This window comes from Chironomus tepperi, unplaced genomic scaffold (genome assembly GCF_022539635.2).
Source record: "Chironomus tepperi strain 1889 unplaced genomic scaffold, CSIRO-AGI_Ctep_v1 contig_219, whole genome shotgun sequence".
NCBI lineage: Eukaryota > Metazoa > Arthropoda > Insecta > Diptera > Chironomidae > Chironomus > Chironomus tepperi.
The window spans coordinates 427053-533495 of NW_027226341.1; the positions used below are offsets into that span (position 1 = coordinate 427053).

General features: G+C 28.2%; 22 protein-coding genes, 5 long non-coding RNA genes and 1 other non-coding gene across 49 annotated transcripts; 16 read left to right on the forward strand and 12 right to left on the reverse strand.

Moving 5' to 3' along the window:
- Positions 1-8495: 8495 nt before the first annotated feature.
- Oli (Olig family) lies at positions 8496-10065 on the forward strand. Of its 2 annotated transcripts, XM_070640528.1 has the most exons (5): positions 8496-8887; positions 9086-9213; positions 9275-9646; positions 9701-9828; positions 9969-10065. In XM_070640528.1, the coding sequence occupies exons 2-5, from the start codon at positions 9113-9115 to the stop codon at positions 9980-9982; spliced, it is 615 nt and encodes a 204-aa protein (XP_070496629.1). In that variant the 5' UTR covers positions 8496-8887; positions 9086-9112; the 3' UTR covers positions 9983-10065. The 2 variants fall into 2 exon arrangements, with proteins under 2 accessions (XP_070496629.1, XP_070496628.1); XM_070640527.1 differs by having other exon boundaries at positions 9701-10065.
- Positions 10066-10507: 442 nt separating this feature from the next.
- On the forward strand, positions 10508-13702 carry Axud1 (AXIN1 up-regulated 1). Its single transcript, XM_070640603.1, has 4 exons — positions 10508-10661; positions 11117-11296; positions 11364-12248; positions 12316-13702. The coding sequence occupies exons 2-4, from the start codon at positions 11229-11231 to the stop codon at positions 13625-13627; spliced, it is 2265 nt and encodes a 754-aa protein (XP_070496704.1). The 5' UTR covers positions 10508-10661; positions 11117-11228; the 3' UTR covers positions 13628-13702.
- Positions 13703-14686: 984 nt separating this feature from the next.
- LOC139090672 (NAD(+) hydrolase sarm1-like) lies at positions 14687-21483 on the reverse strand. 2 transcript variants are annotated; one of them, XM_070640470.1, is made up of 9 exons: positions 21468-21483; positions 21202-21324; positions 20138-20388; positions 19858-20074; positions 19656-19793; positions 17572-18022; positions 15895-17507; positions 15658-15798; positions 14687-15577 (listed from the first exon to the last, which is right to left on the reverse strand). In XM_070640470.1, the coding sequence occupies exons 2-9, from the start codon at positions 21322-21324 to the stop codon at positions 15353-15355; spliced, it is 3159 nt and encodes a 1052-aa protein (XP_070496571.1). In that variant the 5' UTR covers positions 21468-21483; the 3' UTR covers positions 14687-15352. The 2 variants fall into 2 exon arrangements, with proteins under 2 accessions (XP_070496571.1, XP_070496572.1); XM_070640471.1 differs by lacking the exons at positions 21202-21324; positions 21468-21483 and adding an exon at positions 20785-20971.
- Positions 21484-21962: 479 nt separating this feature from the next.
- On the reverse strand, positions 21963-23385 carry bou (glycosylphosphatidylinositol anchored membrane protein boudin). The gene is made up of 4 exons (XM_070640476.1): positions 23151-23385; positions 22801-22962; positions 22521-22670; positions 21963-22360 (listed from the first exon to the last, which is right to left on the reverse strand). The coding sequence occupies exons 1-4, from the start codon at positions 23200-23202 to the stop codon at positions 22164-22166; spliced, it is 561 nt and encodes a 186-aa protein (XP_070496577.1). The 5' UTR covers positions 23203-23385; the 3' UTR covers positions 21963-22163.
- Positions 23386-23494: 109 nt separating this feature from the next.
- Positions 23495-27194, reverse strand: melt (ventricular zone expressed PH domain-containing protein melted). 2 transcript variants are annotated; one of them, XM_070640473.1, is made up of 8 exons: positions 27053-27194; positions 26893-26966; positions 26787-26824; positions 25260-26678; positions 24414-25179; positions 24202-24352; positions 23981-24137; positions 23495-23911 (listed from the first exon to the last, which is right to left on the reverse strand). In XM_070640473.1, the coding sequence occupies exons 2-8, from the start codon at positions 26957-26959 to the stop codon at positions 23675-23677; spliced, it is 2835 nt and encodes a 944-aa protein (XP_070496574.1). In that variant the 5' UTR covers positions 26960-26966; positions 27053-27194; the 3' UTR covers positions 23495-23674. The 2 variants fall into 2 exon arrangements, with proteins under 2 accessions (XP_070496574.1, XP_070496573.1); XM_070640472.1 differs by lacking the exon at positions 27053-27194 and having other exon boundaries at positions 26893-27042.
- Positions 27195-27336: 142 nt separating this feature from the next.
- On the reverse strand, positions 27337-30814 carry LOC139090675 (serine-threonine kinase receptor-associated protein-like). Of its 2 annotated transcripts, XM_070640474.1 has the most exons (9): positions 30508-30813; positions 30288-30443; positions 29362-30228; positions 28567-29296; positions 28438-28503; positions 28304-28372; positions 27684-28233; positions 27553-27623; positions 27337-27488 (listed from the first exon to the last, which is right to left on the reverse strand). In XM_070640474.1, exons 4-9 carry the CDS (start codon positions 28667-28669, stop codon positions 27391-27393), a joined length of 957 nt encoding a protein of 318 aa, XP_070496575.1. In that variant the 5' UTR covers positions 28670-29296; positions 29362-30228; positions 30288-30443; positions 30508-30813; the 3' UTR covers positions 27337-27390. The 2 variants fall into 2 exon arrangements, with proteins under 2 accessions (XP_070496575.1, XP_070496576.1); XM_070640475.1 differs by having other exon boundaries at positions 28567-30228; positions 30288-30461; positions 30508-30814.
- Positions 28937-29636, forward strand: LOC139090677 (ejaculatory bulb-specific protein 3). The gene is made up of 3 exons (XM_070640478.1): positions 28937-29183; positions 29245-29303; positions 29367-29636. Exons 1-3 carry the CDS (start codon positions 29065-29067, stop codon positions 29516-29518), a joined length of 330 nt encoding a protein of 109 aa, XP_070496579.1. The 5' UTR covers positions 28937-29064; the 3' UTR covers positions 29519-29636.
- On the reverse strand, positions 29850-30572 carry Phax (phosphorylated adaptor for RNA export). Its single transcript, XM_070640481.1, has 3 exons — positions 30508-30572; positions 30288-30461; positions 29850-30228 (listed from the first exon to the last, which is right to left on the reverse strand). Exons 1-3 carry the CDS (start codon positions 30570-30572, stop codon positions 29850-29852), a joined length of 618 nt encoding a protein of 205 aa, XP_070496582.1.
- A 293-nt stretch (positions 30815-31107) lies between the features above and the next one.
- Positions 31108-34559, forward strand: B52 (serine and arginine rich splicing factor B52). 2 transcript variants are annotated; one of them, XM_070640549.1, is made up of 9 exons: positions 31108-31238; positions 31370-31603; positions 31661-31756; positions 31823-31922; positions 33429-33474; positions 33564-33591; positions 33666-33842; positions 33904-34137; positions 34203-34559. In XM_070640549.1, exons 2-9 carry the CDS (start codon positions 31407-31409, stop codon positions 34294-34296), a joined length of 972 nt encoding a protein of 323 aa, XP_070496650.1. In that variant the 5' UTR covers positions 31108-31238; positions 31370-31406; the 3' UTR covers positions 34297-34559. The 2 variants fall into 2 exon arrangements, with proteins under 2 accessions (XP_070496650.1, XP_070496649.1); XM_070640548.1 differs by having other exon boundaries at positions 31820-31922; positions 34203-34558.
- Positions 34560-36481: 1922 nt separating this feature from the next.
- Positions 36482-40291, reverse strand: LOC139090729 (transcription factor Sox-11-B-like). The gene is made up of 3 exons (XM_070640532.1): positions 39789-40291; positions 38962-39012; positions 36482-38894 (listed from the first exon to the last, which is right to left on the reverse strand). The coding sequence occupies exons 1-3, from the start codon at positions 39867-39869 to the stop codon at positions 37794-37796; spliced, it is 1233 nt and encodes a 410-aa protein (XP_070496633.1). The 5' UTR covers positions 39870-40291; the 3' UTR covers positions 36482-37793.
- A 493-nt stretch (positions 40292-40784) lies between these two features.
- Positions 40785-41806, forward strand: LOC139090494 (uncharacterized). The gene is made up of 2 exons (XR_011544427.1): positions 40785-40859; positions 40923-41806. It is a non-coding gene; the product is annotated as an uncharacterized lncRNA (long non-coding RNA).
- A 2590-nt stretch (positions 41807-44396) lies between these two features.
- On the forward strand, positions 44397-50748 carry Cyp49a1 (Cytochrome P450 49a1). Its single transcript, XM_070640202.1, has 11 exons — positions 44397-45988; positions 46072-47276; positions 47388-47482; positions 48387-48633; positions 48701-48817; positions 48887-48963; positions 49026-49221; positions 49275-49437; positions 49501-49749; positions 49823-50032; positions 50089-50748. The coding sequence occupies exons 2-11, from the start codon at positions 47149-47151 to the stop codon at positions 50200-50202; spliced, it is 1596 nt and encodes a 531-aa protein (XP_070496303.1). The 5' UTR covers positions 44397-45988; positions 46072-47148; the 3' UTR covers positions 50203-50748.
- On the reverse strand, positions 44564-52170 carry Galphao (G protein alpha o subunit). 2 transcript variants are annotated; one of them, XM_070640203.1, is made up of 9 exons: positions 51814-52170; positions 50927-51249; positions 50813-50855; positions 50555-50696; positions 50281-50441; positions 46266-46394; positions 46070-46199; positions 45259-45412; positions 44564-45192 (listed from the first exon to the last, which is right to left on the reverse strand). In XM_070640203.1, exons 2-9 carry the CDS (start codon positions 51042-51044, stop codon positions 45005-45007), a joined length of 1065 nt encoding a protein of 354 aa, XP_070496304.1. In that variant the 5' UTR covers positions 51045-51249; positions 51814-52170; the 3' UTR covers positions 44564-45004. The 2 variants fall into 2 exon arrangements, with proteins under 2 accessions (XP_070496304.1, XP_070496305.1); XM_070640204.1 differs by having other exon boundaries at positions 52101-52116.
- Positions 45821-45926, reverse strand: TRNAR-UCU (transfer RNA arginine (anticodon UCU)). Its single transcript has 2 exons — positions 45890-45926; positions 45821-45856 (listed from the first exon to the last, which is right to left on the reverse strand). It is a non-coding gene; the product is annotated as a tRNA-Arg (tRNA).
- Positions 52171-52318: 148 nt separating the features above from the next.
- RanBPM (Ran-binding protein M) lies at positions 52319-54890 on the reverse strand. 2 transcript variants are annotated; one of them, XM_070640200.1, is made up of 11 exons: positions 54557-54890; positions 54310-54483; positions 54152-54247; positions 53797-54076; positions 53615-53727; positions 53486-53554; positions 53343-53425; positions 53048-53267; positions 52767-52996; positions 52600-52711; positions 52319-52531 (listed from the first exon to the last, which is right to left on the reverse strand). In XM_070640200.1, the coding sequence occupies exons 1-11, from the start codon at positions 54702-54704 to the stop codon at positions 52401-52403; spliced, it is 1656 nt and encodes a 551-aa protein (XP_070496301.1). In that variant the 5' UTR covers positions 54705-54890; the 3' UTR covers positions 52319-52400. The 2 variants fall into 2 exon arrangements, with proteins under 2 accessions (XP_070496301.1, XP_070496302.1); XM_070640201.1 differs by having other exon boundaries at positions 52767-52984; positions 54557-54888.
- Positions 54891-55108: 218 nt separating this feature from the next.
- sha (shavenoid) lies at positions 55109-59913 on the reverse strand. Its single transcript, XM_070640457.1, has 7 exons — positions 59436-59913; positions 59138-59305; positions 58939-59064; positions 58772-58874; positions 58485-58699; positions 58211-58417; positions 55109-58154 (listed from the first exon to the last, which is right to left on the reverse strand). The coding sequence occupies exons 1-7, from the start codon at positions 59587-59589 to the stop codon at positions 55228-55230; spliced, it is 3900 nt and encodes a 1299-aa protein (XP_070496558.1). The 5' UTR covers positions 59590-59913; the 3' UTR covers positions 55109-55227.
- A 701-nt stretch (positions 59914-60614) lies between these two features.
- LOC139090516 (CTD small phosphatase-like protein 2) lies at positions 60615-62745 on the forward strand. Its single transcript, XM_070640236.1, has 7 exons — positions 60615-61246; positions 61314-61624; positions 61680-61916; positions 61977-62134; positions 62198-62348; positions 62431-62502; positions 62564-62745. The coding sequence occupies exons 1-7, from the start codon at positions 60745-60747 to the stop codon at positions 62618-62620; spliced, it is 1488 nt and encodes a 495-aa protein (XP_070496337.1). The 5' UTR covers positions 60615-60744; the 3' UTR covers positions 62621-62745.
- Positions 62746-64801: 2056 nt separating this feature from the next.
- On the forward strand, positions 64802-71102 carry nompA (no mechanoreceptor potential A). The gene is given in 14 exon segments (XM_070640233.1): positions 64802-64908; positions 65559-66018; positions 66077-66358; positions 66432-66564; positions 66626-66765; positions 66820-67125; positions 67191-67310; positions 67513-69082; positions 69145-69229; positions 69299-69741; positions 69818-70104; positions 70183-70438; positions 70522-70854; positions 70914-71102. Coding segments are annotated over 13 exon segments (4386 nt in total). The 5' UTR covers positions 64802-64908; positions 65559-65594; the 3' UTR covers positions 70921-71102.
- Positions 71103-71689: 587 nt separating this feature from the next.
- Positions 71690-74953, forward strand: LOC139090520 (cAMP-dependent protein kinase catalytic subunit 3-like). The gene is made up of 8 exons (XM_070640240.1): positions 71690-71898; positions 72777-72945; positions 73024-73060; positions 73827-73966; positions 74039-74199; positions 74296-74470; positions 74528-74630; positions 74699-74953. Exons 1-8 carry the CDS (start codon positions 71805-71807, stop codon positions 74816-74818), a joined length of 999 nt encoding a protein of 332 aa, XP_070496341.1. The 5' UTR covers positions 71690-71804; the 3' UTR covers positions 74819-74953.
- A 979-nt stretch (positions 74954-75932) lies between these two features.
- Fpps (Farnesyl pyrophosphate synthase) lies at positions 75933-78441 on the forward strand. Its single transcript, XM_070640239.1, has 6 exons — positions 75933-76119; positions 76202-76242; positions 76471-76745; positions 76806-77348; positions 77458-77509; positions 77635-78441. Exons 1-6 carry the CDS (start codon positions 76004-76006, stop codon positions 77814-77816), a joined length of 1209 nt encoding a protein of 402 aa, XP_070496340.1. The 5' UTR covers positions 75933-76003; the 3' UTR covers positions 77817-78441.
- On the reverse strand, positions 78192-79889 carry LOC139090518 (testin-like). The gene is made up of 2 exons (XM_070640238.1): positions 79720-79889; positions 78192-79654 (listed from the first exon to the last, which is right to left on the reverse strand). Exons 1-2 carry the CDS (start codon positions 79793-79795, stop codon positions 78447-78449), a joined length of 1284 nt encoding a protein of 427 aa, XP_070496339.1. The 5' UTR covers positions 79796-79889; the 3' UTR covers positions 78192-78446.
- Positions 79890-80087: 198 nt separating this feature from the next.
- On the reverse strand, positions 80088-82883 carry Pdi (protein disulfide isomerase). The gene is made up of 4 exons (XM_070640235.1): positions 82618-82883; positions 82032-82057; positions 80689-81957; positions 80088-80476 (listed from the first exon to the last, which is right to left on the reverse strand). The coding sequence occupies exons 1-4, from the start codon at positions 82760-82762 to the stop codon at positions 80429-80431; spliced, it is 1488 nt and encodes a 495-aa protein (XP_070496336.1). The 5' UTR covers positions 82763-82883; the 3' UTR covers positions 80088-80428.
- A 598-nt stretch (positions 82884-83481) lies between these two features.
- Gint3 (GDI interacting protein 3) lies at positions 83482-85354 on the forward strand. The gene is made up of 5 exons (XM_070640237.1): positions 83482-84547; positions 84607-84646; positions 84714-84803; positions 84867-85015; positions 85176-85354. Exons 1-5 carry the CDS (start codon positions 83616-83618, stop codon positions 85276-85278), a joined length of 1314 nt encoding a protein of 437 aa, XP_070496338.1. The 5' UTR covers positions 83482-83615; the 3' UTR covers positions 85279-85354.
- Positions 85355-90660: 5306 nt separating this feature from the next.
- LOC139090521 (uncharacterized) lies at positions 90661-92989 on the forward strand. 2 transcript variants are annotated; one of them, XR_011544430.1, is made up of 6 exons: positions 90661-90679; positions 90742-90876; positions 92573-92589; positions 92645-92675; positions 92740-92877; positions 92941-92989. It is a non-coding gene; the product is annotated as an uncharacterized lncRNA (long non-coding RNA). The 2 variants fall into 2 exon arrangements; XR_011544429.1 differs by lacking the exons at positions 90661-90679; positions 90742-90876 and adding exons at positions 92243-92261; positions 92324-92458.
- Positions 91151-91437, forward strand: LOC139090523 (uncharacterized). Its single transcript, XR_011544433.1, has 3 exons — positions 91151-91169; positions 91226-91360; positions 91423-91437. It is a non-coding gene; the product is annotated as an uncharacterized lncRNA (long non-coding RNA).
- Positions 92984-93979, forward strand: LOC139090522 (uncharacterized). Of its 2 annotated transcripts, XR_011544432.1 has the most exons (6): positions 92984-93100; positions 93370-93421; positions 93524-93540; positions 93596-93626; positions 93691-93828; positions 93892-93979. It is a non-coding gene; the product is annotated as an uncharacterized lncRNA (long non-coding RNA). The 2 variants fall into 2 exon arrangements; XR_011544431.1 differs by lacking the exon at positions 93370-93421 and having other exon boundaries at positions 93003-93152.
- A 1287-nt stretch (positions 93980-95266) lies between these two features.
- On the forward strand, positions 95267-96619 carry LOC139090746 (uncharacterized). Its single transcript, XR_011544448.1, has 3 exons — positions 95267-95281; positions 96380-96393; positions 96451-96619. It is a non-coding gene; the product is annotated as an uncharacterized lncRNA (long non-coding RNA).
- Positions 96620-98617: 1998 nt separating this feature from the next.
- On the forward strand, positions 98618-105722 carry LOC139090524 (proteoglycan 4-like). 13 transcript variants are annotated; one of them, XM_070640242.1, is made up of 13 exons: positions 98618-98735; positions 101773-101876; positions 101937-102143; positions 102204-102440; positions 102502-102759; positions 102822-103058; positions 103120-103356; positions 103419-103676; positions 103740-103976; positions 104038-104277; positions 104339-104599; positions 104662-104919; positions 104980-105722. In XM_070640242.1, the coding sequence occupies exons 1-13, from the start codon at positions 98733-98735 to the stop codon at positions 105125-105127; spliced, it is 2685 nt and encodes an 894-aa protein (XP_070496343.1). In that variant the 5' UTR covers positions 98618-98732; the 3' UTR covers positions 105128-105722. The 13 variants fall into 13 exon arrangements, with proteins under 13 accessions (XP_070496343.1, XP_070496353.1, XP_070496354.1 ...); XM_070640252.1 differs by having other exon boundaries at positions 104983-105722; XM_070640253.1 differs by having other exon boundaries at positions 104665-104919.
- Positions 105723-106443: the final 721 nt, after the last annotated feature.

The following is a 106443-nucleotide window of genomic DNA, read 5'->3' on the forward strand; positions in this document are numbered from 1 at the left end:
AGGTCACTTCCAGATCTTAAAAACAAGATCCATATAAAACTTCCACAAATTTAAAAACTTCATCATTTAACGGATTTTCATAATTCAAACCTTATAACGGTAAAAAAAAAATTCAAACATTGTTCAGTCAACACTGTAAAAACATCGACAAACATTGAAAAACACTGTTAAACAATGAAAAAACGTGTTGTTGTTTTTGTTGTTGTTGTATGAAAATGAGGTCATTTATGCAGAAACTTCTAAATGACCGATAACCAAAACTCGATAGAACTAAGCTATTCCAAACAAACGATGTCTAAGCCGAACGAACTATCAAAGTGGATTTTAAGCTATTGTTCAAGTTTCAGAACTGTAAAATACACAAATAGTGTAAAAACTGGTAATTTTCAAAAATTCGTGTTAATCGAGGGACAAGCGCATTTTTCCCAGCGATCAGTAATTGACATTTCACAAAAACAAGATATAGGATTCTAGTCACTTCCTAGCCCACGAAATGAGTAGCATCCAGTTTACATCCGGTAGGACAAACATTGAAAAACACTGTAAAACAATGAAAAAACGTGTAAGAGCTAGGTCACTTTCAGAACTAAAACACAAGATGCAGTAAGATCCAGTTCACTTCCAGAACTAAAACACAAGATCCAGTAATATCCAGTTCACTTCCAGACCTAAAACACAAGATCCAATAAGATCCAGGTCACTTAGGTCACTTCCAGACCTAAAAAAAACGTGTTATTGTTTTTGCTGTTGTTGTGTATGAAAATGAAAAACTCACTAAATTGATAGAACGAAGCTATTAAAACAAACTAGAGCTCTCTACGATGTCTAATTTTCGAGATCTCGCGTTCCAGCCGAACGAACGTCCGAACAAAGTGTCTTATTAAGCTACCTTTTTGAAAAAAATTTCAAAAATGCGCTAAAAACTGAAATAAATAGTCCGAAAATGAGGATAATCCACTTTAGTGAAGCAGCAATTTCAATTCCGAATATACGATTTTCCAATACTGGAATCAAAGGATTCATATTTCTTTAATACAGTATCGCAAAAAAAAAAAATAACTTATTAAAACGATAAACGATTAAAAACTTGACTTATAATGATGTTAAAAAAGACTTGGATTTTTCGAAAATGTGATAGTCTGGTATCTGAACATTAAAACCAATTTAAACTTGAAACTTATATAAAATATAGATAAAGAAGTCCGTTTCTCAACCTTACTTGATTCAAATTCAATTAGGTTTTGTTGTTTGAGCATAGTTATTGAGTTAATTTTCAAAAATTTAACGGTCACTTTTTTGTATGACCACATATATATATATAGAATTGATCCCGGGATTGAGAATTTTTCAATATCACAATTCCGAGATTGAAATCCCTAGTAAGGAGATATTAATTTAACGATCACTTGGGCTTCTTTGGAATATAAATATTTATCGAAATTTCCAAAATTTGATTTGAATCAATTAAATATAAGAGACTTTTTTAAACATGTATGAAAGTTACATAAAAATAAAATCACAGAATCTTTTGTAAAATTTAGGTGTTAATGAAAAAGGAGTAGAGTTTAAAGCGAAATGACTGGAAGAATAATAAATTCGTTAAAAACGTTATTACACTAGAGTTTAATCCCGGAAATTAAAAGAGCAAAAATTTATTATAAGTCAAATCTCAATATTGAAAAGTTCAGTATAAGGAGTTAGACCAGATCTCGAAGTCAACTCGAGTCGATTTGATTTTTTTTTAAACGATTTTAATTGTATCGACTTGGAGCTCTGGATTAAACCAAGTTTTGGCTTAAAATACTTAAAATTTATCAAAGTTATTTAAACCAAAAAAAAACTTAATTTGAGATATAGCAATTTTGAAACATAAAACTAAATTATATTAATAGAAATAATCAGTTAAATAGTCATTCCAAATCCTCAGTCACTGAACGTAAATTAATTGATAAAAGTGAATGAAATGAGCACATTTTCTTTTAACTAAATTTTAAAATTCCTCTGGGACAAAGCTACTTAGACTTCACGTTTTTTCGAGTCAACTTGAAAACGATTGAAATTTTAGCTCGAACCAACTTCGACCTCTGAAATATCCTTTATTCCTTAAAATTTGCTTAATTTTTCTTCTCTCAATCCGAATTTGTGCAATATCAACTTTTTGATTTTTTCTTTATAAATTTAGATAATTATAAAGCGACACACTTAACCTTTCTAAAAATTAAATTTCGGTAAGAAATTAGAAATTTTGTATGTTTAGTGTCCTACACAAAAGTGTCCCTAAAAGTTAAAACATTTCAAGACCTATGATAAATGCAATAAAAAAACTATCATATAATAAACATTATTTTAAAATTCTTATATATACGCTCAGTGACGTAGCAAGGAATAAGAAGGACCCGGGTGCTAAAACCACTTCCATTATATTTGCAAAGTTTTATCCAAAAAATAGAAATAAGAGTTATAAAATTTTTATTTTGAATTATATATGTGTGTTTCACCTTTGAAAACTGTTTGACAATATTAGTGGTGCATGCGCAAATTCATCTTTATGTGCTGAATTGGCAAATCAACACACCCTTTATTATAATGAAAATTAAGAACAACAATAAAATGTGAAATCTAACAATTTCTGCACAATAAAAATATCCCTAGTACTTTCATTCATATCCAAACAGGTAGAAATGAGATGATTTCTGAATTTCAAATAAGAATCAAATGATTTACACTTAATTAACCACTTATTTCTATCACTTTTTGGTTTTTGATTACACTTTCCACTTACACTGATACATTTTTTTTACAATTCTGAAGTCTATACAACAAAAAAAAAAAAATTATGGGTAATTTATTAAAAATGCTAACAATTTTCAAACGAATCAATTTTTATTGTACTGAAACAAAATGTTTTGAAAGATAGAAATAGGATGAAGTTTTATGTAGGATGTGATAATGTTTTGGGTCAAAAGTTTTAGTATCCGTTTGAATATGTATTCTACAGAAAACTCGGAATACAGGTATTTCATCCAGAAAGAGCCTCAATTTTTATTAAACTACTCGATTTTAAAACCTTTTTTTTTTGTAAGTGAGTATTTACAAATTAAATGATGAATTCTAAACATGAATATGTAAATACCTAATCAATAATTTTCGGTTGCTAATTATTACAATACTAACCATTTTATCATAGGTCGGCAGGAGAAAATTTTCACTTGTCCTTTTTCGAATGATTTGCAATGAAAACGCGGCTCTCAGCCTTATTTTCTGAAACCTACAGCCCAGAGCTCCAAGTCGACTCAAATTTTATACGAAATCCGAATAGAATTCGAACTCTCCTATAGACAATAATGTCATCAAAGTAATGGTTGATATATTCTGAATCTCAATTCAATATTAATCTCGATTAATATTAATTTTCTTCACATTACAAAACCGGTTTTTTTTGTATTTTCGGGGAAAATTGAGGAAAATGATAGACCTTCTGAAGAAAAAAGTTGGAAACTAGAAATCTAGGTCATAATTGACAAAAATGATTAAGGCGTTGTTTAAAAAAATTCGAAAATTCGCTTTACGCACGGTAAGAACGGCCGTTACTTGATTTTAAAAATTTTAAAGATTGTTTAAAAATTATATCAGTCTTTTAAAAGTATGTAACAACTTAAACGGATTTCTCAAATTATCAGATATGCTTCATGTTCCAAATCTTCAAATCGTACAATACCATCGATTGAGTTTCTATTCAATATACATACTAGCTGATTATTACTTTGTAATAAGTTCATCGTCCTCAATTTAATGCTTTTAATCTTAATTATATTATTTAACAATACTTTAATTCATAATACAATATATGATGAAAAAATTTCAACTTCACAATATAGGATCGAGTAAAAATTTAAATTTAGGCTTATTATAATAAATATATTATAGAATTATTATGGTTTTAATTAGCAAATTATTTTTTTACTATTTTCATTAACATTTAGCAAATGCAACATGTTTTCTTTGATACTTTTTGTCAACCTCTCATGAATATCGAAACATTCGCTTTTAAATTAATCATACAATTCCTTAATTTCTGTATGGTTTTTCCACATTGCTCTGACTGAAATTCTCCTTTGCCTCCTACAGATCAACTGCAAATATGGGCTGTAGGCCGGTTGCCCGCTATCAAAAAATCAAGTTATTTGTAGAAAGAGACAAAATAAAAACACAAGAGTACAATCGAGCATCTGGCCCCTAGGAATTAAGTTGCTAGAACAGCTAATGTTAATTTTTGAAAAATGAAAATTAGTTTTCATCAAAATCCTTGTTTCTTAAATCTTTGTAAAAAAATCATTGATTTTCATCTGTGTTCCGAGACTAAAAATAGGAAACACATACAACGAAAAGAAACTCGAATCCCAGCCGTTGTTATAGCAACTAAATGAAAGGAGCGAAATGTAGTACGAACATATACGCTAGCAAATATTAAGATTGAAAGTATGAAATAAAGTAATGTTGAATTTGAAGAAAAAAAACTCTATTGAGTATTTTAATGAAATTTCTCTTTATTATTTGCACAAATTTTAAAAAATTCATTTTTGTAGAAACATATTTTAAAAATTTTTGAATCCAAGTATGGGGTTTTTCATTACTTACGTTTTATTTAACGGGAAAATTTTTAACAGGTGTGATTTTTTAACATTAATTACACGTAATCGTGATGTCTTACGTGATGACTTACGAGATAAGGTTCAGCTCAAGCCATTTTTTATCGATTTTTGTTCGTATAATATACAAGATATTAACATCGACTAAGTCTCGCATAATTCTCTCAAATAGGGGGATCGATTATTTGGGTATCCCAAATACCCAAATCCTTAGACCCCCAATTACTTGTAAAAATCACAAATCTTCTATAAAAACTCGACAATTTGAACATTTATCTTAATTTTCTTTAAATGGAGTGAAAAAATCTCGGAAATAGAATTTTCACCATGAATTAGGTACTTAAAATCAACAAAAACAAATTTTCATATATAAATCCAAATAGATTCATTTTCAAGTACAGGTCAGTGTGTCTGGATGCGCCCAAGTTATTTATTCCATGTCCATCGTAACTATCTATGATACATAGATATTCATATTTAATGAATAGTTAAAATATAAAAGAAATTCTATTTTATAAAGAATTATACTTGGGTATAAACCCAAGTACTTTGGGTACCCCAAATCCTTATAAAATAGTTGGGGTTTGTAATCGACACCCATACTCTCAGTGCTGGTCAATTTTAAAATCATTTTAAAGGATTTGATAATAGCCAAATTAAATAATTCTATGAATTCAAAATCACTATTATAATTTTATTTACATATTCAGCTTAAAATCCTTAAAACATGGTGTTTTCAAATACATATTTCCATTCGGAAAGTCTCAGTAATTTTGAAAAATCTTACAGGATTTTGAGAAAGTTTGCTTTTAAAGAAGTTATTTTCTCCAATGATTAGTAATTTATTAAAAGCTAAAAGATTTCTGATAATCCTAGCAGGACCAAAATTACTTTCCCGTGGGATCTCAGCAACCAGAAATCATAGAGAGCACTGCTTTGAAACATTAGCTCTTTCTTATCTCTTGGTCTGGTAACTTTAAACTCTTTCTAAATGCGCTTTAATTATTGACTTTTCTAAAGAATTTTTAATTAATTTTAAGCTTTGTTACAAAGTCAACCTGTATAAAATATTATGACTAGAGAACAAACCCGTCAAGTAGAACGAGCAGGAATTCAGAAACCCTGTAAAATTGACTTTCTATGGTGGTTAGGTATATTATAAATTTAAACGAAAGGAATCTTTATTTATAATATCAATGTTGAGATGTTTCAGTTATAAGAGGCTGGAGATTGCTAAAATTAGACGGAATGACAAATGATCATAATTAAATTTATAATAATAATCTGCTTTCTGAAAATATTTGTATTTTACGAGATTCTGTGTAATTTTTTTTTGCAATTCATGTCAATCAAATTCAAAGCTGAATGAGCTACAGTTTATAGTAGGATCGATATCACTATTTTGATGACACCAATGTCTATTTTGCGTTCTAGTGTTTCGATAAATTAGAAGAACTTCGATTTTGTTAAAAAAAATTTATATTTTATTCAAAATTATTTAAAAGCAGCAACAATTTTGTTATCAGCATACGAGAAAAAAAATCGGAATTGGCAGTAAACTGATAAAAAATATATATTTATTATATTCTTCATTTCAACCGTTGAATGGTTAATAGAATAAGAACATAAGAAGTTTTTTGCAAAGATATATTCCAATATACATTATATTTTGTACGCTGCTAGAGCTTCAGATAGCTCTATCGAGGGGTTGATTTGGGATGCGAGTTTTCACTGTATAAGAATCTTAAATATGTGTGTGTGTGTGTGTTTGTATGTGTTGTATGTCGCCTTTCGCTCTCTCTCTCTCTCTATATATATATATATACTTTGAACAAAATAAAATATATTTGATGATAATGTATTCGAATGCAGGGTAGTCATAGCAACGATAATGGATTAAATACACTCTTAAAATCATCATAAATGTAATATTGTACTGTATGAGAAATATCAGTAAACCAAATGGGAGCAATATGAACTTTGAAAAAATATATTTTGGTGTGAGACGTAAGGATGAATTATTGATTAAATTTTCTCTTTACACACATATATTCTTTGCACACTTTGATATCAAGTGAATGTGAAATGTGTAGAAATCTTTTTATATCTCTTGTGATTTTGATATGTTTTATGTACGTAAATCAATGATGGGTATAATAAAATATTACAATACAAATTTAGAAGAAGAAAAATAGTTACATATTTTTTAATTAAATAAAAAAATTATACTCATATGAATATCAAACGATGAATCCTTATTTTACGAAACTCAAATAAGTGAACGAAATTTGTATTAAAATGTTCATTAAAGTATCAAAAAATTATAAACGTTTTCGTTCTTATCGAGTGATTTCAGCGCATTTTGGCTAATCGATTAGTAGTATATTAATAAATATGTAAGTGCAAACTAGTGTATAGGGTAGAAACCCAATACGGATATATTCACACCGTACCATAAAAAGTCTCGTGGTTTTTGAAGCGAAGGCTGTTCCTGCCTTGCCCAAAATCTAATCAGCTCTTCTTTAGAGCAATACGAATGAGGCATTATACGATGCCTCGTTATTGAGATTTCTTGTTGATTATCTTTTTTGCCTGTTTGCTTGCTTACAAAAAGCGAATTTTTCGATTTTCTCAGCAATTACTAATTCAATTTCAAATCTGTTTTTTGATTATGATGTGGAGTTCTAGGCATAACTTTTCATCATCGAGCATGACTTGCCTTTGCTTAATTTTTTCCTTAAAATGCAAAAAAAAAACTGGGTTTTCAACCTGCACAAATTCGATACATTCACACTTGAAAACTGTATGAATATCAAAAATTTAAAATTCCAGTAAAATCTAAGATTCAGTAGGGTCCAAGTTTCTTTAGAACCCATAATGTAAGTTACATGAGGATCGAAGCCTCTTTCTCTCGGACCACATATGTAAGACTTTTTAGTATAATTAATTATAGTTCATGCAATAAATTTATAAATTTACAAAATTTTTTCTTTTAAAAATTTAAAGATCTCCCAGAAAAATTTTCTACATTTTGAAATGCAAAAATCCATTAATTATACTATTTATACATTTTATTTATGATTTTCAAATATCCGGGTCACCAACAACCCAATGGAACAATTAAAACAAAACCTATCTCCCCACGATATTTAGATAAAAAAATTTTGTCGTCAAACGAACAAAGTGATTACTGCTATCAAAGTGAAGAATATATACTATATAATATAATAACTATAAAATAATTTTATTCGTATTTTAAGCATTAATATACTTTAATATTTCCATAACAAACAATAGAATAGTTTAAATAAGTTGACCAAATTAACAAAAAGAAACAAGAAATAATTACATCAATGTTAACGATTTCTGGCTCTTACAATCAGCTATCTTTTTACAACCTCGTTTTCATTTTATTTACCCTCAAGCTACTGTTGTTATATACTGAAATTTCCGTAGCTCTGCACATGTACACAAATTTTATACACGAGCAAAAATACAGCATCCCACAAGTCAAAAGTAGGGGTAGGAAGAACAAAACACAGAAAATAGTATAGTCAGATGTACAAGGAATGAGTAACAAAATATTCCCTTGAGGGATCACTCATTGCTTTATACTAACAGATCGCTATATAAAAAAATGAATAGGGTGATTGTAAATTTAATTTTCACTAAAATGTTATATACTTTTCTGTTTTGCACTTCGTTATGAATTTTCATCTCTTGAACATATAAATGATACGCACACAACTGTGTTGAGGGTTTCAGGGGATGTGAAAATTTCAAATATTTGTAAATTTCCTTTTTTTAGTCAATGAAATTTTATTGAAAGTATACATTAAAACAAGAAAAATTTTAAATAATTAACTTAAATCTTTAAAAATCGATAAGTAAAAAAGAAAAAATGATTAAGTATATATATATACATATATCGAGACAATAAAGTGGTTAAAAGAATGAAGTATCTACAGTGAATAAAATTATTTTTCACACAAACACGTTTTTATAATTCATATTTCTAGGATTTTCTGTAGTACATGTTATGTACGCTTAACATTTTTTTTGTATATGCTCGACAATCTTTCTTTTGCTCACAAACACAGTAGTTTTACCATTTAACAAAAGAAGAAAAAAAAATTTTTGACTGGTTTTATGGTCACAGGAAAACAAACTTAGTTTAGCTGAATATACGTATAGAAAATAGATTTATAATATTGACGTCCTGATTCATTATATGACAGGTTTGTTACGTTTTATAAAATTTGATTGAATTTTTAACAGTATTTATTTTAATCAGTTTTAATATTTTAGGTATATCATCTATAAGCAATATAATTTATAATTTAATGTGATAGTCATTTGCAATATATAAATTTATTTCTTTTTTGATTTTGATGCATTGAAAAATGCATTTGATTTTTACTATCTATTTTTTTTAGATATTTGAATTGAACAAAAGTAAAAAAATGGATCCTCATCATTTCAATTTTCATTTAAATCATTCACAAACAATAAACCTTCCACCTCCTCCAACTTCGAGTCCCCCACAAAGCGTTCCTGGAAGAAGGTAAACATCATATCTTTTTATGTGTTAATTATTTAATTTCTAATTTGATATATCCAATAAGAACGCCTTTGGGAACAGTTGGCATTGGTGGATTTTATGCACAGCCACATGCATCTTCATCTCATCAAATACAAACAGATGAAAATAAACCCAGTACATTAATTCATGGTCCTGAGCTCAATGCTACATCATCGGGAAGTGGAATAAGTAACACAAGTAAACAGAAAGCTCGTCAAGGAAAATCTGTTAGATTGAATATAAATGCTCGAGAGCGTCGTAGAATGCATGATTTAAATGACGCACTGGATGATTTAAGAAGTGTAATACCTTATGCTCATAGCCCGTCAGTGAGAAAATTATCAAAAATAGCAACACTTTTGTTAGCTAAGAATTATATTCTCATGCAAGCGAACGCTCTTGATGAAATGAGAAGGTAAATTTTATTTAAATTTATTAATTTCAAAAGCCAATAATTCTTTTGTTTAAGGCTGGTTGGATATATACAAAGTACTTCTGGAACACCACCTCTAGATTTGACATCTTTTCCAGCAGCAGCAAAACTCCAGCAATTATTAAACGTACCACAAAGTCAACTGGAGCAAATGGCTTCATCAAGTAATGCAAATAATAATAATTAACTGACTTGTATTGATTTTATTTATAATTTACAAACTTTCTAGTCTATCTAAAAAAAATTTTTAAAATATTTTATTGGATTCATAATTATAAATTAATATGCATTTTAATATTTGTAGATTATAAAGAATAGAAGTTAACAGAGTTAAAATAGAGAAAACAGAATTGTACAGCTGAAACGCCAAAGAAATTACAATAAATTAGTTTTCAATGAAATACCTAGCATTATTTTTATCAAATGATCATTTAATCAAAATTTATGAAAGTATCAAAATCAACTTTTGTGTAATATTGTAACGATAATTGGAAAATTTAAAAAATGCCCAACAATCTAAGTATTCCCAAAAAAAAGCATACTTTTTTAACTGAAAGTCTATTTTGAAAAGTATTGAGTACCCCGGAACAGCAAAAAAAAAATAAAAAATACAGTTGTATATGTTAAGCAACATAATTTTTAAACTGGTGTGAGTATAACATTATATGAAAATTTTCTTTCGAAGAGTCACTAAATATATATTCTGGTGCTCAAAAAATTCAATTAAAATAAAAAGTTAACATTTTTGGTGAAAGTTTAATATTCTAAGTTTTTATTAATCAATATCTGAATTGCAAAATGTGAAAATTTTAAGCAAGATCTTAAAATAAATTTTTAAAAAAACTTTAATCAAAGGAGAAGAAATTCTAAAGCTCCTTTGCATTTAGCATATCCATCGAATAATAAAAACTATTAAAAGCGAACTTATTTTTTACTTTTGTAAATAATATAAAAAAAGGATTGTTAATAATAACAATAATTCGTTTATCAAATTCAGGTAAAATAAAATTTACTTGCGTTAAAGAAAAAGAAATTTAATTTCAATGAGTAAATGAATGAGTATTTAATTTGTATGTGTGCATAAAAGAACTATACTGTATTGCAATTTTTGATGATCAGAGCTTGTTTCGTGCTTTTAATTATTTACCTATTATTTTTTTAAAATACAAAAAGTTAAAATTAATCAAATTAAAATGAAAAGTATTGGACATAAAATTGGTTGTAATTATATTCAAAAAAATATTTTGGCCTTAATGATTTAAAAGTCACTAGAATTAGACTCCCATGTATTTTATGTCGTTTTAAAAAATTATTTAATTTATTTTGGCATTCTGATTGTAACTTAACATATTCTCTGATGATAATATTTTGCATATTTGTAACAATTATATTGATTGTGCATGGTTTTTTAGTTCCATTCTAATTTTTCATTTTACTTTTATTTTTCAACAGATTCCTATTGTTTATTACGCAGAAAATATGATAACTATCAAAATTTTGAAAAGTTGATATTGTTTTTGGAAGTTTATAAGAATTATTAATCTCTAGCTGTCGATTTAAAGAAATGCTTAAGCCTATCAAAACTTTCTTTAACTATTTACAGAAGAATGCAAATACATCAAATATTTTCAGGTATTTTTAAAGAAGATTTTAATTAATTTTATTTTTATTTAATATTTCTTTTTCAATTTATTTATAGGTTTTCAAATGATATAAATATGTCTGATGAAATAAACTCTTCACCTAACGAGGGTGATAACACTACGTATGAAGATCCATTGACTGACCCGCTTGCAATTGATGATGAATATGGAGTAAATAGTGATGAGAACATTTTGCAAATTGAGTCAAAAAATGTTGATAGCACTCTTGAAAATGATTTCGTATTTGTTGATATAGAAAAACTTAAAAAAAATACAAACAGTGTCGACGAAACGGAGCAAATTGAAAGTAAACTAAAACATTCAAATCATATAGAACTTAGTGACATAAATGGAAATAAGGATCAAGTAATTAATGACACAACAGTAAAAAATTGTAAAAGTTTAATTAGTGATAAAAAAGAAGAACCAAATAGAATTGAGTTTTCTCAAAAATATAAATCTAGTGATCGAAATGAAATGAAAAATAGATCAATTGCGCTAATAAATAAAACTGGAGATGATTGTGATTCTATTACAAATGATAAAGCTGAATCGAGTTCTGTGAAAGAAACTGATACCAATAAAAATATTGATAATATTTCATTTGTGATAAGTGCTACTTCTAGTGAACCAGATGAAACAGAAGAAATAATAGATACATCTGAAATACGAAGTGATGGATCTGATTCGGGTCTTGGCTTAGACATTTTACGTAATATTTCAATGATAGAAAAATCTTTAGCTGCATTAACGCCTTCTAAAAGTAGCTTAAAAAGACGATCATCTGAATTACTTCATGATGAGCAACCAAAAAAACAAAAGCATGGGATTAATTTTGGTAATATTACAGTTTACTATTTTCCTAGATGTCAAGGCTTCGGGTGTGTTCCTACACAAGGAGGAAGTACTTTAGGGATGACTGCAAAGCATGCATATAAAAAGTAAATATTTTTGAATTTTTTGTATTTAAAGATTATGTTTCATATTGAATTTTTATACTTTTTACAGAACATTTTCATTGAGCGAACATGCTTTAGAACAAAGAAGATTAAATCGACTAAAAATAGCTGGAAATGAATTAAATCAATGCAGTTCCTCGAGCGACGAGTCAAAAAGTGATGATGAAATTAGTGAAAATAGTTTATCAGAAGCCGATAGCGAAGCTTATGGATTTTTACAACCTATTACAGCCCGACAGCGAAGAGCATTATTGAAAAATGCAGGAGTTAGAAAAATAGATACTGCAGAAAAAGATGAATGTAGGCAGCTTCGAATATCTCGTGAAATATGTGGATGTAGCTGTCGAGGATTTTGTGATCCAGATACTTGTGAATGTAGTTTAGCTGGAATTAAATGTCAAGTTGATCGTTTGAAACCTCACGAGTTTCCTTGTGGTTGTACTCGTGACGGTTGTGCAAACGTAAATGGAAGAGTTGAATTTAATCCTTCTAGAGTGAAAACACATTTTATACATACAATTATGAGACTTGAATTAGAGAAACGGCAGGAGCTTTCTGAAGATTCAAATACAAATATCATCCCATCGCTTCCGCCAGCAAAATGGTGGATGCGTCTTCAGTCAACCCAATCAAATGCCAGCACTAGTTATAATAACTATGTTTATAATAACGGAATGTCTACAAGTCAATATTCTGGAAAAATTCCACCTTTGTCAATGATGTCTACATCAATGGTAAATCAAGAATCACTAGATTTACATTATGCTTATCGTGATGAGTATATAAATAATTTAACGTTAAGTGCAGAATCCAATAATGGTTCCTTTAATAGTAATTCAAGCGACTATTTCTCTAGTTATAACTATTTGAGTACTATAGGATCGTTATCACCAAATAATACTGTTCATGGCGGATGGTCTTCAAATGGCCATGCTTATAACCAACATCATCAAGGTCCTCATAGTCAAATTCAAATAACCCAACCTCATCAGTCAAATTTTTCTTCTGACTGTCAATATTCAAATTTTCCACCAAATAATGGATCATCATTAAGCTATAAGGTAGATACTGTAAATGAAATAAATGATATAGCTTCGCAGACCTTTATAGCTAATAATCATTCATCATCAATGCATAATGGTGCCGTAACTAACAGAGTCAGTTATCAAAATATATCTTTATCCCAACCACAAGAAATTTCAAACAATTCGGAAAATTTTTGTTCCAGTTCCCAAAATGTAAATAGAACAAATTGCATTGAATTAGAGCCTACAACTTCGAAAAATGATCAAAATGATAATAATAATGAGAAATTAACCGAAATTATTAAAAAATCAATTGTAGAATCAGTGACAGCTTAATATAAAGCATAATCATTACAAACAATAAAATTCTTTGCCATATACTTTCTTATTCACTAAACGTTTAATGTTATTATATTAAATTTATAATTATATTAAATTTGATTTTTTTTTTAATTCAGTATTTTTAATTTTTTCAATAAAATTTATCAAATCATTTTATGTGAAATTTATTACTTGCTGAAATCAAATCTAAGAAAATTTCAGGAAAAAAATAGCAACTACTTATTTATTCCTTTTAATTTTTAAAGTATTTTTTTAAAATAATTTTAATTGTCATTTTAGAATTATTATTCCATTAAGTTTTATATTCTTTTATACAGTGGCCCAGACCATCACGGATCATGATAAAATCTCTTCGTTGTTTTTATAAAAAATTAATTTAAATTTCTGATTATTTAAATAAGAAAACTTTCAGTATCGCAAAGTATTCAGAATTAGAGTTTCTTTAGTTAACAGAAACTCAAATTGTTAAAACTGTACAAAAATCGGCTTTTGCTGAAATTTCAGTATGGTTACTATGTAAAATTAGGAACTTGATACTAAAGTTTTAAACTTCATTCTTCGAGATAAAAATAATAGTATTGCCAGTAAAAGAATAAATAAATTTAAAATTAATATATATAATATAAAAATCCAATCAAAGAAATAAAATTAATGTCAAATATTTTTCATATGCTTTATTTTTTATTACGAGGTTATAGGAATAATTTTGTACATATAATTACGTTACTCAAAAAACGAATTTATAGACCACCAAAATGTCCATCCAAAAAAACTCCTTTCTCCTTTCCCTAAAAAGCGAACGTAATTAATTTGTGCATTTTGAATTAATTTAGGTTCCTGTTTCGATACTTTCAAGCCTGTCTGTTCTATCTAAACTTCATGTTCTTGTCCCGTTACTAAATCCAACGTTGTCATGAACAATACATCCTCCTTGTCGATTACTAAACAGAGGCTTTACTTAATCTTTAAAGCTGAAATTTGCCATATTGTTATATTGTTGATGACAATTCATTCTAATAACTGAATACAAATTAAAAAATAAGGAACAAAATATTTAATAATATTCATTAAATAAATTTATTTCTAATGGTTTTTAAGTTAAAGTTACATTTTGATTATTAATATTTATGTATTGAGTTTCATAAAAAAAAACTATTTGATTAACTTTTTGACTTTTTTGAAATATCTATCAAGAAATGAGTTTTTTACATTATTTTCATTAAAAATATTTAAGTCCTGCTTTAAAGAATTATTTTGTTCATTTACTTCATCATCATCAACCATAGAACTATCAACAATAAGCAATTCTTGTTCACAATTACTTTCTGATACAATTGATGGTGGTTTAGTTTCATCTATCACGCAATTGTCATTAAATAAGTCATCCAGACTCTTTGATCGCCTATTATATGACGAACTTGTTTCATTTGAAACGTCAATTTTGTCATCAAGTTTATCTGTTGAGTCAGTAAATTGTTGATTATCCGATGATGAGTCTAAAAAGCCTTCTAAACTTTGGCTACGTTTATCAAGCGGATTGGAGATAGATAAAGCAGATAAAGTGTTACAATCAGCATAATACTTTGTGTTTGGTTTAACTAATGGTGATTTTATTGGTGATTTTGAATTTTGAATTCTTTTTAATCTTTTAGAATAAGCTGGCGCAGGTTTTCCGGTTGTATGTCGTAGCCTTTGTATTTGCAAATTATGATTATCTAGTCAGTCCGAAATCCGACCATTGTTCATACCATCCTTTAAATCCTTATTTGAGTCATTACTATGCATTCTTTGATAGCTTGGAGGATTTGTTCTCATTGATGATGCTGTTCCTGGTGTTGAAGGAGCTGTTAAATCAATTCCTCTGCCTAATCCAGTACGAGTATCAACATTTCTAATGTTTAATTCTCCACGCATAAATCTTTCAAGTTTATCAACGCATGCATCCTATTTAAAATACATTTAAAAAAAATATAAAATATATTAAATATGAAAATAAGAATATAGTTAAGTGTTGCTTTATTTACTTGGTAATCATGTATCCATCGCACACCATTGAAATAGCAGACATTTCTCATATCTTCTGGAAGTTTTTCGGGTTCAGGCCAACAAAAATTATCGATAATAGGTATAATGTTGCAACTTGAATTTAAGGCAGCTACAATTTCCTACAAAATTTGTATATTTACAAGACGTTTAATTTGAATTTCTAAACTTAAGATATAATCAAATAAAGGTGGAGATAATAAAGTTTGTTAACTTACTCTATGAACCCAATCTTTGCATTCATGATCTTCTATACATCTTTCCAGAGCTCGAGGGGTTAAGACTAATAAAAAGTGTTTTGCTTGCTTAATGCTTTGTAGTAAATTGTTATCAAATTTTCCAGCTTCAAGTCGTTCAACATCAATAAATACAGAAAATCCTCTTAGTTGTAAATGAACTTTAAGCAAACTTGCTAATTGAGATCCATTGCTACGTCTGTAGGAAACAAATACATCTAATGTTTTATCCATACTGTCATCACTTAGTTGCTCAGATGTATTTCCCATTAATGATAAGGCATTTAAAATTCTTGATCGATGTATTGAGTTTGTTATGCTACATTCTGCAATCAGTTGATCATCATTTAATGATCGAAGGGATTCTTTATCAACTCCAGCATTAACCATTGAGTAAGTATAAATTGAATATTCGGGACCGATTGAAAGAAGAAAATTATTGATGTTACTAGTATCTCTTGATGAATAATCTGCCATTTTCTTCAAGTTTTGAAGCTCTCTTTCAAATCGTTTTCTTCGGATACCATTCTTAATTCCCAAATCTTCTCTCAAATTTTCCTCCGTTAGTTGCAACAAGAGATCACCATCTACTTTGGCGTCAAAAAAGCTGTGTTCGTATTCACCAAATCCTATTTGTTTGACCCACTCACGTACATCTTCAATAGACCATAATGGAACTTGCTGAGAAAGTTTATGTGGAACAGTTTCACCTATTAATCTTAATGCTTGAGCTGCAAATTTAGATGCAATTGCATTTGGACAACTTGCAACCTTCTTAAGTGGCTCTATTGCTCCGATTTCACGAAAAATTTCAGTATTTCCCTGTTGTCTTTTAATTCCTGCTTCCATACAAAAATGAAAGCTAGCCAAATTTCTTGCTTCTTCGCGTTTTGAACTTAAAACAGGAACTAATCTTTGAAGCCAGTGTTTGCTTTGACCATGTACATGAGATAAACTAGATTTTGCAAATTCATATGGATTGTGAGATAACACAAATGGTTCCACTAAATCCAATGTACCAGATTTTAATACTTCTGCTTCAATTTCTTTATTGGCAACGAGAACTGCGATTGCCAAACAAGCATAATATTTGATGTTATCATCATCATGGAATGCTAATGGAAAAAGCCACATTGGTACTTTTTTGTTGATCATTGCTTCCTGATTTTCTGCTCCTCCATAAAGAGATAAGTTAGCTAAAGCTGTTGCACAATGTCTCAAGGTCTCAATATCATTTTTTCTACATTCAAATAACACTGCATCTAGACCACCTAATCTGATAACATCCGAACAAGTTCCTTCACTGTGTTTAAAAAGATGTTCCAAGATTCCTGTTCCCACTCGAGAACGATTTAATTGATCGCTAGCTGTCTGCGAATTTCTGGTACAAACACAAGCCACATTGACTACTTTTTCAAGTCCATTCTCCACAACATGTGCTCTGTTGTCTGTTGTTAGACATTGCTCAAGTAAACGTGCTGATGAAAATTGAAGTTCTTCATCACCTTCCATACAGTTTTTCATCAAAATATCTAATCCACCATTTTGTTTGAGAGCATTACACAAGCTTGCACCAAGTTCATGGCCATGAGTTGCTAAAATGAATTATTTTTTTTTACATTATAGTATGATAATTAAATAATAATAAAATAAACTTACGGACTGCCCACGCTCTACGAACAATTTCATTTAATTTCTCTAAAGCTTCAGGTGCCTTTCCAATAAAGCATAATTGTCTTACGCACATATTAACGTGCTGCGAATACTTTAAAATTGCTTGTTCAACATCCAATGGATTGCTCGTTGAAGACAAGTTTTCTAGATCATCAAAGTTTTGTGACATTTCAAGATCCCAAGAGCCGTTGTTAGTTGAAGTGCTGTATTGAGAAGACTGGCTTATCATACTACTACTGTTATACGACATCTGTGATTTATGATGTATTTGTTCTTGGTTATAAATTCCTGTCGAAGTTTTTGTTTGACTCTGTTGAGCTTGTTTCATAGCTCTTTTCTCCGCACTAAATTGTTCATGTTGAACTTTAAAACTCAATGCCTCAATATTATTTAAATCCTTTTGTTGAAACTCTCCAGCTTTAATTGATCGTGCTTCCTAGATAACAACATTAGGAAAATAATTAATTATTGATCATACAGTGATGCTATGGTTCAATACGGGACATACTTAAGAAGAATAAAATGTTTAAATTTTACTAAAATAAATCTCTGATTATTACGTAAAAGTAATTTTCGTATATTACACTATAGCTATTGCTCACATTTAACATCATTTAATTTGCCTAAATATAATTTTCTTAATTATTTTTTTCTCTTAATTGTTGCATTTACCTCATCACTTCTGTCAATTGGTATTTCGCGTATTGTCCTATGTAAAATTGGTTGGAGAGTAGATGAATTTGTAGGTGAAAACGTTAAAGGACTTTCAATAACAGTAACATGTGTGGAAATCGGGGACAAAGGATTTTTTGATGTTTTAGAAGGTGGTGGAGATAATGGCATTTCGACTATGGGACTGGGTGTGTCTCGTTTTGGCAATTCATAATCAGAAATCCCCGTAGATTTAAATATGCCCTTCCTAACTTTCCAGGGCTTATAATGAGTACCATCATTTGACATTCTTCACTCAATTTTAATTAATTTCTAACTCTCATTTAATTGAAAAAATAATAATATTTCAACAACTTTTTTACTTTAGGTACAAAAAGTTACTGAGAAAAAAATTTTCTTCTCGTGATGATGAAAAAATTAAAAAAAAAATCACTCAATATTATCTTCTGTTTCTAAATTTAAATCCCAAAATGTAACAAATATTCTCTACAACTGAATTGTATAAAATAAACATGTGAGAGCGTTTTTAAATTCCTAGATTACATGTTTTCATACAAAAATTAAGAAATTCACTTATATCATTTATATAGTACTATCTTTTTGAGAAAATTTTCTTAAAGTGTATAAGATTAATATTGTCATTACTAAATAAGAATTTTCAAAGTAATTGATGCAATAAAAAATTTCTTGCGTGAATCATGTTCATATGAAAGTTAGTAGTTTACAACTACTAGTATACACAAATACATTGAAGTAAGGATTCTTTGAGTTTTAAATAAATATAAAAGCTTAATATGAATCATAGTTCTTGGAAAATATATTCCGTTTAAAATATTGACGAATTAATTCAATTGCTATAATTTTTATCATTTGATAATGAGTTTGATAATGACATGAAAGTTCTGAAGGAACTTATTTAAGTACAGTTTTTAGAATGGAGGGTGGTTCTATGATTTTATAACAGTTAAAAAATGAAAATTTTTTGCTTTGGAAATTAGAATCAAAGTTTGAGGAGGTTAAAAATAATTAATCTTTTTGGGTGATTTTAAAAGTAGTCCCAATGTTCTAAACCAGCAAAAATGAACTGATAAAAATACCTACATTTACCGATATTATTTTAAGAATTACTGGTGAAAATCTTGTTGAATGACACCGAAATATATTTGTAAACATTGCTTATTAGATAAGCTTTAGTCATTTTATTGAATAAACAATATTTGTGATTTTAAACTATCTTTAAAATTAAATTTTCATTTTTTTAAACACTCTTTTGCTGAACTTTCAGCTCGAAGAAAAAATAGAGGGTAAAAAAGTCACGCACATTTATCGATCCAAAAGAATTTTTTTTTTGTTTTAGATTTGAATATAACGTTAAAAGATTCTTTATTTTAACTAACCTGTACTACTGCATTTGCTTCCTCTGTTTTTAATCCATCCATTTCGAAACGATTTTTTACAGCTGCAAGTGCTTTTGCTTCTTTAAATTCTAAATCACCTGTTTGTAATTTCTTCATTTCTGCTGCATTTGTCATTGCCTTAAATAAAATATATATAATTATTCCTTAAATTTCTCTACTATCGGTTATATTTTTTACTTACTTGCTCACTACTAAATCCATTGGATAAAAACTTAGTTTTTGAAGTGTTCATTGTACGTTTTTCTTCATATTTCATTCTATCTACAGAAGATAATCTAGTAGATTCAAGATTGTCATCTGCAGTTAAATCGCTATGTAGGTCATTTACTTTATTTTCATCTGGAAAAGTAACAACAGGCTCGGGATCGTCGACAAGATTTTCGAGGGAAGATCGAATTCTAAAAAGTTGGGAAATATTATTTAAAAATATTACGTTATTATATAATTGTAAAAATAATTACTTATTTTGAATATTTGTCATAGCGGATCTTGAGGCAAGATTATTAATCTCACTCATTGAATTCTTAAATTCATTGAGATCCCGTTGTAAGACATGTGGATTAACAACAACGCTGCCAACATTACCGGATGAAATCGTTTGTGATTGAGTTGAAGATGTAGAGCTGCTGGATGTAATATGATGTAAGCGTTGTGAAGATGTTGTTTTTGCAATTCGAGAAGAAGATGATGAAGCTGACGAACTGTTTAAAACCTAAGAATTCAAGAATATGAAAAATGATATTTTGTAAGAAAATCCATCCTTGGTTCATGTTTATTATTTATATGATAAAAAAGCAGTTTCATATATTTCAGTAATGTCAACAAACAAATATCTATTTTGTATATGTAGAAATATTCAAAGAAAAGACTTTAATGTTAGTGTCACTAATGTTTGTTGTATGACAAGACACCCACACTTTAAGTTAAAAATCTTAAATTATACAAAATGATGCACTTAGAATGTCATAGCGAAGTCAAAAAGATTTTCATATAAAACTTTTCTTTAATATCGTCAGTTTAAAGATGATTATTTGATTAGTTTTCCTACATGATATCCTCTCTAGACAATTATGATGATTCATACTTAAAATTTATTGTATTGACCTACCGTCTTTTTATTTTTATTTGAAGGTTCGCTTTTCATTTTTTTTTAATTAGTGTCCTTTTCGAATTTAAATAATTAAAAATGATATTTTCTTTAAGAAAAATTGTGAAAGATAAAATTATAATCGTATAGAATAATTTTCGTTCGTTCGCGATTCAGATACTTGATCGTTCGAGAGTTAATTTTCAACTGAAAATAAATATGAAAATCGTCATTTCGCTTTTAAGCTATTTTACATATTTTTGTGAATCATCATCATAACCACAAATATATATATATATGTGAAAGAATAGGTGACGAATTTTGTGACGAATATAAAATAATAAACATGATAATTGGCGAATCCACAGATTATATGCATATGACAATCTTTTTGGTACATTTACCTCATTCATACAAAAATTGTTTATATGGGATTACCTGTGTGGAGCTTTTAGATGAATTGACCAAATTTTGCCGTGTTAAACCATTTAACTGGATAGACGAATTGTTATTATTGTTATTTTGATGCATTTCTAATTTTGTTTTTGTTTTTTCTGACATCTGATGAGTTTTGTTAAAGAACATGAAAAAAAAATTATCACAATAAAGAAAATAGTCTTATTTAAATAATTACTAGACTTAAGATTTTAAGATTTATTTCGATACATAATAAGTAAATAATTTAAAAAAAAAAAAGTACTCACGATTTGTTTTTTTTTTTAATATCTTGAAATCGAGAAAAGTTTAAAAAGGTATACTGTCATACTTTAGTCAAATAGCATTTGATTTTGACTTTTAAAAGAATTAAATACTAATCCAATATGGTGCTACTTAACTTTTAATTGCGTTTGAAATTACGGGGACTTTATAAAAACAGTCTTCACATAAAACTATTAAATTGAGAAAATTTATCAATTAAAAGTGTGAATTGTATAAAGAAATTTTTAATAATAAAATACATTCAAGTTTTTGTATGAAACTAACACACAGAAGTAGATGATTGAATCCAAATAATTATTTAAACCCACGTAAATATACATTCTCTAAAACTCTGAAAAATTATTACACTCACATGTTGCTTTTTTTTTTAAGAAAAAAAATACATATTAATAACTTAAGTTTTCGATCGTGTGCAGTTTTTCATATGTGTGCTGTATATCTGATCTCTCTTCGACTATTTTTCATAAATTTATGATCAGTTATTTTAATTTTTGAATACCAATATTCTAATTTATTTTTATTCAATAAATCTATATGCAATACATTACTTCATTTTCAAGACATAAATACTATTTATACTTAATGAAACTTTTACGTTCTATTTGCTTGAATTATGGGACGGTATCTGTTACGAAATTGATGACGGATTGAAGTTATTTTATTTTAAAAAAATTAAAGTTTTATAATAAAAACTTTAAAAAGCAAACTGCCAATAACAAGCTTAACGGCATCTTAATAAATGAACTTTTGTTGCATCCATCGGTATCACATGTAAAAATGCAAGATCGATATTCTAACTCATCTCCTTTATTCTTAACATCATTACAATAATTTCCCAAATCTCTTGATGAACAATATCTGATTGCTCCGATTCCACCTAAAAAAGATCCATGAAATATTATTAAAAGAGGTAAATAAAAAAGTATTAAGTTTTATTTCATTAGTTTGTTAATATTTGTAAATTTGAAATTTTCATGCAAAAGGATGTGAATTTTTAAAAAAAGGTGCATCTATTAATAGTTAGTAATTTTATATACTTTCTAACGATGTTGATTTTATGCAATATTGTGCCTCAAATACGTGATCGCAGGATTCGGGCTTTAATTTTGCATCATGCATGTTAATCATCAAATCAGAGCATTCGATTGTTTCAGAAGATTTACATTGAAAGCATTTAATAGCTAAAACTGTAGAATTTGTTAATAAAATCATAAAAAAGACGTTTAAAATATGTAACGAATTGAATATGATAATATATCCTATGTTAGTACCCATTTTCCCATTGTTAATGAAAATATCAATTTTTTTTTTAAAAACCTTCAAATCGTCCAATATGTTTGATACAATATTTTGCACCATGAACACCGGAACAATCTATTGGCTGAATGTCTGGACGATCATAACGTTCAAACCATTCACTGCATTGAAAAGGTTGTGAAGTATCGGTAGAATTACATACATAACATTTTATTGATGTCACTAATAATAGAATCCAAATAAACTCATTATGTATTTTTTAAAAAAAAAAAACATTTCATGTTTAAATAAGTACTTTAGTTTCGTTTTAAAGGCTTGAAATTTAATGATGAACATTATTTCATGAAGAAATTAAAAAACACTAGAAGAAAATATTCTTTTTGTTGTTAATAAAATATTAATGGAATTACCTGAATGAACAGAAATTGAACAAACAATTAATGACAACAGTATATTATTCATATTTTGCTAGTCTTTTTTGGGTGCGGTTTTTGGTTTAATAAAACTATATCGAATCTTTTTTCTTAATTTCAGACCTATTAATTCAACAATCAATTATATTCGTATATGATTCCGATACTATTTTAATTGTGATTTCCCAGTTGTGTAAAATTATAACAAAAAAATATATTAAAAATTATCGAATGGTATAAAACAAGTGTTTATGCATATTTTCGTATAAAATTATAGAACAACAGAAAAAAGTTCCAATATTGTTTTCATCCCCCTATTTTTAAAGTTGTTAAGCATTGCTTTAAAAAAAAAAATTAATTTATTAAGTAAAAAAGTTTTACAAAAAATGTATCTCAATTAATGTTCACATTAATCAACTCAGTTGTCTTCAAATACCAATTGATACAACTATTATATGTAAAAAAAATTATTTCACTACAAATTACAGCAATTTCTTGTAAAATATTCATTAAGTAATAATTTATATTTCACGTCGCGATCCTAGAGTGTTTGCCTTATTTCGGCTTCCGTCTCTTTGTTTCGCTAAGACTATATTTAAATATTGAGCCCATTCTTCAGCCTTTTCACCATCAGTTGGTTTTAGAATTAATGTCTGGTTTTCTGCAAAAATTTCAAAACATGTTGGAATGTTTCTAGCACCCCTTTGTACCTTGACACTTCTTATTTGATTTATATCAAGAGTACATGCATTTCCATTCTATAAGAAATATCGTTATTATGTTTTTATCTTTTTGATTTTAAAATTATCCTCTTAATTTCTATTTACCGAGTTCTTGCATGACAAATGTGCACCAGATAAGGTAAAGTAACGTGTACGCCAACGTTTAAATAGTCTCCACTTTCCTTTCTTTTCTTTTAATTGTCCTTCTATTACCGGTTGTGCATTATTTTCTAAGAACATGGCCTTTTCTGGATGGTTACATCTAAAATATGGTTTTAAAAAATACTGTTAAGAAGGCACTCAAAAATTAATTAGTATTTACTTACAAAAAACAACCCCATCGAATTTGATCCTCGATTAGACTTATAGAGCTATTATTACTTAAATTTAAGGACGGTCCAACTTCAAAAACATCAAAAAATCCAGAATTTCTCAGTTCATTAATTAATGCATCTTGATCACGTGTTACTGGAAATGCTGTAATTAAATTAATTCTCAAATTAATATTCACTCAATGTTGTGAGAAAAATACTAATACCTGATGTAACCAATGTTATGAATGTCTTATTTTCAATTTTTAATGTATCCCAGCAATGTTTCAAACTTGAAACAGCAGGGTCGTATGAACTAAGAGCTGAGTTCGACACTCTTGACTGTAAATCAAGAAACATTAAATGCACCCATGTTTTTGGAAATCGTGTTCTCATACTAAAAAATGTTTTGGAATATAAACAGTGTGAATTAGAACGAGACTGACAAGCGAAATGAATTTTCGCAAATTTTTTAGATCTTCGTTCTTCTATTGTTATTTTGCAAGCAGGTGGAAGTCGATTTGATACTGATTTCATATATGCCTTGATCTTATCAAGATGTTTTTCACAAAAATGTAAAATTGTATCGCGCATTCCGCATGGTTCAAAGACGCTCATTCGATGATTAACGTTATTATTGTTATTATTAATATTGAGTAATGTTACAGATTTATTATGATTGGTATTCTTCCTCGAATTTGTGGTTCCACTAATAACAACTTGAGATTCAATATTGTTTGAATCTCTTGTCATTTGTGGAGAAATTGACGTAGACGTTGTATTGCTATGACCAATATTATTGTTTTGTATGAAGACAACATTATTATGATTACTAATACTGCCAGTTGAATGATTTAAGGAATTGAAACCATTGGCTGTCATTGAAAATGGTCTGATTTTATTTGGCGATGTGTGATGTTGCAAGATAACACCTCCAGATGTTATACTTTTGATACTTGGAATACCCCATTTATTTTCTCCTATAATTGCTACCTATTATATTAAAAAAAAAAAATAAAAAATAATAAAATACAATAAACAAATATTGAATAAAAGTAATTTATGTGAATTACATGCTGGCTCAAAGGTGGTGGCACCAAAGATGGTTGTGTTGATGTATTATTTTCAATATTATTTGATGTCAGAATATTTGAGACAACACTTTGTGATTGATGAATATGCTGTGATGAAGATAATCTCGTCATACTTTTGTTTGAATTATTTCCATTAGAATTTAATTTTGTCATTGATCGGTTTGTTGAAATCAGACTGTTATTGTTATTATTAAGACGACCTGTTGATCTTGAATCTAATTTTTGTTTTCTGGAATAATATGGCGCATTAAAAGGACTGCTTTTATTTCCCAATGTTTGATTGTTGATGTATGTTGTTGATACTTGTGATTTTAATGAAACAACTTGATTTTGTGATGTTGATGTGCGTAAAGGAATCATCGTAGAATTTAAGTTTACTATTGTTACATTATTTCCAGATAATTGAGTTTGAGAATTCGTTTTTTGATTTGTATGTTGCCTTATTGCAGCTGTTAATTTGTCATTGAATAAGACTGGATAGAATGAGCATAATTTTACTGCTTCTTGGAGAAGAATTGTTTGTGAAGATCGGTGATCAACATTAGCAAGATTTTCTAATATAAAATCCAATGCTATTGAAGCCTTTTCTTTATTTTTCTTGCCTACAGCTGCTAAAATTTGTCCAATTAGACAGACAGTATTTGGTAGCTTTTGGGCAGTCAAAACGAGCATATCTATATATTCATGAAAGGCCGATGGCTTTTTTTCTGCTATTCTTATTAGCACCATTAAAACTTGATTAGCCAAAGTACTATCTAATATAAGGTCAAATAGTTGAGGAAGCCTATCTACGACATCTGTTAAATCATCGGATAATATATTATTTATTATATTACCAATCAGCTGAAGTAAAATATTTTTATCACTTGTTTCACATTTTGGTAATATATCTAGAATGCTCTTAGCCCGCAAAATTATTGAACGTCCATTACTATATTCATAAAGTTGTAAAACTACACGAGAAAGACTGTAATTTCCATTTAGTAACGAACGAAGAATGATATCTGCATACGGGACTAATAAACTTGTATATTCTATAGCAGCCAACGATAAATAAGCGGCTAAATTTTTGGACATTTCTTCATTTTCTTTATCCAGAAACTTAACGGCTATTGGTAGAGCGATGGCCATGACATTTTTCTTATTATAGTTTAAAAATATGCACGATATTAAATCGGAAGAGAGCTTAGCATGAGGAGGATCCTCTCTCCTTCGAGGCTTATGATTGAACTGATAACATATTTCTAATAATTGAACTAATCCCGAACAGTGTTGTTCAGCTGTGTTTGTTTCTCTTATGCAAGAAGTGCATCTATTTACGCATATTTCTACAACCGATTGATCATTTATTGAATTTAAATAATGAGGCTGAGACACTATATTTGAAATCTCCAATAACTAAAAAAAAGAGAAAGTATTTTTTTTAATGAATAAAAAAAGTTGACATTTGTTAATAAGAAAAATTGCTTGAAAATAATTAACATGACATTTAAATAAAATATATACCACATCTGTTAAGCAAGAAGCAATTTCCTCATCTTCAACTAAAATCAAAATAAATGATAATAAAAATAAGAAAAATGAAACAATTTAATTGAATTTTAATGCTCACCAGAAAACAGTTCACCAGCTCTAGAAAGATCCCTCTTTGCTAAAATGTTAGCAAATAATTCATGCATTTTTAAACTAAAATTAAAATAATGTAAATCTCCAGTAGAACTTTAAGATTAAATGAAAAGAAAAAAAAAATGTTAAGTAAGAAGTAACGGTACTTGTGAAATATTTATATTCTTGTTTTTGACATTTTAATTTGTTTAGGTTTTTTATATGCACTAATTTCTTGAAAATCACTCAAATAATGGTGAAAATTAAAAACTCAAAAAAGGTATTAAAATAAAACAAGACTAAATAAAAAAAAAGAAAAAATATATATATTTGTAGTCTCGATAAATGAAAATATGTACACAGGGAAAACGACTACAAAACTAAGCAATTTGCAGTGGTTAGGCAACTACGAAAAATTTTATCATTTATTTTGAAAACATCGTTTAATAACTTAATTTAATTAATTCAATGTATGATTGATTTATTTCCTTGGCAATTAATGAAGTTAAAGATACAATATTTTTTTATTCTTTAATTCACCATCAACAAATTTCCATGATCCATAAGTTTTGCCAGGGACAGTTTGCCATAATCTCAATGTGCCTAATATGTATTATATAGATGATTAAAAATTTTGTTTTTAAATACATAACAATAAAATTCTTACCATCTTCAGAACCGCTAGCAAAGAGTTCACCGTCTTTGGAGAAGGATATGCAATGAATGGGTCCAAAATGCCTAGTGGAATGATATAATATTAAATTTCAAAATAATATTTGATTTTTGTTTGAAACCTACCCTTTATGAGATTCTAATTCAGATCCCCTTTGAAAATCAAATTTATATGCTTTGAAATCTTCTCCACCACATACGAATAAACACTTTTCAGGATGAAGACTAGCACATTCTAGTTTACACGGTATTTCAATATCTCTAATTTTAGTCATTTTATCAATCTCATAAAGTGACACAGTTGATCCATATGTTGTTGTCAAAATTTTTCCATCGTTAGATATTTCAATGCTGCATGGATAGGTAAAAAATTCAATAGAATGAATCACTTTTCCGCAACTACGATCCCATATTTTTAAGCGCTTATCTCCTTCTGCACAACTAATTATGCATTTGTCTTCTCGACAAAAAAACGCTCGTTTTATGTATCCAGCGTGTCCGGAATAAAGTTCAATGATCTCATTCGACGGTTGCTGTATGTCAAAAACTTTTAACAATTTTTCATTGCTTCCAGTCAAAAGCTTCTTACTATCTTTGCTAAAAGCTACAGATTTCACAACATGGGTATGCTCAAAGCTATATTTTTCTAGTCCAGTTCCAGTATCCCAAATTTTCGCTAAAAATGTTTGAAAATATTCATTTGTTAATTTATTTGAAGCATTATCGTTTATAAAATGTAAACGAACCAGAAAAATCTGCAGCACCAGTTGCTGCCAATTTTGAGGATGAATTTAATGAAACTCCAAAAACAGCTCCTGATGAAGATTAAATAGTATTCAAATACGTATTCAAGTAATTTTATTTTAAATTTTCTTAATACCTTTATGTCCTTCAAGAGTTCCAACCAAGTCACCAGTATCGGCACGTCTTAATATTGGATTTTTATCTAATTATTAAAAAATATATATATTTGTTTACATAGAGAATTTGAAAGTCTTAAAAATCATACCTTTACAAGCGGATAATAAATGAGCCTTGCTGAACACTAAATCAGTGACTGGACGTGTATGTCCAGAGCAAGTAATAGGAAGCTGTTTGGCAATATTTGGCATGTTCTTTGCTGATTTTTTTTAGCTTCAAACTTTTCTTCCTAAATCAACTTAAGTTTGTCATTTCATTTTTTTTTTGGACAAAATTCAAAATGTAGTTTTAACGGAAAAAAGTTGGATGCTTGACAATAATGTTTTATTTCACTAAAAGATGCACCTGAGACTTTTTAAAGTATGAAGGTAATTTTATTAAGCATTAATGGTTTTAATACAATAGTAACAGAAAATTTGTATTTTAAAATGTTGCCTAATTGAATTATATTAGTTACCATTCCTTCATACATATATATCCTTTGTACGATCTTGTACTTCTTTTTAAGGATTCATCCTTTTAAGCATGCTGTAATCTATTACAATTTGAAAGTACTGCAGGAAAGTCGTCAGTAAAATTAAGAAAAATGAAATTAATTATTTGTGTTTTGTTTGCTAACTTGCTTTTATTAAGTTTTACGAAAGCTCAAGATGAAACTCCCCAAAATATTAATAAACTCCTGAATAATCAAGTTGTTGTAAGCAGGTAAATTATAAATTTATTAATTTTTTACATAATTTATTTTAGTTCTTCTATAATTTGGCAGGCAGATAATGTGCGTCTTAGACAAAGGTCCTTGTGACAAGCTTGGACAGCAGCTAAAAGGTAATATATTTCTTGCAACTTATTAAATTCAAAGATTAATAATAGAATTAAACATTACTTTAGCTAGTTTACCAGAAGTGATTTCTCGAAATTGTAAAAATTGTACGAAACAACAAGCCCAAAATGCTCAAAAACTAATCAGTTTTCTTCAATCTCGCTACCCAGACGTTTGGGGTATGTTGTATAGAAAATATAAACAAGAACAGAAAAAATAATTCAAAATAGTCTTAATAATTATATCTTTTCAAATTTTTGACATACCTACAAAAGAAAGTATTATATAAATTTTAGCCAAAAAATAATATTACCTTCATCTATAATAACTAATATGTACATGAATCGATCAAATTAGTATTGTTAGAAAGATTATATCGAAAATTTACAATAAATTTACTATTTCAACTATTATCTATCCTGCTTTGTCTTAATCGATTTTTATTGTGTAAATTTTGCAAAAACTTATACACTGTATAATTATAAAAAAATATATATATAATAGTCTAAGAACTGGTGTTAAATACCTCAAAAAAAATTTATTTTGCTTTGCTAGGTATCTTTCTCAAATATTTTCTTCTTTTGTACATTAGTTATTTCATTAGAAGTTTTAATTAGAAAAAGAAAAATTCCTCCGGAAGTTCGACGGCGCTGTTTATTTACCGTCAATAAGCCTCCGTTTCTTTCAATTTTTTGTGTTTTCTTATAAAACTTAACACATTCTTCTTGTCCAATAGCAGAAACAGCCCTTTTTATTAGTTCTATATTCTCCTCATTTAGTTTAAATGCAATATCTGCTGCCAAATCCTCATCAGTGGCATCAGTTTCCGTCAATTGTGGTAAATTTTTTGACTGCCTATCTTGGCTGTGTTTCACCTTAATTTTTTTTCTCTCTGAACAATGAGCTGATGAATTTTCCGGGGAGTTTGATCTAAAAATTAACATTTTATTTTATTGTCTTTTATATGTCAGTAGTAAAAAATTAATTACCTGTTATCAAATTCATTGTAATCATAACTTTCGGTACCACGATCTATTTTCCTTTTTCTGATGTTTTTAGCAACTTCACAGGTCTTCATTTCTTCCATAAGGCTCTCCTCTTCTAACATTTCCTTCCAAAGTGCACCATTTTTGTTAATTTTTTTCCTTAAAACGTAAATATACCTAAATAAATACATAGCTTACATATTTAAGAAATCCATTTATTTACTTAGTCTCTATCCTTTTTGGTAAGATTTCTGTTTCACTTTCAGATTCATCTGAACTTTTATTCATTTTTCTTCCTTTATTGGTAGATAATTATCTATAATTAAATTTCAGATTTTTTAATAAATTTATATTTGAGATTTTTGCAATATTTTGATTCGTATGCGGGATAGTTTACAAATCACGTCCAGCAGAAAATAAGATTTGGAGATTCCTCAAGAAGTCGTTTATAAATGAAGTCACATAAACAGTACAATAATAAAAGTCATTATTAACAATGAACAATAAATTCAGTTCTAATATTTAGTGACTTCTTTATACAATTTGTTGATAACTAATTTTAACCAATTTTATGGTTAATTTGTTTGTTAATAAAATAATTTATTTTACCAAAATTTTGATAAAGGATACAATTTTACAGTTAATTTGCTGATCTTGTAAATTTCTTAATTAGTAAAAATACTAAAATTGGTTAAGAAAGACATAACAATACCCAATAGCAGGTAGTTACAGAAAGTAAAAATTTTCATAACGGTCAGCAAAATTTCAAAATTTTCTTAAAAAATTAATTTTTACCGAAAATAGTTTTTCCCCTGTATTCGAAAGTAGAAAACTTTTGTCAAGAAAACTCTGATTACGATTGATTGATCAATTTAAAAATTATTAAATTGAGTCTTTGAAAGTGTTAAAGATTAATAAATAGTCTTAAAAGAAGCATCATAAGACAAGTGAGTGGTAAGTTTACAAAAATCTAAAGAATTGAGATATTTAAAGCATAAATAATGAACCGGCAAACATGCTTTTCAACATTTTCAAACGTCGGCCATATTTGATTAATAATCTATTTTTTTTTCCTCAATCATCAGATATCCTAGTTTTTCAATTATAAAACTATTTTCAAAGATGGTTGGATCAAGAGTTTATGTTGGTGGGCTGCCTTACGGAACACGAGAAAGAGATTTAGAGAAGTTTTTCAAAGGTTATGGAAGAACGCGAGACATTTTAATTAAAAATGGATATGGTTTTGTCGAGTTTGAAGATTATCGTGATGCCGATGACGCTGTATATGAGTTAAACGGAAAGGAGTTACTTGGAGAAAGGTAAGTAGACATGCAGACATAAAAAACAATATTTACATTTGTCATATATTAACTTAGAGTGGTTGTTGAGCCAGCAAGAGGGACTGCTAGAGGTGGGAGTCATCGTGATAGATATGATGACAGATATGGACGAAGAGGAGGACGTTATGACAGGTACTAAACAACATTTAAGAAATTTAATTTATGACTTATTCTTTACATTTATGATACTTAAAGCAGATACAACAACAGCTCAAGGAGTAATTCGCGTTATGGGCCTCCATTACGAACAGAATATCGTTTGATTGTTGAAAATTTATCATCAAGAGTTAGCTGGCAGGTATGAGAATTTTGAATTATTTTATATTTGCATGCCGTTTAAAAACAATTATTGACAGTATTGGAAATTAGCTTTATTTTCGATACTCTCATATTTTTTTAAAATCATAAGAAAAAAAAATTAAAACATTTTATTCAATACAATAAATCTTGATACTTTCGTGAATTCTTCAGTGCAAAATTTAAATCACTGATTTGTACTCGAACGTTTCAAGTTAAAATTGTTGTAATTTTGTCTATTTTATTTTAACATAATACAATAATTTTAAATAATTTCTATTGTATTATGTTTGGTTGTAGAAAATTAGATTGATTTACTTAATTTTATAAATCTATATTTTAAATTATAAACTCAAGATAAAAAAGTTAAAATGACAAAATTTTTTGAGCTAATATGATCATGAATACAATAAGTAAACAATTTGTTATTATTCATATGTTTTTTCTAAGTGAGCCTCCCAAAATGTGAGTGTGAGAGACGAACTGAATTGGGAACGATTACTCTGAATATGGTCCTTATATGTTAAAAAGGCAATGAAGTGTGCATACAAGAGAGGCTGACGAAAACGTGGCGATTAGCGTGCCTAAGAAACTGAGTTAAATTAGAAAATCCTTTAAAGTTATTTTTTAAGTCTAATGCAAATAGTGGACGATAAATTACACGATGCTTACGAAGACGCAGCCAATTTAATACTAAAAGTGGTCGTTTGAGAGATGTTAATTTTCATGCCTACGATTACTTTTGACCTGATGACCGTAATCAACCTGAAAGTTAAATCCAGTGATGATTGGTTGATGCATTCGCACGGAGCGTTCGGTTTTAGAACTAACTACTCGTTTAAATATTGGGTTTAAGGCACTTTTTCAATTTGTGAAAAATTCTAAAGACGAAGGTGTATAAACAAAAAAAAGTAATTTTTAATATGTTTACTATTAAATCAAAGTTATTAGATTCTCTCCATTTTTAATTTCTTTTAAAATAATTATTATTTTATTTCATGATAATTATCAATACTGTTTTTATTTTTGTATTTTCCCCATATAGTCTCATGATTAATTTCTTGTCCTATCAACAAACGTAAAATATAACAATAAAAATGTAGACGAGACACGCGTAATATTCCGTAGTGTGAAAGAGGTTTTTTATCGCGTTAATTATAATTAGGTCACTCGATATTGTATTTTTTTAACGACTTTCAACTTGGTCTCTCTTTGTGCAATTCCATATCACAAAAAAAAGATGATTGACGATGATAATTCAAGCCGATGTAGTTTTCATTAAACCCCAGGAATAAGAAAATTGCATTTTGCATCATGAATTTATCACAATATTATTATGTTAAAATTTCATTAAAAATAAGAAATTAAAAGGAAAGAAAAATATATTATTCATGAAATACCAAATCATAAATGAATATATGGATACTTAAAGATCAAAGTTAATTCAATTATTATTCGTTGAATATTTATGTTATTAACTTTTATTTCTAACCATTATCTTTATTAGGATCTCAAGGATTATATGCGACAAGCTGGAGAAGTAACATATGCTGGTATGTATAAACATATCTATTTCATTTATTTTATTTAAAAAAAAAACTCGACAACAAGTTTAACGTTAAATCTATGTTTTTCTTATCAGACGCACACAAGCAAAATAGAAATGAAGGGTGAGTACGATTGTATTCGTTTATCTTTAGTCCTTGAATAAACTTTTAATAACATATTTTCTTTTTTTTCTCAGTGTCGTTGAGTTTGCTACTTTGAAGGATATGAAAACAGCTATTGAAAAATTGGATGATACAGAATTAAATGGACGCCGTATTCGCTTGGTTGAGGACACTCGTCGTAATGGACGTAGAGGTCGTTCTCGCTCCTCAACAACTAGCAGATCTCGATCTCGTTCTAGACATCGTTCAAGGTATGTTCTTGGTCTAAAATAGTAAATATTCTGTTTGCTCTAATTCTCGTTCATTTTAAAGATCACATTCAAGACGATCTTCACGCAGATCTAGAGAAAGCCGTTCAAAATCTCGAGGAAGTCGCTCGAAATCTCCTGCTGAAAAAAAGAGTCGTTCACGTTCACGTTATTCTGAAAAATCTCATTCTAGAAGTCGTGATTCTGCACGCAGTGTAAGCAAAGATTCAAATCAATCAAATCGCGACAGAAACAGAAGTGGCAGTAATATTTCAGACAAAGGGAAATCCCGCTCACGGTAAGATGCAAAATGATTACTAATCTATTTTATTTATTTATTTATTTTTTTATTTGTTTCTTTAGCGATCGTTCTCGATCAGAAGACAAAAATGACCGTTCAAGATCAGGATCAGTAAATAACCATTCTCCAGATCGAAATGAAAGTATGGAAGATTAAAATTTACTTTAAAAATTTTAAGGATTAACATGTCGTTTAAGAAATTATTCAATAGCAGTATAATAATATAATATTAAAATCTTTCAATTAACTTGGTGAAAAAATTGTGTAATAACTTTTTAAAGTTATAATTTTTGATGCATTGATTTTTTCTTTTCTTCTATTTTTATTATTATTTTTTTTTTTCTTTCAAAAATTATCTACCTTTTGAGAACATTATACATACTTTTTAAATGATAATTATAATAAAAAGAGAAAATGATCCTGGAAAAATTCATTACTTGATAAAATAAGCTTAATAAATGTGTTTACTAAAATTTATAAGAAAAGTTGTATTAGTAATTCTAGAAAGTTTTCATATGTGATTAATAGGAAATTTCATCAATATTGCAACAAAACACACGCTCAACGTATGTAATGCATGTAATATATCAGTTGATCTTTTTAAAATTGTTAGATTTTTTAGCTTTTATAAAATTCTAACATTGATTTTATTTATTTATTTTTTCTTTACATTTGTTTCATATCATTGACCTTGAGATTTACTCGTTATACATCTTAACATACAACTTGTGGTGTCTAATAAAGTATATACATATATATGCATGTATAACTTCAAACTTTATGAATCACTCTACATTGAAAGGAAGAATAGCTTAGCTGATTAAAAGCATTCTAAAACTTCCTGAAAAGTCCTATTAAAATATATAGCTCTTATGTCTGTTGATTTTTTTTCTCATTTTCGTATCGAGTTCCTTGAACTTGTATGTTATTTTTGATAATGTACATATGTATTCAAAAAAAAGTATCTACGACGACTTTATTAAGGTTCATACAATAATAAATATTCGTGTGATGCAGTTCTATATTATATATAAACGTAGTGTAGAGACAAGGTCACAAACCTTAGAAGATACATGTAGAAAATATATTAATAACTGAAATAATGTGGACTAGCTAAATGAACTAACACGTAATTCTGGGATATTTTTAAGTATATAAGGAAGTATGAATTAATTCATGCTTGCAATTACGTTGATTGTACAAATAGTCCATCTTCAACATGCACTTTAAAAATACAAAACCATTACAAATTGTCATTTTCTTGGATTTTTTACTTATGAGACGAACGAGGTTGGTGAACTTTTCGTTAGTAGCGAGGTCATGGATCGCTTTTATAGCGTTTTTTCTTCATCGATTTTTTCGTGTAAATATGTGTTTGCTGTGCTACTATATATTGTTTGAAGCGTTAGTTTTATATTCTATACAAGCAGATATTTCTTAATGTCTGTGAAATTTATTTAGGTTTTTTTTTAACTAAAATAATATTAAATTTATTTTTTAAATCTGATGATTTCTAATTTTTTTTTTTTTTTTATTAATTCAAAAATCTTGTGACAGCATACAAAAACTTTAAAACTTATTCTAAACCTTAACATATATATTTCAAGATGTTAATATAAAATTTTATTCGTAGTTCATTTACTTATCACATCCTTAAAAATATTCTGAAAGATAACTGTTTAATATAATCTTGAAAAAAGTTCTGGCAGTTTTGAGATGTTTTTTAATCATTTACATGATACTAAGATTTTTGAGTTTACGTCTTTTAGTTTTCATATACCTCACAAATATAATGACAATTCTATTTTGTCGTCCTCAATTAAGCACTTTTAATAAGATGAATAAGAAAATAATTTTAAATGGAACATATTAGTTATGAGCATTTTATTCAAAATTGAGGGTTTTTATTTTGTAAAATAATATTTTACTTAAAGCTTTTTATAAAAAAAAATTTATGCATAAAATTTCAAATTTTTTGACATTTTTTGTACAGTTTATGAATTTTGATTTAAAACATTATAGAAAATGCACCAAGATTCTTTTGAAATTAAAAAAATATATTTATTTTTATTGGTAAAACGTTTTTGCATTTAAAATTTTCAAAAATCTAAGTTTGTTTTTCTTTTCTTCTTTTACAAAAAAAAAATGATAAATTTATTTTTTAAAAGCTTTAAGGACCTATTTTCATTTAGATAAAATTTAGTGTAAAATGCTATTTTTCGTCGTCTTTATTTTCACCACCAATCTTTATCAATTATGCATACATATATAAAATATTTTATAATTAAACATAAACATATTTCCTTCTTGACTTTAAATTCTTAAAAATATTTTAAAAAAAAAAATAAGAAGAAAGATCAACAGAAAATTTCTTTCACATAAGTCACTGCTAGTTACTAAGCCACTGGCATAGAAGAACTTTTTTTCTTATTTCGATCAGAAATATTTTTAAAAATAAAATTAATGCGGGCTTTTATCGCGAAAATAGAATATTTACATGAACATATCAGTAGATTTTGATTTCAAATTGAAAGAAATGTGTCAACCATAAAAACTTTAATCTCTATTAATACAAGCTTAGATGCTTCATGAAATTATGGAATCAAAAAAATATGAGTTGATAAAAATAATTGCTTGAAGTTTAATTTTTTTTTTTTTTTAATTTTAATAAAATCTTAATATGTTAATAAACATTTTGAATAATTTCATAATATATCAGAATATTTTAAAATAGGTAGGTATATGTTGAAAAAACAGTGGTGAAAAAATTTAATATATATTAAGCCAAATTTGAAAGTTATTTTAACAGCACCTAATTCTTTTTTGTATGGATTAAATAATTTATTCATATTTCTATTGGTATTATGTTTGATTATACATCTTATATATGGTAGTTAGTTAAAAAATTACAGATTTACAAATCTTTGATATCTTTATAAAAGTAAAAATTGCATTTCAAAATTTTACCATCATTTTTCTCAACTTAATGTACATTCACAGCCTATTATCGTTCTCCTGAAATATTCATATTATCATTTGCTTTCGTTTCGTTTATTTTTGTTATTATTCCTTGTTGATGCATTTGAACCAGATTTAAATAATGTGGTAGAACTTAACATGATTTTTTAGAGTTATGGATTTTTCACGATCAAAATTAAATATTTTTAAAATTCTTACCTACATATCTAAAAAAGTTTAAACTTTATTTCTATATCCACTTGTTTTTGTGTTTGAGAATAGAACATTAACTTCCGTAATGCGAAAAATTAAGATAACAAGAAAAATAATAAGTACAAAAATACAAAAATTTTATTCAAATGGCATTTTTTATAATGTACAAAAACTGGTTCAAATTTACTGTTTATATTGTATTGTAGAAAATCAAATATATATTTTAAATATATGCAAGAAATATTTCTGAGATGCATGGTTTTACTTCAATCACGAAGCCATCAATTCTATTTTTTATCACGAAAATTTTGTTTCTTACTTGTTTGCAATAACGAGCTGCATTTTTACATTTTTCATATCTTTTTTTTTTTTTAGATAATAATATCTTAACATAAAAAAATCATTAAAATATGCGATTGTTTATTTAGTTTCATTCTTAATCTGATTTTTTACTTTTAATTTGTAAATTTGTTTTCTTATAATTATATTATAAAGTTTTGCGAAATGCCAAAATCGGATAACAAATCAGAACAGTCTGAAATAAACTCCAGATGACTACTGTTTATATCGAAGTCTATGGGGCCAATATCACAATTTTCCAATTGATAAGAAGTTGTTAATGTCTTATTACAATCACTTTGAGTTAAGTTATTATTTTGTGGAAACTCTGAGTCAATCATATTGAAATCTCCATAATTGTGGTCAAATTTGTATGTATACATTGCCAATTTTTGTTCACCTGATGATTCATCATTATCATTTTGTTGAATAATTGATAACGATTGAGCGCTGGGAGTTGATGCAAAATTAAGATTGGAATCAACGTTTATGTAACTTTTACAATCTGTATGATCATTGGTTTCATTAAGATCATTTGCAAAAACTATGGGTGCATTTGTTATCATATTTGCATAGTGTAAATTATTATTCTGTACATTATTTTGACTGTTGGTTATTATAGTATCATTATCATCGAAAAACATATTTGATGTGCCGAAATTTCTACTGTTTTCGTCTGAGCCAAGTTCATTTAGATCAGTTGTTGAGTTAAATAAATCAGTTTCATAAAATTCAACCTTAGTATTGTTTTGATCAACAAAGACATCATAAAGTGTTGCACTCTCGGGAGAATTTGGTAAAATGTCGCTTGCTGAAAGTGAGTAACTAAGACTTCTTGGCGTTTGATGCTCCGAGCTTTTGTACTCACTATCAGATGCATCAAGACTTAAAGAATTCTCAGTGAATCTACTTCGTGATTTCTTATTTTTACGATCAATTGAGTTGGATTTCATATGTTTTTCTCTTGGACGTTTTCGATGATTACGAGATGGACTACTAGGCGAATCTGATTTGCTTGTAGTTAATGGTTTTGTTACAACAGATTGTTTTTTCTTGGGTCTATATTTATAATCAGGGTATTCTTGTGAATGAAGTCTTCGAAGTCGTTCAGCTTCTTGGACGAATGGTTGTTTTTCTTCTTCCGATAGTGATTTCCATCGTACACCTAAGCTTTTTGAGATCACAGCATTATGCATATCAGGAGTTACTTCACAAATTTTACGTCGTTCGATTTGTGACCAAACCTATTTTGCAAACACGAATATTTTAGTTGCTAATAGATTTTAATATTTAATTTGTATCAAAACATACCATAAATGGATTCATTGGTCGTTTTATGTGTCCTGGATTGTGCTTTTTTGTCTGTAAAAATTTATTTAATTGAAATTTGAGTCAACATTTTAATCAATCTATGCAAAGGAATTCTTCAACATGTTCAATTCAATTTCATTTCAATTTTAAATCGCAATATTTATTTATATATATTTTTGAAAATGCGTCATTATGAAAATTGTATGATTTTTAACAAGGAACGCAAATTTTCTAAGTCATCAGTATAGTAGCTGATAGAACAAAAATGATGAATCAAGCTGCACTAACAAGTCACAAGAAGTTAAATCTTGTACGTACACATAAATACATGAAAATTCATTTCATACCAAGACAAAACTTGTTATAAACATTTGTCTGCGCACACATAAGAAAAAGCTGATTATTTACATATTGTACATGTAAAAATGAAATTGTGTAAATATAAAGTTAGACTGACTCTTTACATATGTATATATATATATATATATATATATATATCAAGCAAAATGAGTCATATACATTATAATTTATATTATTGCTATTATTTTTATTCCATTTATTTATTAATCATCAAAATACATATGAGAAGTATACAAGTAATCGAAAAGAAAAAAAAAATAACAAAAATTAAAACTCTTTTGAAGGAGTATTTGTTGTATGAGTAATTATTACGTTTCTTGAATTTAAAATAATAATATTTGAGATTGGAAAGAACTTTGAAAGTTTCATACATATAAATTGGTCATATATGTATTGTGCATGTATCGAATCCTTTTAGATTGAAATGAGGGCAAAAGAAAAAATACGACGTAGAATCTTATTCTTACCTGAGTTGCATCAGAATATGGAGTTTTGGAGTTTAAATCAATCAATTGAGATCCAAATAATGGCAATTTGTGTGTTTCCATTTTTTTTAGTATGACCTTGGTTTTGTATTTTATTTTTTATGTTTTATTTTACAATATAACATTCACATACACTTATTTTAGTTTTTACTCATATCAATACTATATTTTTATATTTCTTCTGCGGTTTTTAATATCTTTTATTAATTTTACACAATTTAAAAAAATGTTTGTATATATAATGTAGGTATATGTATATTTATATTTCACAACATATTTAATTAACTTTTCTTGAATAATTTGTTTTTTTCAATGTTCACTTTTTATAAAAAAAAATTAAGAAAAATAATGTTTTTATTTACTATCCTTCGTAATAGAATACATTATCCATCAAAACTAACTTAGAAGAAGAAATAATTTTCAGTGTAAAAAAATGTTTATGTTCTTCTACTAGCCTTCTCAATTCAGCTGTCTTTCTACAAATGAAACGAACATATGATTAAACAGCTGATGGTCTCCCCTCTCAAAAGTTCAACACAATCATAATAAGTTTTATATATAAACCTGAATATAAGCAATTGTTTGTATCACACAGACTCAGTAAAAAATCACTTTGCTAACTTAACTGCGCAGTTGTTCCTTTTCCATGTATTGTTATGTACATTAAACTACTACGTTCAGAAAATATTGCCACAAGGACAAGATGAACGCAAAATTTTAAAATTGAGGAAGATCCATGAATATTATTCTATATAGTATTTTAAATGCGAAAATTAAAGCAATTTTCACACTGAGTGTTAGTATGATAAATTTAAAGCAAATGTATATAAAAAGTTAGTATTTAGTACTTCCACACCAATAATTTCTTCTGCAAATCGAAATTAGCTAAAAATCTCTTACTTTACTAATTTAATATTTTTAGCTAATTTATTTAAAATATAGAAAAAGTTCATCTTTCAATCCGCAATTGATTTCAAAGGAAATTAAAGGGACACAAAAATGAAAAAAAAAAGTCCAATATAATTTGGGTCATTGATGACGTTTTGCTGATTTGTAAATGATAAATAAGTGATGATAAGCTCGACACTTTAGACTTTTTATCTTTCTCTTTTAAAGAGCAATGAACTGATAATAAGAAATGAATTTTCACATCCTTGCTTCCTGGACCGAAGATAATAATTATGAGCCAAAAAACATTTAATAAAATTCAAATTTTAAAAAAAAAACTTTTGAATCTATAAAACATTTGTAGTCTCCAAGTAATTTCACTTCCTTTAAATGTACGTACTGGTAAGTACATTCTAAAAATAAGACAGTAAAGTCACGAACTTCCATGCGTTTTTATAAATTGGATAAAGTCCGACGAAATAAATTTATAAATAAATCTTTTCTCAAACTTGATGAAATTCGTCGAAACTGCGATTTATTAAAAGCTGAAAAACATATGACTAGTTATCTGTAAAATCTTCATTTTAATCGAAATTAGGCGTAATTGTATTTCTTCATAATTCACACTGAAATGATAAATTAAAAACATACTAATGAATCAATTTTACTTTTTGCATATGCGAATGAATCATTTTGTAATGAAATGAAACACAATACAGACGTGATCGTAAGCTGTAAATAAAGTTCTGATGCTCGTATTGCCATACCAGGTGGCATGAATGTGATTACAACTCGTTCTAATTATTTTTGTGCATTTTATTTATTATAATTTAATGATTCAAATTTTAGAGCAACATTTAGCTTTTTGTTTTGTTTTATTACATTTTTTCCGTTTTTCATATCAGAAATTTCATTATTTTTAATTTTTCTTTAAATTTTTATGTTTTCATCATTGGTTGATTTTCTTTTTTTTGTGTTATTAATAGATTCTTTTAGTATTTATTTCCTTTTTCTTTGATTTTATTCTGTATATATATAAAATAAACTGAACACTGGCGAATATTCTGTCATTTTTTTCATAAAATTTTGAAAAGTTGAAATTTCATGATATTTTTCAATCAATAATTTTATCTTATACTTAGATAAAATTAGATTGAATTCAAATCTTAAAGAAGTATTAAAAACGATTTTTTAACTAGTAATTTGAAAAACATTTTTAATCCTTCTTTTCCTTTTTTAAACCCTAATTTAAATAGGTAATCAATGAATTGCATTCTTTGATGATTAGGTATTTAAAGAATTTAAAGAAAATATAATTATTAATGTTTCACATCGATGCAGGAATAGCAATGCTTATATGCTGAACTAAAATAAGACTTGATGTTTGCAATTTTTTAAAGTGCCTAAAAATGTTTTATCATTTTTATTTTTATAATTTATGCAATTTTCAACTTTTCATTTTTTGGAAATTTAATTTTTTTTAGATTATTCACAATAACTTTAAGATTTTTAAAACGATTCTCTTCTTATTTTCTTTAGAAACCAATTAATGAAAATTTTTCTAAAAAATGTAATGCAAAGATTAATCTGATTTTTTAAAAAAGCTTTAGCATATTATATTGATTTATAAAATGCTTTTCATTTTTTTAAATTAAACTCTTTTAAAAAAAAATAGGAAGCTTAAAAATGTGGAGAATAAAACAGAATAAAAATAATTTTTCAGATCAAATGAGAGATAAGACAATAAAATTAAAATATATATTCATTACATGGTTTACTTGAGCTATATGGTTGATTGTATATCAAATTTTCATGCATGTGCCTCAATTTTTATGTTTAGGTCTTAAAGTCTATATGAGCTTTATAATAAAGCTTCAATGGCATCATTTGTTCATTATCAAAGATTGTTCTGTATAGAGAAATAATTTATTATATCTTAAAAAATTTATGCTATCTGTTTGTTTTCAAGTAAACTTAAATTATTTTAGAAATTTTCGGCTTCATGTCTCAACAATTGAGTGTTACCAGAATTAAAAAATTAGAACAAAATCTTTTAAATTTGGCAAACTTGATGAAAAATTTCACAAGCAAACTTTATAAAGAAAGAAATTAACAAATTCGAAAAATTTCTAACTTTAGTCTGATAGTACAAAACTCATTTGATTTTAGTTAGTTTTGCAGAGAATACCTAATAAAAATATGAATATTAAAATCATTAGAAAACGAAATAGATACTTTAAATAAAATTACAACAGCTAATTTTTGTTTGAGTGTAGTGACTAATTTGAATCTACATTTCATTTTCCTCCTTCCGTATGAGGATATGCCATACATCATTATTATTCATATTTTAAATTTTCTATATAATAGCATCTATTCTTCGAGATACTGAAACCATTTCCATATTTTTTCACTGATCGAACTTTTATCATTACTCATTTTGTTCGCTTTTTATTAAATTTTTCACCTTAGTATCCAATCTATCGAGTTCTACCAAAATTTAATCTGTATAGATATAATATCTTAGCATTTTAAATATTTAAATTAAATGTTTCAGAATTTACATTTCCATTACTTTTTATTTTAATTTTTTCTTTGAAGCCATAAATTAAATAAGGTTCTCATATTCTTTTATTTTCTTTTTCCTTTTCAAGAAACGACTAGATTAAGAATAATAATATTTTGATAATCATATTTACTTTAAATCCTACTTAATTTTCTTCATCATTCTTCACGTACGTTATATATTTTTATATTTTTTTTTCTTAATTTTTATAAATTAAAATGCTTTTTTAAGAATTTCATTTCCATCATAATTATATACAAAAAAAAATTAACAATATTTTCTTTAATTATTTTCTAGAGAGATATTGATATAAAAAATATAAGCAAAAATATATAGGTATGAATTGAACATTGACCCAAAAAAGAAACTTAAAATTTAAAATACATAATTGAATAGATCACAATTAAACTTTTTTTTTTTGGTATGATAAGTTACGAAATGCAAAATTAATAAATATTAACTTAAAAAGAAATGCAGGAACTTCAAAACGAAATACTTGAAATAGAATTCTTTCTTTTAAAACGATTGTAAAAATTAACAATCAATTTTAAAATCAACACAATTGTCAGCTTTGAATAGGACTAAAATATATTCATCTTTACTTTCTTCAATGATGCTTTCAAATTATTTTACTTTATTTCTCAAAAGCCTGTTCCTTTTTTTATATTCTTGATTTTTTCCTTTTTAATCATGAATTTGTCAAAAAAAAAGACATAATAATAATAATAATATTAATAAATATTTAAAGCTTTTGAAAAAAGTAAAAAAGTTTATATTTTATATTTCGGTATATTAATTTTTTCGCTGATTGAAAATATTTTTATAAAGAATTTAACGATTGATTGAATTTGATTGTAAGATTTCTCTTTTTTATAAAACTTGTTTATATTTGATGCGTTTCTAGAAGGAAATTAGTTTTAAACTTAACACATTAAATATATGATGAAACATTTCCCAAAATCTTTTTTCAAAAGTTTTATAAAATTTTAAATGCACTTTAACAAAATTACTTTGCTATATGCTTTGAAAAAAGATGTGGAAATTTGTGTCGCATTACAAGTAATATAAGATTCAATATAATAAACTATTTATGTAAAATTAAACAAGTATATGTCCCATAAAAAATTCTTTGTATGTTATAAATTGATTGTTAGAAATATACTTTGAATGTTGATGAAATATTGTGAATTGATGAAAAACTTTTAACCTTTCAGTTCATAGATAGAAAAATTAAAAGTTCCTGTTTTAGTTCACACAATTAGAAATTAAGGAAATTTAAAGCGTTGTGTATAAAAAATAAATACATAAGTGATAATAATTTCGGTTGTAAAAGCAATGCTTAGGATTGTTAAATGCATTTTAAATGTTAAAGTTTTTGCGCTTGTAAATATGAAAACAAAATGTTTTTCAATTTTTGTGCTTAAATGAAAATTGGCGATGCTTGTTAATATGATTGAGGAAAATTTTCATATATTATTAAGGAATGTTATTATTATTAAGATAGATTGATGGTTCATTTTCAATAAGAATATACGAAAGGAAAATTGTAGCTGCATTTTATAGGTTTAAGTGATTTTAATACCAATAAAATATAAACGTGATGCATATGACATGTTAGATTTTCCTGTTAGTGATGGCTTATAAAAATCGAATTTTTTTTTTTAAATATTGTACTGATGTACCTAATACCATAATTTCAAATGGTAAAAGTTATAAAAAAAGATAATTGATGTGATTTCATTATCTAATATAAACCACATCCCCTCAAATTATTTGCTATAATAACATCTGTAACGGCATCGAACACAAATTGAATATTGTTAGTGTCAGTAGCGCAAGTCATGTGACAATAAATTTCCTTTGACGTTGATTTATTTTTAGCTTCAAATTGAGCTTGGATGTATGCTGCAGCTTCTCCATATTCTTGTCCACCTGAAAGAAGTCAATTTTAAAATTATAGAAAAGTTTTTAAAAAAAATTGATTTATTTGTTCCAAACCTGTATACTCAGGAAAGCATATTGTCAAAGGTGATTTTCGAATTTTTTCCTCAAACAAATCTTTTTTATTCAAGAACAATATGATGGAAGTATCTGTGAACCATTTATTGTTACATATTGAGTCAAACAACTTTAGAGATTCCTGCATTCGATTCTGAAAAAAAAGAAGCAAAACATGTTTTAAATATAAATTTGAGTATAAAAGCTTTTTCTCAAAAAGCTCTCCTTAATAATCAGGAAAAGTATGCACATAAAAGTCTAATGTAAAGACCTTCAAATGATGTAGCAACGTAATGCAAATTTCATATTTCAAGTGTTTTGTTTCATTTTCAATGTTTTATGACGTTTTATGAAACTAAACAAAGCATAATATTTAAATAACAAAGTGTGATAAAAAGGATATAAATCGCATATGAAAATACGCGTTACTGATAGAAACTGGGAATATAATTTAGCAAGTTTTGTGATAATTATAAGGTGAAGGGAAGAAATAGGAGTTAAAATTCATTAACATTTTCATGAATTGAGGATTTTAATTATTTTTAAAAAAATTCTTCAAAACCATCCCATGCGGAGATCGAACCCGCGACCTTTGGATAACTTCAGGAAAGCAAAAACAAAGTAGAAAAGTTAGAAGTCCAAGGCGGTATCCACTGCGCCAATGGGATATATGAACAGACTTTCAAGGTTCTACCAAATGCAATCAACATTTTCTTCAATCTCAACTTTCGTAAGATTTTTGTTAAAATTTACTCGTGTTTAAAGAGCTTTTAAGATTGTTTATAATTTTTTTTATAAATATTTTACTTACAGTAGTTTCATCCTCATGAAGAACTTGATCATATTCGGACATAGCTACACAAAAAATTATAGCAGTTACATCTTCAAAACAATGAATCCATTTCTTTCGCTCAGATCTTTGTCCACCAACGTCAAAAAGTCTATGAAATTGATGAAGAAAAAATTGTTAATATTACTTAAAAATATTTATTTGTTTTGTGACTTACTTGAAGTTTAAGTTCTTAAAAGAAAAATGAACTTCAACAATACCAGTTGTTTTGACTCTTGTTCTTAAAATGTCTTGTTCTGTTGGTTGATAATCTTTAGCTCCCAAACGATCTAAATCGTCCAAAAAGCTATAAACAAAAAAATCACATGTTAACATTAACATATATATATAACATTTAGTAAATGCTTCACATTCACGAATTTGTTAATATAATAAAGGTTGTATTATTATTAAGATTTCATATATTTATCACTTTCTAAAGTGAAAGACTTTTCAATGCAATCATAAATATCTACATACTTAAATATTGTCAACTGTTAATTGATTTTTATTTTTGAGTTTTCTGTGCTGAGAAATGTAAATAGGTGAACATGCTGGAATGATTTGATACGAACGGAAAACATAAAAAAATTTTGATTTTTTTCTCCGCACACACGATTATTTTCGGAATCAATTCTTACAAATATTGTTTAAAATGACTAATCTGATTTATAAAATTCATTCCAATATAATACAAGTACTCTTCCAAAAATTATATATTAAACAGAATAGCATGAAGTAGAGTAATATTATTGTTAGGTAACCCTTACGTACAAAGGCAACTTTATTTAAACTAATTCGAGCGAAGAAAGATTTGTGTACTGATTCCACAATTTCTTGCGACGAACACTTTTTATGGCGGGGTATAATATGAACGTGCTTTTTCTGAACAGCAAAATATTTCTTTTTTCGTATAACTTCTCATGTTAGTTGATTTTGTGAGTACAAAGAGTCAAGTAATACTTGAAATAGGCATTAAATTAACTATAAAAGTGTAAACGTTAAAATTATCTGGTTAAATAATAAATATAAGTTTAAAAAATTAAGTTAAATAAAGTAACATGGAATTGATGTCAAGAAGAGTTTTTTACTCATTTCTATTGAGACGAAATAATTTTTCATCAATGATAAATATCACATCAGAACCTTTTGATGTATCAAATATTATTGCTAATGATAATAATTTAAGGTGAATGTTTATGACTAGAATTGCTGCAAGTTACTCATTTTTCATACTCAAAAAATAAAAATGTGTTTTTGTGCTTAATCAATAATCAATTGGTGGTATGAATTATTTTAGGACCAAAAAGCAATTTGCAAAACCATTCCATGAGATACCTGGACCAAAAGAATTACCAGGGATTGGTAATTCTTGGAGATTTGCTCCAATTATTGGTAAGTTAAACCGAATTTTTTCTTAATTCTTGCAAAAAATTGCATCTAGTAATTTAATTTTAATCAATTTTCTGTCTTAATAATGGTGTCATTACGTCAAAATACGCTTTGCATTACAGCGTAATACATTATAAAGGTTATAAAAGATACTTTTACTTTTCTTCGCTCGCAAGATTTTTACATTGCTGAATGTACTATAAAATAAATAGTAGATGACAAATTTAACTGCGAGTAATTTTTTCTTTACTCATTGCATCATTTTCCAGCTGATTTTTCTTTTTGTGTTTATTTATTTATTTATTTATTTTTTTTGTCATGCTTAGTTTTACGATTTTACCAAACAATTAATTCTTTTTATGAGAAAAGTATTTCATAACCGTACTGCTCTTAAAATATGCATTTTTATTTAGAAACATCCTCAATAGATTTCGATTGTCTTTTAAATGAGCAGATATATGATGCGAGATGTTAGACTTAAAGTCATAATTTGCAATATAACTTATTGAATGATTATAAAAAAAAAATTAGCTAATAATATGTTGAAATTATATAAACACTATTATTAATTGTATGATTTTGTGCTGAATTATATAAAGGGTGCGCAAACGAATATACTGCCAAAAAAGTTTTACTTTTACTTTTTGTTCAACTTTGAAATGTATTTCTTATTACACATTACCCTTTCTTTACTACTAACGCGAAAAGAAATGTGTGCTAATTAAATGTTAAGTGTGAGATTTTAAAGATTTATTTTATTACATTTAGTAGTAATTAAACCAAATTGCTGATTCATTAGCATACTTTTTATCATTTTTGACATTTTTGAATCGCATTTAGTTTATGTAATGCTATTTATGATTATAGTAAGAATAATGTCAAAGAAAAATATTTTTTCTCTTCTAAGGACAACATAAAATTGAACAACTTGATAAAGTCATGTTACAATTGCATGAAGTTTACGGAAATATTGTAAAAGTGAGTGGATTGATCGGTCATCCAGATCTTCTTTTTGTTTTTGATGGAGATGAAATACGCAATACATTTCGAAGAGAAGAAGTGCTGCCTCATAGACCAGCGATGCCATCTTTACATCATTATAAAGAAGTTTTGCATAAGGACTTTTTTGGTGATTGTCCAGGAGTAATTGGAGTGTATGAATTAATTAAATTAAAAGTTTTTTAAAAAGAAAATAAAAATAATCTAATGTTTTAAAAAAAGGCATGGAAAAAAATGGGACAGTTTCCGAGCGAGAGTTCAACAGGTTATGTTGCAGGCAAACGCAGCAAAAAAATACATATCACCTCTAAACGAAATCGCGGACGATTTTTTGGACCAGTAAAATTTAAAAAATTAATTGTACTTCCTTCAAATAAGTCTATTCATAATTTATATTTTTCAAATTAGTCTCGAGGATATATTAGACGAAAAATCAGAACTTCCTGGCAAATTTCTTCCTGAACTGTATAAATGGGCTTTAGAATGTATGTCCTTAAATTTTATAAAATAATTTATATCAAACATTATATTTAAAATAATTGTTTAGCCGTATGCAGAGTTGCGTTAGATACACGTTTAGGATGTTTGTCGCAAAATCCTAATCCAGAATCAAAAAAAATAATAGCAGCAATTAACACATTCTTTTGGAGAGTAGCGGAAGTAGAATTACGTTTACCAATTTGGAGATTTTATAAGACAAAAAGTTATAAAGAATATATCGGAGCACTCGACATCTTTAGAGAGTAAGATAAAAATAAAAATATATTCTGAACATTTTTAATCTTCGTATCTTTAGTTTATGTTTGAAGCACATTTCTGTGGCTATGGGAAAAATTAACATGGAAAAAGAAGTTGACATGGAACATGTATCTTTATTAGAAAATATTCTAAGAGAAACTAAGAGTGAAAAAATTGCAACAGTTCTGGCGTTGGACTTGATGCTCGTAGGAGTTGATACAGTAAGTATTTTGCATATATTTTTCAATTATTTTAGTTTTGTTTTCATTAAAATTTAAATACAGACTTCGGTTGCAATAACATCGACAATGTTACAACTGTCCCAAAATCAAGAGAAGCAATATAAATTATATGAAGAATTATTAAAAGTTTTACCAAATCACAATTCTCCAATAACACCAGAAACACTTGAAAATTTGCCGTTTCTTAAAGCTTGTATAAAGGAAGCTTTGAGAATGTACCCTGTTGTTCTTGGAAATGGAAGAAGCTTGCAGTCAAATGCTACAATATGTGGTTACAATGTTCCCAAAGGAGTATGCATCAAATTGCTCGAAAAACAATGATAAAGAAGAATTTTTTCTAATTATAAATCTTAATATTTTTTAGACTCATGTAATTTTTCCACATTATGTGCTTTCAAATAAGGAAGAGTATTTCCCCGAGCCATATAAGTTTATACCAGAGAGATGGATGAAAAACGTTAAGGAATCACAAAAAGATATTCATCGATTTGTAAGTTTGCCTTTTGGATATGGACGAAGAACATGTCTAGGAAGACGATTTGCTGAAGCGGAAATGGCAATTCTTATTTCAAAGGTATTATTAATTTAACTGTTTATATTATTTGATAAAATAAAATCTTAATTTAACAGATATTCCGTAAATATAACGTGAGGTATAATTATGGTCCTATGACATATAAAGTGAGCCCAACATATATTCCAAATAAACCATTGAAATTTCAACTAACAAAGCGCGAATATTAAAAAATTATGAATGCAAAGCATCTTGGATATTATAAATAAACTTAACTATTATTTAGTAGAAAAGAATTATGAACTTACTATTTTGCAGAATCATTTAATTGATATTCGTTGCTTCTACAAAAACATTCTTGCACTCCTGTATCTAACCAGAGTCGTTTCATTGCTAAGAGCAAATCTTCCGAAAACGGTTCTGTATCATGCATTCGTTGAACCACATCAAAAACCATTTTTGCATCACACTAAAATGAAAAAAAAAAAAAAATAAAAACAATAATATTAATAATAGCAATAACTTAATATATATAAGATATAAAAATAATTATAAAATTTTGCATATCTATTTTAATTTTACCTCACGTTCATTATTTCCAAAAGCGATGTTTAAATTCGGCATAGCTCGTAAAATAGCAACAAGCGATTGGATTGTATTACTGTAAACAACTGGTCTATACTGCTTAAAATCCTCAGATGTAAAACCACTTTCATGAATAATTCTAGATAAAAATTTCAATTCACACACATATATAGTTATAGATTTTTGTTATATCTTCTTCCGTTAAAAGAAATAAAAGAAAAATTTATGTATTTATGAATTAAAAATGTATCTTACTTCATTTGTTTGACTATAGTACTTTTTCCCGATTCGCCTGCACCTAAGATTGAAAATTAATAATTTTATTTAATTACAATGAATTTATAAAAAGAGCATTTTATTAATATTTACCAAGCAACAGAAGTTTGATGTCCTTAGCAGCTTGTAAACCATCTTCTTTCAAGTTTCGTTCAATTAAGCGACTTCTGGCGGCTGCAGCTCGCTCTTCCGCTGATTGTGCGCACCCCATAATTCGTATTGCTTCTGAGCAGAACGTTTTGAAATCTTTTATTCTATTTCGGCCTCACAAAAATGTGTTGCCGAATTCAACTCCTTTCGTTAATTAAAAACTTTACAGCAAAATGTATTATTTTGAATTCTTTAATTTTTTTATCGTAAAATTTTACGACTATATATTATGATGACTAGAATATGTATGTGCTGTAATATGACACCTGCAAAAAATTAAATTTAAGAAAAAGATTATGAGTTTTTCCATGTCTCTAAATTAATTCATTAAAAATTCGAAGGAACATAATTGATTCATTTTTATATTTCTTTTAAATCTGTGCACTTTGATGAATCAAAAATAATGTAATTAGGACGGAAACACATCTAACATATTAGAAATATAATTTGTGGAAAAAATCAATGTCACTTGTAAAATAATACTTTTAGCACTTGAGCAAAACTGACTTTTTTGTATGACAAATTTTATGCTTTTAACACACTAATATTTAATCTAATTATTATTTTTTCACTTTATAGACTTAATTTATTAATGATAAATCATCCAGTATTCGTTAGAGTATAGGAATGTTGTGAAAATATTTTTTTTACTAGAACTTGATTCGTAATTTTCCGCCATTTTCCATGATTCTTCCTTGCTTGAAGAAAATTTTATTGCTCCGGAAAATGTTTTCAAGTTTTTATCCATTTATTCATTGACTTTTATTACACAGCCATTCTCTTTTGACGAAACACACTTTTAATTTTAATAATATGTAAAATTTACTTACAGTTAAATTCAAAATTAATCAATTGTTAAATAAATATAAAGTTTTCACGCCGCGCCCTATTGAAAACTTTTTTCAAATCTAAACGTAAGGAAAAATAATTTGGTGCGATATGAAATAGGAAAATGATTATGATTGTGTGTGTACTCAGTGTGTAAAAAGAGTCAAGTTCGGAACGATAATCGGTCGTGCCGATTTATTTTGCGCAAGCTTAGTAGGGAACTTTGCTGTATTGTTGAATTTATGATTTAATTTTTATCTTAAATTCTTAAAATAAATTTAAACTTTACTTTTAATTTTATTTTTTACAAATAGTTAAGAATTTTAAGAAGAGAAAATTCATTTTTTAAAACACTGAATCATGACAATAAAGGAAGAAAAAGAGAAACTATGCATGTTCAATGTTTACGAACAACATTTAAAGCTTTGCAATAAAAAACAGGGGGATGTACTGTAAAATAAAATTATGAAGAAAATTTGATTCATAACATACCTATTTATTACAAGATTTGTTTTGAGAATATATTTGCAACGAGCTTTATTTCTGTTAATTATTTGTGTTATTTACATGCAAACTTAAATCAAAAATATTAACCGATAATTTCGTCCATGTTTACAAAAGCACAAGAACCAAGCGAATTATTTGACATTTCAGTCATCAATTGACGAGTATGAGCAAGACATAGCTCTAAAGGCGGCCGAGTTGGATAATTCATAGATTCTGAAATATTTTGTAAAAAAAAAAATAAATAAGTAACGAATAAACACTAGGATATAGAAAAAAAATACCTAATATAGCTGAATTTAATTTCGCACAAATTGGTTCTCGTTTAGATGGAGAAAGTTGTTTACCAACCGGACTTGCCCATGGATTTGAGTATGCTAATAGACTGAATGCTTCCTAAAATTTAAATCTAGATATAATTTCATAATATATAAATAAAAAAAGGATTTACCTCCATCATTTTTCGATTTTCAGCTATTATCTCGTCATTTACATTCTGATATTTTTTCTCTAATCGTAAACTCATTTGCAAAAGTTCTCTACCTAATTCCAACATTCTTTCAATACCAGATTTTATAGATTTGTTGCTAATAGGAGAAATATCAACGTCCATATCATCTGAATCATCATTTGTATTATCTATTAATGCTTTTGAGTTATTGTTGTAACCTACATAAAGCCCTTTTTAGTTAATGTCAATATTTCATTTAATTTACATTATTTTAATCTCACCTCCATTTTCATCCATATCAACATCTTCAGAATTACTGTCGTGATAATGATTTTCAATGTAATCATTTATTCGTTTAAACTTAAAAGATTGTTGTTGGTTCGGAGTGTTTATTTCCTCATTGAATATTGAAAAATTTTGATTGTCATTGCAAATATTTTGATCCAATAAATCAGGCTGATAGTGTTTGGTGGACTGAATAACTGATGGATGTGAAGATGTCTGAAATAATTAAGGAATTCAAATGTTTTAAAAACGAAAATTTGATGATAACGAAATTAAAAAAAATTCCATTACATCCAAATCTGAGCCATTCACCATTTCTACAAACTGACGACATTTCAGCATAAATAACAAATTTTGGTTTGCATCTAAAAGACCTGCCAAAAATATTAAAAATCTTGATTTATATGAAGATCACTAATAAATTTATAAACTACCTGAAAAACATTTGTTAGTTAATTCAATAGCCTGTCCAATTCTTCCCATTTGAACTAATTTAAGAATTTCTGGAAATGAAGAAATTCATTAGTTGACCTTTTCCTATTCGTTTTCAAAATGTTTCTTACTTTGTCGTGTTTTGATGTTATTAATATCTTCCGTAAAATGTTGACCAGTTACATCACTAAACTTTTCTGCTGTCGAGCTATATCCATGATGAACTAAATATGATAAAACCATCCTAGAAATGTTTTAATAATATGCAAAGTATTGAGAACTACTGTTCGATTACAAAATATAAAATAGTTACTTTTGCATGATTACAGTCCAATCACTTTGATCTTCAGGCAATGGGAACGTATAAATTGCAGCTTTTGTGGAAGCACGCAGTTCTTTAATCATGTCTTCAATATCAAACTCGAAAGGCTTTTGACCAAAATTAGCATCAACTATTTCGCCTGGAGTTTGAAGTCCCACAGTTGGATATAATTTTGCTGGTAAATCTCGAAAGGCTATTCCAAGGTGATGACCATTTTTGGTATAAAAGCAAGTATTATCAACTAAATTTACGCCACATCCAATAACATCACCTACAAATACCATTAATCATTCATAAAATTGTGCACTTTTAAAAATATAGATACGAAAATTAAGATTTGACATACCTGTAGTAAAAGTAGGTCCATAAGGTTGTCCATTTCCAGACGAACAAAACGAATTACCATCATCGCCATGATAGCCATACGATTGTTTATCCCAACCTTTAAAGAGAAATCAAACGATGATAATAATCTTTAGGTACTTGAAAGTCGCTAGAAATTACCTGGCAATCTGTTCATTTTAAAGCTAGATGCTGAAGAAGCTGTTAATCCAATTCCCATATAGCCGTCTCGCCCTTTCGAAATGATTTTTACTTCAAAATAATAAAGTCCACAAGATGCTGGAATCGGACAATTGGTTCGTACAGATGCTGCATCGTTGTGAGATTTTCCAACTCCTAAACATCCACAAATAGTGAATATAAACCTATATAATGACTTTTAAAGCTTTTTTTATCTTTTACAATTTACCTTTATAATGAACACGCAAATTTCCATTTGATAATCCTATAGAATTATTCTTTTCTGTGCTACTCCAACATAATGGTAAAGATTCAGTTACGTTGGGATATAAAATTTTTAAGCGATCTAAATTTTTCACTTCACCATTTTCATTCATTGTTCCTGTTTTTTTGTAAATATTTTCAATGAATCTTCATGCAAGACTAGCTTGAGAAATGTCGTTACAACTGTCTCGTATTGTAATTTGCCTTAGATTACTTTACTACGAAATAACAGGAGCAAAATTAATTTTTTCTTAATTTTATTTCACAAAGAAACAAAGAATTTTTTGAATTAGGGTTTCTGATATTCTGATATTCCCGTCAACAAAGGTGATTGTTAAAAAATTAATTTAAAATTTTAAAATTCGTTATTTTTGATATGAAAATTTTATAAATTTTATATTATTCTTCACGATTCTTCATGGCAGTTACTTAACTTGAAAAAAAAATTAATAAACAGGAACAAATGCTTTTAAAGTAAAAATAAATACTATTTCTTTTTTTATTGCACAAAATTTCATAAAATATCAGTTATTGTTCTTTTTAATATTTCTGTAAATTCTTTCTTATAATTTAATTTTATTGCACGTTAATTTCGTAATAATAATCTTCGCAATGTTGGCACGATGTAAAATTGAATTAGTTAATAAAACTAAAATCTGAATCTGCATCAATATCTTCGCAGGTATCATGTATCTCATTTTCATCGATTGAGCTGTTCTGATCATCCTCATCATCAGACGAATATATTGTAATATTTATCAAATCTTCCTTGCTTAAAGAAGCAAAAGTATTTGATACTGGAATCTCTTTCATTTTCAATGGTACTGGAGGAGGAGGGAGTGATGGTCTTGTTAGAAGTGTCTTGGAATTTTTTTCGCTCAAATTGTTTGTTGCTAATTCCCCCAAAACTCTCTCATTTGTCAATGATTCTGCACTTAAATATCCGCTATCATATTCCCTTAACTTCCCAATGTCCATATACCGTACGCTCATTTTTCTGACAATATCTTTCACTTTTCCTTGCTTTATTTCTGATGCAATGTCATTTACACTCTTGTGAATTATTTTTTTATTTTCATTCTCTTCATCTTCGTCACTTACATCATGAATTTTTAATTTTGATGATGCTAGTCCCATAAAACGTTTCCAAGCATTTTTAAAATCTTTTGTTTTTTTGACATTTTCTCTAAATATTTGTGAAGGAGGAGGAACATCTACATGATATATTGTTTTAATCAACGAAGACTGATCAGTGCTGTTTAATTGCTCATTTAAAAAATTTGTCTCTAAGCTTACTAAATCCATTTTTAAAAAGTCTCCTCGTAAAGTTTTGTTCACCTTTTTATCAGCTAATTCCAATCCATTTGAAAGAATAGGTGCAGAAATTTGTGATTTTTTAATCTCATGCTGATTCAAAATTTTGTTGTTATTTCCTGAAGCCTTTCTATCTAACTCAGATATAATATTATTTACTGGTTTATTACTTGAAATTACATCAGGTGGAATAGATTGCTTCAAACTGGCAGTGTGATCGCTAGGGAGCTTTTTTAAAGATGCCTCTCCTACATTTCTTTGTCGCTTTGAATGTCTTATTTCTAAAGTCAAAATCCTACCAAACTCGTCATTTGTCTTTGAAAGCTCACTATTAGTATTATTATCAATTTGCGCTGCTCGTCTAATCTCTGATAATAAATTTTTATTAATTTTTGTATGACGATCAAGAGTATCTGGCTCAAATTCATCACTATTTGTTGATGTATCCTCATTTTCGTCTGGACTTATACCTTCGAGCTCAATTGTCATACTTCCTTCGATTGGTGTATTGTATTTTATTTTTGTTTTCTTCATTTGGATATCAATTTCTCGTTCTTTTTTAATTGTGTCTGTGTCTTTCCGAAACCTCAACTCTCTATCATACAGCGCATTTCTAATTTCAACCTCCTCTTCCATTGGTAATGCTCCAATTGGACTAGGCTGAGAACTGCTAAAATCACTTTTTGTAGGTGTGAGAGCTGATCTGTTTATGCTCTTTAGTGTATTTAATCTTTCCAAGCTATCTGTCTCATAATCAACAATTAAATATGCAGGACTTTTTCTTGAATATATAGGTGAGTCAGGTTGATATTGCTTTAAACTTTTTAACGTGTTTTTGCTATAAGTATGATAATAATCCGGAGTTGGAACAAATGGAGCAAATGAAACGTTATCATATGCTTTAAATTTCGTCATTTCGTATTCACTTGAATAGTCTGGTGTAGGTGATTGATAATTTAGAGTTTTGCAATTTTTCTTTTCCATTTCAATAGCTTCATAAACCATATCCGGCATTTTATTTGAATTATTCTTTTTCTTCCTGTTTGAACGCTTTACAGGATTTGAATACTGATCTAATACTTCTTGTTTTTCTACGACATTTATTTCAAAATTGTTCGATTCGGGATCATTATCCATCATAAATTTTGGATTATTATATATTTCATGTGTTTCACCGTACTTATTCGAAGGTTGCTGTTCGTGAGTCTTTGCTTCAAAAACATTAACTTTATCCCTTACAAAATTTTGTGAGTAAATCATTTCTTTAATATTCTTCTTAAGGCTGTGTGAAATTATTTTTGGAATCGATCCACTCTCGAGTATTTCTTCTTGACCGTTTCGATCACGTTGTACAAAAATATTTTTTTCTTTAACAAATCCTTTGACTATTTTCAGTTCCTCATCCACTTTATTTTGTTTCGGTGATTCATTATCTAATGATTTTTCTTCAATTATTATATCATCTTCATCAGATTTAATAATGAGTGGAATATTTAATTGGCTTTTTTCTGATTTTTCATTAAAATTTGGACTCGTCGAAATATCATTTGTATCATTACAAATATTTTCAAGCCATTTTTGAATACTCTTATTCTTGTCACCACAATTCTTACAATCATTTATCATCGGATTATTTTTAATTGATTTAGAACACCCTGGGCAGCCGGTACAGTAGTCATTCAAATTACTACGACGTGTGCTAATAGTATTTTTTCTGCTTTCGTTTGAACAATCTTCTTCCTCAGGAATATATTGCAACATCGGTTGAAATCTTTTTGATGCCATTTTATTTTTAGCCATCGAAATCACTTCCCTAATTTTGGTCAAAAATTCAACTGCTGCTTGAGGTGGCGAAGCTAAAAGCTCTGGTTCAAAATAAGCTGGATTAAAGTATAGTTTTCTGCGTGTATTGCTGTTTTGAATTCCATAATTGCTTTTAGAATCTGTATCTTCTGTTATGTTTATATCCTCGTCGGGTATACATTCCTGATTATTACTATTTTGCATGCTCTGTGAGTCCATAAACTCTCGTTCTGAATTATCTTGAGAATCATCTTTATTCATATTTGATGATTCCGCATCAGATGAATCATTGACAAATGCACTATTTTCATTAAAACTTAAAAAATGTTTCATTAAAGGATTGCTCTTAATGATATTTGCCTCAGGATTATCCAAAAAATCAATTGAAGTTGATAGCGAGGAATTTCGATGATAATTTGAACTATGACTTTCTAGATCAATATTTACTATAGAATAAAGAAAAATTAAGTAAGCAAAATAAATAAATTTAAATTTTATTTACCTCCACGTGTAAAATTTTTATCATTATTTTCTGAATTTGATGTAGCTGGTCTATCTTTCTTCTTCTTAAGATAAATATATAGAAACACAGATGCAATATACATTATTCCTAAACAAAAACTACTTATTGCTATTATGATATATTCATTTGAAGAAAAAGCTTCTTTTTCACTCGTAGATTCTGATGAAAATTGAACTTCCGTTATATCTATTTTAAGAAGTTATGGTAAATAATTGTTCACCCCATTAAAAATATTCAATATTTTTTTACTTACTGGTTGCATGCTTGAGTAAACTTCCGAGTACACGAAAAGAAATGCATGATGATAAATTTCTTATGGTCTTCAATGGATCCTCGATACTGTTTAAATTAATATTTGTATCCTTCCAACAAGCAAGTCTTAAAATAACTAATCGTCCTTGCAAGAGAGAACGATAAGATGCATCACCAGACCATTGCAAAAATGTTCGATTTTTATCGTTAAAAAGTCTAAATTAAAGATTTAAGGTAATTGTCAAAAATAAAATGTTAATAATTTTAAAATCAAAATAGAAAATATACCGAAAAGGAATGTCGTTAGTTAACAAAGAATTCTTCATGTCACTCCAACCGTGTGTCGTCATATAATTTGCATCAATAATAACACATTTTGAATCTACATATTCTGCAGTTGTACAAAACATAAAAATTAGAAGGACTAAAAAATCAGTCATTGTAGCTATTCTTACCATCACCAAAAAATAATTCTTTACTGGGATAGATTATTTGTCCCTGTAGAGGTAAAAATACTGATGGAATTTTTTCTAATGTATCCAAAGCAGTGCTGCTGCTAACAAACGGTATTATTGAACATTCTGTAACGAAATGAAAATATTGTGTGACACAGAATTCACTTTAACGTAGAATTCAAGAATTTATCTTGCATACCTCGTATGGTATCAACGCAATAGCCATCATCTTCACGATAAGTTTTTAAATGACTGACACATTGACATTTGCATTTTGAAGATTTTGATAAAGATTTTACTTCTTTATAAAGTGTAGCACTGCCCCCCAAAAGTTCTAAACATGTGTTTTCGTTACAAGCTTGTTCATCTTCAAGAAATTATGTCATGAAAAATAAAATCATGAATTTAAAAAAAAATAAAAAACGGTTTTTTGTAATTAATAATCAATAAATGAGTTAAAAAACAAATTGAACTAAATTTTTTATCTAATTACCTACCTTTAATAAATATTATATCTCCATCATAATGTCGCGTAATGTTAACAAAAGCATTTGCATTAATTGTGGTTATAGATTTCGAATTTACACTTGTTCCATTTATAATTTTAACAATTATTAATAAAAAATAAATTGCACAGTATAGTATTTCCATAATGATTCTACAATTAACAGAATTTCAACAATTTTCTATTTTTTTTTTTTTTTTTCTAACTTGATTTCATTTATAAACTTGTTGATCTGATTTCATACTACCATCTTCTGTTCTATTAAAGTCAATTTCAAGTCTTCCACACTGACCGTTTAATAAAGAATATATTTTTCTTCTTCTAGTATGGTTTCTTCTTTTACAATTTTAACATTATGATATTTTTCTCTGGTTACTTACTATATTAAATGACCGTTATGTTACGGCATAGTATGATTAAAAGATTTGATGCTATGAGCATATCTTAAGAGGTTGCAATTCATATTTGGTTTTTAGCAACAACATTCACTTTATTTAGTTCTTAAAAATTTAATTATTTTAATTTAATCAAAAATGACTAGGTCATTTATTGTATATTAAGTGAAGCGATATAATTTTCGATTATAATAGAGTCGATTAAAATAAAACAAGAAAGAAAAACGATGATTTTTAATCAAATAGTGTCAAACTTTTTAGGTAATGAAATTTCAAATTAAAATTACGATTACTTAAGTATTAATTTATTTATAAAGAAAAATGTCTTTTCATATTCTTTAAATGTTAATTACGCACATTTTGTCACTTTTTTGTCATAATTAACTAGTAGAAAGTGAATTGTATGTTTTCACAATAAGAAAGAAAATGCGACTTGAGAGAAATTAATGCTAACTTAGTAAAGATCTTAACAAACTGAATATCTGAACGCAACTGAAGAACTGTTTTTAACAAAGCGCAAAAGAGGTGAACAAGTAAATCTGAAAAGAAAGCTCTCAATAATGTTCAAAGCAATGTGAAATAAAGATTTTTCTTGTTACATGCTTGCATTTGCTCTTTACTTAAAAAAAATAGTCGTTAAAAAAAGGTGAATTTTAATTTTTTTAAATTTATATTCAACATTCAAAGTTTACCGTCATTTATTGTGCATTTGACTACATACAATATGTTTGTTCGAGAGGAAACTATTAAATACAATAAGTGCATGAAAATATATGCGCACTAACACATTAAAAATTAGTGAAAATTAATCTCAAAACAAGATAGGCTAAATAAATTGCACAAGCGAAATTAACGGAAAAACAAATTTTAGATTAAATTTGGCAAATAAATTTAAAAGAAAGTAATATGTGGTTAAGGAGCTATACGAGAACATCAATACTTCGTAAACGAGATGATTTAAAAACCAAGTATTTACACAGTCACAGGAAAAAAAGGAAGAGAACAAGAAATCAATATTGTAAAACAATAAAATTAATGAAAAATGAAAAGAAGGCATCTGTTCTAGCAGCATCACAGTATTATACAAATGAACTAAAAATGTACAATGATGAAACATCTGAGCCCAAAACATATAAAGAAAAACATAATATAATTAAGAGTAATTCAGAATTTTCGTCAGATTCACATAAGTTAAGTTTGAATCAATATGGGGCATCGACAACAATCTCATATGATCTCAATAATGTAAATAGTGATTTAAATATTCGAAATAGTGCAATACCGTCAGATGAAACATTTGTTGATAACAGTTCTGGGCATTTTCATACAATTAATACTCAATATGATTTTGATCGCAATTATGTTAAAAATCCTACCGAATTTGCAGTATCTGATATTTTACTTAAAAGTAAGTTAAATTTTAATTCTTAAGGACTATATATCGTGAACACGAAGCTTTTAATGATTAATTTTAGAAATCTCATTTGAAGAAAAATGCGCCGACGAAGAAAGTTGTACTTACGAAATGGATACAGCATACATTGAGGATAAGAGTATATGTTTGTACAAAGATATTAACTACGATTTATGTAAACCACTTGATTCTGAAGATGAAACACAAGAATTTTTAAATCAAGTCGAGAATAATAATTTTAATTTAACATACACAAATCAAACGGATACACAATATGCAAGTTGTTCAAATCACATTATAACATCAACTTGCTACAGTAATTCCAGCACCAGCAGTTATAGTGTGAAGGATATAAACAAAAATTATGATGAGGTGTGTTGATCTTTAAAAAAATAATTTAACTTAGCTAATTAATTCATAATTACAGCATGAATGTATAGAAACCGACGAAGAGCAACATGAAGTAACATTAGAATTTGATCCCTATACATTTATAAAGCATTTGCCACCATTGACAGAAATAAGAACAAAATGTCCAGCACTTCCTATCCGTACGAGAAGCTCAAAAAATTTCACACTTGTTCTCGACTTAGATGAAACTTTAGTTCATTGCAGTTTGCAGGAATTAAAGGATGCAAATTTTAGTTTTCCTGTATTTTTCCAGGTAAGATTACAACATTGATTGATAAAAAAGGAATTAATTATTGAATATATGATTTTATAGGATTGCAAGTATACTGTTTTTGTAAGAACTAGACCTTACTTTAGAGAATTTCTCGAACGAGTGTCAAAAACATTTGAAGTCATTTTATTTACTGCAAGCAAAAGAATTTATGCTGATAAATTGTTAAATTTATTAGATCCAGAAAGAAAATGGATAAGGTGAGACATAAAAAGTTAAAAAATTTAATGACTAAAACTAAAGGATTAATTTTTTTTTTAAAGATATCGACTTTTTCGAGAACACTGCGTACTCGTTAACGGTAATTACGTAAAAGATCTTAATATTCTTGGGCGCGATTTATCAAAAACAATTATCATTGATAATTCGCCCCAAGCTTTCGGATATCAGTTAGAAAATGGCATCCCGATACAGGTAATTGTATATTTTATAAGTTTGATTTCATGAATTTTATTTTGAATTTTTTGAAAATATTTGATTTTTTTTATTTTCATAGAGCTGGTTTTTTGATCAAGATGATTGCGAACTTCTCAAAATCTTGCCTTTTTTGGAACGGTTAGCAGAATTGGTATTAAAAAAATCTTATTTTCTTATTAACACAAATAATATAACATTTAACTTTTTTACAGAATGAAGATGTCAGACCACACATTCGAGAAAAATATCGTCTTTACGAATTTCTTTAGAAAACTTTACTAACAAATCACAAGTTGAATTTTCACAATGATTAAAAATATGATTTGTTCAAAAATTAATTAGGTATTTTCATGTATTTTTTAGAGTAAGTATATTGTAATTTAAGTTTACATTATTGTTTTTTATTTTGTGCAAAATAAAAGTTAACGAAAATCTAATTCATTCAAGATATTCAAAACGATTTTTATTGTCCATTTTCATTAAAATTATCTTTAATAAGGATCAAACAATTTATTTCAGTCAAATAAACTCATTCAATTAACAGATAAACAAGACAATCTGGTTTAATCAAACATATCTGAAATTGATATAAAAAGTGTAAAATAAGCTCAATTTCATTAAATAGAGCGTTAAATGGACAGTGCAAAAAAAAAAAATGCTTAAATATCTACTTTCCCATTTTTCTCTGTTTAAAATGTATGGTTTATTCTACTTTCATTTCATATCATATTAGAAGCAAATTCTATATTTTTTTTCAATCGTACATGCTACTTTTGAATATTCAATTCAATTTAATTTTAGTTAAAGGTTTATTTGATGCAATTCAAATTCCAAATCTAAAAATTTAAATAATAAATCTGTTTGAAATTGTAATTTCAAATTTAAAGTAGAAATTTCTTCTATATCTTACAATGAATTGGTCTCTTTGACTGAGAAGTGTTATTGGTTTTGGTCTGAAATGACTTTTATATATTTGATATTTTTCTATTAAAATTGTCGTGTTTTTTTAAATATTTTTCCAGGTATTCAAAAATTGACGATTGAATTTTGATCTTTCAATGATTAAAGAAGCAGAATTTTTATGCGGAACGTAATTTTTTTTAATAGATGAAAATGGAAAATAAAAAAATAATTAAATAATAAATTCAAGTTTTAAAAATTTTATTACCATTAGCCCAGGTCTAGCTTTAAATCAAACTTTAAACAAACATGACTTTTAAATAGAAAATAATTGTCGAAAATACTTCCAAGATTTCGACTGAAGGCTTCTAGTTAAAAGTAATTTATAAATTTAATAATTATAGAGTGATGAGATCTTTTTTTGTCTCATATCCAATCTTTCCCAAATTGAAAATTTAGTGTGAATATGATTAAAAATTTAAACAAAAGTTCAAATTATAGCTCAAAGTTTTCAAAAGGAATAAAATGGGAGAGAAGTCATTTCTAGATTGAGCTTTTAAAGAGGAAACATCAAGAGAGAAAATAAAGGATTAATCTTTATTTCAGTACTAAATAAATGTTATGAATATTTTAGGGACTTTTATATTCTTATCGTAATTTTTATGATTAATGAGATAGCTAATATGTAGTGGTGCAGAGCTTGAAATTTTTCTTGAAATTCAAAACATTTTTAAAATTTATGTTTAAATACCTACTTTGAAAAATCAGTAATTAGTTAAACCTTCATGTATAAAAATATTTTTCTTTGATAATCTTGAATGTTTAATTAAAAATATCAATGAAATTTCGCAGACTTGGTAAAATCAGAATAGAATTAAAACAAAAGAAAATAATAAATTTAACTCATCTCCAGGAATTTCCTATTTAATGATTTAAGAGTTTTTTAATTAATTTTATTTTGGATTGAAGCAGTCTGAAATATGTGCGAACATTCTATATATTCTTTGGTCACTTTCATGTGTTAAGTATAGCATTGAGCCGTCGACCCATAAAATTATTTCAAAGTTCTTTTTTAAAAAATTCCGGATATGCGAATACAAAAGAATTTCCGCTTTTATTTGTCCAGTATTTAGAGAGAAAAAATGTTATAGTTGTACTGGTGCAAAAGAGATATGATCAGTTCATGAATTTAAATTTCATAGATTTGTAGTTTTCAAAAAATCGTCATGCACAGAGATTTCAAAGTTTTCAAAAAAAGAATTTATGAGTACGTAAAGCAAGCAATCGCACGCAGAAAAAAAAGTGTCAAAACATCTGATGGCTCTGTGAACCCTTGCATGTACACGTAATGTACAAACTTCCTGTTGTCGGTTGATAAACTTTTTACTCTATACTAATGAGAAAAAATGAAAATTATTTATATGCAAAAGCTTTGAAAAGGTAAATTGTAATAATAATATAAAAAATTAAAATGAAACTCATGCTAGTGTTAACTTAATTTTTTTTTTTCAAATACAGAATTTATTCTTAATGATGAATTAACATCATCAGTCAGTCCACCGCGATCCATCGAAGTTGACAGTTCAATTTGAATTTGTTTCGTGATTTTAAGGAAAATAAAAAAGAATTTATTAAAAAAAAAAAATAAAAAAATTTTGTAAGGATTCCTTTTATAAAATTTTTTGTATTTAGTTAAGTGAATGACAATTAAAATTTAGATGCACATTTTGTTCATGAGTTTGGGTGCTAATTTTGATATACAGATTAATAGTTTTCCAATTTGGAATTAAAATTTCGAAGGAATTGTGTAGCATAATTATTTTTTAAAAAACAGTTATTCGACAAAATCAAGACAGTGATACTTGGATAATTATTAAAATAGTACTTAAAGAAGCCATTAATATCTCAATAAATATTTTAAGGATACTTCGAAATATATAATTTATTTGGGATCTTTTGTTTAAGTTTTTATTCTTCTGATTCTGAGTATTGAATAGACGTTCAGTGAAAATTAATTCGTAAATATCTACTTAATAAAAAATTTTTATGCTTAAAAAATCTTATTTAAATGTTAAAATATCTAAAATGTGCACAATTTTTAAGCATAAAAATTATATCGTACAAATAAAAAATGAAAAATTCTTTTCAATTTCGCGCTCTATTTACTCAAAAAATTGAAAGAGAGAATTAATGATGAACAATCATACACGAACTATCACCGATGGTCAATGACATTTTGAAAAACGTTAATCTATTATTATAAAAAAAAAAAATTATCTTTCATTAAAAATGGTTATTTTTTCACAGTTCAAAAGTTTCTGCAACTAGAAATGAAGTAATAAAATGTGGAAAATTATACAACATCCTCGAACAATTATACAGCTTTTGGCTGTATACAGCCTCTTAGAAATTATATTAGCACAAACTACATGTAATAATGGCCAAGGAAGAATATTTTATGAGAGGCTACCTAATCAACAACTTCAAGGATTTGACGATGAAGTTGTGAGAGATAGTGCACCAGCATTTAGAACATTAGAAAAATGTCAAGATTTATGCTTACGAGATAGAACAGTATCAAATAATTTAGTTAGAGCTTGTTCTAGTTTTGATTTCCAACCTGGTTCAAGAATTGCTGCTTATGGAGGGAATATTGAATATGAAGAGTCAACATGCTATTTGACACGTGAACAAGCAACTCCAGAAGGAATCGGAAATTTAATGCTCGTTCCAAATTCAATTCATTTTAACGAAATATGTCTAACATGTGAGTACGAGCTTTTTTTCCTTAATAATAAAAAATAAAACAATAAATTTATAAATAGCAAATCGACCTGAACGAGAATGTCCGAGTAGAAGATATGTCTTTGAAAGATATCCAAGAAAGAAACTGAAACTCCCAGTATCAGATATAAAAGAAGTTACAGCTGCAAACCGTACTGATTGTGAAGATAAATGCTTAAATGAATTTTCTTTCGTATGTCGATCGGCAAATTATGACTCAACATTAAGAAGCTGCTCATTAAGTAGATTTACACGAAGAACACACCCTGAATTACTTGAGGATGATCCTAATTCAGATTATTTAGAAAACACATGCCTTAATTGTATGTATATCAAACATTAATTAAAATATTTGTCAAAATTAAATTAATAATTACTATTTCCAATTAATAAAAGCTGATAGGCGGTGTGACGGATTGATTGTTTTCGTAAAAGAAGCTAACAAGAAACTTGGAGGGCCATTTGAAGTCGATATTTTCAATAACATGACTTTAGAAGAATGCCAAAATATGTGTTTACGCGCTGAAAAGTAACTTCATATTATTTCTATAATTAAAGAAAAGGAAGATTCATTTTTTTTTTTTATCTAGATACATATGTCGTTCAATAGAATTTGATGAAGAAACCAGACAATGCATATTGCTAGAAGAAGATTCTGTCTCACAAAAAGATGATATTACCATTAGTTCCGATTATCACCATTTTTTCGACCTTGTTTGTCTTGACAATCGTAAGAAATGATATTTTTATTGACTATTAAAGAACTAATGCTTTATTTTAATAGAACGTGGAACTGAGTACCCAGACAATTCTGTAACTTCACATTTATTTGATGGAATAAGTGGACGTCGTCCTGATACTGCATTTCAACGATATCGCAATAGCAGATTAAGTGGAGAATTTCATTCTGAAATTACAGGACGATCTTTGAGTGAATGCTTGGACGAATGCTTACGACAGACAAGTTTCCAATGTAGATCAGCTGTCTATAGTGATCGATTTAGAACATGTAGACTTAGCAGATACAACCAAAAAGATTCTAAGCGAATCATTTACGATGCAGATTATGATTATTATGAAAACCTAATGTGTAAGTTACTGTAATAGATTTTATTCTGGGAAATTCATTAATAATTTCTCATTACTTTTTTTAAGTGGGAACAGACAAAGATATGGGTAGTACGAGACCAGACATGGACTGGTCAACTACTCATCCAGATGATAGGGATAGATACCCACAAAACATACCAGGTCGTTATCCATCAATGTATCCAGGTAAGATTTTTTACTTATTTTTGAGATTTTGTTTTAAAACTATAAAAACAAGACATCCTTGAAAGCTCAGATTTGTTTTATAAGCTCACTTTATCAAGTTATTGCAAAAGCAGAATGCCAGAAAAACAATGAACCAAATTATATGTCACTATAATAATGTCAAAATTTAAACTTCAAAAATGAACGTTATTTTCAAAATTAGGTGATAGATTACCCACATCTCCTGCTTATGGTCCTTATGATCAATATGATAGGGAACGTTATCCAGCAATGCCGGGTTATGATAAAGATCCAAGTGGTTATGATAAAGATCGTTATCCCATGCAAGGTTATGATAAAGATCGTTATCCAATGATGCCTGGCTATGACAAAGATCGTTATCCAATGATGCCTGGTTATGACAAAGATCGTTATCCAATGATGCCTGGTTATGACAAAGATCGTTATCCAACGATGCCTGGTTATGACAAAGATCGTTATCCAATGATGCCTGGTTATGACAAAGATCGTTATCCAATGATGCCTGGTTATGATAAAGATCGTTATCCAAGACCTCCATCCGGATATGATAGAGATCGTTATCCAATAATGCCTCCATCAGGATATGACAAAGAACGCATTCCAATTCCTCCATCAGGATATGATAGAGATCGCTATCCAATGCCTCCATCAGGATATGACAGAGAACGCTATCCTATGATTCCTCCATCAGGGTATGATAGAGACCGCTATCCGATGCCTCCACCAGGATATGACAGAGATCGTTATCCAATGCCTCCATCAGGATATGACAGAGATCGTTATCCAATGCCAGGACCAGGATTCGAGAAACCGTTACGTCCAACAACGGGCGATCCGCTTGAAGCAAATCCAAAGTATCCTCCAACAAGTAATAGTTATCCTGAAAATAGTAATGCACCAAAAGACAGGTATATTCCTGATGATCGAAATATAGGAATGTATCCTGATATGAGAAGACCACCTAATAGAGGTCAAACACCTTACAATGTTGATCCGATGTATAGTGTTCGATATCCCGAATATCCTATGATGCCGCCTTATAATCGTATTCCTCCATCATCCGAAAATCGTTTTCCAGTCGGAAATGATAGATTTCCTCTAAACATATATAAATATGGAAACAGAGATCGTGTTCCAATGTTCATGCCGCCAATGAATTATCCTTCAATGTATGAAGCTGACAATCGAGGATATGGTCCCGCTGGGCCTGTTCGACAACCACGCCCTCCTTATATTATGGTTGGTTTTGGAGGAAATGATTTAGATTATGCACCTGGCTCTGATATGTATGGAGCTCCTTATGGGCAAAGTCGTCCTGTTGCTGGAACTCGCTGTGATGATGTTGACAGCTATAAACAAATGGGTTTAAGACAGAAAATGAGAAATCAGTTTGTGAGGAGAAAATTAAAAGCACGTGATTTGATACACTGTCAAAGAGAATGTTCAGGTTCTAAAGATTTTGTATGTAGAAGCTTCAATTATAGAGATGATGGGGAAAGACCTCCACAGCAAGGTGTTGAATCTTTTAACTGTGAACTTAGTGATAGAGATACTCGAGAATTGGACCTTAACAATCCTCAAATGTTTGAAAGCGCGAACTACGACTTTTATGAAAGATCAATTGGTGGTAGAAGTATGGATGGAGAGTGTTTAGATGTTTCACAAGTATGTAATGAAGATGGTATGGAATTCACTTTAAGAACAAGTGAACCATTTGCTGGACGAATATATACTTATGGCTTTTACGATAGGTATTTTACATATTTGTTTGTTATTGGATAAGTACTACTTAACATATTTTTCTTTTGCTAAGATGCTTTTTCCGAGGAAATGGTGGAACTGTAAATGTTCTTCGTATAAGTGGAGTTCAAGGATATCCTGAATGTGGAACACAAAGAGTAAAATTGCTTTAATTTTGAAAGTCTTAATTATAATTTTAAAAAAAAAAAATAAAAACTTTTTTCTAGTATGGAGATACCATGACAAATATAATTGTAGTTCAATTTAGCGAGCATCTCCAAACAAGCAGAGATAAGCGATTCAACTTGACTTGCCTTTTCCGTGGTCCAGGAGAATCTGTTGTGACTTCAGGATATATTGGAGCAGGGTATGTTTTAATTTTAATACCAAATTAAAAATATTAATTTTTTAATTATTCTGAATTTTGCATCAGCTCGGGAAGTCCAGTACCAATAGAATATTTGCCAGCTGAAAACAGCATGAGTTCAAAAGTCCGCCTTATGATTCTTTATCAAGGACGACCTACAACAACAATAGCGGTTGGAGATCCTTTAACATTTAAATTAGAAGCACAAGATGGATACAATCACATTAATGATATTTTTGCCACAAATGTTGTTGCACGTGATCCATACTCTGGAAGAAGTGTTCAACTAATTGATCGCTACGGGTAACATATACTTTTAAAGTTTTTTATTGTCTAAAAAAATGTTTTGCTTATTTATATTGAATATTGTGCTTGACAGATGTCCAGTTGATACGTTTGTTTTCCCTGAACTTGGACGATCAAGAGATGGAGATTCATTAGAAGCTCGTTTTAATGCCTTCAAGATACCAGAATCAAACTTTTTAGTTTTTGAAGCAACTGTACGTACATGTCGCGATGGATGTCAACCAGCGTATTGCAACAATCTCAGTGGACGTTCTGAACCTTCATTTGGAAGGAAGAAAAGATCGTTGAATGAAACTGAAAATGCTATTATTCAGAATTCGAATGAGGAAGTTGTGACCAATATTACAGAAAAGGAAAATAGTAAGCTTTTATTTATATAGAAATAAATATATGATAGTTCAAATGACTTTTAATTCAAATTTTTTTATCAATCAAAAGGCACAATAACTAAGAACGGAGAAGAAAATGAAAGAAATGAAAATAAAGAAGATAACCCTGAACAAGTGAGAGAAATGATAGAAGTATTCGAATCAAGAGAAGAGATGCAACAAGAATCGATCGCTAAAAAAATGATATCATTAGATACAGAGAGTGTATGCTTATCTGTTACTGAATATTACGGATTGATAATTTCTACTATGCTGCTACTTGCATTATTATTGACAGTGGCTACCATAATCGGACTATTGTATAAGTATGCATTTAACTAAACTGAACTAACTGAATTTATTACATATGATGAATTTATAAATATTTCGTATTAAATATCATTCTCAGAAAATATTGGAAGATTATTCTTAAAAACACTTCGGTGGATTATCATTCAAGTCCAAATTCCTTTACAAATTACAATCGAGAAAGAAATACCCAAAAAAGTACAACACAAGACTATAAAAACAAAAGCGATGATTTTAATGAGGCATACCGTTCAAGTTCAACTGTATCAATATTCGGTTCAAATCTTCAGAAAACATTTGCTACTGGAAATTTATCTAGAATTTGTCAAATACCTGTGATAAACCCAATTAACAAATCAAATGGATCGACTCGAAATTTTGACGATGACAGTGAACCTATATATACAGATCCCTCATTATTTGAAAGATCTCGGTAAAAAAAAAATAATTCAATATTCACAATTTTCTCATATTCAATATTTTCATTCACAGCATTTAATAAGTTAGTCTGGCATCAACAACTATTCTGTCCTTACTTTTCCACTCCCTATAACTAAAAAATTGGTTTGTAAAAAGCTTTTCATATATTTAATATTGTAATAATAAAGGAAAAAAATAAAGATAAAAGATATATTTTGTAAGAAGCAAATAAATAATTCCTAAAAGCATTAGTAAAAAATAGTTTTATGATTTAAATTGGAATGAGTTGTAAAAAATCTATAATTCAATACACATACATTTTCCATTTTTTTTATAAATGAAAATTATTTATAAGTCTGGAGCAGTAGACAGGAGGACGAAAAATATAGAAAATCACATTTCGCGAATCTCATCTGAACGTAAAATTTATTATGATATAAAATTTCGTTTTACGGATTTCTCTCATTTACCTACTTGAAAATTCGTTTTTTTTTTTTACAAAAATAATCTCAAACATGTGTCTAATCATTAATTAATTTATCAGTAATACGACTATAGCTCTTTTAAGTAGAAAATAATTTTCATTTTGCAACTTTACGTAATGTGCACATGCAGAGTGAGATTGAATTTTGATATTAGAAGGCCTAAAAATTACAGGAATATGTTTGTATTCAAACGATCTTATCCGACAATATAAATTAAAAATTTTTGGTGTAAAACACAATTTATTTGAACACCTAAAATTGTGTCTGCAAATCGCACAGATGCTATACAAACATCTATTTTTAGGTTCGCTTCTGCACGAGACTAATATTTTGGAAGAAAACATACGTATGTATATTTGTTGACAATAGTGAAAAGTCGTCTCAGTGTCTTAAAAGTGTTCGCCCTAAAAACATCTCAGAGAAATTTCAGAGAATTGAAAATTGAGATTTAAATTTAAATAAGTGATAAATAGTTAATATGGAAAAAGAAATATCTCTAACATGCAAATTCAACAATGATGATAAACTTCTTGAGGAAAAAGAATTGAATTTTAATGTACTGAAAACACTAGGTAGTGTATATTTCAAATCTATGAATATGCTTTTTGCATAAAAATTAAATAAGCTTAGCAAGTTTTCGATAATATTTAAAGATTTCTGAACAAAAGACAATTTTTTCTTTTCTCATCAAATGTGCTTGAAAATGTTTTCTATATTTGCATCTTTCAGTGTACGTAAGATCATAAAAACAACATTCTGCCTTATTTTATGATAACACATTCGTTTTTAAAATTTTTATTTGAATAAAAAATGTCTAAAATTTTTGAAAAAGAAAAAAAGAAAATTCAATTTTTCTAAATACCTAAAAACGTTCTATCATTTTTGTATTAATCTGTGTAGGCATAATGGTTTCGTACAGTATTATTTTTAAACCACTTATTCTAAAGAAATTAATCAGCATATTTTTTAACGCTTGCAATTAAATATTGAAATATATTGTGGGTGTTGAAAATTAAATGATAGACGACTTACAAGTGACTTCTATTAAGATGTATTTTTTGTCACATCTAAATAAAAAAAAAAAAAAAAATTAAGAGATAAAATTTACGTGTTCATTATAAATACGGAAAGAAAAAGATTTTCGCTAGAATTTTCCTCTTTTTTATTTTACAATTTGTTTGACATATGGCAAATTTCCTTTTCCTTTTAATAATCATTTAGGTTTTCAAAATTGCTTATTAGAACTTATTTATTTTCTTAAGACATCTGATCCCATAAATATATGATGAATAAATATATTATGTATATTCAAACATCTTTAGCAAAAATTGTCTTTAAAGCTTTTTAATTTGTAATTTTTTTTGGATATAACCACAATTTGAAATCTAATCCTGATTTTAATTTAAGCAATAAATATTTTCAATCAAAACTTAATATTTTATTTGGAAAGGTACCGGCACTTTTGGACGTGTTGTGTTATGCTTGGAAAGAAATGAAAAAACTTATTATGCGGTTAAGATTTTACCCATAAACGATGTTATCAATAAAAAACAGATAGAACATGTTAAAAATGAAAAAAATATTCTTCTTGAAATTAGTCATCCCTTTATTGTAAATATGTATGTAAATATGTAATTTATGATTCAACTATCTAATTGATTGATTATTTTAATTTTTTTTCCGTCTATTATTTAAAGGAAGAGTTTTTCAAGAGACCAACGAAATCTTTACATGGTGAGATGGTGCATTATTTTCAAATTTTCAAATTTTTTTCAAAAAGGTAGCTTAATAAGACACAATGTTTGGTCGTTCGTTCGGTTGACGTTAAAAACTTTTTATCTAGACATCGTAGAGAGCTTGGAATGGCTTTAAAAGATCAGTTCCATATAGCTATTGCCGGGCATTTAAAAATTTCAAATCAACGCATAACTTGAATTAGGGGCCGTTCACTTATTACGTTACGCAAAAAAACGAATTTCTAGAACCCACCTCCCCCCCTCGTTACAAAATGTCGTTACAAAAATAGGCTGTTACAAAATCCTAGACATAACTTAAGAATTAACAGTTTTTCGTTTTCATATACAAAAAACAACAACACGTTCTTTCATTGTTTTACAGTGTTTTTCAATGTTCTTCGATGTTTTAATAGTGTTACTGAAAATGTTTAAATTTTTTTTGACCGATTTATAGTTTGAATTATGAAAATACGTTAAATGATGAAATTCTTAAAATTCTAGTAGGTATGCTGATTTGGAATTAGTTGGATCTTATTTTGTTGGTTTGGAAGTGACCTGGAACCTACTGGATCTTGTTTTTATGAGTCTGGAAGTTAAATGGATCCTACTGAATCTTGTTTTATAGATCGGGAGATCTTACTTAATTATCAGTTATTGATCGCTGGTACTAAAATGCGCTGAAGTAACTCGATAAGAACGAGTACTTTTGTAATTTTTTTATTTTTACATAATACAAATAATGACAACTAATTATTTTATAATAGATTTTCGAGTTTGTAGCAGGTGGTGAACTTTTTTCTTATTTGCGTAAAATGAAATGCTTCAGCACATCGACAGCAAATTTTTATGCGAGAGAAATTATTCTGCCTATAGAATATTTGCACTCTTTGAATATCATTTATAGGTTTGTATTTTTTTATCTATGTTTTATATGTTTGCACAAACTTCGTTCATTCGTGTTCATAATAAATTAAAGGGATTTAAAACCAGAAAATCTATTGTTGGATTCAGAAGGACATATGAAAATTACGGATTTTGGGTTCTGTAAGAAACTAAAGGAACGTACATGGACAATTTGCGGAACAAGCGAATATTTAGCCCCTGAAATTATACAAAATCGAGGACATAATAAAGGAGGTACTGAGTTACTATGTACTTGCATGATTTGATTTTTACCTGCTGCTTTCACCTATATAGTAATTTATTTTATATATTCATTATCCTTTTATATAGTTGATTTCTGGGCCTTAGGCATACTTTTATATGAAATGCTAGTTGGTCGTCCGCCTTATCGCGCTGAAGATCCGTATGCAGTCTATGATCTCATTATTAATGGAAAAATTGAATGGCCAAAAAATATTGATTTAGTAGCAAAGGATTTGATTAAGAAACTATTGACTGTGGATAGGTAAGAAAATAATTAAATCAAAGCATTCCTATAAAGGCTTTTTATTTTATTGTTTAGAACAAAACGATTAGGATGTATGAAAAACGGTATAAGAGATATAAAGTTTCATAGGTTTTTTAAAGATGTTAACTGGAGCGACGTTTATGATCGCAAATATGATGTAAGATTGATTTATTATACATAGAAATAGAAAAAAAAACTTTCAGCAATTATTATATTTCTTTCTAGCCACCAATAAAACCGAATGTGAAATCTATCGATGATACTAGTAATTATGGTGACTATAATGAGGAATATTTATATGTAGAGGCCGAAAAATGCGATTATGATATTTTTTGTGATTTTTAAAATATTGAAATATTCAAAACGCATTGGAAAAATTCAAAAAAGAAACTTGGTTTTCGATAAGTTTAAATTTGATAATTTTAAACCTTTATTAAACAGCAAAAATTTTTAATAAATATACTGAAATATACATGATGATTTATTTATTTTGTTTATGAATCAAATAATATTGAAAACGGTTAATTTATGCTACAATCAGATATAATTATGTTGATATTATTATTAAGCAGGATTCATTTGATCTAAACATTGAACAAATACGATAATATGATGAAAAGTCTCAAGAAAACGATAATTATTTTCCCCATTTGATTTTTGGAATGAACCAGTTTGTGGATATATATTTAAATAACGAAATTTAATTAACTGAACTAGCACGACTATTGGCATAAAATTGCCATGTTGAGACCGCCAATGTTACAACATAAATTAAAGCTGCAATCCAGCAGTTCATAGCATTCTGAAATCAGAAATTTATATAAGAAAAATCGCATATAAATATAAATGACTTACTTGACTGTAAGCTTTGTCAGCGTCAGCATAAAATAAAGCTGGATGGTCATAATGGTCTTTAATTGGTAAATCTTCAACCAATGCTACGCTATGTATGTAATAGAAGACTCCCATAAGTAGCTAAAAGTTTAAATTTTCTTGTTATTTTTCTAGTTTAAATTTTCATCACAAATTTACTTACCAATTGAATAATGCCCCAAACTGAAATAATCAGCCCGCACAAAGATAATTTTGGCCCGCAAAATCTCATTATTTAAATTTGATTAATTATGGGATATCTTTATATTTTTTCAAGAGACTTTTAATGAAGTCATATGACAATAAATTTTCACTTGATTTTTTTTTTTACTAAACGCATAATTTTCGAAAGTCGATTGATTTTGAGCAAATTTAAACTGGCCGTTTTTTTTTATGTTTTCATTAATTATCTCCATACTTTAATTAATTTTATGATATAATAGAAAACTGGTCATATTAATAATAAAAAAAATCCCAATCATAGAAATTCTATGTTGTAAGCATCTATATTATTGCTTATATTTAATTAGAAAAGTAACATCACTGGAGAACTTAGCGACACATAAAAAACATCTACTACTTACTGCCTATACTTGTGAAAATATTTAAGTCCACGAATAGATTTGCATAAACTTTTGACGAGAAAGCACTGTAATAATGTTCAGACCAACTTTCCGTTTATTTATTCAAGGCTCGAGAACATTAGGAGCACTAAACAGAAATGCATATAAATGTTTTGAGCCATCTTTCAACAATAATAAATTGCCATTAAGGTTTGTTGATTTTGTTATCATAAAGGAATTTAAAAAAATTATATTTTTATTTCTACATATATCCCTTTTATTATTACAATAGAGCAATTTCATCTCATCACAATAATCATCACATTCTACCAGGTATGTTTATTATTTTTGAAGAAATTTAAGATCATTAATGTGATAAATACTGCGTAGCAATACTATTTTAAGAGCTATCTAAATATAAAAAAAATTCCAGTTGTTTGCTTAAAATTTTTTTAAGATGTTTTCTTTATCTAAAGAATTATATCAATGCTAAACATTTAGATAAATTAAATAAACATAAGTATGAAAATTTACCTAAAAAATCAATTTATAATAATTTAGAAGCTGCTCTTCAATCTGCTGCTAGTAAGGATGATATTAGAGAGTTTATGAGCGTTTGGCCTGATATAGTGAGAGATTTAACGGATTATGCAAAAACATTCGAGCATCATGATGCACCGAAATGGTTTAGCAAGCTTCTTCAATATAATGTTACCACTGGAAAAAAGAATCGCGGTTTAGTCGTAGTAATGGCATACAAAATTCTGAAACAGAACGGAGAGTTAAATGATGAGGAATTGAAGCTTATTCAGTGTCTTGGATGGTGTGTTGAAATGGTAAATAACTAAAAACCCTTTGCATTCATTTATTTTAACTATGTGATATGTATATTTTAGTTGCAAGCTGTATTTATCATTGATGATGATATTATGGATGGAAGTACAACAAGAAGAGGCCAAAAATGTTGGTATACAATGGAAGATGTCGGTCTTTCAGCTATCAATGATGCAATGATGATTGAAAATGGAATATATTATTTGTTAAAGAAATATTTTAAAAACAAGGAATATTATCAGGATATTGTTGACTTGTTCCATGAAGTATCTTTCATTACAACTCTGGGTCAATTACAAGATATTAAGGCGAGTCAGAAAATGGACTTAAATTTGTTCACTATGGAGCGATATAAATCAATTGTGGCTAACAAAACAGCATATTATTCGTTTTATTTACCGGTTGCATTAGCAATGTATATGAGCGGTTTTGGAAAGGACCCTGAAGTATTTCGACAAGCAAAAACCATTCTATTAGAGATAGGCAATTTCTTCCAAGTTCAAGACGATTTTATTGATTGTTTTGGTGATTCTGCTGTAACTGGTAAAGTGGGAACGGATATCATGGACGGAAAGTGTACATGGCTCTCTGTTGTCGCACTTCAGGTATTTTTAGCACTTATTAGCATTTTTTAAAGTTTGTGAATAGAATTTCCAGATGATCTAAATATTTTCTTTATCTTTTGAAAATTTATTTTCATTGTCATGCATAAAGAGATGTACAAGCGAACAGAAGGAAATAATGAAAGAGTGTTACGGTCAAAAAGGTGATGTATTTTTACTTAAATTAAAAACAAACTTACACGCGTAAGTTTTCTTGGGAAGAAGAGACGTGTAAACAATAACCAAATCTTATTTTTTTTTCTTTATCTTTCAAATGCTCTATTTTTAGATCCCGAAAAAGTTGAACGAGTCAAAGAATTATATGAGGACTTATTATTGCCCCATACCTACGAAATTTACGAAGAGGAATCATACAAAATTATTAATACTCATATCCAGCAAATTTCTCGGGGATTACCACACAAATTGTTCTTTAAAATTTTAGAGAAAATTTATAGACGAAATGCATAAAAAAGTGCATTGCATTTAATTTTATTTCAGTTATGAAATATAAGTCATACATGTGTTTTATATAGAATTCTGTTCTTACATATAATTCACGTGATTGTTGAATTCACTTTTGGTCGCGGAAACATATTTTCTTTTATCAATATTATTATTTTAAAACTAATGTAGATCTTTAAAAAATATATACCTATATATAAATATATATAAAAGGCAAATACAATCTTTATTTTCATGGAATCCTAAGAATTTACCGGATTTTCGGATATTTTTAATTTGAGATAAATTCACTGATTTTTGTAAAACAAAAATTATAGTTTCAAAATCAACCTTACATTCTATGTGTGGAAGTTAATATTACTAATCGTTAAAAAACTGCTAAATATATTGATTATATCAGTAAAATCCCCTTAAATACCGATATTGATTTTTCAAGAAATTATTTTAAGATAATATTGTGTATTATCATGGATTTCTCACGTGAATTCAAGGATTATATGGATTTAATGTAAAAAAAATCAGAGACTAGTTTTGCATTTATAAATTTTATAAAAGTACAGAACGAAAGTTGTTTAATTAAAGTTGAATATAAAAATATATTATATATGATGATAAATTTATTATGACATAATTTATTTAGTTTGTCATGTTGACACTGTTTACACAGTTGGCTGAACAAAATGGAATGTCTGTTTTAATGCAAAATCGGGAACCGATTAATTTCTTGTTACATTCCTTGTTTGAACAATTGAAGCATTTAAGGTGATAATGAATCTCCTTAAATGATAAACCTTCCTCGTTAGGAGCAATTATTTCCATACAAATGGAACATTTGTTTGCATAAATCAAATCATAACATGAAAGGCATACAGGATTATTAGTTTTCTCATCATTAATATATTTAAATCCTGCTAACGTCTTATCACAATTTCCACAGCAAAAATGTTTAAGATGGTAATTTTTATTATCAGCCAGTGTGAACTCAGATACAAGAATCAATTCATCACATGCAGCACATCGGGGAATATCCATCATAGCTGCCAAATCTCTGGCACAATAAATGTCATTGTTATAGTGGAAATAGATCAAGTCTACAAGAAGTTGTGAACATGATTTGCATTTAAAGCATTTTGGATGCCATTGTGCATCTTTGCCTAATCTTTCGGCTTTAACAAATGCCCCGGTAATATGCTGATCACATCCCTTACACAATAATTCTTTTTTTCCAATATTCAGCTTTTGAAGCATCTCGCCTACGACTTCATTATTATTGACAACATTTAGATTAGTTTTTGTCAAAAGGAATGGATTTACAGAAGTATTTTCAACAACATCAACTTGTCCCTGTCCAAAATAATTGTTTTTTATGTTGTCAACATAGTGTTTTAATTTAGATGCTTCAATTTCGCTTAAATTGTCACATTTTTCAGGATTGAAATCATGTGGTGGAAGTTGCATTGTAGATTGAATCTTTCTATTTTTCGAAGCGTCAGAATTTTTGAATGGGATTTGTTTTTCACCTAGTTCTTCAAAATATTTATTAATTTTTTCGTTCCTCTTCGCATGGTCCTTCTCCGATACAATAGGAATCCATTCGACTTCCTTTTTTTCATCTAATGGCACATGTGTTGTTGGATTTTTATGAATGTATTTGTAAAGATTCTTGTGATCCGGAATTTTAACACCCAGTACTTCAAAAATATGACTCTCATCGTCATAATCTTCTGGCAATAAGTCATGATTTGATTTTGGACATTTACAATTAATACAAATCTTTCGCCAAAAATGCAAATTTAAACCTCCAACACATTTTTCTTTGCATGATAAACATGATTTTCCGGCACCTGTTGATTCAGAATTTCCAAATTTAATGAAAATTATAATTGTTAACATATAATTCACTGTTTACCTAGCTCATGTTTCAATATTTTGCGTTGTTTTCTACTCTGTTCAAGCCTTTCTTCTAATTTAGATATATTTTCCATTGATTTTTCGTAAAAAAATATAGTTTTATTAAAAAAAGTCTTAGTTCTAGCTTTGTTTAATTTAAAATGAATGTATCATGACTCATCATGAAAATAATAGGGTACGTGTTAATATTATGAATCGTTTCAATATTTTCATCGTACTTTGTTTGTCCTATACCTCTCATAAGGTCAACAAATTATTAAACATTTGCCATGATCTCAATTCTAACGGTTAATCGTTCATTTAAGTGATTCTGAGAAGCTGCTGAAAATGAAAATGGTAGATGAATAAAATTGAATATGTTTAAAATTCTTTCTTGTGTACGGAATTTATTGAGAAAATATATTTTTTAATAGTTTGAATGAAGCTTTATTTAAAAAAAAAAATCTCTCAAAACTCCTTAAAGAGATCACTATTAAGTTTTTATATTTATTTGATTTCTTTTTATCTTCATATTTTGTCTCTAAAATTTGAGCATTAATACATTTTTAAGTATGGTAAAAGGAATATCGAATGTTTTTGTTATCAAAAAGAACCTTATGTTGATGAAGAATGTAATTGATAAATGTGAACTTATCATTTCACAATTTAAAAAAATTTACAGCAACTAAATAAATGAAAGTATTTCTTTAAAAAATAATGACCTCAATTTACAACTCGTCTTTTTGTGGCGTGTCATCTTCAACTGGAACTTCCTCCTGTTAAAAGAAAAAAATAATAACGATTAATATTTAATAGACATTTTATCAGAACTACTGATAAGGAACATGTTCAGTTAAAGAAAATATACAACTCAAGTTTGTTTAAATACAAAGTAATTAAATAAATGGAGAAAACATGATTTGTATTTCATAAAGCACGTTTTATGTGGAAATAAATGATGATGTGGAATGTTAAAAAAAATACTTACAACATCAGGAACGCCAGCAGCGTCTTCTAATCCGCCAGATTCAACGAATTTCGCGAGTCCTTCTAGTGTACGTTCTCCATTGAAATCAACAATAGAGTTATCTCCTTTCTTGTACATTTTGATTGTGGGGAATGATTGAATCTTTGTATGTTCTAATTCATTAACAGTAGCGTCCATTTTGGCAATAACCACTGAATCAGAATCCTTAAATTTCTCTCCTAATTGATCGAAAATAGGAGCCAATTGCTTGCAATGTGAGCACCATGGAGCATAGAATTCAACAAGGACATCTTTGGTCTTATCTAATGCAACTTCATCAAAGTTACTTGATACCAAAACTTTAACTGGATTCTTATCCCAATCTTCTGGTAATTCTTGGCTCAACAAATGTTGTTTCAATTTTCCATCAAGGAAGGTCTGTACGAATGCCTTAATTGAATCAGCTCCTAAATCTGCTTTTTCTGGTTTGAATTTAGCCATGTCTTCTTGCAATTGAATGATACGCATGGATGGAATTTCCTCTTTTTTCATTCCAAAGAATTCCAAAATTCTGTTATGATCTTCTTCATCGGCATTAATTGAAACAAAAAGAATCTTTTCACGGTGTTCCTTTGCAATTTCCTTAGCTGGTTCAGCATATTTTTCATAATGTCCGGCTTCCTTGGATAAGAATAAGAGCAAATGTGACTTGATGTCTCCACCGAAAATCTTTTGAGCTGAATCATGATTGAAATCTACAACCAATGGCATAGCTTGACTCAAAACGAACTTCTTAATGGAATCATCTTCAAATGCTCCATCATAAACTGCTTTTTCTTCATCAAAATGTTTGAACAAAACGATTTTGCCGCTTTCAGTTTCATACTTTTTGAAAATGTCTTCATTTGAAGTGATACCAAATGGATATTCATCAATCGAATTAGCAGCAGTAATGAATGCCTTGTATTCATCAGAATCTTTTTCGCTAAAGAATCCTACGATAGCAACAGGATTTTCTTTCAAGAACTCCTCTACTGATTCAACGGTATCAAGATCCTTTGCAGCTGGTCCAGTCTTTTTCAATAGCCATGAAACAATATCATCAGCTTGACGACCACCATTGTAATCAACAGCAGATCCACTTCGGAAGAATTTGAGGGTAGGATATCCTCTAATTTGATATTCTTCAGCTAAATCACTTTCTTCTGTAGCATCAACTTTTCCTAATTTGATCGATGAATCCTTTTCGCTCAAAATCTTTGCTGCCTTTGCATATTCTGGAGCTAAAGCCTACATTAATCGAGACAAAAGTGAAAAAGAATTAGGGCTGTTTTTAAATCATATTTAGTTTTTTTAATGCATACCTTACAATGGCCACACCAAGGAGCATCTATAAGAAACAAAAGACATATTTTAACCTTTGTAAAATGTATAACGATTGTGATTTTTGAGACAATTTACGATGAAGATACAAATGTAATTCAAAAGGAAACCGGCAAATATATATATATAAATTTTTAACTTTCTCAATATGGCTCAATACAAAGCATATGGCAAATCTTCTCAGTAAATCTATTTAATACAGGAACAAATCTTTCCCATTCTGTAATACCGAATTTCTAGGCTAAATGACACGTCACATATTCTATCAAAAATCAGAATGGAGCCAATAAAATTTATACTTTTTCACAAAACTCCTGCATTTTTATGGAATTTAGATCAATATTTAATGACTTTAAGTTTATAAATTAGTTAAATAAAGTTAATACGTGTATTAAATGAGTATTCTAGTTGTTAAAATTTGTTTTGTCTAACTTTATCAACTTTTTGTTTCCTAACAAATATATATAAAAATACAAAATAAAACTATATCACACAGCTTTTAATGAATATTTATAATGGTTAAAGTTAATCAAGACATGCGAAAATTAATCAAATTTTGATACTTACAAAATTCTACTAAAATGAACTCGTTCTTTAAAGCATCTTTAAAATTGGACTTTGTTAAAACTAAAACTCCTTCCTCTTCCTTAATATCTTCACAATTAATTAAGTTTATTACAAGTAAAAATGCTATTGAGAAGAGTAATTTCATTTTCCTCTAATTTTAATTAATGAAAATAATGGAAAATTTCAAAAAGGTGTGAACTTATAAGACTCGGAAACCGGTAAAATATATATACTTTTTTCCAGCTACGTGGCTACTTTAGAAGTATAAGTAACGTTGTTTGTCTTACAATCTGACAATTTAAAGCGCTTTTACCACGTAATCTATGATTTAAGTATCACAACATGTTGAAACATTCTACGATTACAATTATGTATTATATCTTAATCTGTTAATTTGGAGCATATAAAGATTTTAAGATACTTTTATTTAATAATATAATGTAATAACAGTTTTCATTAGTATATTTAATGAAAAAAAATAATTGTCATCAAGACAAAAATGACTAAACAATTCCAATTTTTTTCAAAAAATGTGCAAATTTTATTGAAAATAGTAGTTTTCCCCTATATTCGAAATTCGAACAATTTTTCGATATTTTTATTCAGTATTGTTCCTTTTTTCTTTGTGACTATCATGAAAATAATTAAAAATTGATATGGTTCAAGATTTCTTGAAAGTTATACTATTTGACATTTATGAAAAGTTTTCAACAAATTGTAAGCTTCTATATTTAACGTTTATTAAAAGTATAGACAAGTTACAGTATTTTTATACAATATTATTTCCTCATAGTTACAGAGTTTCAGAAAAATATTCTCCATTCATTGCTGGTTATTTTATTGTGCAATTTTGTCTTAATAATATTCTATTGGAGTCGATACGGTTCAACAATTAGTCGGCACTTTATTAAATCATCTACATTGATTGAAATTGAGGATCTTCGTAAGTCTGTTGAGAAGCTAAAATTACCAAAAGAACATACACCAAGAATTTAAATATGGAAACTGCTGCAAATAAAATTAAGAATTTTTTTAACCAGACAAGTGTGAATAAGAACTTTAAAAAAGCAGGTCCGGGAAGAAAACTTAATGATGACGCTTCAACTTCATCGACACCAAATCCGAAGGGGAAACAAAAGAAGCCATCTGATATTTATGTTCCAGTGAAAAGAGATGATCTTACTAATGAAGCAAAAAAGGCAAGAGATGCAGCAATAAAGAGATTAAATATCAAACAGAATGCAAGTGGACCTTTAAATATTTCACTCAAGGCAATTAAAGAGCAAGCCAGACGAGAGCTAGAACAACAAAATGACAAGAGTGAATTGGAATCATCGGTTAGCAATTTGAATATTACACCGGAAAATTTAGTTGCAGAAAAGTATAGTGTCGACGGTGTATTCTTCCGATGTCCTTTAGTTAGTGATGAAATTCTTCCTAAAAAAGAGTGGAAGGTTAAAATAAAGGCATTCCTTTATGAGCAAATGACAAGTGATCCAGGCTTGACAGCATGTCTTATAATTAAAAACTGCAATGTTATTGATAAAGCAGAAGATTGCATTGAAACATTAAAAAAATATCTAACCAACATAATTTCCAATCCGACAGAAACAAAATATCAAAGAATTAGGATGTCTAATAGAATATTTTCTGACAAAGTTTCCAATGTTGAAGGAGCAATGGAATTTATGAAAGCAGCTGGATTTAAAGAAGTTATTGTTAATGACGACACTTTTTTGGAATGGTCATCCGAATATCCTTTAGAAATGCTAATTCAATTATGCGAAGCTTTAGATTTGTGTGAAGTGATTCCACTTGAGATCGATCGAAATATCAAAGTATTATTGCCATCACAAGCTGAAACTGTTTTATTGCCTCAAGATTTTTTCCGTTTATCCAAAGAAGAGATTCTGAACGAGCAAAAGGCAAAGTAATTGCTATCCCATCTCACTTTTTTATTCATATAATTTACACCTTTTTTTATTTCAGAACATCGGCTATTGAAGATGCCCAAATTTTGAAAACAAAAGTAATTTACATAGTAGTTTAAGTATATCATAACTTTATATTTATATTTTTATATAAAATATTAACAGGCTATGCGTGAAAGGGAACAAGAACGATATGTAAACAGGTTTAAATATACTTTGATTCGTATTCGATTTCCCGATGGTCTGTATTTACAGGTAAATCATAAAACAAGATCTAAGTTATAATATTTATTTATTACAATCATTTCTATTAAACAGGGTACTTTTGGGGTGAATGAAAATCTATCAAATGTATTTGAATTCGTAATGGAATCTTTAGAATATGAAAATTCGGAATTTTCATTGATTTCACCAGATGGATCTAAATTTTCAAATGAAGATAGTGAAAAATCGCTTTCTACATTAAGGTAAACTTATTTTATTTTTCAAAAACATTTTATTTGAATTTTCGTTTAGATAATATTTAAAGTTGATAAGGAAAATAGAAAATAGATTTCTATTTGAGCAGTATGGGTGTATGGTAATATTTTTTTTTTTTTAAAAAAAAATTCTTTTCTTTTTTTACAGGCTTGTTCCTAATTCAGTTTTAAAGTTTTCATATGAAAATGAATCTAAACAACTTCAAGATTATTTAAAACAAGATTTTTTGATGCTGATTCAATCTATGTAAAATTAGTATAGTGATATAAAATTATCTATTTTGAATTTAATAAATGTTGATATTCACACATCATTAAGCAAACGTATTACAATATTTTTTATTTGGACTGAAGGTTGCGCAAATCAATATAAATTTGTGAAATTTTATCAATTTCAGAATGAAAATTTTTTAGTTTTTTAATAGGTATGGACTCGCATTTTTAAAAAAGTAAATATAAATTTTTTGATACAACATCTTTATAGGCTTCATTTTATTCAGCAAAAAATTAAGATTAAGTAGTAATATAGGAACTTGAAAAGTATTTGCTTTTTTTAAACAAAAAAATCTTATAAGCAAATTATTTGCATTTCCTTATTTCTTCTTAATAAAATTTTTCAAAAGTTCACGACCTGCCATCGACCAGAAAGATAGAGATTGTTCAAAAATAACTGTAAATATTTTTTTGAAATAAATGGTTAAAATTTTTTAAATTTTTTAGTGCCAAATTCACGTAGCTATGTATTTTTCCGTACCTATTTTCTTTTTGCATTTTAATTTTTTAAAATCATTAAATAAAGCCATTACAAAATAGTTTTACGATCGCGACCTAGCTAGCTAACCGGCCATAGTGATTACTTTTCATTCTAAAAGATAAGTGGCTTGTTTAATTTGATTTTTACGCATTTTTGAAATTCTTTTCAAAAGGAAACTTAATAATACAGTGTTAACTAGACTTCGTAGAGAGCTCTATTTGGCTTTATTTACTCATTTTCATCGAGTTCTTGCGGTGTCAAGTATTTAAAAGTTTCAAATCAATGCATAAATACTATAATCAACAATTTTTCATTTTGGTAAACAAAAACAACACTTTCATTGTTTTTTTTTTAATGTTTTTACAGTGTTTCCCGATAAAAATTTTCATTTTCGTAACCGCTGAAACGTTTGAATTATGAAAATCCGTTAGATGATGATATTCATAAATTTGTTGTACTTGAACCCTACTGGATTTTATTTTATAGGTCTTATAAAAGGACTCGATTTTATCGAACTACTTCAATGCTTTCAAAAAGAAAACAAGTTTCAAAAATGCGCTAAAAATTTATTACATTTAGATTTTACTTAATGACCTCACATAATTATTAATTATTAATAATCGATTATTTTTTAAATTTTTATTATTAACTACTAGCTGTTTAAAATTACCTATATGAATAAAAACAAATAGATGTAGAAAAAAAAATCTGCTAAGCATCTAACAATTTCATGTTGATGTAGATAAAAGTTGAACAACGAATACTAATTGAGAACCCACACTTAGCCATAACTGACTATATCCTGAATCTTAATAAAAAACTATATAGATATGTATTATTATATATTTAATTCGTGGTTAAAATAATATACTGTATGATGTAATCTTTTTTACTCCCGCATCTTCTAATTTGTTCAAAGCAAAAATCAGAATTTTCTTACTTTTATCTTAATTGTGATTTATAATCACTTTGAGGCGTGAAAGTATTTAGAATCACAATGATCATATTTTAGAATCTAAGTATTTTAAATTATTTTTTCTTTGGATTTTGAGAAAGGTCAAAAGTTGATTCTATTTTTCGCTAAAAATTTATTATACAATGTAATGTCACAAATATGATACATAAAAATATAATTTCACTTTATAAGTCTTAGTCAATATTTCTGTATATTAATATCTTTAGTATTTCACACATAAAAACCTCTTCAACTTCAACCTGTTTCTCTTCTTACTAAATGAGTACTAACGTTGCTAAGCATCGATACTTCTGTATTCATCTCCTATTCACAACATATATTCGACTGTTCACCTTCATTTTCGCTTTCAATGAATTACGCGTACATCCCAGTGAGAAAATTTTGTGATCGATATTATCAAGTAGTTAAATATGATATTTAATTTATTAAATAATTATCCAACAATTATAGGTTACAGAATCAGGAGTTTAATAATTTTCTAAGTTATATATATTTTATCGAAAATATAACAAACTTATAATAAAATAAAGCATTTTACAAATTTAGCTATTCAGAAGCTTCAAAATAATCTAAAATACATATTGTATGCATTAGACAGAAGACGTAATAGTAAAAATTAATAATAAATCTAATATCATTACTGGGAAAGATCAGTTCACCTATAGCATCTTCCAAGTTTGTTTTCTATATATCATCATGGCAGCATTGTATTGTCTTATAGACAGACAAAAAGTCATCTTTTTGCTGTAGTTTGGGGTTGAAAATTATATAAATATGAGGATGACAGCAGGTCGATGCTTATTTGCAAGTTATAAATTGTTGGGTAAACATCACAAAAGTAATTTTTTACCATAGTGAGCAAAGATAGAAATCATGGTATAAAGCTTTGACAGCTAATATATATTCATTTAAAAATTTTTTTTTGCATAAAATGTGTGCTATGAAATTTTACATAAAAAAAATAATTAAAGAAATTAATTATGTTTTTAAAAAAATAATTCATTAAAAATATGATATTAAAAGAATATTAACGTGTATATTAATACAGTTAAAAAATTAAAAGTTTTTGATTATTTAAAGAAGAAAAAAAGCTTGTGAAAAGGTCAAACTGTTCATGACATGATACATGCGAATAGATTTCTTCATGGAACAATCAAGATATACAACAGAGTTTAATTCAGTGTTACTCATAATATGCTCCGCGATGAACTTAAGTGTTGTTAAACACACTAAACACTCAAATTTATTTATTTGTTACCAAACCATTCATTAAAAAATGTATGATTATGGCAAGGATTATAATATGACAAGAATTTTTTTTTTTCATGAATTTTCAAAATGTCAGTTGGTAAAATTTTAAAAACCGCTAGTTTATATTAATGAAAAAATTCTCAAAATGTTAGAATCCGGCACAATTAAAAAAAAAAATGAACTATGCTTAGAGCTTAAAGACATAAAAAATAAATAAATACTAAAACGTGAAATACTAAAAAATTACAAAAGTACTCAATCTTATCGAGTTACTTCAGCGCATTTTCGTCCTAGCGATTAGTAATTGATTATTAAGCCAGTTCCCGACCTACAAAACAAGATCCAGGTAACTTTCAGACCTACAAAACAAGATCCAGTAGGATCCAGGAAACTTCCAGACCTAAAACACAGGATCCTGAAAAATCTAGGTCACTTCTAGACCTAAAACACAAGTTCCAGTAAGTTCCAGATCACTTCCAGACCTAATGCACAAGATCCAGTAAGATCCAGGACATTTCCAGACCTAAAGAACAAGATCCTGGTCACTTTCAGACCTGTACGTTTTGTACTGAAATCACAAAATCATTAATTGTAGTATTTATGCGTTGATTTGAAACTTTTAAATGCCTGGTGCCCAATAACTTAGTGGAACTGATCTTTTAAAACCATTTCGAGCTCTCTACGATGTCTAGTTAAAAAGTTTCTATTGGCAGCCGACCGAACAAAGTGATTTATTAAGCTACCTTTTTGAAAAAAATTTCAAAAATACGCTAAAAAATTTTTTTGGTCAAATTCCAAATTGCTACTTGTGTCGCTTGGGTCCAAGAATAATCAAATTAGCAAAATTTCCTAAAAAGAATACACCAAAAGTTTTAGATTTAAGCTATTGGTTACTTTTTTAAAAGTTTATATCCGTGTTTTAAAATTAGACATTAAAATCAGAATATGCAGTAATATGTTATTTGTTTTAATTATTTTCTTAGTTGTTTAAAAAAAACTATTATGATGTTTTTAGAGAGAAAACATTGATTTTTTAAGAATATTTTCTCAAAGGCTTTGAAAAAACTTTTAAAAATTAAACTTAAAATACCTATTTATGTATGTAACAGTATAAAAGATAAAAACTTAAAACTTCCTTTATTTATAGAAATATGCAGTATGCCAAATTTTTCTGCTTTGTTTCCTTCTTGAAATAAATGCAGACATATCAGACTTGAATGGCATTCATACAGTGTTAAAAGAAGACGGATATCACTATGATAAGCCAAAAATACCATTTTCTGTAAGATAGAATAAAATCACAATTTGACCTATTAATCATACTATTAAATAATTGTAATAAATTTTTCGAAAGCTCCCTACAAATATAGCAAAGAAAGCTCTTTGCTCAAATGGTGCACCGGATAGCGCTTATCCTGACTGTTGTACAAATGGCGGAAAAGGTAAATACTGCTGCACAAACGGTTCAAATGTACCAGGATGCCAATTAGCAACGTAAGAAAAAAATTAAATTTTCTGAATTGAATGGATTAATTTATTGTTTATTTTTCCTTACAGTCCAAAACCACCACCGTAAGTCGAATTCTATATTATTTTACAATTAATGCAGTTCCACAATTGTTTTTACAATTCAGCCCACCGCCTGCAAAGAAACCTCTTTGTTCAAATGGTTCACCGGATAGTGCTTATCCTGACTGTTGTACAAATGGCGGAAAAGGTAAATACTGCTGCACAAACGGTTCAAATGTACCAGGATGCCAATTAGTAACGTAAGAAAAAAATTAAATTTTCTGAATTGAATGGATTAATTTATTGTTTATTTTTTCTTACAGTCCAAAACCACCACCGTAAGTCGAATTCTATATTATTTTACAATTAATGCAGTTCCACAATTGTTTTTACAATTCAGCCCACCGCCTGCAAAGAAACCTCTTTGTTCAAATGGTTCACCGGATAGTGCTTACCCTGACTGTTGTACAAATGGCGGAAAAGGTAAATACTGCTGCACAAACGGTTCAAATGTACCAGGATGCCAATTAGCAACGTAAGAAAAAAATTAAATTTTCTGAATTGAATGGATTAATTTATTGTTTATTTTTCCTTACAGTCCAAAACCACCACCGTAAGTCGAATTCTATATTATTTTACAATTAATGCAGTTCCACAATTGTTTTTACAATTCAGCCCACCGCCTGCAAAGAAACCTCTTTGTTCAAATGGTTCACCGGATAGTGCTTATCCTGACTGTTGTAAAAACGGCGGAAAAGGTAAATACTGCTGCACAAACGGTTCAAATGTACCAGGATGCCAATTAGCAACGTAAGAAAAAAATTAAATTTTCTGAATTGAATGGATTAATTTATTGTTTATTTTTTCTTACAGTCCAAAACCACCACCGTAAGTCGAATTCTATATTATTTTACAATTAATGCAGTTCCACAATTGTTTTTACAATTCAGCCCACCGCCTGCAAAGAAACCTCTTTGTTCAAATGGTTCACCGGATAGTGCTTATCCTGACTGTTGTAAAAACGGCGGAAAAGGTAAATACTGCTGCACAAACGGTTCAAATGTACCAGGATGCCAATTAGCAACGTAAGAAAAAATTAAATTTTCTGAATTGAATGGATTAATTTATTGTTTATTTTTTCTTACAGTCCAAAACCACCACCGTAAGTCGAATTCTATATTATTTTACAATTAATGCAGTTCCACAATTGTTTTTACAATTCAGCCCACCTCCTGCAAAGAAACCTCTTTGTTCAAATGGTTCACCGGATAGTGCTTACCCTGACTGTTGTACAAATGGCGGAAAAGGTAAATACTGCTGCACAAACGGGTCAAATGTGCCAGGATGTCAATTAGCAACGTAAGAAATAAATTAAATTTTCTGAATTGAATGGATTAATTTATTGTTATTTTTTTCTTACAGTCCAAAACCACCACCGTAAGTCGTTATTTTAAGTGAGGAAGAATGAAGAATATTTGCCACCACCGTAAGTATGTTGTACAAATTTACAAATGGCGGAAAAGGTAAATACTGCTGCACAAACGGTTCAAATGTACCAGGATGCCAATTAGCAACGTAAGAAAAAATTAAATTTTCTGAATTGAATGGATTAATTTATTGTTTATTTTTTCTTACAGTCCAAAACCACCACCGTAAGTCTATATTATTTTACAATTAATGCAGTTCCAAAATTGTTTTTACGATTCAGCCCACCTCCTGCAAAGAAAGCTCTTTGCTCAAATGGTTCACCGGATAGTGCTTACCCTGACTGTTGTACAAATGGCGGAAAAGGTAAATACTGCTGCACAAACGGATCAAATGTACCAGGATGTCAATTAGCAACGTAAGAAAAAATTAAATTTTCTGAATTGAATGGATTAATTTATTGTTTATTTTTTCTTACAGTCCAAAACCACCACCGTAAGTCGAATTCTATATTATTTTACAATTAATGCAGTTCCACAATTGTTTTTACAATTCAGCCCACCGCCTGCAAAGAAACCTCTTTGTTCAAATGGTTCACCGGATAGTGCTTACCCTGACTGTTGTACAAATGGCGGAAAAGGTAAATACTGCTGCACAAACGGTTCAAATGTACCAGGATGTCAATTAGCAACGTAAGAAAAAATTAAATTTTCTGAATTGAATGGATTAATTTATTGTTTATTTTTTCTTACAGTCCAAAACCACCACCGTAAGTCGAATTCTATATTATTTTACAATTAATGCAGTTCCACAATTGTTTTTACAATTCAGCCCACCGCCTGCAAAGAAACCTCTTTGTTCAAATGGTTCACCGGATAGTGCTTATCCTGACTGTTGTAAAAACGGCGGAAAAGGTAAATACTGCTGCACAAACGGTTCAAATGTACCAGGATGCCAATTAGCAACGTAAGAAAAAAATTAAATTTTCTGAATTGAATGGATTAATTTATTGTTTATTTTTTCTTACAGTCCAAAACCACCACCGTAAGTCGAATTCTATATTATTTTACAATTAATGCAGTTCCACAATTGTTTTTACAATTCAGCCCACCGCCTGCAAAGAAACCTCTTTGTTCAAATGGTTCACCGGATAGTGCTTATCCTGACTGTTGTAAAAACGGCGGAAAAGGTAAATACTGCTGCACAAACGGGTCAAATGTACCAGGATGTCAATTAGCAACGTAAGAAATAAATTAAATTTTCTGAATTGAATGGATTAATTTATTGTTATTTTTTTCTTACAGTCCAAAACCACCACCGTAAGTCGAATTCTATATTATTTTACAATTAATGCAGTTCCAAAATTGTTTTTACGATTCAGCCCACCTCCTGCAAAGAAACCGCTTTGTTCAAATGGTTCACCGGATAGTGCTTACCCTGACTGTTGTACAAATGGCGGAAAAGGTAAATACTGCTGCACAAACGGATCAAATGTACCAGGATGTCAATTAGCAACGTAAGTATAAATATAATTGCAATTAAAGAAAAATTTTGATTGTTAATTAGGTTCTCTTATTTAAAATTTTATTCTATAAATGTATTTATTTATTTTTTTTTTTTGTTAATTAAGTAAACCACAAACACCAGGTAAAATTAAAATAATATATCTTTATTTAAAACGAAATAAGCTTTTTATTTTAAGTGAGGAAGAATGAAGAATATTTGCCACCACCGTAAGTATAGATACAAGTGTACCACTTAAGAAAATAAATTAACAATATAATTTTTTAAAACCAGTCCTTCAAATCAAATAAAGAAACCTCTTTGTTCAAATGGTGCACCGGATAGCGCTTACCCTGACTGTTGTACAAATGGCGGAAAAGGTAAATACTGCTGCACAAACGGTTCAAATGTACCAGGATGCCAATTAGCAACGTAAGAAATAAATTAAATTTTCTGAATTGAATGGATTAATTTATTGTTTATTTTTTCTTACAGTCCAAAACCACCACCGTAAGTCGAATTCTATATTATTTTACAATTAATGCAGTTCTACAATTGTTTTTACAATTCAGCCCACCGCCTGCAAAGAAACCTCTTTGTTCAAATGGTTCACCGGATAGTGCTTACCCTGACTGTTGTACAAATGGCGGAAAAGGTAAATACTGCTGCACAAACGGGTCAAATGTGCCAGGATGTCAATTAGCAACGTAAGAAAAAAATTAAATTTTCTGAATTGAATGGATTAATTTATTGTTTATTTTTTCTTACAGTCCAAAACCACCACCGTAAGTCGAATTCTATATTATTTTACAATTAATGCAGTTCTACAATTGTTTTTACAATTCAGCCCACCGCCTGCAAAGAAACCTCTTTGTTCAAATGGTTCACCGGATAGTGCTTAACTGTTGTAAAATGGCGGAAAAGGTAAATACTGTTGCACAAACGGGTCAAATGTACCAGGATGTCAATTAGCAACGTAAGTATAAATATAATTGCAATTTTTTGATTGTTATAGGTTCTCTTATTTAAAATTTTTTCTATTTTATTTATTTATTTTTTTTTTTTTTTTTTAATTAAGTAAACCACAAACACCAGGTAAAATTAAAATAATATATCTTTATTTAAAACGAAATAAGCTTTTTATTTTAAGTGAGGAAGAATGAAGAATATTTGCCACCACCGTAAGTATAGATACAAGTGTACCACTTAAGAAAATAAATTAACAATATAATTTTTTAAAACCAGTCCTTCAAATCAAATAAAGAAACCTCTTTGTTCAAATGGTTCACCGGATAGCGCTTACCCTGACTGTTGTACAAATGGCGGAAAAGGTAAATACTGCTGCACAAACGGTTCAAATGTACCAGGATGCCAATTAGCAACGTAAGAAAAAAATTAAATTTTCTGAATTGAATGGATTAATTTATTGTTTATTTTTTCTTACAGTCCAAAACCACCACCGTAAGTCGAATTCTATATTATTTTACAATTAATGCAGTTCTACAATTGTTTTTACAATTCAGCCCACCGCCTGCAAAGAAACCTCTTTGTTCAAATGGTTCACCGGATAGTGCTTATCCTGACTGTTGTAAAAATGGCGGAAAAGGTAAATACTGCTGCACAAACGGTTCAAATGTACCAGGATGTCAATTAGCAACGTAAGAAAAAAATTAAATTTTCTGAATTGAATGGATTAATTTATTGTTTATTTTTTCTTACAGTCCAAAACCACCACCGTAAGTCGAATTCTATATTATTTTACAATTAATGCAGTTCTACAATTGTTTTTACAATTCAGCCCACCTCCTGCAAAGAAACCTCTTTGTTCAAATGGTTCACCGGATAGTGCTTACCCTGACTGTTGTACAAATGGCGGAAAAGGTAAATACTGTTGCACAAACGGGTCAAATGTACCAGGATGTCAATTAGCAACGTAAGAAAAAAATTAAATTTTCTGAATTGAATGGATTAATTTATTGTTTATTTTTTCTTACAGTCCAAAACCACCACCGTAAGTCGAATTCTATATTATTTTACAATTAATGCAGTTCCACAATTGTTTTTACAATTCAGCCCACCTCCTGCAAAGAAAGCTCTTTGCTCAAATGGTTCACCGGATAGTGCTTATCCTGACTGTTGTACAAATGGCGGAAAAGGTAAATACTGCTGCACAAACGGGTCAAATGTACCAGGATGTCAATTAGCAACGTAAGAAAAAAATTAAATTTTCTGAATTGAATGGATTAATTTATTGTTTATTTTTTCTTACAGTCCAAAACCACCACCGTAAGTCGAATTCTATATTATTTTACAATTAATGCAGTTCTACAATTGTTTTTACAATTCAGCCCACCTCCTGCAAAGAAACCTCTTTGTTCAAATGGTTCACCGGATAGTGCTTACCCTGACTGTTGTACAAATGGCGGAAAAGGTAAATACTGCTGCACAAACGGTTCAAATGTACCAGGATGTCAATCAGCAACGTAAGAAATAAATTAAATTTTCTGAATTGAATGGATTAATATATTGTTTATTTTCTTCTTATAGTCCAAAACCACCACCGTAAGTTGAATTTTATATTATTTTACAATTAATGCAGTTCCACAATTGTTTTTACAATTCAGCCCACCGCCTGCAAAGAAACCTCTTTGTTCAAATGGTTCACCGGATAGTGCTTACCCTGACTGTTGTACAAATGGCGGAAAAGGTAAATACTGCTGCACAAACGGTTCAAATGTACCAGGATGTCAATTAGCAACGTAAGAAAAAATTAAATTTTCTGAATTGAATGGATTAATTTATTGTTTATTTTTTCTTACAGTCCAAAACCACCACCGTAAGTCGAATTCTATATTATTTTACAATTAATGCAGTTCTAGAATTGTTTTCACAATTCAGCTCACCTTCTGATTAGTTTTATTTTTTTAAATATTTTTGAATTGATATATAATAACGTTTTCCTGGTTAAAGAAAAATACGCTGATGGCACGCTAATATTTTTTCAATTGATGTCTAGTTGTATCGTTGTTTTGTTCACTCAAATTTGAGAATACTAATAGGAAAAATGTTTTAAATAAATTTTGAAACACATTTGCTCTTAGTTTTTCTCAATGCACGGTAACAACGTTTGTGCTTCTTTTGTTCAATTTTATAAGTTAACAAATATAAAATTTTTAATATTGAATAGTTAATAATTTGTGATCTTGAGATTTTCACGCGTAAATTTAGCTTTGTTCGTAAAAATACTGAATTTTCAAAAAAAAAAAATATTGTTCATGTTTTTTTTAGAATACATTGTTTTGTTCTGAGACATTTTGGTGTGAAAATATATTTTTTTGTTAACTTTTAGGAATTTGGCAAAGAAATTTTCAAAAAGTTGAAAATTGTAACTTTCTTTTTATATAGAACAGAAGAGCGTGAAATTTCAATTCCAAATTTTGTTTTACTTTTGCTTAGAGGTCACTGTGAAAGATCACTTTGAACCATAGGTCGAAGCCGGTTTTTTCGACTAAAATTTGTTTTTGCATTTTTTGCCAGTATAAAGTCATCTACAAACTTATGTTAGTTATTAAAACTGAGTTAAAAATGAGATACTAAGATTTTGTGTCATATTTGCTAAACTTTTAGGTATAAAAAGCTCGGAATTGCACAATAGCCGATTTCTATGCCGATCGGGTAAACAATCAGTTAAAGCTGAATATTGGGCTTATTAGACCTTTGAGCTTAGTAAAAATTACTAAGAATTCTAGCATTTCATGTAGAAAACAATTTTATTAACTGACAAGGTGTAAAAATGGATTCATCTCGCCAAAAAAAATAAAAAAATATGGTTTTAGTCGGAAAAGTCGGCTTCGACCTCTGCTGGGAAATATTCTAATAAGCAAAAACTTCCTTCTTCTATTTTTAATCAATTTTTTTTTTTAAATAATTTTAGAAAACCTGCAAAAGGTAAGAGTTGTTTTAATTTTTCAAAGTGTTATTTGATACTTATATTTTACATTTTAGCTGAAAAGGTATGCGGCAATGGAGGTATAGGTCCTAATTGTGATACATCACAAGGTTATTCATACAATAAACCATCTATCCCTTTTCTATACTAAAACTGTAAACTGAGAGGATGATAAAAACAAAAAGTTTATTAAAAAATAAAGATGATCTGATTATAAAAATTTAATTTTGTATGTGATTTTATAATCCTTCTAGATATTACGCTTTTCTTCTTTTCATAAATATTTTTAATTTTATCCCATTATTTCGTTTTCAGTAATTTATATTGAATTCGTTTTATAAATGAAATAAGAAAAACGATGTTAAATTGGCAAAACAAATTAAAATATTGATAAACATCAACTTAACATTTTTAAAAATTAATAAAATTTTTTTTTCTGATAGACAGTAGGATGAGAAAAAAATTGAATTTGAAACCATAAATTGCCAAAAAAGCAAAAATGTATCTGAACTAGATCAACTAATTTGAATAATACTATAGGAACTACTAAAAAAAATTCAAACAGGTTTTTATTCTTGAAGACTTTTGTGCTAAAAGCGGAAAATCTGTGTATATACTTTTGCTTTCTATATGTCTCGTACACCTGATCTATATACTGATCTGTAACAAAAATGTTAAAATAAATTTTTTAATACGACCTTGATTTAAGTATATTATTCAAATGCTTTTAATCTCGGCTCATAAATAAAAGTTTTTTGTATTTTCTGAAATCAACATTAAAAATTATCAAAATTTAAAGTTGCAGGAACAATTAAGATTTTATAGCAATTTGCAATTAAACAAAACAATCATTTAATGTTAGAATAAATATTTAAAATTTACATATTTATATAATATAGGTATTTTAGTTAATTTTGGAAGCTTGTAACTGAAATTTATTGTGTTCGAAAATACGCTTTAATTTATTTTGCTAATTCAGGTATTCTTTATTGATTTTTAGTAAGCAAGCGTATCTGTGCAGTAAGAAGGAGTATGGCTGGGATATGACTTGAATTATACATGATCTTATTATTTAGTCCTTATTATTTAGTTAAATTGCTTGTGTAAATTCGTATTGCTACCAAATTTTGTTTTGTGAATCATGAGTGATTTACTAAAAATTAATTCTTAATTTTTTTAATAATTTCTTAAAGAAAATAATTTTAAATATAAACACTGAAAAATGAAGTTGTGAGGTATATGAGAGTTTTAGATTGTTTTAAATTAACAAAAAACCTAACTTGAATTATATTAAATACCTAGTTGATGAATGGCATTAAACGAAAAACTAGACACATACTTATTTAACTTATCTTAGTGTTCAATCATTTTGACGTATAATGTCATTTTCAACGATAAATTTATTCTATTCTAAATGTTAACTCGAGCAGGTATATACGTTATAACTGCTGTGACATTTCTGAAAGATACATACACACATTTGTAATCTTTATCTTTAGGATAGTATTTAGTGGAGAAATAGAAAATCTTTTAAATCTTAAGTTTTTCAAAATTTCATTTAAAAGCTATCAAAGAGAATCAACAGAAATGCATGATTTGTATTTATATGGTCAATATTAGTTTATAAATTAATTATCATTATTGTAAAAGTTATAAAATATCTCAATTTTTAAAAAATAATTACGCTATTCGATCTTTTAGAAATGAGCTAATTTATAGGAAGCAAAAATAGCAAATATTTGATTAAATGTTTAAAAAGTCATGTATTTATATATTTTTATCTATTTAAGCGTAAGCTTGCAAAAAAGTCCATATGGAATATTTAATTGCTAAATTAAAAATTTCTCATACATGAATTGAAGAATAACAGAAATTTAACTGATAAATGAATATAATAAACTATATAATTTAACATAAATAATGTGACGTAATGTATTTAATGATCTTATTGTGTGTATATATGTGTATAATCTATATTTTCTTGGTGATGATACTTGTTTGATGTACATATTCGTGCTTTTCTTAACATATGCATTTGAATATATGTGAATGGAATTCAATATGAGAACAATTTATATTAGTTGAACTATATATTTGATGAAACATTTAACTTAAGATGAGCGCTATGTAATCTATGTGGTTGGTCACACAGCTCTTCTTTTATATCATCTTTTTCAGTGGTATAAATATGGGAAATAACAATTTTTCTGTTTTAGTCGGTTTTAGGTAGTTGTCAAGTATAATCACGAGATAACATTATCGAGAGAGCGTGCGTGTCTGAATTTAAATTTGTTTTAGAAATAAGATTTTTGAATGTGATATATGTACTTACGAAATAATGGTAAGAACGGAAATATCACAATTTTAAACAAAAATATTTTTAAATAAACATTTAATTTGAATTGTTTTTGTGAAAAAAATGTTATGAAACTTGCATTATATTTAATACTGTTGCTTATGTGACGAATAAAAAAAACATGAATAAATTTTCGATCAAAACGAATATCCCAAAAATGCAACATAGCATAACAATATAATACGTTAACCTCATTTACATCTGTGTCTTTAAAAACTATGCCTCAGTGATATAAAAAAGGAATAATGTTAAAAAACACGTCTTAATGGATTATTACTTTATCAAGAATAGGATAGCTTCATCAAGAAAAAATATCGTAATATTTAAGCAAAGATTTTTAACCAATTATAAGTATTTGAGTGGCAAATAAATAAAGATAGGAGTACCTTTTAAAATTTTCAAAGAACTTTTAACAATAGAAATTCAAAAATTATTTTAAAAAAAAATTAATTTATTTATTCTTTATTTGTATATTAAAGTTTAAAAAGTTGTGATTCAAGTAAAAATTTTAATTATTATTTTATTATGAAAAAAAAAACCTTATCATTTCCAATATCATTAGTAATCTTTTGATTATTTTTAAAAATTGCAGAAAAAAGGAAAGCTTTTAAAATATTTGGAGATAATTTAAGTATATAGTTCAGTTCTTCAAGTTAATAGAAAATTTTGAAAACTTATCTTCAAAAATTTACATTTTGATGATTTAAATGAATTTTTTCCATACAAAGTTTTAAAACTTCGGTTTTTTTCTTTCAAAACCGCGGTTTTTTAAAAACCGTGTGACGGAAAACAAAAATATTTTTGATACATATTATACATAACTTTATCAAAATTTTCGATTTTAATTTTTAAAAATTTACAGCCACTTTTTTATATGACATTTACTGATTTCATGAATAACACAATTAAATTTTTAAGAGACTAAACCACAGGCTATTAAAACCTAATTTTAAAAAGAAAGATGAAAATGATTTTTGTTTACTGTTAACAACTCTGCACGCTACATGATCCAGGGTATATCAATGCAACGAATCTAATCACAATTTTCGTGTCGAAAATCGCACAAACCGAGCTGGTGTGACTAGAACAACATAAAAGCACCCGAATTCAACTCGACTTTCCCTGAGATCGAACACAGCTGTTAGAACGGTAGTCCGACGCTCTAACCACTACGCCATTATTGCTTCATTTAATTTATGATTGAATTTTATCGTATATTATATTTAGAATAATAATTTTCCATAAATTCGTGCTTTCTGCGGAGATGCCCAAATATAGGAGAGACACATTATTTAGGCTAATCCGCAGAAAGCATTGTGGCTAGGTACATTGCATTGATATACCCTGGGCCATGCAACTGTGTAGAGTTGGGAAAAAGCAAAGACCCACAAAACAAGATCCAGTAGGATCCAAGTCACTTCCAGACATGCAACATAAGATTTGGGAGGATTCAAGTCACTTCCAGCATGCAAAACAAAATCCAGTCCTGGATCCAATTTACTGTTAAAAAAATATTTATAAATTTTTAAGAAATTTTTCTTATAACGGTTTTCTGGGATTAAAACTTTCTAACGGTTTTCTGGAATTTAAACTTTCTAACGGTTTTTCCAATGTCAAAATTTTCCCGCAAAAAGTTGTTTAAAAAAATGTTTGAAAAAAATTTCAAAAATGCAATAGAAACATAAATGAAGTGAAATTATTTTTGTAAACAATCCAAAATTTTGCGAAAGTGTTTTGAATTAATCGGTTATGTAGGATCAAGACTTTAAAAGTTCATAACTTTTCACGCGTTAATTCTTTTAGAATAATTTCTTCGGCAAAATATCCAGGAAACAAGGAAGTTTATTTAATCAAAGTTTATCGTAAAATAACAGTTTTCGTGAAAAACTGATTTTATTAGTGAATTTACTTTTTGTGGTATGAAATATAATTTTTGTGGTAAAAAAATCTAATTTTTGTGGTAATAATAAATTGAGGATTTCTAGCTTAATTCTTCAAGGAGATTACCTAAATTTATTATCAGACTTATATTCAACTTATTTGAGTTCAATTTAAGTCTGGAAAGTACGTGGAAAATGATAAATTAACAAAAAAACATTTGAAAAAAATTAAACGAATTTTTAAATTTTAAATAAGATAGGGGAGCATCAACCTTAGGGAAAAATCAACCAAAAAATCTCTTAGAAAAAATACCACTATTCAATGTTTACATATTTTAAATGTGTTTTTTTAGTTAAACTAATTAACTTTAACTGTTTAATACTAATTATTGTGAAAATATATGGTTTGTTTTATCATTTTAGTCCACTTCCTTTAAGAATCAGTGATAAATCCTTAAGAAAATGTTTAATTGAAAATTGTAGTAAAAACTTGAATTTTTAGGGTAAATTTTTGAGTCATAAAAACTTAGTTATAGCATAGTAACAGCTTCAAAAAACTAAACATATATCACTTTTATAGCATTCTTTCATAATTTATTTACCTTTCTGGATGTTAAAAGCATTGTAAAATAGATTTTTCATAAAAATGTCAATACCACAAAAATTAGATTACCACAAAAATTATATTCTTTACCCTAATATTTTATTATTTAGTACAATATCACAAAAGAAATCTTAATTTATGAAACTTATACCGTCTAGATTGCTATTTAGCATTTTTTGAATTATTAGAAAATATTTTTTTTCTTGTGCAATATCGATTGACGCACGAAAAATCAAATTTTCTCTTTAATGAGTGACTTACAGCATTAGAATAGCACCTAAAGTTGTGCTATTATTATTAGTTATTAGTTATTAGTTATTACACTTCATTATATACCATAATATTGCTTTAAAAGTTAAAGAAAAATTTGTGAAAAATATTTTGAGCTCTCCGGATTTGCTCATTTATAATAATAATTTATATTTAGACATTGAACAAGACTGACAAAAATACTTATTTAATAGTGAATACTTATAATCTTTAAAAAATTAAATATAACCGAATACTTGATTAAACGTTTTAAATTCTCTTTTCCTAGAAATTCGATGTTGTTTTGATAGTCATATACTCCTTTGCATTTTGCGGAGCTGACATTTCACTAAATCAACAAACAAAAAATCAATTTGAACCATTAATTGAATTGTAAGCTTAATAATTGATAATAATAATTTAAAGTAATAAAAAATTTACTCAACCTACTAGTGAAAATACAATTTCAAATGGAGGTAAAGGATATGATTATCCAAAACCTAAAATCGCATTTCCTTTACCATCTGAAACAACTAAGGTGCCACCAACGCCAAAGGTTGCAGTGAAAGCCATTGAAACAATTCCTTCAACTTATCTCCCACCTCCAGAAACTACGACAACAAAAAAGTCAACAACAACAACAACAACTACTACTACTCGGTAATTAAAAATACTTTTTTTAGAAAACTACTTATTTAATCAAGAATTTTTGAATTTCAGAAGAACAACAACTCAAAAGCCAACTGAAAAGACAATTATTAAAGAGGATATTAAAGAAGGATATGATTATCCTAAACCTAAAATCGCATTTCCTTTACCATCTGAAACAACTAAGGTGCCACCAACGCCAAAGGTTGCAGTGAAAGCCATTGAAACAATTCCTTCAACTTATCTCCCACCTTTAGAAACTACGACAACAAAAAAGCCAACAACAACAACAACAACTACTACTACTCGGTAATTAAACATACTTTTTTTTAGAAAACTACTTATTTAATCAAGAATTTTTGAATTTCAGAAGAACAACAACTCAAAAGCCAACTGAAAAGACAATTATTAAAGAGGATATTAAAGAAGGATATGATTATCCTAAACCTAAAATCGCATTTCCTTTACCATCTGAAACGACAACGTTGCCACCAACGCCAAAGGTTGCAGTGAAAGCCATTGAAACAATTCCTTCAACTTATCTCCCACCTCCAACAATTCCTTCAACATATCTTCCTCCAGAAACTACGACAACAAAAAAGCCAACAACAACTACTACTACTCCTCGGTAATTAAACATACTTTTTTTTTAGAAAACTATTTATTTAATCAAGAATTTTTGAATTTCAGAAGAACAACAACTCAAAAGCCAACTGAAAAGACAATTATTAAAGAGGATATTAAAGAAGGATATGATTATCCTAAACCTAAAATCGCATTTCCTTTACCATCTGAAACAACTAAGGTGCCACCAACGCCAAAGGTTGCAGTGAAAGCCGTTGAAACAATTCCTTCAACTTATCTCCCACCTCTAGAAACTACGACAACAAAAAAGCCAACAACAACAACAACAACTACTACTACTCGGTAATTAAACATACTTTTTTTTAGAAAACTACTTATTTAATCAAGAATTTTTGAATTTCAGAAGAACAACAACTCAAAAGCCAACTGAAAAGACAATTATTAAAGAGGATATTAAAGAAGGATATGATTATCCTAAACCTAAAATCGCATTTCCTTTACCATCTGAAACGACAACATTGCCACCAACGCCAAAGGTTGCAGTGAAAGCCGTTGAAACAATTCCTTCAACTTATCTCCCACCTCTAGAAACTACGACAACAAAAAAGCCAACAACAACAACAACAACTACTACTACTCGGTAATTAAACATACTTTTTTTTTAGAAAACTACTTATTTAATCAAGAATTTTTGAATTTCAGAAGAACAACAACTCAAAAGCCAACTGAAAAGACAATTATTAAAGAGGATATTAAAGAAGGATATGATTATCCCAAACCTAAAATCGCATTTCCTTTACCATCTGAAACGACAACATTGCCACCAACGCCAAAGGTTGCAGTGAAAGCCATTGAAACAATTCCTTCAACTTATCTCCCACCTCCAACAATTCCTTCAACATATCTTCCTCCAGAAACTACGACAACAAAAAAGCCAACAACAACTACTACTACTACTCGGTAATTAAACATACTTTTTTTTTTAGAAAACTATTTATTTAATCAAGAATTTTTGAATTTCAGAAGAACAACAACTCAAAAGCCAACTGAAAAGACAATTATTAAAGAGGATATTAAAGAAGGATATGATTATCCCAAACCTAAAATCGCATTTCCTTTACCATCTGAAACGACAACATTGCCACCAACGCCAAAGGTTGCAGTGAAAGCCATTGAAACAATTCCTTCAACTTATCTCCCACCTCCAGAAACTACGACAACAAAAAAGCCAACAACAACAACAACAACTACTACTACTCGGTAATTAAACATACTTTTTTTTAGAAAACTACTTATTTAATCAAGAATTTTTGAATTTCAGAAGAACAACAACTCAAAAGCCAACTGAAAAGACAATTATTAAAGAGGATATTAAAGAAGGATATGATTATCCCAAACCTAAAATCGCATTTCCTTTACCATCTGAAACGACAACATTGCCACCAACGCCAAAGGTTGCAGTGAAAGCCATTGAAACAATTCCTTCAACTTATCTCCCACCTCCAGAAACTACGACAACAAAAAAGCCAACAACAACAACAACAACAACTACTACTACTCGGTAATTAAACATACTTTTTTTTAGAAAACTACTTATTTAATCAAGAATTTTTGAATTTCAGAAGAACAACAACTCAAAAGCCAACTGAAAAGACAATTATTAAAGAGGATATTAAAGAAGGATATGATTATCCCAAACCTAAAATCGCATTTCCTTTACCATCTGAAACGACAACATTGCCACCAACGTCAAAGGTTGCAGTGAAAGCCATTGAAACAATTCCTTCAACTTATCTCCCACCTCCAACAATTCCTTCAACATATCTTCCTCCAGAAACTACGACAACAAAAAAGCCAACAACAACAACTACTACTACTACTCGGTAATTAAACATACTTTTTTTTTAGAAAACTATTTATTTAATCAAGAATTTTTGAATTTCAGAAGAACAACAACTCAAAAGCCAACTGAAAAGACAATTATTAAAGAGGATATTAAAGAAGGATATGATTATCCCAAACCTAAAATCGCATTTCCTTTACCATCTGAAACAACTAAGGTGCCACCAACGCCAAAGGTTGCAGTGAAAGCCATTGAAACAATTCCTTCAACTTATCTTCCACCTCCAACAATTCCTTCAACATATCTTCCTCCAGAAACTACGACAACAAAAAAGCCAACAACAACTACTACTACTACTCGGTAATTAAACATACTTTTTTTAGAAAACTATTTACTTAATCAAGAATTTTTGAATTTCAGAAGAACAACAACTCAAAAGCCAACTGAAAAGACAATTATTAAAGAGGATATTAAAGAAGGATATGATTATCCTAAACCTAAAATCGCATTTCCTTTACCATCTGAAACAATAATTCCTTCAACATATCTTCCTCCATCATTTTCATAAAAATGGTCTTTCTTCAAGTTTTTAACAACTAAAACCTAAATTTATTTTAGCTCATTTTTTAGGGTTAAACCGAGAACCACAAGTCTTTGTTTCTTACATTTTAGATGCACAGGCCTGCAGCATTCAGCTGTTTCTTATAGTTCGTTCAAGGGTGCAGGTGTACATTTTTTGTCTGTAAGCGTGCAGATTTGAACAAACCCTATTTTTTTTATGTATAAATTTTAAATTTGACTACTAAACATTTTAAAGATTGCATAAATAAATTTAATTAGGATACTCTTATTAATTTTAGAAAACAAATATCAACAAACTTACTTATCTATCGATAAGTCATAAGATATTTATGAACAATATTTGATTTCTTGCATTTGCAAATCAATTCAACGGAAGACTGTCCACTTGTTCGTTTTTTACTTACCGGGACAGTCCCGATTCTATTGTTTAGAGAACCGGAGAGAACCGTATTAAAATGAATTCAATCGTGCGGAAGATATAAAAAAAATAGTACAAGATTTATTAAACAAAGATTATTTTAATGTGTTTTTATCATATTTCATCCTTCATTTTTTTTATAAAACAAAAGTTAGAATCTGAATGATTTATTTTCTTTTTAATTCAGGGCAGTATTGACTATTAGTTCGATCATATGAAAAAAAAAACCTAGAACAAAAAATTGACATTTTGTTTTCAGTTTTCAAAAGTGGAGCATCATTTAATGATCGAAATTCAATCATTTTTGAATGGTAACTATCTTTTTTTCAGAGTTGACAGGAAGTTAGTTTTCTGGAAACAACTAACAATAAGAGCTTACGAAAAAGATATAATCACAGTATGTACTGCTCTAAAGCTGCTTAAAATTTACTACGAATTAAGAAGATCAAAATTATTAAGTTCTGTTTTCTTAAGTGCTGATGATATTAAAGTAAGATACGATACTATTCAAGAAAGAGACATGAAGAACAAAACATCCAGCAAAATCGTTACCTGTTACCAAGATGTAAACGTACTATTTGTGGGAATACCAATTTTCCTCCATTACACGTCGATTTTTCTAGAATGATTATTCGGGTTCATTTTTGCTAAGTCAAGAGTCCTATTAAGTATTTATTGGATTTAATCATTTAAATATAGAACACACAATCATGTTGGGAAGATTTTAATTTAACGATTAGTCGTTATGCTTTCTCGAAATCGAGATTTCCCGGGATCCCGAAAATAGATGTAATTTAATCCAGTAAGAAAGTTTTTCGAGGTTTTTCAAACATTTTATCAACGAAAATCGATGAACTAACATAGATATGCTGTTAAATTGCGGA

What these genes read in the sequence shown, in the direction of transcription:
- Oli (XM_070640527.1), top strand. Translation starts at nt 9,113, where the DNA reads ATGGATCCTCATCATTTCAATTTTCATTTAAATCATTCACAAACAATA. An exon ending in CAAAGCGTTCCTGGAAGAAG is followed by an intron (nt 9,214 to 9,274) that starts GTAAACATCATA and finishes ATATCCAATAAG; the next exon opens with AACGCCTTTGGGAACAGTTG. An exon ending in GCTCTTGATGAAATGAGAAG is followed by an intron (nt 9,647 to 9,700) that starts GTAAATTTTATT and finishes CTTTTGTTTAAG; the next exon opens with GCTGGTTGGATATATACAAA.
- Axud1 (XM_070640603.1), top strand. Translation starts at nt 11,229, where the DNA reads ATGCTTAAGCCTATCAAAACTTTCTTTAACTATTTACAGAAGAATGCA. An exon ending in AATACATCAAATATTTTCAG is followed by an intron (nt 11,297 to 11,363) that starts GTATTTTTAAAG and finishes ATTTATTTATAG; the next exon opens with GTTTTCAAATGATATAAATA. An exon ending in GCAAAGCATGCATATAAAAA is followed by an intron (nt 12,249 to 12,315) that starts GTAAATATTTTT and finishes TACTTTTTACAG; the next exon opens with AACATTTTCATTGAGCGAAC.
- LOC139090672 (XM_070640470.1), bottom strand. Translation starts at nt 21,324, where the DNA reads ATGTCAGAAAAAACAAAAACAAAATTAGAAATGCATCAAAATAACAAT. An exon ending in ATGGATTTAGTAGTGAGCAA is followed by an intron (nt 19,794 to 19,857) that starts GTAAGTAAAAAA and finishes ATTTTATTTAAG; the next exon opens with GCAATGACAAATGCAGCAGA. An exon ending in GATGGATACATGATTACCAA is followed by an intron (nt 15,578 to 15,657) that starts GTAAATAAAGCA and finishes TATTTTAAATAG; the next exon opens with GATGCATGCGTTGATAAACT.
- bou (XM_070640476.1), bottom strand. Translation starts at nt 23,202, where the DNA reads ATGAATAATATACTGTTGTCATTAATTGTTTGTTCAATTTCTGTTCAT. An exon ending in TTCAATTTCTGTTCATTCAG is followed by an intron (nt 22,963 to 23,150) that starts GTAATTCCATTA and finishes TTCTATTATTAG; the next exon opens with TGACATCAATAAAATGTTAT. An exon ending in AAAATCAACATCGTTAGAAA is followed by an intron (nt 22,361 to 22,520) that starts GTATATAAAATT and finishes GATCTTTTTTAG; the next exon opens with GTGGAATCGGAGCAATCAGA.
- melt (XM_070640473.1), bottom strand. Translation starts at nt 26,959, where the DNA reads ATGCATGAATTATTTGCTAACATTTTAGCAAAGAGGGATCTTTCTAGA. An exon ending in CATAACATTGGTTACATCAG is followed by an intron (nt 24,353 to 24,413) that starts GTATTAGTATTT and finishes ATTTAATTACAG; the next exon opens with CATTTCCAGTAACACGTGAT. An exon ending in ATTTGTCATGCAAGAACTCG is followed by an intron (nt 23,912 to 23,980) that starts GTAAATAGAAAT and finishes TATTTCTTATAG; the next exon opens with AATGGAAATGCATGTACTCT.
- LOC139090675 (XM_070640475.1), bottom strand. Translation starts at nt 28,669, where the DNA reads ATGCCAAATATTGCCAAACAGCTTCCTATTACTTGCTCTGGACATACA. An exon ending in TTTATTATCCGCTTGTAAAG is followed by an intron (nt 28,504 to 28,566) that starts GTATGATTTTTA and finishes TTTAATAATTAG; the next exon opens with ATAAAAATCCAATATTAAGA. An exon ending in TGCTAGCGGTTCTGAAGATG is followed by an intron (nt 27,489 to 27,552) that starts GTAAGAATTTTA and finishes AATACATATTAG; the next exon opens with GCACATTGAGATTATGGCAA.
- LOC139090677 (XM_070640478.1), top strand. Translation starts at nt 29,065, where the DNA reads ATGAAATTAATTATTTGTGTTTTGTTTGCTAACTTGCTTTTATTAAGT. An exon ending in AATCAAGTTGTTGTAAGCAG is followed by an intron (nt 29,184 to 29,244) that starts GTAAATTATAAA and finishes ATAATTTGGCAG; the next exon opens with GCAGATAATGTGCGTCTTAG. An exon ending in GCTTGGACAGCAGCTAAAAG is followed by an intron (nt 29,304 to 29,366) that starts GTAATATATTTC and finishes ACATTACTTTAG; the next exon opens with CTAGTTTACCAGAAGTGATT.
- Phax (XM_070640481.1), bottom strand. Translation starts at nt 30,572, where the DNA reads ATGAATAAAAGTTCAGATGAATCTGAAAGTGAAACAGAAATCTTACCA. An exon ending in CCAAAAAGGATAGAGACTAA is followed by an intron (nt 30,462 to 30,507) that starts GTAAATAAATGG and finishes GTATTTATTTAG; the next exon opens with GTATATTTACGTTTTAAGGA. An exon ending in TACAATGAATTTGATAACAG is followed by an intron (nt 30,229 to 30,287) that starts GTAATTAATTTT and finishes GTTAATTTTTAG; the next exon opens with ATCAAACTCCCCGGAAAATT.
- B52 (XM_070640548.1), top strand. Translation starts at nt 31,407, where the DNA reads ATGGTTGGATCAAGAGTTTATGTTGGTGGGCTGCCTTACGGAACACGA. An exon ending in AAGGAGTTACTTGGAGAAAG is followed by an intron (nt 31,604 to 31,660) that starts GTAAGTAGACAT and finishes ATATTAACTTAG; the next exon opens with AGTGGTTGTTGAGCCAGCAA. An exon ending in CGTTCTAGACATCGTTCAAG is followed by an intron (nt 33,843 to 33,903) that starts GTATGTTCTTGG and finishes TTCATTTTAAAG; the next exon opens with ATCACATTCAAGACGATCTT.
- LOC139090729 (XM_070640532.1), bottom strand. Translation starts at nt 39,869, where the DNA reads ATGGAAACACACAAATTGCCATTATTTGGATCTCAATTGATTGATTTA. An exon ending in CATATTCTGATGCAACTCAG is followed by an intron (nt 39,013 to 39,788) that starts GTAAGAATAAGA and finishes AAATTTTTACAG; the next exon opens with ACAAAAAAGCACAATCCAGG. An exon ending in GACCAATGAATCCATTTATG is followed by an intron (nt 38,895 to 38,961) that starts GTATGTTTTGAT and finishes TTTGCAAAATAG; the next exon opens with GTTTGGTCACAAATCGAACG.
- Cyp49a1 (XM_070640202.1), top strand. Translation starts at nt 47,149, where the DNA reads ATGGAATTGATGTCAAGAAGAGTTTTTTACTCATTTCTATTGAGACGA. An exon ending in GCTAATGATAATAATTTAAG is followed by an intron (nt 47,277 to 47,387) that starts GTGAATGTTTAT and finishes GAATTATTTTAG; the next exon opens with GACCAAAAAGCAATTTGCAA. An exon ending in GCGGACGATTTTTTGGACCA is followed by an intron (nt 48,818 to 48,886) that starts GTAAAATTTAAA and finishes TTTTCAAATTAG; the next exon opens with TCTCGAGGATATATTAGACG.
- Galphao (XM_070640203.1), bottom strand. Translation starts at nt 51,044, where the DNA reads ATGGGGTGCGCACAATCAGCGGAAGAGCGAGCTGCAGCCGCCAGAAGT. An exon ending in TTCATGAGGATGAAACTACT is followed by an intron (nt 45,413 to 46,069) that starts GTAAGTAAAATA and finishes CTTTTTTTTCAG; the next exon opens with AATCGAATGCAGGAATCTCT. An exon ending in ATGCTTTCCTGAGTATACAG is followed by an intron (nt 45,193 to 45,258) that starts GTTTGGAACAAA and finishes GACTTCTTTCAG; the next exon opens with GTGGACAAGAATATGGAGAA.
- RanBPM (XM_070640200.1), bottom strand. Translation starts at nt 54,704, where the DNA reads ATGAATGAAAATGGTGAAGTGAAAAATTTAGATCGCTTAAAAATTTTA. An exon ending in TTTGCGTGTTCATTATAAAG is followed by an intron (nt 54,484 to 54,556) that starts GTAAATTGTAAA and finishes GTGGATGTTTAG; the next exon opens with GAGTTGGAAAATCTCACAAC. An exon ending in TAAAATGAACAGATTGCCAG is followed by an intron (nt 54,248 to 54,309) that starts GTAATTTCTAGC and finishes TTCTCTTTAAAG; the next exon opens with GTTGGGATAAACAATCGTAT.
- sha (XM_070640457.1), bottom strand. Translation starts at nt 59,589, where the DNA reads ATGGAAATACTATACTGTGCAATTTATTTTTTATTAATAATTGTTAAA. An exon ending in ACTAACGACATTCCTTTTCG is followed by an intron (nt 58,700 to 58,771) that starts GTATATTTTCTA and finishes TCTTTAATTTAG; the next exon opens with ACTTTTTAACGATAAAAATC. An exon ending in TTTACTCAAGCATGCAACCA is followed by an intron (nt 58,418 to 58,484) that starts GTAAGTAAAAAA and finishes TTCTTAAAATAG; the next exon opens with ATATAACGGAAGTTCAATTT.
- LOC139090516 (XM_070640236.1), top strand. Translation starts at nt 60,745, where the DNA reads ATGTGGTTAAGGAGCTATACGAGAACATCAATACTTCGTAAACGAGAT. An exon ending in TAAACAAAAATTATGATGAG is followed by an intron (nt 61,625 to 61,679) that starts GTGTGTTGATCT and finishes TCATAATTACAG; the next exon opens with CATGAATGTATAGAAACCGA. An exon ending in TGGAACGGTTAGCAGAATTG is followed by an intron (nt 62,503 to 62,563) that starts GTATTAAAAAAA and finishes ACTTTTTTACAG; the next exon opens with AATGAAGATGTCAGACCACA.
- LOC139090520 (XM_070640240.1), top strand. Translation starts at nt 71,805, where the DNA reads ATGGAAAAAGAAATATCTCTAACATGCAAATTCAACAATGATGATAAA. An exon ending in TAATGTACTGAAAACACTAG is followed by an intron (nt 71,899 to 72,776) that starts GTAGTGTATATT and finishes TTATTTGGAAAG; the next exon opens with GTACCGGCACTTTTGGACGT. An exon ending in AAACTATTGACTGTGGATAG is followed by an intron (nt 74,471 to 74,527) that starts GTAAGAAAATAA and finishes TTTATTGTTTAG; the next exon opens with AACAAAACGATTAGGATGTA.
- Fpps (XM_070640239.1), top strand. Translation starts at nt 76,004, where the DNA reads ATGTTCAGACCAACTTTCCGTTTATTTATTCAAGGCTCGAGAACATTA. An exon ending in AATAATAAATTGCCATTAAG is followed by an intron (nt 76,120 to 76,201) that starts GTTTGTTGATTT and finishes TTATTACAATAG; the next exon opens with AGCAATTTCATCTCATCACA. An exon ending in AGAGTGTTACGGTCAAAAAG is followed by an intron (nt 77,510 to 77,634) that starts GTGATGTATTTT and finishes CTCTATTTTTAG; the next exon opens with ATCCCGAAAAAGTTGAACGA.
- LOC139090518 (XM_070640238.1), bottom strand. Translation starts at nt 79,795, where the DNA reads ATGGAAAATATATCTAAATTAGAAGAAAGGCTTGAACAGAGTAGAAAA. An exon ending in AATATTGAAACATGAGCTAG is followed by an intron (nt 79,655 to 79,719) that starts GTAAACAGTGAA and finishes CTGAATCAACAG; the next exon opens with GTGCCGGAAAATCATGTTTA.
- Pdi (XM_070640235.1), bottom strand. Translation starts at nt 82,762, where the DNA reads ATGAAATTACTCTTCTCAATAGCATTTTTACTTGTAATAAACTTAATT. An exon ending in GTTCATTTTAGTAGAATTTT is followed by an intron (nt 82,058 to 82,617) that starts GTAAGTATCAAA and finishes TGTTTCTTATAG; the next exon opens with ATGCTCCTTGGTGTGGCCAT. An exon ending in CTGCTGGCGTTCCTGATGTT is followed by an intron (nt 80,477 to 80,688) that starts GTAAGTATTTTT and finishes TTCTTTTAACAG; the next exon opens with GAGGAAGTTCCAGTTGAAGA.
- Gint3 (XM_070640237.1), top strand. Translation starts at nt 83,616, where the DNA reads ATGGAAACTGCTGCAAATAAAATTAAGAATTTTTTTAACCAGACAAGT. An exon ending in CCCAAATTTTGAAAACAAAA is followed by an intron (nt 84,647 to 84,713) that starts GTAATTTACATA and finishes AAATATTAACAG; the next exon opens with GCTATGCGTGAAAGGGAACA. An exon ending in AAATCGCTTTCTACATTAAG is followed by an intron (nt 85,016 to 85,175) that starts GTAAACTTATTT and finishes CTTTTTTTACAG; the next exon opens with GCTTGTTCCTAATTCAGTTT.
- LOC139090524 (XM_070640242.1), top strand. An exon ending in ACAACAACTACTACTACTCG is followed by an intron (nt 102,144 to 102,203) that starts GTAATTAAAAAT and finishes TTTGAATTTCAG; the next exon opens with AAGAACAACAACTCAAAAGC. An exon ending in ACAACAACTACTACTACTCG is followed by an intron (nt 102,441 to 102,501) that starts GTAATTAAACAT and finishes TTTGAATTTCAG; the next exon opens with AAGAACAACAACTCAAAAGC.